Source organism: Osmerus eperlanus, chromosome 16 (genome assembly GCF_963692335.1).
Source record: "Osmerus eperlanus chromosome 16, fOsmEpe2.1, whole genome shotgun sequence".
NCBI classification, from domain to species: domain Eukaryota; kingdom Metazoa; phylum Chordata; class Actinopteri; order Osmeriformes; family Osmeridae; genus Osmerus; species Osmerus eperlanus.
Window position 1 is genome coordinate 10,625,205 of NC_085033.1, and position 123,824 is coordinate 10,749,028.

General features: G+C 44.8%; 5 protein-coding genes across 7 annotated transcripts; 3 read left to right on the plus strand and 2 right to left on the minus strand.

Moving 5' to 3' along the window:
- The first annotated feature begins 552 nt into the window (after positions 1-552).
- LOC134036389 (cadherin-18-like) lies at positions 553-16,603 on the plus strand. Its single transcript, XM_062481320.1, has 10 exons — positions 553-844; positions 1,026-1,145; positions 6,299-6,466; positions 6,837-7,024; positions 7,250-7,503; positions 7,661-7,797; positions 9,892-10,016; positions 11,671-11,785; positions 14,111-14,365; positions 14,513-16,603. Exons 1-10 carry the CDS (start codon positions 832-834, stop codon positions 15,052-15,054), a joined length of 1,917 nt encoding a protein of 638 aa, XP_062337304.1. The 5' UTR covers positions 553-831; the 3' UTR covers positions 15,055-16,603.
- A 14,802-nt stretch (positions 16,604-31,405) lies between these two features.
- cahz (carbonic anhydrase) lies at positions 31,406-36,227 on the minus strand. The gene is made up of 7 exons (XM_062481329.1): positions 35,747-36,227; positions 35,017-35,214; positions 34,726-34,844; positions 34,504-34,596; positions 34,319-34,381; positions 34,062-34,217; positions 31,406-32,321 (listed from the first exon to the last, which is right to left on the minus strand). Exons 1-7 carry the CDS (start codon positions 35,778-35,780, stop codon positions 32,202-32,204), a joined length of 783 nt encoding a protein of 260 aa, XP_062337313.1. The 5' UTR covers positions 35,781-36,227; the 3' UTR covers positions 31,406-32,201.
- Positions 36,228-38,083: 1,856 nt separating this feature from the next.
- On the plus strand, positions 38,084-90,985 carry dlgap1a (discs, large (Drosophila) homolog-associated protein 1a). Of its 3 annotated transcripts, none has more exons than XM_062481897.1 (15): positions 38,084-38,233; positions 53,884-53,968; positions 68,448-69,667; positions 71,951-72,168; positions 74,021-74,113; positions 75,850-76,045; positions 77,491-77,731; positions 83,691-83,962; positions 84,113-84,262; positions 84,559-84,641; positions 86,522-86,852; positions 87,215-87,332; positions 87,433-87,524; positions 87,812-87,967; positions 89,043-90,985. In XM_062481897.1, the coding sequence occupies exons 3-15, from the start codon at positions 68,567-68,569 to the stop codon at positions 89,256-89,258; spliced, it is 3,267 nt and encodes a 1,088-aa protein (XP_062337881.1). In that variant the 5' UTR covers positions 38,084-38,233; positions 53,884-53,968; positions 68,448-68,566; the 3' UTR covers positions 89,259-90,985. The 3 variants fall into 3 exon arrangements, with proteins under 3 accessions (XP_062337881.1, XP_062337882.1, XP_062337884.1); XM_062481898.1 differs by having other exon boundaries at positions 68,448-69,556; XM_062481900.1 differs by lacking the exon at positions 89,043-90,985 and adding an exon at positions 88,800-89,026.
- A 4,861-nt stretch (positions 90,986-95,846) lies between these two features.
- Positions 95,847-97,123, plus strand: ptf1a (pancreas associated transcription factor 1a). Its single transcript, XM_062481640.1, has 2 exons — positions 95,847-96,525; positions 96,644-97,123. Exons 1-2 carry the CDS (start codon positions 95,925-95,927, stop codon positions 96,844-96,846), a joined length of 804 nt encoding a protein of 267 aa, XP_062337624.1. The 5' UTR covers positions 95,847-95,924; the 3' UTR covers positions 96,847-97,123.
- Positions 97,124-104,914: 7,791 nt separating this feature from the next.
- On the minus strand, positions 104,915-120,707 carry c16h10orf67 (chromosome 16 C10orf67 homolog). The gene is made up of 17 exons (XM_062481571.1): positions 120,440-120,707; positions 119,977-120,097; positions 119,151-119,294; positions 118,864-118,938; positions 118,583-118,735; positions 116,200-116,350; positions 115,007-115,065; positions 114,821-114,886; positions 112,049-112,114; positions 109,768-109,887; positions 109,532-109,614; positions 109,377-109,442; positions 109,178-109,265; positions 108,197-108,280; positions 107,870-108,034; positions 105,731-105,800; positions 104,915-105,060 (listed from the first exon to the last, which is right to left on the minus strand). The coding sequence occupies exons 1-17, from the start codon at positions 120,538-120,540 to the stop codon at positions 104,915-104,917; spliced, it is 1,758 nt and encodes a 585-aa protein (XP_062337555.1). The 5' UTR covers positions 120,541-120,707.
- Positions 120,708-123,824: the final 3,117 nt, after the last annotated feature.

The following is a 123,824-nucleotide window of genomic DNA, read 5'->3' on the forward strand; positions in this document are numbered from 1 at the left end:
ACACATGAAAGAGACAAACAAAACAACAATCCTGGCTGGCAGGGTGCCAGATCACACAGATGTCATCCATTTCCGAAGGTTTACTCCTTTGCGATGATGTAAGTCAGTGTAGTGAAGCAGCTAAACTAGCCAGGGCTAGCTAAAACTGTGTGAATTAGTAACTGTACCGTGCCCTCAGTGTTTGATTCATATTTCACACGTAGCAGCGAGGCTTTGTTCTGGCAGGGCTACCAGGGGAAATGCATTAGCCTCAAAATGTCAACCCGTGCAGCTCCAAACACACAGTTCATCTGGTTTCTCTTCTCCACTTTTCCCACTTCTTATTTTTTTGTTAGGTTAGGGAATTGGATTTATTATTTTGCTTTGTTCAGTACCTATATAGCCCATACTTCAGAAAGTGTTATTTTGTTTTACGTTGCCGTGGTTTTCCCGGCGTCAATTCTCAGGGGCCTTTATAAAGGGCCTGTAGGTGTCAATGTGACAGATTAGATCAACCAAACGCACAAGTGCTGTATTTTAAAATGTGAAATTTCGTTTCAAATCTTTCAGCTGCACTCCAACTCTGACAAAGGCGACGGTTCCGTCAGGTACCTGCTCTCTGGCGAGGGGGCGGGGACAATCTTCATCATCAACGAAGTGACGGGTGACATCCATGCTGCCAAGAGTCTCGACCGTGAGAAGAAGAGCCAGTACGTGCTGCACGCCCAGGCCGTTGAGCGCTACACCAACAGGTCCTTGGAACCCGAGTCAGAGTTCATCATCAAAGTCCAGGACGTCAATGACAACGCCCCATGGTTCCCTGATGGACCGCTCGCCGCCACCGTCCCTGAGATGGCTGACGTGGGTATGTACTCACCGTGTGTGTGTGTGTGTGTGTGTGTGTGTGTGTGTATCTTTGATAATGTGATTGCAATGTTCCAATAACTCAAATGAGAGTGTGCAACACACAAGTTCGAAAATAAGGTCATTGTGGCCCTCGATTCAGACTCTTCAGTTGTGTGACAGTGTTGCTTCCTCCTCCTCAGGCACTTCGGTGGTTCAGGTGACAGCCACAGATGCAGATGACCCCACCTATGGGAACAGCGCTAAGATCGTCTACAGCATCCTGCAGGGACAGCCTTACTTCTCTGTGGACCCTAAGACCGGTGAGCTGCCCTCCCTCCGGTGCCCTTTGGTCTCTCTTTTGCTCTCTCTTTCTCTGTCGATCTCTCTCCATCTCTCTCTCCGTTTCCCTCTCTCTCCCTAATTCCCTAACAAAACAGTTGAAAAGCTTGAACATGCTTTAATGAACTTTGAAAATAAAAAGCCTTGAAAGAGCGTGAGGGGAAAATCGACCCTTTTAAAAATTCATATTTGTATTTTCAAAGCCTTTGTGTCAATAACAAGGTTTGCTCAAACCAATGTGTAACCCTAACTATGTGAGTGTTCCTGTGTGTTTGTGTGTGTGCTTGTGTGCATGTATGTCTCAATATGTGTGTGTGTATGTGTGTGGGGGGTAAACGCCAATAGGTAAGAGAGAACAGAAGCTGGTAGACATGGAGAGACATGGATTTTCTGTCTATGTTTTTTTATAGATAGAATCAATAGGGCACTGGCCATTTGATCCAAGATCTAAATATGAAAGCATTCCTGTCAACAAACCAAGCCTCCTGTACAATCCTTTTGAATGGATTAAATCAAGGTCCTAATTTACCCACTCTCCCTTTACAAGTCCTCTCATCTATTACAATGAGTGACTGTGTTAGTTTGGTCATGGTATGGAGCTGGAACAATGCCAGCTGCAAAGCATGCTGGGTCAAGACAGGGACATATGTTACCTCCTGCTCAGCGCTCTCCCCAAGGATTTGTTCTAATAGGCTAAGATGAACTCCCACAGTCCTCCATCCTTGCCTCATGCCATATCTTCTTCGATAGCTTGGAAATCTTGGCAATCTTGAGGAACATGGACGATCCATCCTGTTATTAGGGGCTGTTTATGATAACAGACCCTGATAACGGAGGAGGCATTCTACCTGTCCTACCATCCACCTGCCAAGAATCAAACCATAAATCAAAAGTGACAGCATATATATATAACATCAGATACCTTTTGACCAGAAAAATGCTTCGGGGTCTGGTGGCAATCTTTGGCCCTTCCCACTCAGCTGTTACACTGGATACTGGTAGAAACAATCCTTTGATGTCTCTGGCAGAACGTGAACTCCACCAGCTGCTACTCATCTGCATTCACAATCACACCTGCTTTGGAAGGAAATTGTTATCAGCATCTGATCTGTTTAATAATGCAGTTTCTGGCACATTAAATCAATTTGCTTCTGGATAAAAATGCAGTTTTGACTGTGCTAAATGTGCATTTGATGGGTCTTCCTTGGGAGTGACATGAGAAAATATGATTTATGAAAGGTTTCTTGTTTATATCAATTATTGACAGACATGAATGAATGGCCTGTGGGGATATTTTATAATCACACCAACATTAAGAGTATTGATTACCCATCACTGACAAGGTATCGTAATTGCAGTGAAGGTGCAGGTTAATGTTGAATGTCAATATCTCTTATCAAATTGTAAAGAGGATTTGATTTTAATATTTTATGAACCAAAGGTTATTCAGAATATTCTCAAGAGTTCAAATTCACTTCCTTTCATGAATTTATTTTAAAGAATTGGTGGTAGCATCTTCGCCCGGTTTCTGGGATAAAACGTTTGGTACAGAGCAGTAAACCAGGGTTAAGTACAAACATTAACTGTCCATTTTATAAAAGTTTATTTAAACAATGTAACAAAAAATTAATAATACAAATTGTGTAGGTTCCCATGAGCCGTTTTATAGTTTCACATACAAGAAAAAAGAATGCAACAAGGCAGGATATTTTCAGACAGCCATGGAGACCTGGTTCTTGATTGAAACCGCTAAAAGTTATATTATACATTACTCACAGAAAAGGAGCAAAGGCCTTTGAGTCTCAATTTGAAAATATGTATAAACTTCTTTTAGTTCACAGTGAAAATGTGTCTCACAGACCCAAACATCATACAAGGGATAAAACCAAAAGAGTATAATGTTAGAAAATAAGGCAGTGGGCTGTTTTTAAACTTTAGGATTTGTCAACATCCTGCTTTCTCATGAACCACTTATGTGAGAAACACAAACAAACAGGGCGTGAAAACGAAGGGAGGAAAGCTACATGGTTAAACCCTTTCATGTACACAACAAATTATTATTATTATACAAATTATTTGCTGTAAAATATTCCCAACCACATTGCAGTACATTATTCTTGTTTTCTGTTCCTCTGTACACTCCCGGCTGAAAGCTGAAGGGATGTTTAACAATGTTGTACTTTTATTGTGCTGACAGCTGAACTTACTGGTGCAGGTAGGTGGTTTCTGGCATGCGATCTGTTTGATGCAATTTCCAAGACATTCTCTGGGGCTGAGTCTGCAGCTCTGTTCATTTGTTCTGGTAGGGTCGAGACTATTTCTTAGCTTTTTATTCTTTCCTTTCTATTGTACATCCACCCATTCATGAAAGACGAGCATAAGAGAGAAATCTTGATGAATAGCAGCACAGGATTTCTGAAGCAAAGGCAGAACGATCTGAACAGTTGCCAGCATTTTAGGCATTCCTCCATGCATCTTCATATGCTAAGGCATATACTAGTGTCCTTGGGAATTTAGTATGCTTCTGCAATGGTTTTATGAACACTTGAAATATTATGAGAACTACTATCCTTGGGCTTTTGGAGAAGGAAAAGAACTGACAAAATGAGGCAAATAGAACAACAGCGCTGTGAGTATGATTATAGAAAGAGACTCAAAGCACTCTTTAGATTGGGGGTTGAAGTGAAATGAAGTCAGACTATATTGACACTTCTACTCTCACTGTCCTCATGAATGTTCCCCTTACTATCTTAAATCCTTCGAGCCTTTCAATGTTTTGTTCTTCTCCTCAGCCCTCCCTCTCTCCCTCCCCTTCCATCCCTGCATGTGGCAGCTCTCCAGCTCTTTTCAGTGTAATGCTGAGCTCTGATCTCTCGTCCAAGCTGTTCCACACCACTGGCAGTATTGATGATATTGATTTGACATAAAGTGTGTATCAAACCCCAGCTCCGTCAATACCCGCTGGCTTGTTTACCCACACACTCATTGATTACAAGTCCAGGTTCTCAATCACCTCTCTCACCACCCTCCTTCACCCTCAGGCCCTCATTTGAGATTCTGGTGCCCTGGGCCCATGTTTGCACTGTGGTTTTGTAAAATGAAGGTTCAAAAGTAAAAGCAGAGATGACAAACCAACTGAAAAAAATATTTTTCTATTCCCATTAGATATTACAATTTTGATTGTTATTTGATAAGCTATTTTTGAACTATTAGCGTTCTAAATTGGCTGTCACATGGCAACCCCTTTTCTTTCAAATTGCAAAGCTCTTTAGCACATCAACTCACAATCTAAATACCTCGACACTTACAAAAAAGGATACCTAATCTGAATAACCATGATAGTTGGGTAGTTTTGAATTTTCACAATATTTCACATTTCCGTTATCTTGTTCTACTGGATTCCAGCATTACATCTGTTACAGAACTGTAGCTATGTTGGTCTAATGTAATACTGTACATCAAGCACACAAACTAGCTGGTTGAGTCAGGGTGGTCATTTGCATTTCCTTTCTTTCAAGGCTTTCCACAAACCACAGCCACATAAAACGTTTTTTATTTTATTTTTAATGAGGAAATTAAGCTTAAAGGTTCTCTCAGGTCAACAAACATAGTCTTCCATGACATACTGTATCTCCTCTGTCAATGTCTGCAATACTTGGCCTTTATAATCTTTTTAACGGATGACTGACCCTGGTACAAGCGTTCAACTGACCCTTCTACTCCCATACGCCCATGCACACACCCATACACATGTACATACACATAGTCTCCACATATTGGTCAACAGTGCGTGTTTTAGAATACTGTGTTGGGCCAGTTATTTGACTGATCCAGCTGCTTTGCTGTTGTGAGGACAACCTTGTGGTCCGATCCTCCCGTCCTCTCACATCAAACACCCATGCCTCCTCCACCACGGCAGCACACATGCACGATGCACACACACCCTGTGGCCTTTGTTACAGGTGCAGGCTGCCTGGTCAATCTGTTTGCTCCCCTGTGAACACCCCTCGCAGTCTTTGGGGCTGGAGCTGGGCAGATGGCAGTCTCCTTCATAGAGCTCCGAAGCGAGTAATGCAGCGTAGCAGGGCCTGCGGGCTGAGCAGGGAATAGAGGTGTGGAGAGAGGGGGGTAGGTGAGGAGAGGAGAGAGGAGGAGAGAGGAAGAGAGAGGAGGTGAGAAAAGGAGAGAGGAGCAGAGAGGAAGAGAGAGGAGGTGAGAAGAGGAGAGAAGAGAGGGACTGGTAGGACTGGAGGGCAGAGGAGAGGAGAGAGGAGGAGAGAGGAGGAGAAGGGAGGAGAGAGGAGGAGAGAGGAGGAGAGAGGAGGGACTGGAAGGACTGGAGGGCAGAGGAGAGGAGAGAGGAGGAGAAGGGAAGAGGAGAGAGGAGGAGAGAGGAGAAGGGAGGAGAGAGGAGGAGAGAGGAGGAGAGAGGAGAAGGGAAGAGGAGAGAGGAGAGAGGAGGAGAAGGGAGGAGAGAGGAGGAGAGAGGAGGAGAGAGGAGGAGAGAGGAGGAGAGAGGAGGAGAGAGGAGGAGAGAGGAGGAGAAGGGAGGAGAGAGGAGGAGAGAGGAGGAGAGAGGAGGAGAGAGGAGGAGAAGGGAGGAGAGAGGAGGAGAGAGGAGGAGAAGGGAGGAGAGAGGAGGAGAGAGGAGGAGAAGGGAGGAGAGAGGAGGAGAGAGGAGGATAAGGGAGGAGAGAGGAGGAGAGAGGAGGAGAAGGGAGGAGAAGGGAAGAGAGAAGAGGGAACTGGAGAAGAACTGGAGGTCAGAGTGGAGGGGAGGATAGAGGTGAGGAGAGGAGAGGAAAAGAAGAGATAGTGCATTTGTCTATGTGGAGACGGGAGTGGGGGACTAAAACTATTTATTTAGCGTGAATTGTGCCAGGTCCACCCCTGATTTTATCTGTGTCTCTCTCAGTGAAATGTCAACAAATTACGTATATGTACATGTGATGGGTGCAGTGCAAATAATATATCTCTGTAGAGCAGCTGTTCCCTCATATTCCTTCACCACACGCACACACACACTATTGTGATTGTTTCTGGTGTGTCCCCTATAGAGGATTGTTCACCCCAGTGCTACCCTCCCCCTTCTTGTTTCTCCCCCCCCCTTCCTCCCTCTCTCCCTCCACTGCAGGTGTGATCAGGACGGCCCTGGCAGGTATGGACCGTGAGGCTAGGGAACGCTACTTCCTGGTTGTCCAGGCCAAGGATATGGCGGGCTCCGTGGGCGGCCTATCAGGGACCACAACTGTCAACGTCACTCTGACTGATGTCAACGACAACCCACCCAGATTCCCACAGAGTGCGTACAAACACCTTATCTCTGTCCCGGAGGGGCTTTAAACATCCCATCCCAGCTCAAGAAATGCAATTCATTTGTACTGCATTCTATTTGTGGACCATTTTACCAGACTTCTATGGTCAGACAGATACCGATTTACTTTCTGTCACAACGTACGTACATCATAGACCTTGTGAAAACAACAATTACATCCGTGCAATAATAAACAGAACATTTTCCAGTTTTTTATTGAAGATGATAATGGAAAACTGATTGTAGAGAAAATAAGGGGCGGGCTTGTAAGACAGAGGTAATGCCATCCGTGGTAATGCGAAGGTAATGTCAGCCGTGTTGTAATGGTGACCATTTCAAACTCATCTATTGATCTCAGAGAGCTATCAGCTCTACGTGTCCGAGTCGGCCGCCGTGGGCAAGGCTGTCGGCAGAATCAAGGCCAGCGACGAGGACCTCGGGGTGAATGCAGAGATGGATTACGTCATCACCAACCCCGAAGCTGCTGCCGTGTTCTCCATCAGCACTGACAGCGAGCACGGGGAGGGGATCATCTCACTCAAACAGGTAGCTGCCGATCCACACACACTGTACAGCTTTTCATTTCTTTGGAGGCTAGGTTGGGTTGTTTTGTTTTGTATAGCAATATACTGGATTGTGGGCCTCCGTGGTAAAAAGACATCTATCTTAGGATACCAAGGCACCTTTATGGGACGATGTTTTGGATAGCCCAAGTAGCGCACAAATGCTAATGAATCAGTGGAACTGACCATCAGTTTGTTTGGTCTGCAGCCTTTGAACTATGAGAAGAGGAAGACCCACACACTTCACATCGAGGGCGTCAACACACATCTGGACCCTCGCTTCTCCCACCTCGGCCCCTTCAGGGACTCCACCTCGCTGCGGGTCATCGTGGGCGATGTGGACGAGCCCCCACTCTTCTCCATGGACTACTACATCATGGATGTCTACGAGAACTCGCCCAGTGGAACGCAGGTTGGCATGGTGACCGCCCAGGACCCTGACAGCACCAAGAGCCTCGTAAGGTAACAAAAGCAGAGAGAAACCTCTTCAGAAGGGGCTTCCATTTGAATGGTTGTACGGTCATGTGAAGGTTTCCCATTTTTCTGTGGGATCGAAAAGGAATAATCCATGAATCTACTTCTTAATTTGTTCATCAACCCTTGGCTTTTCTGTGCGCAGGTATTTCATAGATAACAGTGAGGAGGGTCCGGTGTATTTCACAGTGGGTGTCAACAGCGGCTTCATCAGGACCACTCAGCCTCTGGACAGGGAGGGCGTGGCCTGGCACAACATCACTGTCATGGCCGCTGAGGTCGGTGAGTAGCACTCCAGAAACAAGAGAAGAAGAGCAGCTACTGAAACTCTGAGCTGTAGTACAGTTGGCCACACATAACCTGTTTGGAAGTCTTTTGTACAGTACATTTCCACAGCCAGTTCTACATTAAACAGACTGTGCAATAACCCATCGTTACTGTGTCTAGTGAAAGAAGAAGAAGAATGGGATTTATTCGCCATGAAAGTTTGCACAGACAAGGAATTTGCTTTGGCAGGAAGGTGCATACAATAAACATATAGGGACCTCAAATTTAAATATGTGGACTATCTATCCTAAGGGTACATAAACTAGCAGTACTAAGTGGAATTAGAATTAAATAAAATATACAATAAAATAAAATATAAGTTGCCGTAATTTACAATATAAAAATACAAAAATACAAATATTACAAAAAATACAAATGTACAAGATACAATTTTGTAATGCAGTGCAAAAAGCAGTGTGTTTTAAGCAGGAAGTCATTAGAGTCAGTGTGGTCCCTTGGCCTTGTTGAAGAGGCCAACAGCGGAAGGGAAGAAACTGTTTTTGTGGCGTGAGGTATTGGTCCTGATGGACCGCAGCCTTCTGCCGGAGGGGAGTGACTGAAACAGGGAGTGTCCAGGGTGGGAGGAGTCGGCCACAATCTTCCTTGCTAGCCTCAGGGTCCTCGAGGTGTGCAGGTCCTCGAGGGTAGGCAGATTGCAGCCAATCACCTTCTCAGAAGTGTGGATGATACGCTGCAGCCTGCTCTTGTCCTTGGCAGTGGCAGCAGCGTACCAGACGGTGATGGAGGAGGTGAGGATGGACTCAATGATGGCTGAGTAGAAGTGCACCATCATTGTCTTTGGCAGGTTGAACTTCTTCAGCTGCCAAAGGAAGTACATCCTCTGTTGTGCTTTCTTGATGAGGGAGCTGATGTTCAGTTCCCACTTGAGGTCCTGGGAGAGGATAGTGCCCAGGAAGCGGAAGGACTCCACAGTGTTGACTGGGGAGTCACACAGGGTGATGGGGGTGAGTGGGGCTGTGTTCTTCCTGAAAGAGCACTAGCATCACACTTGTGCTGAACCTTTGTGGTGAAACAGTGGTAGCCATGGTAGCCTCTTCATTATAACACGTGTATAAAAAGTATATTTCAAAATGCACTCTGATACCAATAACACAAAAAAACCTTGAATGCAGATGACACATAATAGGTCTGTCCTATTCTAAATGGTTTTGCCTTCTACACGTGGATAAAGCATTTCCCAGTCTGCATAGAATCCCACTGTTACTCAGTTCTATATCCAATGCAGGTAAAAAATACATCACCCTGGCTTTACACCATGAGACTGAAGAGGGTGCAGAAGGGCAATCAATTCTTACTTTCCCACTATTTTCTTGTTTCTCGTCAGTGCTTATTCGGACAATTATCCTTAGCTTTCCCCTCTCTTGCACAAAAGGCAGGAGCTAATGGACCGGACTAGCCATCAATATGTGTGACGCTACGAAGTTTGGATGGTGTTAAGTCAACTGAATGAATTGATAAATCAATCCTCACTTTTCTCTGGACTTGTTTATGTCGACCGAGAGAGATACAGCAGCATGCAGTGATAAGGCAAGGAGGGGCCGAGCATGAAAAGAAGATAGGAGGAGACGTAATGACAGAGAGATAGCATGGGGAGAGACTGAGAGAGAGGGAAAAATAGGAGGGGGGGGAGGAGAACGAGAGCTTTGCAGGGAGCAGCTGAGCGACCGGGTCACCTATCAAAGGGAGTTTACATTTGGCCTGAGTGCATGCGCTATGTCCAAACCCAGGAGACATGCTAACCCGTCACACACACACACACAGGCACACCAAATCAGACACACACGGGTGGAGCTGGGCTCAGCAGGGAGCTAACCTTAATAGAGCAGAGATGTGTGCACCATAAGTGTCTGCTTTCCATGAGGCCTGGACAGAACACTGGCACGTGAAGAAGTGGGAGGAGCCCCGGTGGGCTGGAGGAAGCCTGACATATCATGAGACCGGCTTCAGTTTGACCTGCATTTCATAGGAGTTTTCAATGCTTTATGTGTAATCCACTGCTTTATTATCACGTGTTTCTCTGTCGTCCAGACAACCCTCGTCTGGTCAGCCAGGTTCCCGTGACCATTCAGGTGCTGGACGTCAATGACAACGCTCCGGCCATCGCAGGGGAGGATGACGACATCATAGTGTGTGAAAGTTCCAGAGTTGGCCAGGTTAGACGTGCACACAGTATAAAATAAAATACAATATTTCTCTCTCTCGCTTGCTCTCTCTTTTGCTTTCTCACTCTCTCTATTACTCTCAACCTGTCTTACTTTGCTTCTCTTTCACTCACACAAACAGACTCCCACACATACTCCTTCACCCCTTTGTGTGTCTGACACCATCAGGAAAGGATTTATCTGCCGAGCTGCAGACTTTGCAGCCTCTTGAACCCATAAATTATTCAGCCTGCATCCGTGTCTTCACCAGCAGATAGCAGCTGCATTAAACCCAACACAGCTCCTCTTTCGTACAAAATGTTTATCATCTCTCATTCAGATTTGGCCCGCGCGCAGCAAACCACGACTGCTGCGATTCACATCGCTATGCTGTTCTTCCTCGCTTCGTATTTTCCTCCTCAAATGGAGATTACTAAGCAGACTGCAGCCAGTGTATAATCAGTTAGCTTGGCTGGGGGCATCAGTAGACACGCATGCTAAGACCCCCTGAACGTGGAGAGGATTTCTACCATCACTGCAACACATTAATTCCTGAAAAATTTTGTTGGTCATGTTTGGAAGAATGTATTTTGAAGAGATTATCCTACTCTGTTCAATGAAAAAAAAAAGAATGTAGAGGAGAAGTAAGGGATAGTTTCATGTTACTACAGCGGCATACTGTCAGATTTGAAATCTCCACAAATAATCTTTTGGACATTGACTGTGGAAGGGACCAGGTTTGTCGGTTTTGGGGGGACGTATCGTAAATGAAACATGAGGCAAGGTTCACGGTCTGTTGGTCAAATGTATTGTTTCATTACGTTGACAATCGTCAATTTCACCTAGCCTGCAGCCACTTTTTGCTTCTGCATGGTGTTCTCCAGTCTCCCCAGTCCATAGAAGTCTATGTATTTGGATCTGATAGTATAATTTTACCGTACTGTATAAGGGCCCATATAGGACTACAGTGAAGACCTCATGCATCCATGCATACTCTGTAAACCCTTTTTTAGCCAATCTTATGTGAACCCTCTCACGCATTCATATGTATCACTTCTGTGTGAAAAGCTGTTGCACAATTGAAGGTCCTAGCCTAGGTTAACAAGATGGATGTGTTGCTCCACAGCGAGTGTGCCAGCCAGGTCAGGAGTTTCTCTAATTGGTTTCTTGCCTGCTTGAGACTATCCTGCTGTACTGCATGTAACAAACATGACAGTCTGAGTCACTCACGAGCTGACAGAATTTTGGGACGGGTGTCTGGAAATAGGCCATGTGTAAAACACACACTTGATGCACATTGCGTAAAGCACACACAAACACACACTCACTCTCTCACACATACATCTCTCACCCCTGTTCTGGATTGAACCATGTTGTCCCTTGGAGCTCCAGTCAAACTTTCAACCTGACACTAGCTTGTTATTCTGTGGAACCACAGCCATCTTAAAAAGCTTCCAGTGGATCAGCTTGGCTCAGGTATCACCTAGCTACACAATCATGGAGAAACCAGGCTCTCCATTCTAGAACGAATACTGGATAAACATATTTGCTTGGCCCGCAGTGCTTCCTTGTTTTGTTTACGACTCTGCAGTCTGTGTGACTTCTCCTCACTGATCCCATCACCCGTTCTGCTGATCCCATCACCCGTTCTGCTGTTCTTCTCCAGGTGATCCAGACCATAAGGCCTGCAGACATGGACAACTTTGCCAACGGTCATTTCTCCTTCGCTCTGCCCAGAGAGCTCCCAGACAACCCCAACTTCACCTTGAAAGATAACGAAGGTGAGGACAGAGCAGCAAGAACAGATATGAAGGATTTCTACTGTGGAACAAAGTTAGAAATGAGAAATGAATCAGACCAAGACAGAAGGATACTTGGGATGTTTTTGTTTTAAGGTTGTTTCCAACAGTGGTGGTTCTGTCTAATCCAACATGTGCCTTTTGGCATTATCAGTGCAGTTTTCTGTGGTGTCCCTGTGGTGTTTAATTCTAACATTAAATCTAAATATTAGTGAGAAGATCCAATGTATTGGGCCCAGCGGTGTCCTTCCTCTGCCCAGCTTCAGGGGGTTTGTGGATGAAGTCTAACTGTTAAGGGAACAGTGGTGAGGACTGAGAGAGTCCAGAGGCCAGCCCCAGTCGCTGTGTTAGTTTACCAGGATAATCCACTGAGATAAGCGGCGTCTGGAGAGAGATTACTCAGGCAGATTGAGCATCATAACCAAACACAAACATATCTGGTGCTGTTTGTAGTGGAGCAGTTTGCCCTGTTTACACTCCCCCAGTCCTCTGAGAATCCTTCCATATCAGGAGGAACCTGCGGTGGTGTTTCCTTGGTAACCTATGTTGTTTCTTTCTTCTCCTTTCCTTTCTTTTCTCCGAAATGTAATGTTCCCAGTCTTCTGCTCTTTCCTGGCTGTTGCCTGAGAGTTTCTTGCTATCATGGCAATTGACTCGGAGTGGAGTGTAAGGCCAGAATAATGGATGACAGCAATCAATAGCAAGGATGAGAGAATCCGAGTGTTGGTTTGACTTTGGTAGCATTGTTCTGTGTTATGCTTCACTTTCACAACCACACTCGTGTCCTTGTCATCGCTCGCCTTCCCAGTGCTTTGACTAGTCCCACTATTCCTTCCTCTTTATCCCCTCAGTCTTTCGTTTTCACCTTTGTCTCTTCCCTTTTTTCTCCAGTCCATCCATTTTAATACGAGCCCGTCCTCTCTTTCGCTCCATTTCCTTTGGTGTACAGTAGCTATTTGCCGTGACTGACAGACAGAGAGAGACAGATAAAAAAAGAGAGAAAGAGACTAAGACCGAGATAGTACAAAATAGACAGAGAGATATACAAATGGAAGGGTTCTAGGTGAGAAAAACAATCTTCCATTGTTTACCTGTGTGTCACCCATTGTGGGTGAGGAACATTAATGAATTTAGACTAACAGCTCATGGGCCAGGCTTGGGGATGTCTTGAGGGATGGAGACAGCTGCAAGTCGATAGCATCCCAATGCAAATGAAGGCATCCAACCATGGTATCTCCCATGGGCTGCGCCAGAATACATTTGTTGATATCTACACAGTCGCAGGATGCTAGTGCTGACCCACAACCAAACGCACACGTGCACACAGGCACGAAAGTACACACACATATGACCCCTCCCCTCCCCCTCCCCCCCCTCCCCCCTCCCCCCTCCCTCCCGGACAGACAATCACGCATCACACACACGTAAACACTTCAACACACTCTTGTCTCTCGCCATCTTGTGTGACATGCTTTAGTAGCATAGCTGGGAGCCTTGTGGGGAAATGAGTGTGCATTGTGAAGATGCAGGCAGTGATTGTGCATACCAATGTGTGGCTGTGGGGCGCCGTGTGGGACTGGGAGTATCTGCTGGAAGCTTTCCAAAAGGAATGAACAATGCTGCTGCACAGGCAGGGAGAGAGAGAGAGATCAAATGATGATCAAAATGACTCCACACCACCCTCTCCATCCCCCCCCCACCCCCACCCCATGTGGTGGGTCTCCGGTCCTCACCCCTCCGGTGAGCAGCTCCAGCCCAGAGAAGGGATGGAGAGAGAGAGAGAGAGAGAGAGAGAGAGAGAGAGAGAGAGAGAGAGAGAGAGAGAGAGAGAGAGAGAGAGAGAGAGAGAGAGAGAGAGAGAGAGAGAGAGAGAGAGAGAGAGAGAGAGAGAGAGAGAGAGAGAGAGAGAGAGAGAGAGAGAGAGAGAGAGAGAGAGAGAGAGAGAGAGAGAGAGAGAGAGAGAGAGAGAGAGAGAGAGAGAGAGAGAGAGAGAGAGAGAGAGAGAGAGAGAGAGAGAGAGAGAGAGAGAGAGAGAAACCCTGAAATAAAGACAGAGACAAAGCTAATTGTTAGCTTCAGTGTTAATAAAGGCTGGAGAGGCAGGCGCTATCTGTTCACACTCTACTCTAAAAGATAACACAGCTAATGCGTGTAGAGAAGTTAGGGATGGGTGGACGCATTCGTGGGTTTGGTGTATGTGTTAAAAACCAGTGAGGACTCAATGACAGGAAACTGTCTGAATGTGTGGATGCTTTTTGTTATTGTGTCACTCACTTCCCCTCTCGCACCATCCATCTGTCCCGCCAGACAACACAGCCAGCATCATATCACGCCGGCGTGGGTTCCAGAAGGTGGAGCAGGAGTCGTATCATCTGTCGGTGGTGGTGTGGGATGGGGGGGAGCCCATGCTGAGCAGTACCACCACCCTGAACATGCGTGTGTGTGTGTGCCTCCGAGGCACCAGGGGGCACAACCTCTGCCAGGCCCAGGCCTTCCTCTCCACGGCAGGCCTCAGCACCGGAGCCTTCATCGCCATCCTCCTCTGCATCCTCATACTTCTGGGTTAGTTCTGGTGTGTGTCTGTGTACGTATGTGTTTGTGTGTCAGCGGGAATATGCTCATGAATACAATGTATTCACACAAATACAACACATGACTTGTGAGACCTCTCTCTTTCTCGCTTTCTCCCTCACTCGCTCTCCTCCCCAGCCATAGTGGTAATGTTCCTGACCCTGCGCAGCAAGAAAGCCAATAAGGAACCTCTCATTCTCTCTGAGGAGGACGTCCGTGAGAACGTGGTAACCTACGACGACGAGGGCGGCGGGGAGGAGGACACGGAGGCCTTCGACATCGCTGCGCTACGCAACCCCGCTTCCTCAGAGCCGAGGAGGCTACGCCACCGTCGAGAGGTGGAGCCAGAAGCCGCCTGGTTGGTGATTGGCTGCCATCCGCGAGTAGGCGGGAGCAGCCTGTCGGCTTCCTCCTGTTCGGTCCTGGACAGCAATGACATCATTCACCGTGTCATCAGGCAGAAAGTCGTGGAGGCAGACCAGGACAATAGAGGGCCACCCTATGACTCACTGCAGACCTACGCCTACGAGGGTCGGGGCTCCCTCTCGGGGTCCATCAGCTCCCTGGGGCTGGCCACAGCGCTGCCTGAGCTCAGCTACTCCGACCTGGAGGACTGGGAGCCCGAGGCACACACTCTGGCCCGTCTGTTTGGAGAGCACATTTTGGAACACAGCCCCTAGATTGGGTGCCTGGTCACAGAGACGACCCTCCAGCCATCTTTCCTCCCCCCTCCTGGGATCATGTCACCCTGTTTGGATTGAGAGGAGGTGCTGTTGTGGAGGTGAGGTTAACCATTGTGTCTCTGGATTGGATCTTCTTTGGAAAGAGCGTATTAACATATTTTGGAAAACTAAAATTCTGAAAAGACTTCAAATAAAACGTCACGGTTTGGAAAAAGGAGAAAAGGAAACTATTTTCCCTATTGTATATTTTTATTGATAAATAAAGCCCAATTGTTTGCGAGAGATGAAGTGATTTACAATTCATGTTGTAATGAATCCTATGTTCTACCCTTATACTTGATACCTGGGGGTATTCCTGTGGAACCATGTTGGTAAGTACTTACAGTTTTCTGTGTAGACCGTCCAAGGTCGTTCCAGTACTTCACTAATTCTGTGTACTGCAAAAACAAGTCAATGAAATTCTTCACAAGAGCAGAGAAAGTTTTAATTGGGTAACAACGGCACTGTAAGCGTTGTTATTGGCTTCAAATGCTTTGGTGTGCAGCTTTTATGGCCATCCTGGGGTTTCCACATGAGCTCTGAGAAGGCCTGGTGTGTTCCTGCAGTACTCTTGATCAGCACCCAGGGGATCCCAGCGAGAAAAAATACGAACAAACTGCGTTCATTATGTTGCCAATGTCAGGAATGATGTGGCAATAGAATTAACTGAAAAATATTTTTTAAGATTCAACTGCCATCATTTCTTACAAAGTAATTTCAAAGGGAACTAATGATTATGTGAAAGCACATCAATTTACTCTGTTTTTAAAACTAGATTGCTATATGAAGAGGTCTGGTTCTGTCTGCTGAGTAACCTATAAAGGGAAATGAGGTATGATGGCCCACGACAGAACCCCCACACAGTTTCAGTAGAACAGTCTGTTCCTACCGAGGGTAATCGCAGAGCATGTGTGTGCGTGGTCTCTTTGAAAACAACTTTAACGCCAACAACCGTTAGCATTCTGTTTCCATTCAACAGAAATCATGAATTATGCATTACATTACAATTTCTTTTGAGGATGGTATTTGAAGACAAAAGGGAAAATATATAAATAGCATCTTAATGGTCACTTTTTTGTTTTTGTTTTTTGCAAATCTAGCTGCCATTGCCAATCCTAATGATGAACATGATTACTATTTTCTTCTTTCACATTCCTGAATAACGCCAGTGAGGTGGACCACACTAAATCCAGACTTTATATTTTCATCCCAGCCCATCTTGGTGCAGCATTCAAAGTCATTAAAACAGGATAGCGGTTTATGGTATTCTGTTCTGTTGTGTGTTGTGTTGCTGATCAGTCACTGGCATAGTACTGAAGATCAAGAGAAAACATTTTGATCAACAAGAAACAAGACAGATGCTTGCCATTAAGATTTTTTCATCATATCAGGAGAAATGCAAGCAGCACAGGGTATAGACGTCACCACTAATGTTATCTTAATTGCTATTCAAAAGATCACACCAGAAGCCATAATGATTGTAGAAAATGTTGCCCCTTTGCTTTTTTCCTCGTGCATAAGACTTCAGAATTAATTATATTTTGATTTAATAAAATAACTCAGTACAACTGTGATAAAACCCAAATCCCGCTGATTTCCAAAGGACCAGATTGTAATTGTTCTGTTGGTAAGGTGCTCATGTGAGTGTGTGTGCTTGTGTGTGTGTGCGTATATGTGCATAAGTATGTGCGTGCATATGTGTACTGTATGCAAGTGCTTGTTTCCCTCCTGGTGAAAGTGCTTAGTTAATCAGTCTGAAGGCCGTAAACCACCTCTACACAATATACCCTTGTTATATGAAGTGTCCCACATAGTTTATATTTCCTTATTCTGTTTGCTTGGGGACTTCCTGTAATGTTCTTCTGTGGTTTTTCCTCTGCTTGGCTTTGGGGCTCTGCGTCTGCATCTCCCTGCTAGTGAAATATTACTTTTTGTTGCATAATGTCTCCCTCCAGATCACCTCTGTTGCTACTGTGACAAACTGCAAAAGGAAAATAGCTCCTGTCCTGTGGTTCTTCTCTCCGTCTCTCCCTCAGCGCATGTTGAGGGGAAAAGTTAGACTATCGTTGTTTGTTTTAACTTCAGATTGGTTTGTGTTGCGCTCCTTGTATGTTTAAGGGAGATCAGACTGGGCTTAGATGAAGGACCAAGAGCCAGCTGCTGCGACGGAGAGTAGAAATGTCCTCTTATCTCCGTGTGGCTGCTTCTGGTCCTCACAGATACACAGGAGCTGAGGTCAGAGGTCAATTCTCCATGCCTCCGTTGAACACAAAGACTTAGCAAGGATCATGGGCAATTAGCTTCTTAAACAGCCTTCTGCTATTGTGCATTTAAGACATTCCACAGCATGTCATGTGCCGCCTGCATCACACTCTGAGTTTTCGCAAGATTAATTAAACAGTCTAGTGTTTGTTGTGCCACCCGTCATCTTCAATCTGTTAGCCTCATTCATTAACGCCCACTCCTACCGTCACATGGCCCACCCTTGGGCATAGTGCTGTAACACCAAACAGACCTCATATTGTCATGATGACTTAAACACGTCTGTCCACCTTTGTGTGAATCCCAACAGCTTATCCTTTCAGAAGAAACCATCAATTGATGCCTTAAACACCATATGGAATGAACGTGGGGTGCCAGGAGAATAATCAAATGAACATTAGACTGTGTGACAGGTAACTGCAGAATATTCTGACTGCATTTTAAATGCAGAATGGTAATATTTAAGAGGCCAGTGCAAATTTTACCCTTCTGTTCCTCACTCAAAATTGTCCTTCTCAACTTTTTTTTTTTATGAAAGAAAATGTGCAGTGGTCTCAATCTTTTCCAGAGCTGTATATACTGTCACTTTTATACACAGTATACATCGTAGCATTTCACAAAAGGCAATGATATCTTCCTTCTTCAGGTAACTGTATCAGTGTAATTGAACAGTGAATAAATTGTTCACCAAAGCATTAAAGTACAAGAGACAGACAAAAACAGAATCTTGAAAGAATCAATCTTGAGTCTGTATCCCAACCTAGACATTCATCCTCCTTCCACTGGACACAAATGCCAGAAGGCACTAAGGTAGACATCGATGTACTCCCTTGACATGATGTCTAACTTTATGTCATGTTTTCAAGGACTGCTTAGTTTTTTTGATGTCAATACAAATAATAAAAACTTTGTAGCTCTTGTGCCTTTGACAAAAAGAAGAGACCCAGCTGAACAGGCTCTCCATGAGTTACTGGGGGATTACTGTCTGCATCATCTGTCTGCAAAGGAGAGGTGAGGACTGCACAAGATGATGCACAGAACATCCATGAACAGACAGGAAGAGATTGCAACAGTCATTAAGATGTGTAGCGACAGGAGATTAATGTTCTACAATCTGACAGATTGATTTATGACATCTGTTACATGTACTTTGTTAATTAGCCCCTCTTACGCAACATACTGTAGCTCAATTAGTGCCAGCTTATTTCAAAACGTTCACTAGGAAACATTATTCTTTCATTTCCCAGTTGCAGTGAAAATGATTGAGGGTTAGGGGTAAGGTTGTGAATGCAACTTTGGTTGGAGTTAGGGTTAGGGATATTCAGCGCTAATGCTTGGATCGAGACAATTCTGATCCTGTACCAACATTAAAATCCTACACCTCACACACTCCATAAAGGGTTTCTTTGGGTTCTGAGAGTCCAACCAAAGTTAAAATCCCACTTGGCCAATCATGGTGCAAAGTTAAGGTACACCAATGTTCTTATAAAATCTCCCAGCTTAGTATAGCTTTGTGTATCAACCATCATACAGATGCTCATTTATTGGTTGCATTTTTTAGACCTAAGCTAGACGCGAGATGCAAAACGTAAAGAAAGAAGTGCAAATAAACACACATCTCAAAAAATCCTTGGGATGAAACGCACAAAAGCTAGGAATTGATTTCATGATCATGGAAGCTAGTTTACGGTTTATTATGGCAAAGGTTTTATATTATTTTCCTCTATCTACCTCTATCTTTCTTGTGTTTCTGATCTATATCTCTCTCGTTCTCTCTGTCTTCACTCTCTATCTTTCTTTTTTTTATCAGACACTTTTAGACATACAGCATTTGCGATAGCTAGTCACCTTGATTAATCTCAGCTCTTCAAAGAACTTGGTTACCAAGAGTGGGAGGCTAAACTCATATGAAACTAGTATCAGTCAACTCAATATGCACCAAATAACCAACTTCTGAATCTGATAGGGATATAATCCTTTATGATTTGAAATGATTTAAGTCAAAAGTCAAAAAGAGAAACCCCCAAAAATGTTGGACACATAACTTTTTTAAATGGAAGGCAACAGAACTGCCTTGCCCTTTCAGTGAATGGACCACTTTTAGAGATAATGAGCTTTTCCTGAGCAGGTCAAGAGAAGAAAGAACATGGAACAATCCCCTCCATTAGAATGTGCTATTTCATCCATGACTGTATCAAATGCACACAGGGAGCCCTTTCATGTATACCATGCTGTTTTGTTCTAACTTACCCTGACCACCTACTGGGCCTCAGTTTGAAACCTGTTCCTAGTGAAATAACACCATGAGCTGCCTCTTTGGCATCCACTCTCATTACAGTGCTGCCTTTCATGTGTTCATCTCAATTAGACGCATTGACTAGACACAGTCAAGAACATGTTTTAGTACTTCTGAGGTACAATACGGCATGGTCTTCATTAATGAAAGAGTCACCAGAGGGAAGAATCTTCTATGTGCTCATGTGAATCCTATATGTAAAGGTAAGTAAGATAACAATTATGTATGTGATCTGTTGTACAGTATGGCACATCCATTAACTGTATACTGTCAAAGACAGAAGGTATAGGATTGGAAAGTACAGTGATCCATGTTTCGGGCAGAAGTCCAGGTCAAGTCAGCCTACAGTAATCATTCACCATTTATACTGTTAAAGTTGAACACCAATTTAAATTTAAATGTGACTAAAGAGTGAACATAATTGTATTCTCCAGTAAATATACAATAATGCTAAACTTCCCTTGTGGATTGTCTCCAAAATACAGACATTATACAGTGAAAACATATTTTGAAAGTCATTCTATCAGGCAACATACCATTCAGTACATTTTTTTTACATTTAGCAGACGCTCTTATCCAGAGCGACTTACAGTAAGTACAGGGACATTCCCCCGAGGCAAGTAGGGTGAAGTGCCTTGCCCAAGGACACAACGTCAGTTGGCAACCTTCCGATTACTAGCCCGATTCCCTCACCACTCAGCCACCTGACTCCCCACCTGACTCAGTAATGCTACTAATTTCTGTAAAATATGTCTCATTTTCTTTGGATTCGTGTTATTCCAGGGCCAACACCTTGCCTTCAACTCAGCTAGCATCTGCAGTAAAATAACCTTCATGAGACATATATTTGATACCAGTCACTTCAACAGAGATTTTTTACTGCCACTCCATCAGTATTCACTGTGTAACATAAAAGCATGTCTGCAGGCTTTAGAAGCCCTGTTATTTGAAAAAGCTTATTGTCCACATCCCAGAGCTCTGGTCTGACACGATGTGTGCTCTGGCACAAGGTTCTGAATTCTAAACCTCTTTGCTGATCAATGGAAATGATTACACAGTCGATTCATGGACTGCTTCTACACAGGGAGTGTTTGTGGATTGTGTGCATGCAAGTTTGTGAGTGAATGTGAGTTTGTGTGCTAATGTTTTGCATACCAAGAGACTTCACTCTGGTATCTAGCATATGATGTCAATAACGATGTTATCATTTTGAAATGGCGCCATACGGTTCAGCCACAGCAGGGAGTGTCATTTCCTCAAGCTCAATTAGGCGATTAAAAAAAATCCTGCCTTTTACAATAGAAATTGGAATTCTGTGTGGATAACCCCTCATGTCCTCCATCTGGGGAGGGAAGGGGGGATGAATGGGTAAGTCCACCAATGTCTGCACCTTTCACCTTCAAATCCTACATTCCTCTTCAGAGGTCCTCCCTCCTCCCCAGGTTTCTGTTCACCCTGACCTCCCATGACAGGTCTGGAGATATATCATACCATATTCAGACAGGCATGCACGCATCGAATCATAATCCTCCTGCATACCCTCAGATTGAAGCCCAATCAGAGCCCATGTAAGAATAGGAATAACCCCCCCGGCAGGAGCGTGATTGGCCATAACAAGACCATCATCCTTCAGTGGGGGGTCTGGCTATTTCCACAGTAATGGCTGATTACCACTATTGACTGAAGTGTTTCAGGTCATGGTGACCTGCTGGTCAGAAGCAGTTTCATGTGTTCGGACAGTGCTGATAATATGCGTATGGAACATTACCTTCCTTACTACCCAGATTCATTGTCTTTTTACGTTGATATAATTTGAGTAGTATTAGATGGTATCTCAATGTTCTCTTCCCCCCATATGTGTTAGCTCAGCGGGATGAGACATGCAGATATTGGTAGGTAACACCTCTTCTATTCTCAAGGTGGACTCGGCAAGGAGAGATAACAGACGGGCAGTGAAAGAGAAGAACAGAGTGTTAATCTGTTATCTCTATGCATGCCGTTTCCCCTGCAGTGTGCAAGTGTGATGGAAGAAGAGCCACGCATGGCTGTGCTACATGGAGGCACTGAAATGTTAGCACAGTCCAATATGGAGGAGATTCTGGATGTGTAAGAAGGGTGGAGAGGAGTGGAGAGGAGAGGATTTATACAATGGAGACCCTGCCATCTAGAGAAAAAAGATGGTACTACAGAATATAATCCTTGTGCATCCTACTGTATGTCATACAAAGATCAAGTTAATTAAGTAATACTTAAGTTAAGTATTTTTCTTTGATTATTTGCTTCTGGACAACTTCTTGATGTCACTCAACTAAAAGATAAGAAATCAAACCTAAAGGACCATACTTTCACTGTGGCTCACTCGACCACTTGGCCCTGCGCTCTCCTCCGAGTCCTGATCATGTTTCACTTTTGTCTCCTTCACGCTAATTAAAACCTATCAACCATGAAATTGACAGTGGTGGGATTCCTTATGCCGGCCAGTGCAGGGGGAGGAGGCAGACTGCCAGTTTTGGTCCCAAACCACACAGAGGCGCATAAGGGAGCACTGGAGATATAGAAATGGCTAATGAACTGTCCCACGTCAATTAAATTAGCTAAGAGGAGGGAATTAATTGTACTGGGTGATGAATGTGTGAGGGAATGAATAAAAGAATGGGTGGATGATTTATTTAATGAGTAGACAGATTAGTAAAATATTCATAAGAGACAGGCAATAGGGTAATTAGCTATTTTAGTATGGTATGCAATTTGAGTAAATTGTTCAATTCTATAGTTAAGCTTAATTTCATTCCTCAGTTTAATTAATATATTTCATAAAAACTCAAAACCTTCTTTTATGTGAAGAGTTATGTTTTGTGAAAAGTTTTAAATTTAAGGAAATTAAAATGGCCACAACCCTAACTTGACCAATGCAAAAACAGAACATTTGTGATATCTGATGTTGTACTGTAGACCAACATAGTTACAGTGATGTAACAACTCTATTAGCCATGTCCAGGAACACCCTTGTTCATCGGTAGAATAAGGGTTGTAGCCATTTGAAGGCTTTTTACAAACCATCATATAAAATTGTTGTTTTAGTTGTTAATTTCTGTATTTTCAGAGTAATACTGGCTCCCGAAGAACCACTTGTACTGTCACAAAGAGGCCATCAGGTTGCGCAAGAGGCTTTCAAATTATGACTGGGAATCCCAGGTTAAGTTGCAACAATCAGCTTGCATTCAGCTAGTTTATTTTGTATATATTACATATGTTATAATGTTAACAGTTTTGTCTGTCTTGTCCTTGTTTTTCTTTTTCTTATGTTTTAATGTTTAATGTTTTTGTATCTAATGCTTTTGTATTTTTGTTTTGTTTTTATTTGTATGCAGCAGGCTATTTAACAATGGAGCGTGTAATGGTGACCACATGAATTTCCTACTTGTGGATAATAAAGTTTACCTTGACCTTGACCTTGAGGTTAAGTAGCAACCCTTAAATGTGTCCAATCTGAGTCCAATCTAAGTGTCCACTAGATGGCAATATTTGCCTCTTGAGGCGAGGTGGCCAATTTAAAAGAATGTAAAAGATTTTGTTGTTGCATACAAGTGTTCTAATTTTATCTACATGCTGTAAAGATCTCCACCAACATCAATAGTATAAGGCTCCAATATTAGTACTGGTTATGCTGTAGTCATGGACTGTTGAATAATATGGTAATTAAGTCTATCAATTATATGTAACCTGATGAAACATTGTAATGGTTACAGGATATTGGTTTTCTTCAAGACTGTTCTTACCCTTATGGGGTGAGTTGGTCAGCTAATGTTTGTATTGTGGCCCATGGTTATCAGTCAATCAATATTTTGTCTGTAAACAGAGATTACTGCTTTAAGCTTTTTATGGCATTTCATTTATCATGGGCACTACATATGCCCCAAACTGTATATTCAGTGGTGTAAAATGTTTTTCACAAAGCTGAACACATAATGTCCACAACCTGCTGAGCTAAAGATTGATGACATATTTGGTCTCAACAGAAAGAGAAAGAGAGAGAGAGAAAGATCGCATAGAGAGAAAGAGAGAGAGAGAAAGATCGCATAGAGAGAAAGAGAGAGAGAACAAAAAGGCCTTCATACACAGGCCCCGAGCAAGTCTCTTGTCAACATTATTGGAGGGACCATAGGTGGCCACACTGAAGAGCTCCATAAGCTCTGTACTTTTTCATTCTAATCTCTAAACTTGAAATAGATACACTCATTCCATCTGTATGCATACTTTGCATAATGTTCTGGTAGGAAAGTGTCATTTGAATTTGAAAAACGATTTGAATTCTAAAGAGGAAATAATGACACAAAGGTCTGTCTCTCTGTCCGTCTGACTTTTATCATCTGACTCCATCTGATTCTCTGCCTGTCTGCTTGCCTGTCTGTTTGCCTGTCTGTCTCCCTGCTTGCCTGTCTTCCTGCCTGTCTGCTTGTCTGTCTGTCTGTCTGCTTGCCTGTCTGTCTGTCTGTCTGTCTGTCTTCTTGCTTTTCTGCCTGCCTACTTGCCTGCCTGCCGGTCTGCCTGTTTGTTTGTTTGTCTGTCTGTCTGCCTGTATGACTTCAAATTGTCACGTAGGCCCAGACCAGTAACCTTCCCTGCTTTGTCCTTTCTGGGGGATTTTTTTGCCAGCTGGGTATTTAACAGACATAGCTCAGGCCCCAACAAACAAACCAACACACACGTACACTCAACTTGTACAATCAAAACGAAACAGCTGCCATGCTGCATATCATATTTAAGATCTGATACCATCCACAGCAGGTATTTACTGAGTTCAGAGTTGAGTTGAGAAACGATAAGTGGGAATAAACAGGAAGCTTGTGGGTCTGGTGCACTGAATTTAGGCATCACTTTCTTAGAACTTGTTAGGTTGGCCGATCCTTTGTGAGTTCCTTTTTTTGTCTATGCAGAGAAAAGGCATTCAATCTAAGCTCTCATATTAAATCATGTTTTTCTTACTCTTACGGTCAATTGAAAGCAGCTATGGATTTTTTTTTATCCAACAAATACGTCATTATTACGTTTTAAAACGTTTTAAAAAGCTAAGCAGTCATACTGTACATATTTCTCTGAGACCTACCAGTCACCTCTATTACATGTCATGAATTAGTCTAGAGTATTTGTGCTCTGCTTATGTAACATGGCTATTGGGTGCCCTAAACCCTGCTAAGATTTACTTAGGTCCACTACAATCTGAGGAAAACATCTGTTCTCAATACCAAACTCTTACTATACGCTTCCATAGCGATCAGCCCCCCTATAGGTTTGAACACTAAAGCATGATTGATGGTGCATGTGCCGGGTTCATAGAACGTACAGTACTGTGGATTCCACTGGTCAGTTTAACTGGGCGCTCCAGGTGTTCAAGTTAGACATCCCACTACTAAAGAAGGACATGTTGTAAGTATAGCCAAGGTGGTTTGGTGATTGAGGATGTGACAGTGTCAGATCTAGCTTGAGACCTGAGCCCTGTGTCAGCTCACAGAGTTGATGTCTGCAGTATTTTGCCCCAGTCATACAGTGCAGCGACTGGAGGCCCAGAGAGGACCAGGATATGAGCGGCGAGGTCATGAAGAGGTTGGCTGTGCGCAACATGTTTGACCCAGAGCAGCTAATCGCTGAAGAGCCATGGGAAAGCGTTTTCCCCCAACACACGGCAATTACAAGAACTCATGGAGAACGCCCCAGCCTTTTTAAGAACCTCTCCTCACAGAGATGTTACGTAACAAGCCTCCAATCTAAGCTTGTGATAAAGCAGAGCTACTGGTTTGCCAGATATGGACCTACTTCATCTCTCTCTGCATGAAAGACCAACAGCAGAGAGATATCACTACGGAGTCTATCAGATCAACCCCAGTGTTCTTTCTCTTTTGAGGGTTTTTAGTGAGTTTCAAATGCCTTGTGCTTTTTTTCTGATTCTTATGGTTATGTAAGACCGTTTATTGGTGAAATAGTTGTACATCAAACCGGTGCTGATCAACAACAAAGATATAAGATGGTTGTGTAACAGCTTCTCTGTATTTTGGAGGTGTATCTTCCTAACAAGGCACAATTTCAGAAAAAAAACTGTTGATAATAAAGTTCAAACCAAAGATTGAAACCAATCTGAGTTTCTTTTACTTTTGCTGTTGTTTATTGATGATCATTAAAATAAGGCTTGATACAAGTTTTTCGTTTTTAGCACCTCTGTTTCATAGTCTAAAATGCCCACTCGTGTGACAAGTGCTGCAATAAATTACCACTGTGGTATTTTCTTTCTATATTTCCTAGTGTCATCGCTTAGGGAAGCACTCAGCAACAGGTGATGATTTCATTAGCCCAGAGCTGCTAGCAGGGAGTCTCAGCTAATTAACATCACCAATTCATCACCATGTTTACAGAGCAGCCTAATGTGCACACAGGACATGCTGGAACTTGTCCTGTTTACCACAATTGGTAAGATGGAGTTTGGAGCGTGTCTGATGTTATTTGTGCAGGTTTCGCATGAAGCGAGTCAGGTGGCTGAGCGATTAGGGAATCAGGCTAGTAATGCGAAGGTCGCTGGTTTGATACCCAGTTGTGCCAAAGGACAGCGCAGAGTGTCAGCTGTCAGAGATTTAAGATCAGATCGATTTTAATATAACATTACTGTCCATCAACAGTAACGTTATGTTTTGTATGTGTTTACCCAACATCGGATGTTGAAGGAAGAAGAGGAAGAAAAGTTTTGCTGACGGTAAGGCCATGTAGAATGGTGCATTGTGGGAGATGAGGGAACTCAAATCCAAGGCAGAGGGAGCCATCTGCTTCGGCTCAGTCTACTGTAACCAGAAACATATGTCCCCACGATGATGCTACTGCACACACACAAATGCATTGCACAAACATTGTGTGCATTCCCACACACACTCACACACAGTGAGTGACAGTTTTAGCTCAGCTGTCTAATTTCCTGTCGTATCAAAGGCAGATGTTGGTTGAATAATAAGACATTGTGGGTATTGAAGACAAGAGCGCTAGATTTACAGTTCTTGTGTCTTCTGTAATTTTCAACATCTGTCTGTATGATAGATATAATTTTAATCTATATATAAACTCTGCATCATCCTGTACTGCACCTTCCCATACCAAATGGATCAGTCACCATGCCACAGTCAAGACTGGGAAATCAAAATCATCTCCTTTATAGGTCATGCTGAAATTCTGTGACCCTGGATAGCCAAGACCAGTCCACTCCCATTTAAATAAGATATATGAAAATGTCTGTAGTCAAGAATAGACAAATAATTACAAACTAATTTATACTAAATGTGTTTGCAAGGTCTAATATAAAAAGAGATGATGCTGTCTGAGGCACTCATCTTGTAAGTGTGTCACCATGGCTTGTCTGTTCTCCACAGAGTACATTCTGTTGAGGTGTGAGAGTTAGACATTCCACACATGGTGATCACAACAGTTGATACACCTCCCAGAATTGGTGCTGTGTAAAATGGATGAGGCTATCACACTTTGATGAGCCTCAGATTAACACAGAGGATGAAAGAGAGCTGGATGTCAAATGAGATTCTAAGCAGACTCATTTCAGTACTGAAGGTGAACAGACTGGATGGTGTACACCCCAGGACCGTTTACCAGCTGAATTCATGCATCTTGTTTGTGTTTCTACCGTCCTCAACCTGTCATATGATTTTTTTACTCTCAGCCTGCCAGCTCACTGCCATCCTAATCTTTTGTTTCTGGTCAAACAATAATTCTGTCTTCATAGAGCCATGTGAAGCTATCTCTCTCTTTCTCATAGTCTCTCTCTCTCTCTCTCTCTATTTTTCCAAATCAAGATGAGATATGAACATGCAGTTGCCATGGTGACCATCTCCACTGAGCCATGGGGAGAGCGTGGAATTGTGGGATTGAGACTGAGAGAGTGACAGGGGGGAGGGGTGGTTTCAGGGTGGGGACAGGGTGTCCCAGTGGAGTGGGGTATCCCAGTGCCAACTAGCCAGTCAACCAGCCAGGCAGCAAACCAGTCAGTCAACCATTTTGTGGAGCACAGTAATAATGAAAGAGCTCATGAATGGTGTCATTATGGTCTGTGAATTGCTCCCATAGCTCCCTGTACCCCTAATGAGCACGGGAGGCCCCTGTCAGATGTACCAAGCCAAGAGGAAGCCTCTCCACAACCTTGCTCCTGCCCGTCTCTCTGCCAGCCGCCATGCCAGCCCACAACCGCTACTGTAGCCGTCTTGCCAACCGGCCTGGTTCAGCATTCATCAATGTCAATTTGATCCAATTAAACCTTTTCACACTGATGATGCAACAGGGTGTCCTGGAAGATTCTGGACACCCACCGGCACACCACCCTAACAGGCCCTCCTCCAACACAGGGAGATTCTATGGGCCAAGAATTCTAACAGTGCAGCGTGTGTGTGTGTCCTCAGAGATGCATGTTGTTATAGGTGTGGATTGGAGAAAATTATAATAAGGTGTACCCCTATAATCCTTCCTGGTCCCCGCATCTGCATTGTACTTCATCATTGTGACACTGTATTATGTACCGTACAGTACATGCCTTTGAGAAAGAGTTAAAGTCCAGGCCAAAGATGAATGAATTTGAGTCTACCTGGCTATAGGAAGATGATTCACCACACCAGATACAGTAAAGTACATCAAAATATCTGTATTAAAGTCATTTTGAAGGAGCTAAAAGCCTTGCATTCACAGAGAGAAGGTTTGTTCGGTAGTGGTTTGTTTCAGACTTTTCCTCTCATACAATAAGTCATCCATGTGTTGAGGACTGGCACGTTTTCAAATGTTAACAAAACACCGTTCTCAGTGACCCTCGGACAGGCTTTTGTGATTCATCCATTTTAAACGAATCACCTGGTCGTTTGTTGTGTCAATGCTCTATATGACTATTCAAATGTAGCCATGCTGCCATGTCACTACGTTAGACATGACAGACTGTGTGTGTGTGTGTGTGTTTGTGTGTGTGTGTGTGTGTGTGTGTGTGTAACTCTCCCAATGATCAGATAACTGTTCCAAGTAACTCCCTTTGTACAACATGCTTGTGGAGAGATTAGCATAGAGAAGACCCCACCCTGTTACCAGGCACACAGTGCCTGAACAAACACAGGCACACAGTACTGTACAGTGTACAGAATATACACACAGACATACAAATTCACACACACACACTCACTTTTTAGGCTACAGGACAGCATACACTAGTGCTGGTACTCCAGTCAGCATTTTTATCCAGACTTATTCAAATCCTAATGACATAACTAGTGCTCGAAGGGCACTTTCGAAGAGGAGCTGGCCTTCTACGGCATCGAGCCGGAGATCATCGGCGACTGCTGCATGGAGGAGTTAAGTACCCAGCTGGTGAAAACAGCTGTATCATTGGTTTCCATTCTCCGATCCACAGTCCCCAGACTGTGTTGAAGGCATTGTCCTTTCTAAACAGATTACTTTGCTCAGTTATGGGTCAAAACACAGTGGCCCTGCTTCTGCTTATTTTCAAAATATGGCATTTACATTGTACTCCAGACCCCAACACAACCCCACACATGCCCCCCCCCACCACCACCACACACACACACAAATACAAGCTAGACAATGCTGCTTTGTGCTGTCACTCCAAAGTTTGTAATCCAAAGAGACAAAAAAACGATTCAGTATAGTCCCTTCCAGGATTACTCAATCCTTGTGTATTGGAGAGTACTTAAGGAGACTATCTGGTCAGGACAGAAAAACCTGCAATATCCATATGTTCCTGATTACAAATGGTGCTGCTGAAGACAAACACAGCAGGCCTGACTGCAGGGGACATACCCGGGTAAGTTAACTCCCCAGCTGACACCCAGCTTTGTAGCAACATTTCCAGTAGGTTGCTGCAACATTGTGAATCAGCTGGGGGGTTAATTTACCTGGTTATGTTGCATAACATGCTTTCTGGAATACCCCCCTGGTATGTAACAGTGTTTACACTGTTTCCCCAAAGGTTGACATCTTGTGTTATGATTTGAAAATTGGGTATGAAATTGCCTAAATGTGTATAGAATATGTTCCTTTGGGCAACATGTGAGTGAGTGAAAGTGCAGTGTACTGAGTTTGGCGGCTTATGTTATATTCTATTTCACTTGAGTGCAGCCTTCCTAGAAGGAACTTGATCTCATTCTTAAACCTGAATAAAGCCCTCATATACTTCAATGGTGCGTTTGTTTTTGTGCAAGCTTCATTGCTGAGCTCATGCCATACCTCCGATCCCTGCACAGTTATTCAAGTCTAGAAAGTGATCAGTCCTTACTACTTACTAAATACTACTGTGTACTGTAGTGAATCTGTAGTGCATTTAAAAAATATATATATTTATAAAATCTTTGCGTTTTTCCTTTGAAACCTTTTACTGAAGTCCCACTGCTTGTTGACAATCAACACACCCTCAAAGTGCAATGCTGAGGATGGAAGAAGCACTAAAAAACACACTTGAAAGATGCATTGTAACAAATATTTGTGTTGTTTACATACAATTATAATCATTCACTTATTTTTGTATTGTAGTATGGCAGATGTATTAGGGATTATAGTGTTGGTACTCTCTGTGTCTAAGTTTACTTTATCCTGGTGAGATGGCCTGTGGCAAAAAACATTTTATTACACATTTCCCTTTTCCCTCAAGCAATTGCTAACTCTTTCCCTCTTCTTTATCTGATTTGATCCACATTATCCCCCCCCCGCCCCTCCATGACTCTATCTCTCTGTATTTTCTCTTTCATCCTGTTGTTTTCCCCTCTTCCCCTCATTCCCCACCTGTCTTCTCAAAACGTCTTCCTTTTCTTCTTGTTTCTTTCAGGAAAAAAGCAAGAGGCACATTGAGAGAGAGAGAGATTCGCATAATATGTTGTTTAAAATGTTAACTGCTGCATTAAAGTTGCAAAATAACAACCTTTACCTGTCCACGAAGCATGAATGAACAAAGCCAACCTTACCTCCAATCGGCCACATTAATTGTGGGGAGTCAGGTGGCTGAGCGGTGAGGGGAATCGGGCTAGTAATGTAAACCGAAGGTTGCCAGTTCGATTCCCGGTCATGCCAACTGACGTTGTGTCCTTGGGCAAGGCACTTCACCCTACTTGCCTCGGGGGAATGTCCCTGTACTTACTGTAAGTCGCTCTGGATAAGAGCGTCTGCTAAATGACTAAATGTAAATTCACTAACAAAGGCTCCTTTGCATAAGTGGCCGAAAGCATCTTATGTAAGCATGGGCACAGACATGGGCACAGACAAATAATCAGCCACGTCTGGATCATCATTACTGTAACGAGATGTGAACTGGCATCCACTACTCTGCCATCAGTGAGGCAGTGTCTAGTAAGACAAAGAATCTCTCTCTCACTCCATCTACATATCTGTCTCTACTTTTTTTTTCGACAACAATCTCTCTTTTCCAGATTTCTGTCGACTTTTACACCCTTTAAAGGGGTTGATATTGATCAATTCTCATGTATCGTGGAGGTGACAGGACTGTATTGGATTGCAACTAAGTTAAAGCCTGAGTTCACTTGTTTTTATCTTGAGCATTAATAATCAAAAGCAAACAGCATGTTTGTCATTAAAGTTGAGGTGACTGGGGTATAGGATTAATGAACCTTAGTGCTCTGTCAGAGACTGTGCTAGAAATATGTTCACTGGTTCAGTTTTCAAACGAACGGTGGAGACAAGAAGAAACAACAATAAATGCAGTCACATCATCAAATACTTTTTTATTGGTCAAATTCTTTTCAACTTTTCAACAGATTTGCACAGAAATCGACAATTTGACAACAATTCATAATTCTCTGTCTTAAAATCATCCATGGTCTTTTAAAAAGTTACAACATAATACAAGACATCAATGTTCTTAAAGGTTATATTTCTAAAAGCTAAAGATAACATTCCATTGGTCTCTTTCAATGCATTTCAGCAATTTTATTCTGATGAGTTGGGTAATGCACTGGTTGCAACACTTACTAATCTTCTTCAAATGTTTGACTCACGCAACAACATAATAATGCACTGGGTGATAGTTTGTGGTCACTCACATTATACAAACAAACAAAATACAATGAAGTTGCAATTCATAGCAACAAAATAAGTATGGAATGCACTGGAATGCATTTAGGATAGTCAAGGCATTGTATAAAATGTTTTGTCATCTGCTCTGACAGAGGCAGCTAAATGACGTTAATCTGGGGTGATCCAAACCCATCATCATCTGGGATTATTTGAGAGAGATGCTGGATACCGCCCAGCACCTTTAATCTGGGCTGGCTCTGACTTTTATCTTTTGCATTGCTGGTTTGTTGTGCTTTTTTTCTGCTGTATTGAGGCAATGGTTGGTTTGCTCAAATTGGAAGAAAGATCTTCAGTATGATGGCAGTTTGATACATAAAATGTATTATATGTTTAATCTGGAGGTTTTCTGAGTTATGGGGTCTATGGTCAGGGGACAGGAGGTCAGGGGTAAAGGTTATGGGGTAGGGGTGCGCTGATCACCTGCCGTTTACTTGAAGGAGGCACGAACTACGCGCCCCTTGAGCAGCTGCGGGGGGCGATAGTTGTCCACCATGCAGCAGGCTGCCTCCCCTTCGCCTGAGAACAGCAGGCTGCGGAACTTCCCCATCTGTCAGAGAGAGAGAGAGAGAGAGAGAGAGAGAGAGAGAGAGAGAGAGAGAGAGAGAGAGAGAGAGAGAGAGAGAGAGAGAGAGAGACAGAGACAGAGACAGAGAGAGAGAGAGAGAGAGAGCGAGAGAGAGAGAGAGAGAGAGAGAGCAGAGAGAGAGAGAGAGAGAGAGAGAGAGAGAGAGAGAGAGAGAGAGAGAGAGAGAGAGAGAGAGAGGAGAGAGAGAGGGAGGGAGAGGGAGGGAGAGAGAGAGACAGAGACAGAGACAGGGAGAGAGAGAGAGAGAGAGGAGAGAGAGAGAGAGAGAGAGAGAGAGAGAGAGAGAGAGAGAGAGAGAGAGAGAGAGAGAGAGAGAGAGAGAGAGAGAGAGACAGAGAGAGAGAGAGAGAGAGAGAGAGAGAGGGGAGAGAGACAGAGACAGAGACAGAGAGACAGAGAGACAGAGAGACAGAGAGACAGAGAGACAGAGAGTCAGAGAGTCAGCCGTTTAATTACAATGCTTATTGGGATGGTAGTAAAATAATTTGGACTTCAGAGTGCCTATATTCCCATCCATATGTAAGGATATGGGATAGAGCACGAGGCTGTTTTCTGAAAAAAACAACAGACTGAAATAATTCTCACCATCAGTCCTCATGAGAAGTGAAAACACCAGAGTTCTGAGGTCTGATTCATTTCCCCCCTGGTCTGGCCACAAACACCCAGACACCCAGCCAGGGGGAAGCTGAAGCTGTACGGTGACTATAGTAGATGAAAGGCCTATAGCATCAGCTACCAAGTTCCCAGTACCAAGTACACTTCTCTAAACACCTTCACTTATCTTAGATTGCACATGGTGTCATATAGCCCTCCCTGAAAAATTACATGTTTACTATGTTTACTTTATAGAAGCTTGCAGGAAGGCGTATGCATAAATAGCTTCTCAAAGACATATTTAGTTGGTGGAACTCAACCGAGGGATTTTTAATTCCAATGTGTCAGCTTTGTACTGTTTTCTTGTGTGTGTGATGAGTGTGTGTCTGTGTGTGTGTGGGTGTGTTTGTGTGTTTGTGTGTCTGGGTGTGGGTGTGAGTGTGCATGTGTGTGTGTGTGTGTGTGTTTGTGTGTGTGTGTGTGTGTGTGTGTGTGCACAGTAAGTGTATTTAAGATTTGCTACAGACAGTAGACTTCCAACTATATTTATAGACTTAAAAGAGGATATTTTGAGAAACAATCTGTAACCAAAGCCCGAGGGCAGACATGATACCAGTCAGCGCTGCATTGGGAGGGTGTACAGTATACCACTCAGTTTTCAGAGGAGATCTACACAAATATCACACAGTTAGCACCCACTACATAGCCCATAACGTGGCACTTAGATAAAGTAATCTGCTTTGCCAGCCTTGACCCTCCCTGTTAGCTCAGCTGCCCAATCTAAAGCTCTCTGTTATGAAACTTCCTCTGCGAATACTGCAGGATTGAACCTGAATGATTCATATTTGTACCATAATAACACATTCATCAACGTACTCTCTTAGAAACCTAATGTATATAAACTGCCAATAAAACTGTTGTTCAGCACAGGAAGTAGTCCCACATAAATACACATACAGACAGACACACAACACTTGGTGAAGATAAAAAGATGAAGAGGAAAAACAAGCCTGTCTGTAAATTGACCTCACACAGAACACTGTGGATGATGGGAAAGATAGACCTGCTGACTTATCATGAATTCTGTTGTTACATATGAGGAAGTACCTGGGCAGGGCTGACACTGATTGGCTCCTTGAGGACAATCCAGGTGACACTCTCCAGCAGAGGGGGTGTGGTCAGGGAGCCATCATACGTCCAGTAGTCCAGGGAGCCAGGCAGGATGGTTTTGGGGTCAAAGTTTGCAAAGGTGGTCTGCTTTCCCTGGGGGAGGAATTAGTGGAATTTAGAGAATCTTGAGCAAACTGGTTAGCTGCATACTTAAAAAATGCTCTTCAAAATGTAGATTTTGTTATTTTCCATACCTTTGATTTGATAGCCTCCAGACTATCTAGGACCTTCTGCAGTCTAGGGTTTGCAGCTCCAATCTAGCAGAGAGAAGATTTGACCCAAACTTAGCAACAAGCAGGTATTGTCATTTGATCTACACACTAGAATGCACAAACTAGATTGGTGCTAAACCATCAGTGAGGAGCTTCCAATAATGTACCTTTAGAAACACGCCCACCACAGCCAGTCCGTCCGGTTGGCTGGCAGCTTCGCCAAAGCTGGGGTACTTGGTGTTCCAGTGAACCAGGTGGAGCTGGTTGGTGGGGGAATTACAACATCAGCACACACAGATACTGTAGATAGGATACATAGATACTCAGGCAACATCCTATACTCATCCCTGTTGAGATTATATGTGAGACAGGAGCTCCATATCGGGTACCTCGCAGGGGAAATTGATCCCATTGACGGTGTGCTCAGAGCCCCGCTCATCACTGGCCCCCCAGTGGAAGTGGAACTGCCTCAGTCTGTAGGTGCCAGCGATGGGGCCCCCAGTCAGGGCTGAGGAGAAGAACAGTTTAGAACACACACACAAGACTCAGAACACACACTCAATCCAACTGAGCATGAACAGTCATAGTGGGTCAGAGTATTTCCTCATACTAACAATTATAAGAACAGTGCAACAGGTGTTGATGTTTAAAAGTATCAAAAAATGGCAGTGGTCCCTTACTAGAAGTGTCTCCATCATCCACAAAGTCCACCTGGAAGGAGTGCCCGTTGTTGAGGATGCCCTTTGAGTTTGAGGGATCATACTTCAGCTTGAGAGGCTTCAGAGAAGGGTCAAACTGGGCCTTTGTTGGGAGGATGTCAATTGGAGACTGCCTTGGGCCGTTGGCTACAGGAAAGCCCTCTGCCCATGTACCAGGACCTGCAGACAAGAGAGAAATGTGTGTGTGTGTGTGCGTGCGTGTGCTAATAGAACAGGTAGGCTGCGGTTTTCCAAAGTAAAGCAATATTTTTAAAGGGTTTGTACATATATGATGTTCAGTTTTGACTACTTACATTTAGTCATTTAGCAGACGCTCTTATCCAGAGCGACTTACAGTAAGTACAGAGACATTCCCCCGAGGCAAGTAGGGTGAAGTGCCTTGCCCAAGGACACAACGTCAGTTGGCATGACCGGGAATCGAACTGGCAACCTTCGGATTACTAGCCCGATTCCCTCACCGCTCAGCCACCTGACTCCCCACTACTTTACTTGACTACTTTATGAGAAGTGTGTTTATTAATAATAATTCCAACCATTCAATATGCGAACATTTGTTATTTAAAATGGTTTTCAATAGTAAGCACTGACAGGACATTCATTCATTGCAGACACATATTTGAATTGTTTGGTTTTGTCCAATGATTCAGTAGCCTTAAACAGTATGAATAGCCAAAGCAAAAATATCCCTTACCGTTACTTGGTCCATATCCCCAGGCGTGTGACATGTTAACTGATATGTGCTCTTGTGTAATTAATGGTATATTCCAAACTGGAAGGCTTGCACCTCAAAGCAAGGATCTACAATTTTGTGGTGAAACCTTGGACAGCAAGTGTCAGGGTTTATATAGACGACCCACCGGCAAGTCTCACACCTAAAGTCGGTGGGCTTGGCCTCGCTGTCGTAGAGCGGACCAGTCATCAGAGGAGGTGCTCCAGGGCCATCCGTAGATGATCAGCGTCATATAGTCTTGCACCTCCTCATCCCCGTCCTCGTGTTAGCAAAGCGCAGACGGAGATGGAATGAATGAAGTACACTGTGGACCCTGTAGACCGCGGGCAGTCGCGGAGCGCATTCCAAACATGTATCTTCGCCAGAGCTTTGATGTTAAATTACACACGTCTGTATGTGGTTGCTTTAGCACGGTCTCCTTGGCAGGCGTCTTATTGCAATATCCCGAGAATAGATTTTATTGTATTTTGAGAAGAAGGCATGCTGGTGTCACTGACCTTGGGATGTTCCCTGATGTATTTAGTTTTTGGCAGATACAGAGGATATAGGCTATATAAACGTGCATATCGTGCACGAAATAACGGAAAATCAGTCGGGTTGCCGCGTTGATTTCTTCGGTGAACTATAAATAATGTGCCGCTTCCAGACAGAGTATAACCCATATCTTAAAGCGCAATCGCCTTTCATCCGCCAGCGTATATTTTTTAAAGGGGCCATTACATGTTATATTCATATATTTTAAATTGAACATACTCCGGTCAACACGCCTACAGATAAAAAGACCTAAATACGTAAAAAGACTGAAATATGTCTATACTATTATATCATACTATTTTACTATACTAATGGTTACGGTTACCATTTAAAAAAATACATGAATTTATATTTGTGTTAATTTCCACCAGTCGGTTTGGGTCGGATGCAAGCACAGAACACTGAGGTACCCTACGCATGTTCTGCCATCTAGTGGTAAAACATGCTATATGCAGCACGGCTCCGATTGGTTGAGAAATCCTTAGAACCTGGAATGATGGAGAGCGCAACTGTAGTCTACACAAGGACATTTAATCACTGGATTCAGAATACCTTCTCTGAATGAATCTGATTGTGAATCTGATTAGAGCAGCAGTAGCATTCCCCAAAACATCTAAGAGCAGATTTCCTGAATTCACCTCCCCAGGAGACTATGTTCGCTTCTGCATGGACAAATCAGCCACAACATCTCAGGAGCCAAGTCAATCAGATACATTCAGACCTGTGAAAAGATGTAAATGACTCTTTCATGCCACAGATGTGATTTTGTCCCTGGCGTGGGGAAGGATGAGATGGGGGAGCTGACAGCTCAGAGTGAAGCATCATACACCATGCACTAGCACTGGGGAGGTTAGAGTGTGAAACTAGCTCATTTAACACTTCTGCTCATTCATCTCTCTGACAGGATGGGATATGACGTCAGGAGTCTTGGTAAACCAATGTTGAGGTTACCGGGGTTGTTGTTATTACAAGGTATAAGGCCAAGCACTGGCCGAGCATTGGGTACGTTTCATAAAAGCAGCTATAACAATCAGTCATATTCATTGGTGACCTAGGAGAATGAGAAACGCAGGGCAAATTATGTTCATTCCTTCAATTTAGTCATTTCTGTGATTGTGTGGCATTTAGATTGGTTTGGTGTATATTAAGCATGCAGCACTTATAAATTACTTTGATATTATGAAATGGGTTTAAAACCATTTGCAGGGTAGCTCCAAACTTCCCACCATACAGTAAGAGAGCTGACTTTGGAGAGTGTGCCACACAATGCGTGACCAACATACATAATAAGGTTCTGTCTCGTGCACAGTAGCCTACAATGAAACAGTAGTGGGTAGGCCTATTAGACCTTAGTGAGTGACGAATAGGCTGTCCATCAATTTTAACACTAACCAAGAAACACTCAGTATTTTCTGCTTCTATTGGGAAACTATATAGACAAGCTACATATTCTGATTCAGCGTGAATCTGTGGTACCTTAAATGACCACCTGAATACGCATTTGTTTTGTTGACCATCAACTCAGTCCAGTGAGTTGAGTGGTCCTCAATCTCGCGCTGGTCTAGATTGAGCGCCGCTCTTGTTGCAAGAACCAAAATATGACCTGGATCACATTTTAGAGTGGCACAGGTATTAACTACTAGCATAATTGTATCGCCGTCGAAAAACTCCACGTCGGGTCTTGTTGGTATCTTGATTTCCGCTACATGCTTCCTCTCCTCTCCGCGCTGTCGCGCTGCAGTAGCAGCAACAGAGCGAGCCGTCAGGTGCGTGGATGGAACGGAGGCTCGTGCAATTTGATATCCACATACCATCAGTCGTTCTCTTTCATCATTTCAGATTCGATACAGACGTCATTTAGGATTTACTCCATTTCTCCCCATTCATGAATTATGATTTGACAAGGAACTGACGGTAAGAAAACAAAATATTTCTGAATTTTGAACGTCTTTCGAACGCATTACTGTTTCAGGCTCTGAACTGTATTTTTATATAGTTATCCTTATATTGACTGACTGAATGGCCTTCACTCAGACAACTACGTATGCCTAAACAATTACATTTTTATAGCAGAATAGCAGTCTACCCCTAAACACCGCAGCCACAGCCATACTCTTGTGCTGAACTGTAGGCTACATCCTTTTGCGCTCCAGATAGCATTCACAGCGCTGGGTGAGTCGTTTGTGATGATTAACACAAATGCAGGAACACAGTTGGAACATTAGTGTTGTATCGGGATTTTGTGACAAGCTTATTCTCATGTTTTCAGTTTTTTTCTGCTGGGGTGGAATCTAAGTGGAGCAAACCCATCTACAACGGTACTGTTTAATGAGTGAGGCTTAAAGTTGTGAGCTTCATATTTTGCTATGGGCATGCAAGATAAAAGGCAGGCTCTAATGATCAATTTTCTGTCAATGGCAACTATTTTTCAACAAGGAATTCCCAAAAAACATTTAAGTGATGGTTACTGTTGGCTGATGGAGTTTGTAAAACGGATGTGGGCGTTCATCGCGTCTTATTCACTTCCCTGAAGCTAAACCCTTAAAAGTGTAAACGAGACACATTTATTACACACCCACATTCAGAAATGCCATGTGCTGCAACTATTTGTCAGAGCATAGGCCTGCTGTTTTTCTCCTGTGTGAGATTGGAAGAGAGATAAAGAGACATTGTGTGCGTGTAGGTGTGTGTAGGTGTGTGTGTGTAGGTGTGTGTGTGTGCGTGTATGTGTGTGTAGGTGTGTGTGTGTGTGTGTCTGGTGAGAGATTTAAAGAGAGAGAAGAGACTCAGAGAGAACTTGGGACCAGTGTAAGGTTATTGCCTCCTGACAGCCAGCTTGAATTGGAAAGGTATTTGATTTATGAGCTTAAAAATATTACATTGAAGTGAGACAAGGAAATTGACATAGGGGTTTGAAGTTAGATTTCATCTTGAGTGCTTTACCTAAGGAGTATTGTACGGTAGACATCAGGCCATCAGTTGTCAGTTGAGTCCTTGTACCTGATTCCTCTGGGTTTCAAACCAGCAACCCTGAACTTATTGGTCAAACTCTACCGCGGGACAGAGATCCACAAGTATTTGTAAATTCTTTAAGAAAGGCCGCATTTCTGAGTCAGTCTTGACAAAGCTGCATTAGTATCATGGAGAGAAGTCAGGCGTCATATTCATCCTCCGCACAGTCCCGCGCTCGCTCGCTATGTGTCAGAATTATTTAAGGATTACAGAGATGTCATTTGGAGATAAAGATAGACAGCATACGTACACAGACTGCCCCCACAGCCAATATGCTCTTTTTGTCGCTCGATCATCCAACACACACACACAGACACATACACAGACACATACACATACACACACACACACACACACACACACACACACACACACACACACACACACACACACACACACACACACACATACACACAGACACATACAGACACACACACACACACATACACATAAGACACACACATACACACATACATATACCCATACACTCTAAGCCTGTATCCACTCCTACCGACCAGTACCAGTACCGTAACATTACGTAAGCCAGTTGATAAAAGAGAAAGCTCTGAGTAGGTTACACACTTTCTTGGAGTTGCCTAATGTCGGTGAGCAGCACACTCAATTCGTTCTAAGGAATAAATGACAACCTGGTTCTGGAGGGGGGAAAGAAACGAGTCAAACTATTTTGGAGGAGAGCAGAAAGGGGGGAAAGAAATGGGGGTGAAAGAAAGAGAGAGCGAGCCGAGAGAGACAGCAAGTGGGAGGGAGAAAGGGAGACCGGGAGAAGAAAAGAGAGAGAGGAAGAAGAGGAGGATAAGACTGGATGCATAATCATATTCATTAGAACCAGTCAGTCCACTGTGTCAAGTCAACTGGCACAATGTCGTTTCGTCTCTGAACAGCATGTCTTCACTATGCTCAGCCCGAAAAGAAGCTACATAACAGTACAACAGGGAGTCAAGTGGCTGAGCGGTTAGGGAATCGGCCTAGTAATCACAAGGTTGCCGGGCCAAAATGACGTGTCCTTGGGCAAGGCACTTCACCCTACTTGCCTCGGGAGAATGTGATTGTACTTACTGTAAATCGCTCTGGATAAGAGCGTCTGCTAAATGACTAAATATAATATAGAACAATGCAGAAATAGCCTAGTGGCTGGACTTTGATTCAGACCTACAACCCCCCACCAGGATGGAATGTGATGTTCTAAGATAAGCTCTGAAGAGAGAGAGAGAGCAGCCCAGGCGGACACATGCAGCGTTTCACAATGTAGTCCTTTTTTTCTTAGTTGTATTATTTCATCTGAGGAAATATACTGGAGACAGCTACTACTATTCAATGCAACCAATGACACATAGAGAGAGCAAGATCCTGCTGTTGAATTGCTCCAAGGTTTTCTTCTGTAAGGATCGTTTTCATTGTCTTCCCTCACAGCTGGGTCTCTGGTGTTGGTCTCCGTTGGTTATTGTAAAGCCCTTTATGACATGGCTCAGTCTGATACTTTAACGGACCTCCTTGTCTGTCCTCCTCTGCTCTCTGGAGTGAGCAGCTATTGTCTGCTCCAACTCACTTCCCAAACAAAAGGTCACATGGAGGTGTCAGATCAAGTGTGGGCCACTTCCCTATCGTCCACCGGGAGGTGTGTTTACCTGTCCAGGGTTTTCTAAGCTCACATGTTTGACTGCTGCATTATGGGGGGTGAGGGGTTGCATCTGGGATGTCTAGGGGATGGAGGGACATAGAAAGACTACGGTTGGTTTGTACTGTAAAAGGAAAGCACTGTACAGGATGAATTTTACTGATGAACGGTAAAGAGAATAAAGTTCATTAATAGTGCATTCGAAGCATTCATGAGTGTCGTGAAGTTACATTTATACGTAAGTTATGACATACTATTTGATGTTCTTACGTAAGTATTTACAACTAGGAGGACATCTTTTAAAAATGATGAAAAATGCCTCCTTGCATTCAGTGTTGTTCAGTATGATGGCTCAAGGTCTGAGATGAGCAGAACATGTGGTTGATTCCGATTGATTTGCATAACCCACTGCCTTTTGCATGAGGTGTTACGGTATTCCTCTTCAGAGGCTTGTAAATGAGTGTACAACAACACACATAGTACCACCGTAGCTCTGCCTGTTGAAGCCGTACTGCTGCAGCTGCCGGGGTTTCCACGGTGACCAGTGGGAGGAGGGGCACGGCGTGAACATCAAGCCCGGCTGAGAAGCAGCTTTCCCTGCAGCCCATCCAAATGCTCCCCATGTATGTTGCATCAATCAACCAAATGCACATTATTTCCAGTGTACTGAGGAATGGTACAGCATTGAAGCTTCGCTTTTAGAATGTACAGTAACTCCAGAGCAGGATTCCGTCTGATATGTTCTTCACATGACAGGCAGGGTGATGACTCATGCTATAACCCGTAACAGGCAAGGGCAGAGGAAGTCGGGGCAATCAGAGTCTCCGCTTCTTTAAGGATGAAAGCAGTCAAGTGAAATGACCCCCAACTGAGACTGTTATGAACCTTCATGCATCATGTCTTGATGTTTGAGTGTGTGTTTGAGTGTGTGTTTGAGTGTGTGTGTCAGTGAATCGTCTTCTTATATTGAACTGTGTGAGTGGAAACATTCACCCCCATGCCCTGTCTTTAGCCTTTCTCTGTATTAGAGAGCCAAACACTTTGATCTGTATTCAAATAAAGGGATTTTCCCCAATTGCTATTAAGTTATTTAACTTGTATCTAACAATCATGAGCGACTTCCTTGTAGGCAGATAGATTGGGGGTCAAAGTAAAGAGAAACCAGTCTTTGACTATCGTGCACCAGATTGTTTAGTCCCAGTCCTAATCTAATACACATACCATTTGAGATTGTTAAAGTAATTGGTTAAACTCTATGAACCAGGCTCCATCAGAGTGCAGGAAGCCAACCGTGTATTTGTGTCTGTGGTCTGTGAGGAGGGTTAGTAGGTAACTGACCAGAGGGGCGTGTGGAGGGTTTCACTGCTACATCTGAATCACAGCCAGTCTGGCTGTCACAGAGTTCATGGTTTGGCACCTTTACTAGTCTTTTCAATCCGGTGTCTTGTTTTTCCTCAAACCTCTGCTATTCTTAGTCGAGGAGACAGAAACCCCAGTTCTCATTTGACAGGTTGTGTACTTGTGTGTGTGTGTATGTGTGTGTGTGTGAGAGAGAGAGAGAGAGAGAGAGAGAGAGAGAGAGAGAGAGAGAGAGAGAGAGAGAGAGAGAGAGAGATGGGGATGTGATTTTGTGTCAGTTCACCGAATGTTCATGTTTCCCACGACAATGAGTTGAGGAAGGATGGTAATTATGTGCAGTTATCCGTGACCTGTTGCAGGAGAAAAATAATATTTTAATTTGAGGCTCGTTGAATCATCTGAACACATCTAGAGTTTAGGGCAGTAAGTTTACCATAACATATCTAGTATCTTCTGCTTGCTCTGTCTGTATCTCTCCATCTCTATGAATGAACAAAATTAAGACCTGAAAGTGAAAAGCACTCACCCTAACCCTGCCTGCAAATTGAAAAACTGATGATGTTGTTTCAACTGATAGAATCAGACATTTGAATAAGTACTGTACCAGTCTTATCCTCAAACGCAAAAGCACAAAAAAAGTACATAGGGTAGGCTGCACAGTATGTACAGTTGGCAGTGTTGTTTACATGCTTGTTAAACATTAAAAGCAGTGGGCTGAGTGAAAGACCACGAGGGATACACAACTGAGCTTTGTAGAGAACCGTACGTGCAGGCGAAGGGGTAGGGGAAAAGAGAGAGAGCAGGAGAGATAGAGATGGGGAGAAACAGAGAGAAACTGAAGGGGGAGACATAAAGGAGAGAGAGAGTGATTGAGGGAGAGGAGAAAGAGAAAGAGAGAGTTGAGAATCTTATCAGGCTCCTGACAGCCTGAGCAATGGTATGTGGTATGTGACCTGTTTAGCAGCACTGGAGAGCTACACCTCTATCTCTCCCTCTCTCTCTCTCCTTCTCTCTCTCCCTCTCTCTCTCTGTTTCTCTCTCTCACACACACACAGACAGATACACAAACACACGCAGACATACCGGCCACATACAAACACACACACACACACACACACACACAGAAAGAGACACATGCAGCATGTAAAGAAAATAAAGCTCCCCTCTGGACAAACATGAGAAAGAGAAAGCACAACTGCACATTGTGTCCTTGAAGATGGTGCACACCTAATGAAAGTATCCTCAGAGCCAAGCTCGCTCATGCTCCTGTCCACTTCAAGTGTGCTATTCCTGGAAGGCTTTCCTGAAACCCCCACGTATGTTTTTTCAGGCATAATAATGTATTATTGAGTAGTAATATTATTATTATCCCTTACAAGGGGGGTCAGATGGCTGAGCAGTTAGGGAGTTGGGCTATTAATCAGAAGTTTGTTGGTTCGATTCCCTTCCGTGCCAAATGACGTTGTGTCCTTGGGCAAGGCACTTCACCCTACTTGCCTCAGGGAGAATGACCCTGTACTTACTGTAAGTCGCTCTGGATAAGAGCGTCTGCTAAATGACTAAATGTACAAAGGAAAGCTTTCATATAATAATAATATGGCGGTGTCAAGTATTTAACCTCTCTCTGTGGATAATATTATGTTCTATTCTATTTCATCAGTGAATAATAGTTTGTGATCTGAAACTGAGTTATGCTAGTTACAGTAATATTGTCAGATTATATGGTCTAGTCCGTTCTTCAAGACTAGGATCACAGTCTTCGTCATTGTCTGGTAAACTGCCAATCTATTAATCATGGTTTATCACTTACTGTAATCCATGCTACATATCTGTTTAACCAATGAGCTTTAAAAGATAAGATAAGACTTTATTTATATAGCACATTTCATACAAGAATTGCAGCTCAAAGTGCTTTACATAAAATCAATAAAAACAATATTATAAGTAATAAAAGTAATAAAGCCCTTCTGAACACAGTCCACAGTCTCTGCGGTAATCCAGAACACACAAGCCGCAGTCTTTTTTAGAGCAGTCCAGAACCTATGATTATAAAAAAGGGCAGAAGATTTTATTAGAAACATCCAACAATTGTTTTTTGCTATTAATGGTAATGTGTGTTGTCATGGCAGACGGGCGGAGGGCAGTTAAACGCAAGTCAGCATGGGCATCATGTGTATTTATGTGGTCTAGAACGCTACTACCCAATCCTACAATGCAACAATCCAATACTACAAGCCATGTTCTATGTATGTCTGTATTTCAGTCATTAGAAAATAACCTCTTGACTTAAGCCATTAGAAATATTCCACACTATGAAAGATGTGGTTCTATATTTTATTGGCAGTGCCGTTAAATTTCCAGACAGACATTCAAGCGCTAACATTGGCTTTGCCTCACAATCCTTACATTGAAGGTGAGAGGAGGGCCATGTCAGTAGCAGGGGGAAACGCCAGTGCAGCAGCAATGGGTAATGAATCCAGGACCATGGACAGCTCCTTCCTCAGAAGCAGCACCACAGAGCTTGTGCTAGCGATAGTACAGCACAGCTTTAGAGGAAAAGTCACAGCTGCATTATTGATGGGAAATGGCTGCCCACTGAGAGAATTTCGTTTTTTCATTCTCAACATCTTTAGCTTTGTGCCAATCATATTAAACGGTTCCTTTCTCATACAGTATCACACAAAAGTAGCTGTTTAGATGAATTTGTCGTTATCTCTTGGAAGAAGGGAAAAAATTACTTTTAGTTCATGTGGAACTGCACTGCCATATATAAATTATGAATACAATATACAGTACTTCCAAACTGTAGGTATTTTTGGTGTCATACTGACCTGATTCTCTGTAGGTTGTGCTTGTGTGTGCATGTGTGTCTTTGTGTAGTCAGGAGTGTTTGTAGGGAAAAAGAGCAAGCTGCATGGATGCTTGCACACACACACACACACACACACACAGTGAATAAGAGACATGGGGCATTGTGTGACGTCGGCAGAGTGACAGCCTGAAGGAGCTTCGGGCTGGAGGAGCAGGAGGAGGTGGAGGACCAGGAGGAGGTGTAAGAGATGGAGGAGTAATCATCTGAAGGCTGGAGGAGCTGGAGGACCAGGAGAGTACTTGAGAGGAAGAAGAAGGAGGAGAGGAGGGGACTAGTGTGTGTGTGTGTGTGTGTGTTTGTGTGTGTGTGTGGGGGGGGGGTGAGAAAGGACTACATGATTGCAGGAAGTGGTTGTTACTGCTAAATGAATCGAGATGAAGTAAAGAATGAGGAAGAATGAGGGAGGAAGCAAAGTGTGAGAAAGAAGAAGGGATGGGTGAGTAGGAGTAGGAATGGAGGAGAGGCACAACGTGCGAGTTTCCAGAACATTCCACTTAGTTCTGAAGAGTGGCATCACCATCAGCAATGTTGAGTCATTCCATCTGAAGTTGAGATTCTTCACGTCATGCAGAAAAGGATTAAACACCCCCACACACATCTGGATACCCTCAAAAGCACCCATAAACAAACGCACATACATTTGAGAGCTCAGACAAGTTGTGTAAACTGGGTCTCCTGTAATCAGATCAGTCACCCTATGATAATATCGCGACAGCAAATTATGCACCTGCGCTTCCTGCGAGCGAGCAGGCAGACATCCTCTCTGCACAGCAGGGAGTCGGCAAGGGACAGGTGAGGCGGATGCAGGGAATAAGAGAGTCAAAGAGAGGGAGAAGTGAGGCAGGTGGAGACAGAAAAAAGGGATGGAGAGAAGGAGTGAGCCGTTGATGGAGGGAGAGACTAAAAGGTATCTGTGAAGACAGAGTGTGTGGCACAGACAGGGAGACAAGGAAGAAGGGAAAGCAACAGAAAACAAAAAAGAGGGAGAGTTTATAGAGAAAGAGTGTTTGAGAGAGAGAAATTATAAAAGCTGCTAATCTCGTCAGCATGGGGCAGAATGAGGTAAATTGCGATAATTGTTTTGTCAGCAGCACCCATCATACTATCCACGGAGCAGCATTTAGCAGAGGCTGGGAGGCAAAGTGAATTCTGAAGAGAAACAATAAAGACAACAGTGCATCGATCAATAAGACATCATATTTGAGTTCACTATCAGCATGCAAGGGAGCAGTTTTCTGGCTAAAGATCCGATTGTGCATTTTTCAAGCACTTCTAATCTTTATCTAGGACACACTGGGATTAGAAGATGCCTGGGTAAAATCCTGCTCAGGTTGTGGAAACAATCAGTTTGGCTAAGACTGATTTGTCACAGTGAACTTCTGTAGTAGGATGGAGCAGTGACGAGAGACATCTCTAGATGTCTTTCTGTAGTAGGATGGAGCAGTGACGAGAGATATCTCTAGATGTCTGTAGCTGTCTGTGTTAGGTTCCCCGGATGAACTGAGATCATGGTTCAAACTACTTTAAGTGTTTTTATTTTTAGAAAGTACACCTTCTGCATGTTTAAAATGCGGTTTTGAACTTCAAAGAATATATTTGTGCACCTACAGTGTCATGACTATTAGTTGCCACTGACTACAGCAGCTTCCCAGCTTGGTGAGCCGGAAACCCTAACCAAGCCTTCAGAGATCCACCCTGCTTGAGACATAGGAAGAATATCCAAGCTACTGTGACATTTACCGCCTCTTTGGAGAAAGGTCACGCAAATCCCAGAGCTGTAGGAAGAATCTAGAGCCAGGTGGATGTTTCCTTCCTAACCAAAGACAGCAGAACAGCAGCTAGGTTCTCTCCGTGGTCACTAACACTGTCTGGGATGCCGATGACCCCGGGATGCTGTGCTGTAGTTCTGGTGTCCTGACTCAGATCGCTGTGGAGCTGCTGTCTGATCCGACTGGAGGGTGGGGAAGGAGTGGGATGGATTGAAGAGGATGCTTCTTTGATGGAAATGTCTGCCACACCTGTTGGATGGCTGTAGGATTACTCTTAAATCATCAATTATAAATTCACGTTTTCCAAGCTTGGTTATGCTCTCGTAGTTCATTTAACCGACTGGGTTCAAACTCGAGTTCTCCCCGGGCTACGAGACTAGAGTGCTATCATGTTAAACTAAAGCCTGAGGAAGCTGATACACCAGTCTTCAGTTCTCAAACAGGATAAGTCATCAGGTTTTGTAATGATGGTGTTGAACAAAATCTTTTTAGTCACACATAACACAAATACCAGCTAGCTTTTGCCCTACCCTGAAGCATTAGCTAGTCATCGCTGAAATATACTCACTGACAGGCTGACTGAGTCAAGACACAGTTTGGACATGCCCACGGAGGCTAGCTCCATGACCTGGTGATTTATCATTCTGACTGTGCTATTCTGGGTTTCATTAGGTTTTGCAAAGGAATAAAAAAGATTAATATCTACAAAGCTTTTTTTAAATCCCCAACATGAAAGATGAAATGTAGTGTATTTAATCTTCTTGTGACGTCAGCTACTACACAGGCATTCCTCCATTGTTCATTTGAGAAACAATCTGAAATCGGGAACTGTGTCAAAATACTCAGCAGAATCATTTCAATTTCAATTAGTCTGAGCAGACTTTCATTTGTCTGGTACAATGTAACCAATGGCCCATCAAAAACATCCCTCCCCCACTTGATACTCCATGCAGACGATGTGGGCCCAATTGTTCTCATCTTACTGTATAGCTCAGGGATTTGATCCTAAACAAACAATTATTTGTAACTAAGCTAAGTTTGGACCAGTCTATGGTCGCCAGGGTGAGGGGATACCATGTTGAGGAAGCTGATACACATTGGGATACCCCTCCTTCTGTGCAGCACAGCCCTGGTGATCTATACCGGAAAGCAAGCCATGCACCTTATTCATCTCTTGAAGACATTGTGTGACCAAAACAGGAGTTGATTCAAAGCTAAAGATACATTCAGTTACTGGAGAAGCAGAGTTGTTTTTTTATTTTATTTCAAAGACCTAACTCGAATCCCACGCTGGCCAACTCTGGGAGTTTTTAATGAGGATCCACATCCTGCATGTTTTCTCATTATTCCTCTGCTGGTTCATGATCCAAATTTAATCTTTTGACAAAGGCCAAAAGATCGTCTGAGGCCCACACACATACACATTGCCATGAGTCATGCCTTCACTGGCCTAGTCTCCCCCACTCTCCAAGAGAAGCAGAGGAGAGGAGGAGAGAGGATCAAAGATCATGAGAGATTATAGTCTCTGCTGCACCTGCTGGTTAGGTGATGAAGAGGGCTTCTTCCACGACCATTGAACAGATGGAGTTACAGGTAGAGGAGAACACATCTCTATACAGAATAAAGGTCATTTGAACTCATTTCGGATGCAATTCGTTGGAGTCAGTCTGTACTGGATCATGTTTGGGTTTGAACGGCTTCTTCTATTGGTGTGCAACATGCTGTATGAGTTCTAAAGGTTTGAGAACTGAATCGCTAGCTGTGCTTACAGAGATGGCCTGACTTATGTCTGTGTAGTATAGGTGGTTTGGAACCATGTTCTGTCATGGTGAGGTAGCCTTGAGAGCCCTTATCAGGTCATTTATTTAGCTCCAGATATTTCTTAATGGGGGACTATTGGGAGAATTACCTAGTCAGTTGTTATGAGGCTCCTAAAGTCCCTTCCTGTAATCAGGCAGACTAATGTGTTTAAGCTATTACGTTTTGTGTTGGTCAGGTGGTGTGTATGTGTCTGTCTGTACATGAGTGTGTGTGCCTGTGTGTGCGCACCTGTGTGCATGTGGGCGTATGCTTGTCTGTGTGTGACAGCGTGCGTGAGCGTGCGATTGCTTACTTGTGTTGAGAGTGTGTGCTCGCTTGTGTGTCGGTGTGTGCGTGTCTGTGTGAGTGGAAGTTGTGAGGCATTTGTAATGATGATTAAGCCTCACGAGCATCTTCAGGGACCAGGGGGTCTTTCTGAGTGCCACCTCTACAGACTGTGTGTGGGGGGCTCAGTGCTCATTGAGATTCCTCCTCAGGAAGGGAAACGAGGCTGTGAGGGAGTGATAGAGTCATCCTGGATCATGTTTGTGCCTGTCTTTTTGTCTGTCTGCTTGTCTGTGTGTCCGGAGGATTAGGCAACAGGGATTCAGTAGGAGAACGTTGTGCCAGAACACCCACAATCCTTCTCACTCGTCCATCTTGCTGTCTCTCTCTCTCTCTCTCTCTCTCTCTCTCTCTCTCTCTCTCTCTCTCTCTCTCTCTCTCTCTCTCTCTCTCTCTCTCTCTCTCTCTCTCTCTCTCTCTCCACCGACTACAGGTTAAATCGAATAACCACAGTGTAGTCATCAAATGCATCACCCTCTCATGAGCCTCCTTGTAACATTATTTTGGTATCCATCTCCCAGCTAGGGAATATGCAATCATGGCCAGGCTCAGAAACATTTTCTGGTGGATTTATTTTTTTGCCGTGGTCCTTCCTATATTTGGCAGAGAGCTGGTGTTTAGGATTACAGAAAGCATTAGTTACAGATGATTAGCACCTTGCTCCAGGTTGGAAGGAACTGCAGTGAAATCCTTCCACATCCACTCAGCTAGGATGTAATTCTCGTTACCAGGGTGGGAGGGACTAAGTGACATCACTAGACATTGTGCTTATTACTTTCGCATTTCCAGGGGAGTTGTTTTTAAAAAATGAAGAATGCATTAGACTAAGAAGAAATATGTTACATACAGACTCTGGTCAGATAAACTTAAACACACTGGAACCTTCACGCTTCAGTCACACTAACACGCTTAACTAGCTCCCACAGTGCACTATAACTTGTCTCCATGCCTCCTCAGCGCCGTGAACTAATGGACCTCCAGCGTTCGCTCTGTATGCTGAAAAATAATCTATAGAGACGATGGAGTATCGACTATAGAGAGTGATGTCATCCTCCTCACTGCTGTGTTTTTGTCATGGTTATGACAGTCCTCTAGAACAGCCTACGTACAGCGCTTCACTTAATCTTTTAGTACAGCCTTTTGTTTTATGAAACTTCAAGTGTTATAAACCCCATCTTGCTGCAAAGTGTTTTATTATTGTGTTTGAGTTGAGTGAGTCGATCTTGTCAGTTGAGCGGAAAGTGCTGGTTTGCTACTGCAAATTAGATTTTGATCAGTATGTAGTACAATCCCAACTGTCAGCCACGTTCAAAACCTTCCCACTGGCAGGGATGCTGAGGTTTGTTTACTATGTTTGCTGCATAATATATTAATACCAAAGATAGAAAACAACCAGTTACTGTACGACTGTTACGGTTTTCCATATAAAAAATTTTCATTGTGTATTTGCAAAGCAGTTTGAGTCGTGAATGCGTAATCAGTACATTTTCTCAGGTAAGCTCTTGACGAAATGTATCAAAGTCCTGAAGTAATTCCTGGTGTGTGTGTGCAGCTGCTAGGTGATGCAGTGATCAGGCTTGATTCAAATCAGCCAGTTTGTAATCGGAAGACAGCAGTATTGTCTTCCTAGGAGAAACAGGGGTACCATGTGTTCAGCAGCAGCAAAAATGACAAATCCTCTCTGACAAGCAAATTAGTTGAGAAAACAGCCTCACAAATCACTTGGCGATGAGTAAGCGATGCCTCCGCCATCCTGAACATAGGGGGGAACAACGAGGCGCGGTTCACCAGCATAATGACCGCCCTCCCCCCGCCCTCTCAACCAAACTCCTCTATCAACGTCTGACTCCCCTCAAAGTCTCAGTTTGACTTTCACCGTCTCGGTTTGTTTGTTTGTGTGGGGCCTAGTTTATCTGTAGGTCTTAACATTACAGCATGTCTGCAGGCAGTTCTCCTCTTCCTTTGATGTTCTCTGCCTTCTCTGCTCTTCATCTCTGCTCGCCTGGCCTTGTAGCTAATAGTCTAAAATTACTTTTTAATTAACTTTCAATATCATCACCCACCTTATGCTTTCTTTGGGCCTCGCTAAGGCTATCTTAAACCCTGTTGCCGAGGGAGACTCCATTTCAAACCCTCGTGACAGCCGGTGTGATGTCACCTGGTCATGTCACCTGGGCCCGTGTACTCAGTGGAGGAACACCGTGAGAGAGGATTAAGATGATACAGCAGTTCATATCCAGCTTAAGCCGAGGGCCAGAGGAAAAGCGTCTCTGTTTCCTCTTTGCCTCCTTCCTTACTCTTTTTGTTGTTGGTCATGTTACAAGAGGAGCTTACACCACCTGTAAGTGTTTAAAAAAAACGACCCCCAATTTTTTCTCCTTCCTTCGTTGTTCTCCATGGAAACGTGTCTTAACTGTGGCATACGGAGGGTTCAGATAGACTGCTTCCATAGCTGAGTGAAATTGAATCTTCGACGTTCCTCCAAATCTGAACATATTGCATTATCCACCCGTAGTCATTTGTTCTCTGTGCCTGAGGCTGTGCCCGACATCAACCAGCCTCCGTGCTTCTTCTCCTCCTCCCCAGCCCCAGCCCCATCCCCTCCTCCTCCTCCTCTCCATCCCCTCCTCCTCCCCATCCCCTCCTCCTCCACCTCTCCATCCCCTCCTCCTCTCCATCCCCTCCTCCTCCTCTCCATCCCCTCCTCCTCTCCATCCCCTCCTCCTCTCCATCCCCTCCTCCTCCTCCTCTCCATCCCCTCCTCCTGTCCATCCCCTCCTCCTCCTCTCCATCCCCTCCTCCTCCCCATCCCCTCCTCCTCCTCCTCTCCATCCCCTCCTCCTCCCCATCCCCTCCTCCTCCTCCTCTCCATCCCCTCCTCCTCTCCATCCCCTCCTCCTCTCCATCCCCTCCTCCTCCTCCTCTCCATCCCCTCCTCCTCCCCATCCCCTCCTCCTCCTCCTCTCCATCCCCTCCTCCTCTCCATCCCCTCCTCCTCCTCTCCATCCCCTCCTCCTCTCCATCCCCTCCTCCTCTCCATCCCCTCCTCCTCCTCCTCTCCATCCCCTCCTCCTCCTCCTCTCCATCCCCTCCTCCTCTCCATCCCCTCCTCCTCTCCATCCCCTCCTCCTCCTCCTCTCCATCCCCTCCTCCTCCCCATCCCCTCCTCCTCCTCCTCTCCATCCCCTCCTCCTCTCCATCCCCTCCTCCTCCTCTCCATCCCCTCCTCCTCTCCATCCCCTCATCCTCTCCATCCCCTCCTCCTCCTCCTCTCCATCCCCTCCTCCTGTCCATCCCCTCCTCCTCCTCTCCATCCCCTCCTCCTCCCCATCCCCTCCTCCTCCTCCTCTCCCACCCATACGTGCCACTCCTCTACAATCCTCCATGGATTTTCTTCTGTTCTTGCTGTGACTAGTTTAATATTCTCTTACTTACTCCAAAGTCATGTCGTCTGGGGCCGTGTGTGAGTGTGTGCGCATGTGTGTGCGTGTATGAATGTGTGTGCTTGTATGTGTGTCCGTTTGTGTGCACGCACATTAATGTTTGTGACTGTGCGCAAGCGTGTATCTGCATGTGAAGAGTGTGTGTGCGACACATAAATAATCTCCATCAATCATAGTTGTTGAGGCTATTGTTATTGTCCCTGGCTATGGAAGAGGCATAACAATAAGCACTGTGAATGGCTTCTCCCAATACGCCTGCTGTCTGTGTACAGTCTATCATGAGTGTGGCAGGCCCGGCGATGAGACACAGTCCACCTCCTCCGACCTGATTAGATCAGTCCCAGTCCTATTGTGGATGGTGCTCACGGTGTTGCAGACTAGCCATACCGAGTTAAGAACTATGAGAGATGAAATGGTGGTTTCTTTTTACTTCACTTTATCAATCCCTAAAGAAATTCAAGAATATCTTGATATTGTAGGTTGAAGTCTTAGCCTGCTACAGGATGTGAATCCTGTGTTTCAGTTATCTCATTCCTACACATGGGCATCAGGTATACCTGATACAAGTGACCGGTGTCAGCAGTTTGGTGTCATTTTACAGAAATCAATTCAGAATTGAAATGAAAAGGAAAAAAATGGTAGGTGAACCGTCTTGGTCCTGACTGTGTTAACACAAATTCTCTATTTTCTTTTGTATCGCCCTGTCACTCGGTCCATCTCTCTCGAAGTGAATGCCTCTGTTTCTGATTGTAGCATGTTTTTGTTGGCGGGTGGTGGTTTGGGAGCAGACAGAATCACAGCACACACCATAAGTTTGCCTCATCTGGGAAATCAGCCCTGCGTTAAGCGAGTCATTACGGCGCCTCTCGCCCCGCGGTTTACGACTCTGTGTTGTGGTGCCTCATCAAAGATAACATCTAATGATCAAAGCCAATGATGCTTGTCTGGGTGAGGAACAACACTAGCATTGCAGCCTGTGTTACCTCCCCAGGCTAGATAATGGGGGGAGGTGGGGGGGATTTGAGAAAGAGAGATAGGAGGTAGGGAGGGAGAGACAGAGAGGGCATTAGAAAGAGAGAGAGATCTTGGTTTAATCAGGGATATTGTCCAAGATGGATTGTAGGTCAAACAAACCTTTTCTTTATAAACTTTATAGTTTGCGTTGTTGTGTCTTCTCTGTCCACTTGAACTCAAAGAAAAACGTCCAGTATTTCCCATATCTGGTCTCTTGCAGCGTTTCACAAGCACCACAGTATCTGACAAAGGCATTGGGTGAGCAAACAGATTATGAATAGTTTAATTAACTCCATTCATCTCTTATGTTTCAGCGTTCTTCCTCTTAGTGCAAAGGATAGCTTCCAGGGATCTCCATGCCTTCCAGCCCTCTGCAGCAGTCAAACATGGGAAAGTGAGGTGGGTGAGTTTGGCCAAGGACTGTTTGACATCCGTTAGGTAAGGTATACCTACAGTACAGTACTATATTCTTCTGATTCATCTTCACACAGACTGGATTCAAACCGGTCCTGGTGATTCCCTTGGGAACTGCATGTCCCAGCGTGACTCCAATACTTCTAATGTATACCTGCATTCAACCACCCCACCAGTACTTGCTTCTATAGTTAGAAAAAGGTGTTGTTTTAGTATCATAAAAGACCATGACAGATACGGGGCTCAGAGACCATAGCACACACATGCTCACACGCACACCCCAGAGTCATCTTAGCGTAACACTCCCAAAACCTTCACGTCACAAACAGACAGAGAAGCAGAGCAGACAGGCAGATGGCTGACCTGGCGGTCAGAGCTGTCGCTTTGAGCCACTGTTCCCAGGGAGCAGGAGACAACAGGAGCAACTCACTTGCTGGGGAAGGCCTGGCCCGCCTGGCTCTTCACTGGCAGGCAGGCAGGCAGGAAGGCAGGCAGGCAGGAAGGCAGGCAGGCAGGCAGGCAGGCAGGCAGGCAGGCAGGCAGGCAGGCATAGAAGTTAGTGGAGGCAGTCAGTTCAACCACGCAAGCAGGGCAGGGAGACAGACAGGGCAGGGAGACAGGCAGAGCAGAGAGAGGAGAGCAGGGAGACAGGCATGCAGGGAGACTGGCAAGGCAGGGAGAGGAAAGCAGGGAGACAGGCAGGGCAGGGAGACAGGCAGGGCAGGGAGAAAGCCAGGCCAGCAGGGGAGATAAGAGTGATTATTTTCCATTGAGTTTGAAGACCACCAAGGAGCAATCAGACTACACCACAGCTCTCGCTCCTCTCCCTCCATCTCTCGTTTTTCCCTGCTCTGGGCCCCTGCTCTGGGCCCCCTGCTCTGGGCCCCCTGCTGTGGGCCCCCTGCTCTGGGCCCCCTGCTCTGGGCCTCCTGCTCTGGGCCCCCTGCTCTGGGCCCCCTGTTCTGGGCCCCCTGCTCTGGGCCCCCTGCTCTGGGCCCCCTGCTCTGGGCCCCCTGCTCTGGGCCCCCTGCTCTGGGCCCCCTGCTCTGGGTCCACTACTCTGGGCCCCCTGCTCTGGGCCCCCTGCTCTGGGTCTCCTGCTTTGGGTCCCCTGCTCTGGGTCTCCTGCTCTGGGTCCCCTGCTCTGGGCCCCCTGCTCTCGGTCCCCTGCTCTGGGCCTCCTGCTCTGGGTCTCCTGCTCTGGGCGCCGTGCTCTGGGTCCCCTTCTCTGGCCCCCCTGCTCTGGGCCTCCTGCTCTGGGCCTCCTGCTCTGGGTCTCCTGTTGACCTTGTTGTAATCTCCCTCGTTCTGCTAAATGAACAACATTAAACTGGTTCTGCTTCATATCTGCCTCAGCACTTCCATAAGCCTATCCAGTTTAGTTTGGAAGAGATAGGAGGAGGAGGAAGACAAATTCTCGCTTCCAGCGTTTGTAGTGGGGAGTTTAAGCATGTGTGTGTACAGTATGTGTGTGTGTGCGCGTATTGTGTGTGTGTGTGTGTGTTATAAGTGTACCAGAAGGTGAGAAACATATTGCTGAAAAGCACTCACTTGCCTGAGGCAGAAACTATTCTCATTAAAAATGGATGATAAATTGTGTGGATATTATCTCCCCCCTCTATTTTGGGTGTTTTTGTAACAAAGGGCTTTGCTGTGGGGAGGAGTGGAGATCAGCTGGTACAGATAGTACAGATAGGTGCCATCTAAGCGCTCACCTGACTGTTTCATGGGATGATAAACACAGTTCTAGTCCCTGGACCACATTTGTATGTTTGGTTTGGGTTGGTGTTAACGCTACTTGTTTGTTTCTAAACATCCACACATTTCACAGCAGAAGTATACACCATCACATGCCTAACTGTACACAACATCCTTGGTCATAAAGTACATTGGTTTAGAGCAGGGTTCTCCAATCCTGGCCCTCGAGGGCCGCTGTTGTGCATGTTTTCGATGTTTCCCTGCTCCAACACACCTGATTCAAATGAATGGGTCGTTATCAAGCTCTGTGGAAGCCGGGTAACGACCATTCATTTGAATCAGGTGTGCTGGAGCAGGGAAACATCTAAAACATGCAGGACAGTGGCCCTCGAGGACCAAGATTGGAGAACCCTGGGTATGAGAGGATAAACACAAGCCTTAACAGACCCTGTGTCATAGCCAAGAACGGAAGTTCAGAGAACAGATGAAGTCATGATGCCTTGTTGTGCATTATAATCAGCAGCATAAATATTGCGATGTGATCGCTGCTCATTGGACTCCTAATAACGGATGTCCCCCTCGTGATCTAGTGCTCACTTAGCGAGACGTATCAGCAGGAGGAAGTCTAAATCGGACCCACAGAGAGAGACGTAACACCAAGTGATGGGCCTGCTGCTGCAGTCAGACCACGGAGGGATGTGGGATGGAGGGATGGCTAAAAGGAGGGAGAGTGGCGGAGACACAGGTTGCGTCGCTCCTGTGTCGTGGGAGATGACGGGAGATGGACGGGGGTGGGGGTCACCGTCCGTGGAGAGCTCACAGCTGCAGAAAGGACAACACGAATTACCTGCGTGGATGAGGCCTGGCGTCATACTCCATCAGGGATAAACGGAGGAGACATCAGCTGTGGGAGACCAGCCAGTCAGAGAGAACACACGCACACACACACCCTAACACACACACACCCTAACACACACACCCTAACACACACACCCTAACACACACGCCCTAACACACAAGCACACAAAAAGGGATTTCAATACAGGCAGATGATTATTAGAATCATTGTATGAACCTATTTCCATCCGCAGGTGATTAGTGATTCCTCGGAAAAGGATCAGAACAATGTCTCAGTGAACGACTACATCATAAGTGGTCGATAGGCCTGTGCGCAATAGTGTGACCATGACTGTCTGAACATCAATGCCTCCAGGGAGGTTAGTCCACGGCTACAGCCTCCCTCCACAGCTTCTTACACGGCAGGCAGAGGCAGCACTGCAGTACAGTCTACATGTGAGGGAGTCAGGTGGCTGAGCGGTTAGGGAAGCGGGCTAGTAATCAGAAGGTTGCCAGTTCGAATCCCGGCCGTGACAATTGACGTTGTGTCCTTGGGCAAGGCACTTCACCCTACTTGTCTCGGGGAGAATGTCCCTGTACTTACTGTAAGTCGCTCTGGATAAGAGCGTCTGCTAAATGACTAAATGTAAATGTGAAGAGTCACGAGCCCGCCATGCTGTGGCTCCTGCCTATTGTGGTCCCCAGGACACGGTGTCTCTGCCGTGGAGAGATAGTGGTGAACCAGCCCGGTGAAGTTGAAGAAGCCCCTGCAGTCAACAGAGATGAGAGGAGAAAAGGAGGAGCGAGGGGGGAGGAGGGCTGCGTACGGGAAGCTCAGCGAGGGAAGGGAGGGTGAGAGGCGCCAAAGGGAGGAGGATGGAGGCGAGGAGGACGGTTGTGTATCTAGAGGGATTTGGTATATAAACATGTCCCTGTGGGGGTGTGATTGTAACTGGGTGTCCCCGCCCCTCTTCCTCCTCTCTTCCTCCCTGAGGGAGTCAGGCGGCTGAGCGGTTAGGGATTCGGGCTAGTAATCAGAAGGTTACCGGTTCGATTCCTGGCTGTGCAAAATGACGTTGTGTCCTTGGGCAAGGCACTTCACCCTGCTCGCCTCGGGGGAATGTTCCTGTACTTACTGTAAGTCGCTCTGGATAAGAGCGTCTGCTAAATGACTAAATGTCTAAATCCTCCTGGGTTTGTCATTCAGCTGTAATTAAGACACTAAAGGACTCCCGGGCCACATTAACTAAAGGTAACCACACACACACATACTTGCAATGTCACACACATGTGTACTTTCACATGCACACAACGTAGCTCACACAAGCATGCATGTCAGAATTTACAAACAGACACATATATCTCCCCCCTGCATCCTTCTAAATCTTATGCATGCTTATGCCTGGGGACAACTCTTTATTTAGTCCTTCAAAGAACATGAAGCGTTTACACAACAGGGCAGAGAGAGTACACAGTCGCTAGGTTTGCAACATCTAGCCAGAGGAGATGTTAATTATTATGCTGACCAGCGCAAGATTATACATGGAAGGTTGCTCTCGTCTAGCTTTATTTATGAACCACGTTCTGTTCTTAGGATTATTCAGCATACAACTAATGGCCTCCTTGTTTGTTTTCCTCAAGTGCAGCATCGTACAGTACGGATCTTATAATGATTGATTTGTACTCAGTCTGACTTAGATAAATCACTTCCTCTGTAATTGATAGGGTGGTACAGTTTGTATTGAGTACCAATAAGCCAAGTACCAGTAAACCAAACAGTATTGTGGCATCAGCCGAATGTGCTTGAGGACAACAGGCTTTTGATATTTTCTGCTCTTTGTTTTAGTGCGGGAAACAAAACTACAGAAGTTCAGCGAAGCTTGAGTTTGCCCTTAGAGGATATATTAGAAGTTCTCTCTCTCACACACACACATACTCACAAAAAAACACACACTGACAAGGTGGAAAGCTCTCAAATCGAGCAATGTAGAAAGAGGAAGTTTGTACATCCACCGTAAAAACCCTGTCACTCCAGGGGGGGGGGGTGATCCACGAGGGGACATATCTGACGTGGCTGTGAAGATAATTACGCAATCTATGAACCCGGTGTAAATCTGTATGTGTGATATCTGCGTCTCACTCAGATGCTCATTCTGAGCATCCACCTTACACCTCCCACTAGCCATCCCTCTGACGCCAGCTGCTGCAGGAAATACATGCATATACTTGGCAACGATCTTAATAGGTGTACTGTGATTGAAACTGAGATCCATTACATAACAAGGGAAGGTGTGAGAGGGAAGGGGGAGGAGGGATCTTGGGGGAAGGTTGGGGGCTTGGGCTGGGACCAGCAATGAGGGCTAGGGCTGGAACCGAAGCAGAGGCTGAGGCTGGGGCTCATGTGGAAGTGATGCTGGCTCGAGAGGCTGGAAGGAGCGGGGTCTGAAAGTGCTGTTGTCTGCGTGAGGAAGGAGCCCTAACCCACGCTCTGCTCTACAGGCTGAGCTGAATCATAGGAGTGAGGGGGCGAGAATATGAATGCTCTCTCTCGCTTTCTAAGTCTTCCTCTCTCTCTCTCTCTCTCTCTCTCTCTCTCTCTCTCTCTCTCTCTCTCTCTATTTCTCTATCTCTGTCACGCTCTCTCTCTCTCCTCAAAAAGAGTCTGAGTTTCTGACGTATCCATCTGTGATGCCTGTAGCAGATTGTGCTTCTTTTTTTTCACACCGTCTAATTTTAAAGTGGTGGTCCATGTGTTATGGGATACCAATGTGACGTTTACTGTCGGAAGTGACGTCATTGTTGACCTCTGACCCTCAGACAGGACTTCCAAAACAGTGTAGACGCACAGCCCTGAACGCCTTTCCTCTCTGAAACTAAACATAAAGAGACTGGAACAAGCTGCCAGTCAGTGACTCATAGATTAGAGTAATCAGGGTAGATAAAGTTCATACTTTATCTTGCAGTGTGTTAGTCAGACAGTACATGGTGATGAAAACACCAGAAGGGCTGGACAGTAGGTGTGTAGTTCATTTGCAGGTGACATTGTTGGCTGGCCTAATGAAGTCATCTGGAATGAATGTTGCTGGTCAGGTCAGGGCTGTAATTGCCACAGAGTGGAACACAGTCTGGCTTTCTTATGTAATGTTAGACCTATACTGAAATAGAGAAAAGCGAAAGAGAGAGGGAGTGTGTGTGTGTGTGTGTCTGTGAGAGATGACTTTAGTGGCGTCCTCGTGTCGATGTTGTCCTTGTGGGATTTCTCGAGCCCACAGACAGATGGAGGAGACTTAGCTGTCTCTAGCTGGGTATCTATTCTCCTCATCACCTCTCCTCCCCTCCACCCCACTCCTTCACTGCCCCCGTATCCCCTCATCTCACTCTCTACTCCTCTCTCTGGTCATCACCTCTCCTCCCCTCCCCCCCACTCCTTCACTCCCCCTGGCCTCTGCTTATTTTCGAGTCAGTCCGTAAGTCGTTCCTCTAGTCTCTCCTCTCCTGTTCTCTGTCTGTGCATGCCATCTCTGGAGGGACCAGCCCTGAGATGTCCTAGTGTTGGCTGGTTGTACAAGTGATACAGTGGCCTACACTCTGGTGGACAGTTCATAGGAAAACCTCACAAGAGCTCTCTTTGGAAAACAGCTAGCAGTAGAGTCACTAAGGACAATGATATATGTTTGTTTTGTTTTGGTGTTTTGGTATTATTGGAAATGGTTTTGAGAAAATGCTGCCCATAAACAACACAAATGACTAGAGTTGGCCATTACAGAGTATAAGTCATGGACTTGGAAGGAAAACACAATTGTACAGTACCCTTCCAACTGTCGTGTCTCGTCAGTGTTCTCCAAGTTCATTGTGCAAGAGGGGTCAGCAATAAAAAGGGAAGATGAATTGGAAGGCAAAGATTATATTATTCGATTATATCCACTTACATCATGTCTATCATAGTAGGGGGTAGGCTACTCCCTGGAAGAATGCGTTTTATGAAACAAAAAATAAAATCAATATCAAATTGTACACGGTTTCATCTCTACTGTAGATGCCACATTCTATTGCAGAAATACCGAACCACCTCAGCATATGTTACTAGCTCCACAATAAAAAAAAAGTGATTGATTTCACAATTTTTTCACATGAAAAAAGGGTTGACTTTGGCGGATTGGATGTACGTGGGGAAGCGCTGCCTTCCTTCGCTACAGCATGCATGACAATGAGGCAGGGAGCAACGAGTGAAATCCCATGACGGGAAGACCAAACAGACAACATGGGGGAGAAGGTAATGGTGGAGGATGGAAGCAGCGCAGAACAGTAAGATAATCGAGGGCGCGAGTGTGTGCATGTGTACTACTTTGTAGTGCAGCCTATCGCAGCTAAACCTATGGGCTGAGTACACACAGCGATGGGTGATATGACGCGCGCTGCCCGAGTGCCATGCCTGAACTAGACTTCGGTCAAAAACGTTTACATTACATGAATAGACGTACTGACCTTGTGACTTCATAAGGGATGGATTACATATTTAATATCAAATAACACATTGATTACGTTTTTCATTTATGTGGCTCAAAATTCAACTTTAGTCCAACCTCTTCATCTATCTGTCTCATCTAGTTGTAAAATACTCTATCTCTCTCTGGTACAGTAGGCTATCTGTGCTACTCTAACGCTACAGGCTACTAGTGTGTGCTAAGATTAGCATGGTGCCTGGCTCCTCCAGCCCAGGCCTCATCCCTGCCCTACCCTGTCTGTGCTGACAGTGATGCTCACAGACAAGGCGGTCATGGGAACTCAGCTCCGTGGAAACGCTTGATCGCTTGCATTCCCATGAACTGGCTCTCAGACGCCCATCTAAGACGGCTTCAGCTGCGTCGGGGCGTCCATGTTCTTGACTATGATATGATACCCACAGTGAAAGTGGATGAATCATTCATGGCCAACACGTTTCTGGAGACCATCGTCCGCTGTAGCAGTGGGCTTGGAAGTAGAACCCTGTAAACTCAGGAGCATCACTGATGTCTCCAAGAGTGCACAGAGCTTGATCCAAACACGCCACTGCTGAGGTGAAGCTGAGAGAGAGCGGAAGAGAGGGTTTTAGCCCTTCCACTGCCCAACCAACTACTCTAGCTCCACTCGACCATAGACTCCAGATCACTCAGGAACTTCCTCACAGGGAACAAGAGAGGAACAGAAAGTCTCTGAATGAATGAATCTACCCAGTATGTAAGTGGTTTCCTGAGTGGGCTCTTCAGCACTGATTGTGCACAGAAGCCATGTTCTTCCAGTGTGTCACTGCACATCCATCCATTAACAAGCTGTTGGTTGAGGTTGAGGGAATGTTTACAGCAATTCTGTAACTCTTGTCTTGTTCAATTTCTGATTTATAACATCCATTTGTTACCATGGAGACACATCCTTCTTTTCTTTAGTGATATTCCTAAAGCAGCAGACATTCTAGCCTGTTCCACAGTGCACACACATGTGCATGCAGCACACATACACACACACACAAACACAGTAAGCACACACAGATTTGTCTCTTGACAACAGCGGCATATGCTTTCAGCCCAGCTGTTCACCTCCAGCTGCACACTTCAGAATAAGCACAGTCACATAGTGTCAGAATGAACGCTTCTGTTACACCCTCCATTCTTGAAACGAGCTTGTAACAAAAACAAACGGTTTTCCAGCGCATGAAGCGTGAACAATCCTGACTGCAGCACTGCTGTCAATCAATACAGATGCAGATCTATTACACAAACAAAACCTTAGTTTTGTTTGTGTATCTATGGAATGATTTCAAGATTCCCTCTTTATTATGCTTTATTCAACGCTTGGCCACACCACATTATGGATATATGTTATATTCAATGTTTTTTTTTTTATCTGTTGAAACTTAAGTTTCCTACAGGTCTAATGATAATCTAGGGCTCAGGTGAGCAAGAAAATCAGAATAAATTTGATTCACACCCTTTACACACACCGAATCTACAGACAGTAATTCACATTACAGTTTTTCTCAATTGTTTACACACAAATACTGGTACTGACACAATGACACAATGACCACAACATGTAACTCATGCACCAACCCCATGAACCAATTCTGCTAAACTACAAGCACAATTCCTGCTTTACACTCAAATTGCAGTTCTAAAACACACTTTTTTCAAAACACTACACACAATTCTCTGCATTTGGCACAATTTTCATGAAGAAAATCTTTTGTTTTCACAAGGAACACACTGCCATTCAAATACGCACACTGACTCATCGCATGGACAAATACCTGTCACACAGTTTTACAATTAGCAATCAGAGGTTTAGAATAAAAGGGCAACAGGTGACCTTTTCTGTTTTTGAGCAATGGATGCCAACATTGGAAACAGAGGCAGAGGAGTGAGAGTAAGAGGAGGAGGACGGGGAGGACGAGGATGAGGAAGGCCAAGGACCATAATCTCTGATGAGATCCGAGCCGCTTTGGTTGACCATGTAGTCAACCATGGTTTAACAATGAGGGAGGCTGGGCAAAGAGTACAGCCAAATTTGAGCAGGTAGCATCTGTAACACTGTAGCATCCATCATCGGGACTTTCCGAAATGAGAATAGGTAAGAAATCTACTCTCACTACAAAATTGCAGTAGGCCTACTGCATATCAATACAGTACTCAATAAGTACAGTAGTAAAGTATTGCCTGTGGACTGTTCTGTAGGACTGTAAAAATAAAGTATGTTTCAAGTATTTGGAAAATGTATTCCTACTTTGTATTCCTACACAGTATTTACAGTATTTTACTATATGTTTGGCAGAACTGAAAGATTACCAACACAAGGTGGTCGGGAACGTCTTCTGTCTCCTGAACAGGAAACTGAAATCATGAACATGGTCCTAGAAAATAACGCCATAACATTACGGCAAATACAAAGAAAAATAATAATAATGTAACTGTATACACTATACAGTAAATTATTCTGTTGTTTTGTATGTAAACCGCTGTATGTGCAACTTTGTGTTGGTTGGGATGTACACTGTGTACATATATGTAAAATATATTTGTTACCGTGTATTTCTGTGTTCTGAGTATAAAAACAATATTCTCAAATATTTTACAACACACTTATGTATGTACTGTCTGTAGTAAATGTAACACTGAACAAAAAAAGGCCTAACTCACTATGATAAATGAAGAAGAAGTGTTTTCCATTCATCATAGTGTTTTACATTGAGCACATCAGTGTTCAAATGGTTCTTATAAATGTCTATTCATATGATGGTTTGTGTTTGTCATTTGAAAACAAAATACCATTTTGAGATTAAATAACATTGTTTTGAATGTTAAGTTTAATTTAGCAGGAGAAGTGAGGGGTTTTGCCCATTGTGTGTGTGTTTTTTTTATTTGTGTGTAGAGTTCTGAGAGTATGAGGTATGCATTCAGAAAATGTGTGTAACCAATCGAGAAAAACTGTAACACATGCTGGGATTGGGGCAGCAAAGATCATACATAGAGCAAACTTGTGGAATATGAATACAGAAGCCAGTAAAGAGAGTGTGTCATCTCTCCTCCTGCGCTGGCAAGAATCTCTGTGACTCAAAAAACCCTTTTGTTTGCAGGTTTCCTGACTGCCCAAAATAACCTGATCTGAGCTGATTTTCTATCCTCCTACACACACATCATCAAACTGCCTGGCACATGAGCCTCTGAACAGAGAGAGGAGAGAGATAGAGAGAGAGAGAGAGAGAGAGAGAGAGAGAGAGAGAGAGAGAGAGAGAGAGAGAGAGAGAGAGAGAGAGAGGAGGGGAGAGAAGAGAGAGAGGAGGGGAGAGAAGAGAGGGAGGGGGGAGAGAGGAGGAGTAGAGGGGGATGGTGGATAGAGGAGAGAGAGAGAAAAAAAGGGAAAGAGAGGGAGGAAAGAACAGAACAGGAGGGTTTGGTTGTCAATCCGATCCGTTTCTGACGTCCTTTAGGGAGATGATTGTCCAACACTAACATGCACTATGTTGTGGTGAATAGCTCTTTTTGAACAGTTATGTAGTGTATGGGATTGTCAGTTTCAGAGTCAGTTGGTTTTCTGACCCCAGACGTACTGTAATAACAACTCAGACCTCTAACAGGGCTTACAGTTCTATCTGTCTCTCCATCATGCCAGAGACAGCAGCTTACTTTGGCTTTTTGGAATCCACAAAACAGAAAATCATGGATTTTTCTTTCCTTTGCCCGGAACCTTCAGAGCAACACACTGTGTGTGTGTGTGCGCGCGTGTGTACGTGTCTACACGCATGTGTGCGCGAGTGTGTGTGTGTGTCTGACTGTCAATAATTGTGTGAGTCTTCATCAACACATTGAAGGAGCAGGAGTGTTGGGGGAGCTGGTACCAGACCAGTCAGGGCAGCAGTCTTGGTACTGTGTGTGGAGCCTGTAGACGATAGATCTCTGTCACTTCAGAGCACACATGGAGAGAGATCCAATTTCCTTGTCCAGTGACTTCCTGTGACAGCCTAGATATAATGGTTGTCATGATTCGCTCACTGGTGTTTTTTATTTTTTTACTTGTGTCACTTCTATAGGTCATGCTTTCCAGAATGGGGTAGATTGTGTCCACGGTGCTATTTGTAGAATCGGAATACCTACAAATGGCAAACAGACCATTTATTTCTGTAGGTTTGCCCCTGGCAGACGGCAACATGTACTGTCGAGTATTCCTTGATGTTTCGATGCGCGGATAAGCTGCTCTGTATGAATGATCGGTCCTTGCTCCTGACTGAGGTCAATGGTGGGGAAGGCGGTAGAAGAAAAGAATGGTTTCCGCCCTTCATTTCCAGTTGTGCATCAGCTAAATGCAAGTGAGGCCAGCTGTCAGTGTAGGCTTCTTTGTCTCCCTGTCAGGCTGTCATGTGTGAGCAGGCGGTGAGAAGAGGTGAGCTAAGCAATACGAGACAAGAGCTCAAAGCAGCCGGCGAGCATGACCTCCACTTGAAACATAGTCTGCGTGCCTCTGTCTGTTTGTCTGTCTGTCTGACAAGGCTGTAATACCGCCTGCCTAGCAAGCAGACCTCCCCCCTCCCTCACATAATACTGGTCCAGAATTAGAATTCCTCCATTGTGCTTCTTTCGAGGGCTGTTTTGAATACTTGAGTGTGTGTGTGTGTGTGTGTGTGTGTGTGTGCGCGCGTGAGAAGTTTTGTGTGGCACTAAAGCCACTTTTTCTCTGCCCTCTCTCTCTCTTTCTCTCTGTCGTTCTATCTTTCTTTGTCTTTCTATCTCTCACACACATGCGCCCTCCTTTTTCTTCCTTTGGCTTAACACTAATGTGTTGGTGTGCATCTAGATGTGTGTGTACATCTGTGTGTGTGGGTGTGTGTGTGTACTTGTGTGTGTAGTGACCCTCTTCCCTCAGAGACTAATTACCCACCAACCGTGACCACCCTCATTATAGGTTATGAAACAGACAGATGGGTGACTCTCTCACCACCCCTGTAGTGATTAAACAGAATGTTAGCTAGCTACACCTTGCTCTCAACAGTAAGGCCTACTTGGATTACTAAAAACTGAGTTTTCAGGTTTAGTTGACAAGGTGCTGATGTGATAATATTTTAGAATATGTAAAATTATAAATGTAAATTAACTGCAATTCAATTCAGGTCACTTTAATAACCCCAAAATAAATTCAAGTTCAGGTAACTCCATGTGCAGTTATAGAATAAGTAATCAAATAAGTAGGGCCTAACAAAAACAAAGGTAACACAATATTACTGTGTATAAATAATATATACACAATTGCAAAACTGACTATCAAAAAATGAGGCCACTGACCCTGCTTTGGAATAAAACGTTGTAATGTTTCTATAAATATACGTTGAATTAAAAAACTGATTGTATGCACTGTTGTTTGAGATATACTGTATATAGTTACAGAATATCAGCCAATGCCTGCTAGTTTGGTTACAGTATGTGCGATATTGAGTTTCTTGGGTTCTGGACTAGTAAACACACAGTCACAGAGAGGACTGTGATTACCCTGTGCTGAGAGTGTAGAATGTGGTGCCATGATGAAACAATTGAATTGATTCTGGTGAGCAGTGTTTTTCAGTAGCTGTGCTTGGCAGGCATGGAAACACACACCATTTAGAAACAATCACTAGAAAACCTCCCAGCAAAATTCTGGACTAGATTAATGACTAACTCACTTTGCTAAATGACTTTGCCTTATACAAAATCGCTCTATTTTAGTATCTGTCATAACATCATTTTTTTCACGAGTGGTTGCAAAACAAAGAATAATTTCAACATTACTGTAGACAGTTCTCTGCAACACTACGGATCTAAGACATTGAGATGAAAAGAAACATATACATTCAACTTTCCTCCTTTTTAGTCTAAGATGAGCGTTCGACTTCCTGCACAGTTCTGAAGCTGAGGAGCCTAGCGGTAGGGCTGAGGATGCTAGCTCTGTTGGTTAGAGTCCCCTGTACCAGTGGAGCTGTCATGTGATGTTAAGCAGCTGAGAGAAGGCCAAGTAGGGCAGGGAAGCCTGCGCTAGAATACTCCCCTGGTGCTCCTTATCAGTGAGACATGAAGACCTGAGATTCTCTAACCTAGATTGTTCTTCTGCTGCCTAGTGGATCACGGGAATGCTCTCGTGGTAACTATATGATTTGAGTTCTATTGAATATAGCCAACTACCCAACTGAAGTCTGTTGATGGAGGGTGTCTTGAGAGTTACGCTTAAAGCCCTAATTTGACGTTGATAAATGAGTAACATGCCACTCCAGCTAAGTCTAGGTTCAATCTTTAACCTTGGTATGTCTGTTGGATACTGTAGACTTGTAGTTGAGTGTTTTATGACTTTGTGTTCTGTTGAGCCACCCCCTGACAGCACTTAAAATCCTGACGTTTTAGGGTCTGTGTTGGTACCGCCCCCTGTGCCATTAGAGTATCACATCAACCAATGATAGACCAGTAATTACACCATGGCCAATAATAGAACTTTAATGACATGGCTGGATGCTCAATCTCTCCACCACCCGTCGAGCCCTGCCTCTTCCTGCTGCGAGGGCCCCGCTTCCTGTCGCATGTCACACAAGAAACACACACAGACTTTTACTCAAATATACACACTCACGCAAACACACAAACAGCTGAATGAGGGGACGTTCACCATCAGCAATTAGCCTGCTACCCGCCTGGCCTTTCAGTGAATCAAGCAGCTCTGAGCTGTGAAGCTGGTATTCATCCGGACATGCCACTATCCCATTGAAGAGAGCATGGCTAAGTGCACAGCACAAACAAAACACTACTAGAAAACAAAACAACCTTACAGTTAAATGTGAGGAGAATAACATGGCCTGTTCTATGTTGGAAGAAAAGTTGTTTTGTTAGTTTTCAGAAGTGCAGTTTTCCTTTTTCGAATGCTTTTGTCCAGTCTCTCCCATACAGAAACTTTTCTCTTTTACCCAGATTGGTGCTGGTTTAGAGTAATAACATCACAGCAGGAACATATTTGAACCCACAACACAAAGAAAATCAATCTTCAGTTCATTCCCTGCTTATTTCAGGATTGTGTGTGTTTGTTTGTGTATGTGTGTGTGTGTGTGTGTGTTCTCTATATGGGTTAAAAATAGCTCACCCAATATTCCTGAGGAAGTGTGAAATGAAGGCTGATAAAAAAAGACTGCCTTTTCTCAGTCTGACCATGGATGAGTCCTAAATAACCAACCCTGACAGGTTAACGGGAAATCTGCATACACATACATACACACACACACACACACACCTAATATGGATCTCTGCATTTATAGTACTGTGTATGAGAATAGACAAATGACAAACCCAGAAGAGAAATGCTGTTTTCAGTTTGTGAAATGAGCTTAGAGTTGAACATGTAGATCGTAATAGTGGATCGGAATAATGTTTTCTTCTTTGTCTTTGTTACACAGAGTCTGCACCTCTCGTCTCAGGACAGTCACCTGCAGCAGTCCGCCTGCCAGCCGTTCGTCCGTCTGTCCATTTGTCTGTCCCTTTACCTGTCAGTCCGTCCATTTCTCCGTCTGTCGCCATGAAGGGCCTATCCAGCAGTCGGAGTCACCACCACATGATGAACTATGACCCCTCTTATGACGCCCTAGCCCACCATCCTGACAGGAAGCCATACCTGATTGGCCAGATGGACATGCCCATCCCCATGCCCCTCCCCCACCCATCAGACAACCCCTACTACACCCAGCGCTCAGGCTACCAATCAGAGAGCAGCGTGGTGCCCTACGGAACCTTCCCCCGCCGCTATCACAGCTCCTCCCACCAAGAGCTGAAGGACGAATGCAACGCCGTCGTGCCCTACGGAGGGGGGATGGCCCCCAACAAGGTCCCCACCCGCCTGCCCATCAGCATCATGGAGCAGTTTGAGCGCCAGCCATCGTTGGCGAGGGACGGCTACCACACGCTGCAGTACAAGAGGACAGCCCTGGAGCAGCGAGGTGGCGTCGGAGGCGTCGGAGGCATCGGGGGGTACGGGGGGATGACTTTTGCCGTGGCGGGCGGGAACAACGACAGCCCAGGTCGAATACGTCACCTGGTCCACTCAGTGCAGAAACTGTTCACCAAGTCTCACTCCCTGGAGGGGACGCACTTACAGTCGACCAAGGGCAGTGTGAACGGCAGCCGGGCCAGCACGGACGGCGACACGCCCACCCTGCGCCAGCGCAAGCGCAGCAAGAGCCGCGAGCGCTGCCGCTCGGCCGAGCCCAAGCACCGGGGCCACGCCTCGGGCTACTGGAGCTCCGACGACAACCTAGAACGGGATGCCTACATGTACCGAAGCCCCGCCCCTTCGCCGAGCGCCATGACGATGGGCCGCCTGCACGGGCCGGACAAGTCGCAGTCGCAGTATTTCATGGACGCCTACAGCTCGCTGAGTGAGCAGGCGCTCAAACCCTCGCGCAGCAACAACGACGTCAAATGTTCTTCTTATGTACCATCCAATAGCCTGGTCCCCCTGGGACTGGATGGGCCAATGGTGAAGAAGAGCTCGTGGTCGTCCAGTCTCACGGTGAGCAGGGCTCGTGAAGTCTACCAGAAGGCCTCGGTTAACGTAGGCCTAGATAGAGCGCTAGTGAAATCTAAGGCTTGTCAACAGGAGCGCTCATGCCAGTTCTTGCAGGTATGCATTCTTTAAATTAACCCCCAACCCCCCCCTCTAAACTACCCCCCCCTGTCTCACCTCCCTCTCTCCTCCACTCCACTCCACTTACTCGCACGCCCCCCCCCCTCCTCCCCCACCTCCCGTCACCCCTCCTTCTGGAAAAGACCTTCAGTTTAATTTGAGTTGAGAGGAGAAGTAAGTGCAAACGCAGTAGTGGCCTTACTTTCTTAACACATTTGATTTGATTTGACCCATTTCCTACTGGCATTATTTCCTGTTTATAAACCTTTTTGATTTAATACATTTCCCAGTTTTCGGTTTCCTAATTATTTCTCAGTGATTTGATTTGACTTGGTGTGTGTGTGTGTGTATGTGTTCGACTTGTGTGTTCTCTTAACAGGCTCTCGCCGTTGTTCAGTGAGGTCAATGTTTTTTGCCAAATCCATTACATCTGAAATTCTACTCTATAAACACAGTTAGCATAACACAATTTTGAGCACTACAGAACTGCAATCACTCAAAGTGTCTGTTATCATTTGACAATATTTGCATAATAAACTGTAGATTATTTTATTGTTCATAATAAGTACATCAATATTGATCTAGTTTAAAAAGGTCTCTGTCTGTCTGTCTCTCTCTCACACTACTCACTAAACTGTATAATCATAGCTCAAGAGAATTCCAAAATATATATATCAGATTAGTAGTAGTAGTAGTTCACAGTAGTAAAACCATATTTGTTATGTTCTAGAACACAAATATGTGACGACTCTGTTAATGAGACACATCCTCAACATGACGTCTTCTCTGTTGTCTCTCTTCAACATGGAAAACAACAGGGTGACGTATGTAGACGTATTGTATTCAGTGTTCACGTTACCATAGTAACTGCTGGTGGCAGTCCTGGATTGTGGGTTGGAGGTAGCTATGTCATTACACCGAATAGATACCAATTAGAGGTCTTTATTCAAGTGCCATGAAGGAAAATGTTAAAACATCCCTTTAAAAATATCCTTTCATATTTCATATGAGTGGGCGCTTTGAAGGTTGAAACAGAACCGGCCTTGGCTCATAGAGAGGAAACTAGCGTGCAGACATGGGTCTATTTAGTGGCAAGAACTTCACACACACGTAACACAGCAACACAGCAACACAGCAATACATGTTGACTGTGTTGGTACTGTGGAATTGACAATTACAAACTACTGTTTGTAGTCTATAGGTCTACTGTATAGGTGTGTTATGTGGTATAGAAACGTGTTGAGTCTATGGGGTGTATAATATATATATATATATATATATACATAGGTAAATGCACACCCTCTTTATATATGCATACATGAGAATATAGAGACAGAGTGTTGTTAAACCTTTGTGTGTGACGACATAGAGAAAGTGTCGTCTGCGTGGGCATGTGCTGGGCGCAGCAGCCACTTTCTAATGAGAGTCAGACATCCTCCACACTCTTCCTATACTGTCAAGATGCTCCTTCCTAGCTCTCTGACGTCAGACAGCTGCCAGGGCCTGGGCCAGGGCCTGGGTCTGGGCCCCCATGCAGAGCCAAGCAGCTCCCGGCCCCCTACTCTGACTCATGTAATTACGCTTACATGAGTGGGGTTCACTCTTTAGAGGGTTGTTATACCAGGAGTACAGCTAGAACTCTCATAGTTTATACATGGTGAATGTACCCTGGGATGCATCCTGGCTGTGCGGTGGACAAACCACCCTCTGATCTAAGGATGGGAAAGCTCCCACTGAACTGAATCCAGTTTGAATTGGACTGCTTCATTCTGGCATAGGATCTTTTGATTTGATGAAGCCATCAACCCTGCTTGTCTAGATAGAGCACATCAGATCTAGATAGAGCACCGTAGATCTGGATAGAGAACAGTGTTTCAACATAGAGCACAGTAGATCTGGATAGAGCACAGTCAGCAATCCTCTGTGGGGATCTGTTTGATAAAGCTTTGCTCCTGGCAAACAGATGCCCAAGTTGCCGGGGAAATTTGTGTGGTGTAACCAAGCGAACAAATTCATTCCAACCTCTCTGTTAATTAATATACAGTATTTCCATGAGAAACAGAGGGTGAGAAGGAGAGACACACAAAGAGAAAGAGATTCAGAGACAGGAAGACGTTTTCGTCTAATCCTCCCGTGTGTGTTTGTCGGATACTCGGGGTGCACTGGATGTGGTTCGACGGTGCGGCCCCCCCGGGCGGGAGGACGGAGCCTGGGAGGTTTGACACGCAGTCCTCTATGGAGGACACGTCTGACTCCCCACTGTCCCCCCTGCCACTGCAGGTCCCTCAGGATGAATGGAGCAGCTTCACGCCCCTGGGGAAGGAGGACGACATACCGTGCCGGCGTATGCGCAGCGGCAGCTACGTCAAAGCTATGGCCGAGGAGGAGGACAGCGGGGACTCCGAGGGCAGTCCCAAACCCTCGCCCAAGGTCCAGGCTCGCCGCGCCAGCTACCTGAAAGCCACTCAGCCCTCGCTGACCGAGATGACCACACTACAGTACGTATGCTCTCCTACCCTCTGAGAGAACGGTGCCATAAAGGAACCGTGGAACCGTGAAGCGTTATTTTATTTAGGAGACCTTTAAGAAACCCTGCAAGAACAATTCAAACGAAGGATTCTAGCTACACGATATAATTCTCATAGTTCTCTACAAGTAAACAAAACCTTCTCGGCTTTTGAATTAACTGGGCAGGTGGAGCCATGGGGTGGGGTGAAATTGGTCTGGATCTGACTGTTAGGGTGATTATCCTGACAGACCTCAGTCGCGCTATTAGTTTCAGTTCTGTTGGATTGCATTACCACTGCAATCTTTACATGCACTGCTCATGGTCAGACTATCTAGGCTTTACGCTTTACTTAATTTAGAGATGAATCACAGCACCACTTAAGAGCCAGCCCAATGTCTGACTATATGATTTAACCCCCTCTCAGTTTGAGTCAAGATCATGAATCTTTTAATGTTCATTTGATCTGGCATTTAAGCATAGTTTCATTTGTTTCCTTCATGTACAGGGGAAACTGCACAGTATATAACACAACTCCACTCTTAAGTTAACGTGTGATAGTATGGCATCTAAAAATGACAGGCTGTTTGGAGTTATTAGCAAATAAGACATAAGGATACCGTATATCAGGTTTTAATAAAAATGAGGACGGCTCACAAATCTCCTTCCACAGTCTCTCTCTCTCCGGTCTCTCTAAGGGTCTCTCCGGTCTCTCTAAGGGTCTCTCTCTCTCCGGTCTCTCTAAGGGTCTCTCTCTCCTGTCTCTCTAAGGGTCTCTCTCTCCTGTCTCTCTAAGGGTCTGTCTCTCCTGTCTCTCTAAGGGTCTCTCTCTCCTGTCTCTCTAAGGGTCTCTCTCTCTCCTGTCTCTCTAAGGGTCTCTCTCTCCCGTCTCTTTAAGGGTCTGTCTCTCCTGTCTCTCTTCATCTCTGTCTATCTCTGTCTCTCAACCTCTCACTCTCTCCTTCTCTCTCTATAGACAGACTGACAGTGCACTCACTAGCTAGCTGCCTAGATTCTCCCCAGAAATACACCACGCCGCTTACTAATTAAAGACCTGCACTGCCATAGAAGGTATGAATAATTACATCCATTAGCCTGGGGACTGCTTTAAAAGTGCCTTGCTGCTATAATGAAACTCCATTTCCCTACTGTTTCACGGTAACGCTGCTGGCAGCTTGGGCCTTGTCATCGCCCAGCATTCTCCTACATCATTAATCCATATCATCCTGGTGTTACGATGGTTTTTGAAAGAAGTAAGATTGTCATTGATGGGTGTTAAGTTTGTTTTGGATGTATATTAAATGTGCTACTGTATTACTGTCCAGAATCCCTGTATTACAGCATCTACTGCAAGTAATTTCATGCCTGTAATGCATGTTAATGTCATGCCATACAATAATCTAAATATAAAAAGGTTAACAGCATGCATGTCCAGAGAGACCACCCTAGAGCCAACTTTAAGGAATGCCATGTTGGTTTATTCCACACCAGTGACATCACACATAAACAAATCCCTTAAGCTTCCAACTATACACTCTCTCTCTCCTCCTCACACTGTCTTACTGTCTCGCCTCGCTGTCAAGTGCTTAGTCCCAACTTCTCTTTGTTGTGTGGTTGGAGCTTCCAGCGGGCTTCCAGAGAGTGGCGGGGGGGTTCAGTTGGAGGTTTGGTCCTAAGCTCCTCGACGAGCCTGCAGGCTTTCCTGCCCAAGATCCAGAAGAAGACAGCCAGTTCCCAGATGTTGCGAAATCGAACTCTTTCTGCTTGGCTGTACCGTTTTACCCCACCGAGGCTCCAATCGGCCTTAGCTGAGGTGTCTGTCTGTCTGCTCCGCGTCTACGCAGCCTCGCCCAGCTGAGCCAAGACGATCCCAACCCTAACCTCCCCCAACATTTCCTCAGCCCAGCTCCATCCTATCTCTCCCCTGCCCAGCCCAGGTGAGATGTCTGTCTGTCTGTCTTCCCTCCTACCTTTCTCCAATACAACCCCAGTCCAGTCCCATCCTGCCCCCCACCCCCCCACCCCCCCCAGCACACACCTCGGCCAGCCTAGCCGAGGTGTGTGTCTGTCAGCAGGCTGGGACAAAGTGCGTGGGCGGTCTTAAGTGTGTTTAGCTGTTCCTCCTTAGCCCTCTGGCCGCCCGATCTGCTCCATGGGAGAGTAGGCATAATCAAGTTGGTGTTGGCAGCTGTGGCCAGGGGCTATTTTAGGAGTGGACTATGCATTATGCACAGTCCTGGTGTGGAGTAACTTGAAGTAAGTCAATCACAAAAATGTGCTGCTCAGCAACCAGGCTACTTCATCTGTGTTAGGCTACTGAACACACTGGTCTGCTGTGAGATATGTTTACATGTTGGTGGGTTAGAGATTTGTCTGTTCCGACTAAACAGGAATTTAAATTGATGAATAATATTAAAAGGGGTTAACAGCAAGATTTAAAGGTTACACCTTAAATGATATTCCGAAGTACATTTTTTATTTGAGATATTCTTGGATTCTACTTTTTTCCTCCGTCAGGGAACAGAGAATGTGGCCTATATCCACTGAACCCAACGATGCAATGGCCATCAATTCCATTACCAACTGCCTGTTGGCAATAAACAAATGGATGAACGCTAACTTTCTTAAATTAAAAGAAGACAAAACCGAAGTCCTACTATGTGGCCCCAAATCAAAAAGAGAGATGCTTATTAAGAATCTTGGAAGTTTAACCCCCTGTCTTAAACCAGAGGTGACGAGTCTCGGTGTAATCCTGGACTCAGATTTGAATTTCAACTCTCACATTAATAAAGTGACCAAAACAGCTTTCTTTCACCTGAGGAATATAGCAAAGGTACGACCATTCATAAACCAAAATGATGCAGAGAAGTTAATTCATGCTTTTATATCCAGCCGGCTGGACTACTGTAACGCACTTTTCACTGGTATTCCCAAGAAAACCACTGAAAGACTACAGCTCATTCAAAATTCTGCAGCTAGATTATTAACCAAAACTAAAAGGAGAGAACACATTAGTCCTGTCCTAGCTACTTTACACTGGCTCCCTGTTACCTTCAGAATTGACTTTAAGGTCCTTTTCCTCACATACAAAGCTCTACACGGACAAGGACCTAGCTACATTGCTAACTCCTTTATAAACTACACACCAGCTAGAACACTGCGATCATCAAATGCAGGCCAATTAGAGGTCACCAGACGCAGTCATAAGAAGATTGGTGATTCGGCCTTTGTCAATTATGCCCCAAAACTATGGAACAAATTACCCATAAATATTAGGGAAGCAAACACTCTAGACATTTTTAAAAGACAGCTTAAAACCTACCTTTTTACCGAAGCATTTAAGTAATTTTATCTCAAAAGGGTTTTCCTACTTTTATTAATTATATTATTGTTACTTTTAAGATGCATGTTTAAAGTTGGTTTCTCTCTTGAACAGAGATCTTATTGGGATTTTTATTTTTGTTTGAATTGTTTATCACTTGTATTATTGTTTTTATTGATTGTATGTAAAGCACCTTGAGCTGCAATTCTTGTATGAAATGTGCTATATAAATAAAGTCTTACTTACTTACTTACTTACTTATATTCTGCCTGCTTCTTCTACCAGTCCCAGAACCTTCCAGACTGTTCCTCTAACACGTCTCCTCTCCCCCTCCCATGGCTCCTGTGTCAGGATCTCCAGTGAACACTCTCCCAAGCTGCAGATCCGGAGTCACAGCTACCTACGGGCGGTGAGTGAAGTTTCCATCAATAGGAGCCTGGACACCCTGGACCCCAAAACGCTCCTGGACCCCAAAAGCCTGCTGTCCTCCCCCCAATACCGCTCACGAAACGAGAGCTACATGAGGGCTATGAGCACCATCAGTCAGGTTGGTGCTTCCTCCGTCTCCACCCCATCTCTGGTCAGACCTGGGTCAAACACACTGCTGACACATCCTCCCACGGCTCTCTGTTTAAATGTTGCAGGGTTTGTGGGGGCCTGGTTTTCATCTCAAACCGAGTGAAGAAAATCCAGTGCGCCCAAAGAATTTGACTGTAGATGGTGTTTGCCCCAGGCCTGTCTGTGATGTCTGGTACCTGTACGTGCGCCCCCTATGGGCCGTGCAGGGGAGGAGAGTCATGTCAGAGTCACAGTCTCCAAATCAGTCATGATATTTGCTACAGAAAATTCATCCGCCCACTGGTGAGATGAATTTCGGTTCAGACGTTTGTCAATGTTCTGCCACAAGCCATCCAGAAGCGACTTGTAACAAAGTCAACAGACACTACCACTGCATCTGCATTGTACATGATACTGTACATCCGTTAAATGATAGGACACATCATACTAGTAATAGTACCGGTTCTAACCAGGTTTTATCCATTGTCTTTGTACAGAACAATATAGCTATATTACGTAATAGCAAAGCATTATAATAACAAAAATCATCCATTTCCCATTACATCAAATAAACATGCAGCTGATTAAATTCCAGGCTGATAGATTTAAGAGCAGCATAAACAGCAAGCTGCAGGCTGAGGCAACAAATCGTTATCTTAAATGTTATTTCCAATGACAAGCTGTCCACATTTTGTGCTGTGATATCCATGCATACAGTACTATTTAGACCACTGTGAAAAAGTCAATTTAAATTGAAACTTGAGTTAGCTGAGTCTCTCTAGCTCTCGTTTACTCGTGTTTGAACCACCTTCACCCTAAGCCCTCAGTAAAGCAACCTTCCTGAACCTGGTAGGCCCATGTCTCTGCACCCTCATCCTGCCTGTCTCCTCCCTGGCCTCCGCCTTGTCTACATCCTCTTCACCCTCCTCCTCTCCCACCCTATCTGACTCTTCCTCCTCTTACTAATACTTTCTCCAGGGCCTTGTCTGCATGCTCTAAAAATGCCTCCTCTTTTTCCTCCCCACCTTGAGAGGGTTACGTATGTTACATGATTGAGGGGAAGGTTTGATTTGAAGAGTTTCCAAACAAGTCCCTGGTTTGAGATCTCTCTCTTGGGGCTGATTTGGGATCAGCTTAGCCTTCCCAGCTCCCCCTCACAACCACCGAGGAGGATGTGTAACGCTGACCCTAGATAACCAAGGGGAAATCTCAATCCACTTCCTGGTTCCTACTACTTCCTGTTGCCTCGTGCTGCTTCCTGTTATTCTTTACACTTCCCGATGATGTCAATGTTTACCCCTCCCCGTCATGCAGGACAGAGGTAAGTCATGTGTAGACGCACATACCAGGAAGTGGGACTAATGTCTGTGTTCGGCTGTGCTGCTCCCCTGTGCCCTCTCTCCCCGCGCGGCCCCACACCGCCGCCCTCCCCAGGTGAGCGAGGTGGAGGTGAACGGGCAGATCGAGGAGGTGTGCGCGCAGGTCTTCAGCGAGATGGAGTCCCAGGCCATGGATGCCCTGGACCTGCCCGTGCCCGGATGCTTCCGCATGCGCAGCCACAGCTACGTGCGCGCCATCGACCAGGGCTGCTCCCAGGACGAGGAGGACGGCCTGCTGCTGCCCTCCTCCCCCCCGCGCACCACCACCACGGTCAGGACCATCCAGAGCAGCACAGGTGAGTCAGCGCGGACAAACGATAACACGTGACGCGGAACGCTACACAACACGAGCGCCGTAGCCCTGATTCGTCTCCACACGGCGCAGGCCAGTGTTGTTGTCAGGCGTGCCTCAGCTCTTCCGCCGTTACTCACTCCCAGAGAAGTTTGCTCCACTCCCAGTTATGACCCACTCGTCCACCGTCTGAGGTGCCTGTTATGACTCAGGTCAGGTCTTTATAGTGCACTGTCAGTGATCAGGGGCTAAGCTGGGTCTATCTTTAGAAAAACACCTTCGCTGTGACTTTGATGTTTACAACACACTCCAACGTGCTGTTTGTGAGACGTTCGTTCTGATGCAGCTGGGAGTGCGTGGGTCTATGGGTGCTGTACATGTTGCAGTCACTTTGAATGCATTGGACTAGCAGTTAGCTCACGTAGGTGAAGGATCCGAATGGACACCAGGAGGTTTTTGCGCGTGCGAGCGTGTGCCTGAGAGCGCGTGTGTGAGGGAGAGCAAGCGGCCATGGCAGTTTAACTGGGAGAGTGAGGGACTTCAGATGGGGGAGCTCCCCACCCACCACACCATCCCCCCGTGCTGTTCTCTGCCAGGGGCTAGCCAGGGCTAGTCAGAACATATGGGCTGAACCCACGGGAGGAGAGATGCCAAGCTAGAGAGAGAGAGGGAGGGAGGGAGGGAGGGAGGGAGGGAGGGAGGGAGGGAGGGAGGGAGGGAGGGAGGGAGGGAGAGAGAGAGAGAGAGAGAGAGAGAGAGAGAGAGAGAGAGAGAGAGAGAGAGAGAGAGAGAGAAAGAGAGAGAGAACAACAAAGGAAGACGAGGAGGAAGGGTAGGGATGGAGGGAGGTTCCTTGGCTAGTTAATGTTTCAGGATGTCCCGTGGGTGTGAGTGAAGACATCAAGCTGGCGTGCGAGGCACATGCTCGGCCCTCAGCAGTCCCCGTCATCAGACACATCAGCAGAGGAGAAACCAGAGATTCATCACTGCACCGTCTCTGCGAGGCTCGCTACGGGATGGATGAAACACAGGATGTGTGGAACGTGTTGCGGCAGTGTGCCACTTTGTGTGTTTCCGTGTTCACAGACGTGTTTAGTAGGGCCAAGCCGTGGCGTGGCTGCCGGTGCATTGTGCATTTCAATCGGGTCCTTTTCTCCTTTGACATTGTGTCCTTGGTTTTTTTTTTAAAGGATAAAAGGGTTCTAATGAGGCCTGAGATGAATTAGGCATAGCGAGTTAGAGGAAGAGAGAGAGAGAGAAGGGGAGCGGGTGGATCAAGAGATAGGAGGGAAGAGAGAAAGAGAGACTGATATAGCGATGGAGAGACCGGGGCCTCGAAAGAGGTCAGTCTTCGTTAAGAGCTCAGCTCAGACATCTAAAGCCATGCTAATACTCCCTCTCTCTTATATTCTGACTTATCAACTTCTTACTTATCCCTGTTTCCCACCACTAAACCCTTTCCCACCACTCTCCGAAAGACATTCGTGACTATCGTTTTTTTGATAATTCATTCTGCGTATTAAAAGGAACAAAGAACATCGTTTGATACGCCTGAGTGAGAAATCAGCAGTAAGAACTGGGGCTGTTCTTCACTCAGGCTAGACAGGATGAGCCGAGCCTAGACGGAGGGGTGCCAGATATTGAGATGGTACCCAGTGAGAAGTAGCCAGACAGGACTAGACGATGGCAGATCGCCATGATGCTGCTGGGAGAGAAACTGGCGTACGTGTGTGTGAGAGAGAGGGATCGCTTGTGTATGTGTGTACTTGTGTGTGAGAGAGAGGGAGAGAGTATAGCAGACCCAGGTCCATCCAGATGCCCTCTCCACAGAGAGACAGGGGCAGGAGTGGTGACATAGGGGAGTATTGATGGGGGGAGGGTCATCAGGGGGCGACTGGTAGAGGGCACCTCTACCCACTCGGACATGGCACAGAGCGTGTTCCCCGAGATGTACCATCTGCCCCTGCAAACAAGAGGCATGGTGATGATCACAGTCAGACACAGGCACACGTCACTGCCCTCAGACAGGCTCAGCTTGCTCAGGTGAATATCAAGCACTGGCTGAATATGCAGGATCTAGCCCACCTGCACTCCATTTTAAAGAGAGAAATGAGAGAAATCTTTTTTTTCCCCTTTCCAGTCCTCCTGAAATTAGAAAATCAGCAGCCAAGAACATTCCCGTGGAAAATGGTTTCGTTTCATTTGAATGTGTTTTCCTCCTGCTTCACCTCTGTTGTCCTTTGCCGACATTGTCGAACAGCACTCTCACACGTCTTTTCCACCTGTAAGTTCTGACCCTGATCAACAACACTAGGATATTCTGCTGAACTGAAAGCTGCTGACAGCGGCAGATGAGGACAGAGGAGAATAATTATGTTGGACCTCATTTTCGTAAACACAGTAGCTATCCTGTCCTGATTCTTTCCCCTTTTCCTTTGTTAGAGGAAGGACAAAGCTTTGGAGTATTGGACCACCTAAGGAAACCTCCTGAAAGCAGATGTTTAGCCTGTTTCGGCCTTGTTCATGTCTCTGTGAGCTCGGTGTCACCCCTTAGACACCCTGAATGATTTGGGTCTACCGAAGGCGGCAGTACCTCGCAGGAAAGGACGCCCAAGCTTGCACAGCTCAGAGCAACGTACAATAACAAAGCATCAGAGCACAGAAACGCCTCCCATGTCACAAAACAATCGAAAGAATCCCCAGCCTAGACCAGACAGTGTGGGGACACTGCACGCATTTTAAAGGAGGAAATGCTGTTGATCTCACATTCATCTGTGTTCCAATGGTGTCTGTGGTCCACTGAGACTGTGCCTGACTGGTGTCTTTACACGACCTGCCTTTGTGGATGGATCTTGAGCTCGTTACTGCTCCCATCACCGCTAATCCCAACCACTCTGGTCCTCATCCCTACAGGATACATGGGCAAAGTGCTATTTCTCGGGGGAGTTGTGGCTTGTAGTCTTGATGTCGCAACAACAATGGCGCCAACCTTGCTCTGTGCAGATTATAGAGCGGGGTTAAGGTAGAGATTAGTGTCAATAGTTTCATCAACATTTAATTTGAACGGGCTGTTGTTGTTGTTGTGGTTGCTGTGGTTGTTGACACTAATTAGATACAGAGGAACATAACACCGTAGGCGGGCTGCTCATAGTTAATTAATGAGCTCACTCCCCGCTAAAGGTACTGTAAATGCTACTGTATATGAAGATTTTCCAACTTCATCCTACTTATTTTTATCTGCAAAAATGACTACAGGGCTGGGGTGGAGCCACAACGTGTGGTATTTGGAAATTAAAGAGAAGGAATGGACTGAACACTAGACTAAATGTATTCCATGGACCTGCATTGTAGACTTGATGTAGACTGCAACATAGCCCTTAAGTAGAGTGATCAGACAGATATGTGTCGTTCTCTGGTAGTGGTTGTTTCATTCCGCTGCCAGACACACCTCTCCTCCTGGGAAGACTCGAGTCTAGTCTGCACCACAGGGGAGAGGAGCTGCTATAGAAATGAACGGAAGGAAAAAAAAACTTTGATTTGATAATTGGTGTCCTAAAACATGTCGGTGATGTTTCAGCCTACAACAGCCTTCACCAGAAAAGCTTAGACTGTGTAGTAGCAGGAAGACTCACACCTCTCTCTCTTATTCTCTAGTGTGAGACACTGCCAGTCACACAAAGACTGACAGTCACACAAAGACTACCAGTCACACAAAGACTGACAGTCACACAAAGACTACCAGTCACACAAAGACTGCCAGTCACACAAATAATGTCAGTGGCACATAGACTGACTGTCTGGGCTGAATTGATTGGATGGTGTCACTTCATCCTATCTTGGCTGTGCTGCTCAGCAGAGGAAGGAGAAGCTGTCAGGGGGTTTGGACGGGGTAAGTTGACCTTTTTCTGGCAGAGGATGAGTTGGGGGGAGGGAGGACAGGAGAGAGGAGGGGAGGTCAGCAGAAGGGAGGAGAGGATGGATGAGAAATGGGAGATGAGCAAAGGGGGGGAGGCTATAGAGAGGGTGGAGGAGGAAAGAAGAGGATAAGGAGTTATGTGTCTAGGAGAGGGGGAGTACATGATTAAGGTGACTGGTGGGTGAGAGCGGCGAGAGGTACTGTAGATGTTGAAGGGTGGGTTGATGGACATGTCCATGAGAAGAGGGAGAGGAGTGCTCTTTCGGTGGGCTCTGACTAGGGCCACATCTTGATATGTACATTTGGTATGAAAATGGAAAAAAAACTAAGGACAAAGAGAGAGATGGACCGACATAAAGAGAGAGGGAGAGAGAGAGTGTCTGGCATAGAGAGAGAGATAAAGACAGAGCAAAGACATAGAGAGTTATAGAACGACTGGTATAAAGAGAGATAGTGACTGACATGAAGAGAGGGAGAGAGCAACTGGCACCGAAAGAGATAGAGATAGAGAGAGAGAGAGAGAGAGAGAGAGAGAGAGAGAGAGAGAGAGAGAGAGAGAGAGAGAGAGAGAGAGAGAGAGAGGGAGGGAGGGAGGGAGGGAGGGAGGGAGGGAGGGAGGGAGGGAGGGAGGGAGGGAGGGAGGGAGAGGAACAGACATAAAAAGAGAGAGGACAGACATAAAGGGAGAGAGAACGACTGGCATAAAGAGAGACAGACAGAGAGTGTGGGTGTGGACTCTGTACCCTTGTCTGTAATACCGTCACTGAGAAATTTGACATCCTTCCATGTAATTGGTGGATTCACATAAAGAATTTGTAATGTGTGTGTTTTGGTTTCTGTTGTCTGGTACTGTGTGGGTTAGCGGAAATTCAGTCCTGTCAGTTTGGCTGTTTAGAAGCACTTGTCAAGGCAGACTTAGGTCTGGGCCAAAAGAGTAAAATCTCTCTCTCTGTCCTTTCTGTCTCTCCTCTCTCTCTCTAACCCCCTCTCTTTCTCTCCCGCTCCAATCTTTCTCCCACCACTTCCTGTTCTCTCTCCTTCCCTCTCTCTGGTTATATCAAACATATCCTATAGCCAATCACAGTTAGGACCTACCCAGTGGGTTGGAACCTTCTCACTTAAAATATAATTTACTGATTATGTATGAAAAAAATCTACTGAGTGAACATTTTCTCTATGGAACTCAGAACAGAGGTTTTAGTTCCTCTCTGCTTTAAGTAGTAGATATCCATGGAGGGGATTGTTGCCAGATATTTGCCAGACTAAGCTGGTTGAAATGTGAAGTAATGAATAGGAGAAGATTGGTGTAGATGACATGAAATAAAAATAGAAACCATCACTGTGTTTTTCTTATGATGGTCTTGACTTCTGAAACGTTCTATCGCATTATACAGATTTAGCATGAAAAAAAAGCTCCTTTGGATTCCATATTGTCAGCTGTGTCAGGGCCTCCCTTTGATTCCCCACAAACGCTGCTGCACAGCAACACACAGAGACACAGAGGAAGGGAGGGTATTCAAATTGGTGTTGCATGAATTACCATCCCCTCTCTGTGATGTAATCATGTGGCCTACTTCCTGGTGTGGGAGAGAGATGAAGAAAGAGAGAAGAGAATGAACGAGAGAGCATCTTATCCTGCCGCACTCTTGTTCCTCCTTCCTCCTCTCCCCCCCGTCATTAGAAGTAAGAGACATAACCAGCTTGACTAACTAGCCGTGATACCTCGGTTACTTTGCTTCCTAAAGCCATTCATTTGAAACCATCAGGTGCTATGATGAGCTGCCCCCTCTGATTGATTGTGTGTGTGTGTGTGTGTGCGTGTGTGTGTGTGTGTGTGTGTGCGTGTGTGTGTGTGCGTGTGTGCGTGTGTGTGTGTGCGTGTGTGTCTGTGTGTGTGTGTGTGTGTGTGTGTGTGTGTGTGTGCGTGCGTGCGTGTGTGTGCACGTGCCCGCATCACCACGCACACAGCCCCCGCAGTCCAAGACCCAGACAACTTTGAACAACTATCAGAGACGACGCCTGTTCCCTTCCCTCCTCTCTCCAACAGTGTCCTCCTGCATCACCACCTACAAGAAGACCCCTCCCCCCGTACCGCCCCGCACCTCCACCTGTTCCTCCTCCTCCCCACTGGCGGCCCTGTCCTCCAAGCCCTTCATCTCCATCACAGCCCAGAGCAGCACAGAGTCTGCTCAGGACGCCTACATGGAGGGCTCCGGCCACCGCGGAGACATGACCATCCAATCAGCCCTCAGCAACTCCACGGAGAGCATCGACAGCATGAAGGCACTCACGGCCGCCATAGAGGCCGCCAACGCACAGGTGCGGAGGGTCGGGAGCTTCGAAGCTTCGGCTGTTATCGAGTTCTTTCTTCGAGCTCTTTCGCGAGACACGTTCTGGAACAAACCGTTGAGGGAAAAGGTCACTGACATCTGGAACTTCTGTTGTCGTGTGGTTTCGTGTGCCGTGCAGGTCCACGGTCCGGCCAGCCAGCACGTCAGTAACAGCACCATCACCATCTCCACCACGGCTGCTCCTGCCCTGGCCAGAAGCCCGCAGCTCTCTGACGACCCCAGGAAGGAGGCCCTCCACAAGGGCAGGTGCCTCTCCATCGGAATCCAGGTCTGTGCCTCAGCCTTGACAGTAGAGTACAGTAGAAAACAAGACAATGCCGTACAATATCTTCTAATGTTGTGTGTGTTATGAGACTTCCCCCTCAGCCTTTCCATCTACGGGAATTATATTCAGCACCATCCTACCCCCTAGTGGTATTTGTTGATATTTACGATAAAGAAGACATGCTACAGCTCTGTGGGGGAATGTGTCTATTTGCGTCCAGGCCTTATATAGAGTAAACCTTATCTTAGAAATAAACATTTGCTGTCCATAAACATTCTACTTTCGGGTTGGGTTCCCAGGTGGACGGGCCAGAGGAAGTTCTAGACTTGGATGACCAGTCCAAGTTCCAGTCTGTTGGGGTGCAGGTGGAGGACGAGAGGGGGTAAGTATGGGGTTTGGACCCCATATCCATAGGTACCTCTGTGGCTATGGGTTCAGGATTCATGCAATAGGAAGACATAGCCAACCAGACCTCACACCTGTCACACCACTACACAGCTCTCATGGAAGCAGCAGGGGAGAAGATATAGACCATGTCTATGATTAACCGCAGTGGGTAGCACCAGGTCTGTATAGTGTACTACTGAAGGTCAGAAAGAAATCTGCCCTCCGTAGCCTTTTTCAGGGCCTAGCTCAACGGACCAGTTGAGTTGCGTCAGGTGGGGACAGATCTGGAGCAAGGGGGTTGTTTCCAGACAGGGTTAGTCCAACTGTAACTGTGCTGTTTTATATTATTCCGGTTCCGAAGAGCAGTTTAGGCAGATAAGCTGTCAGCAGTGTTGGGTGGTGAGTCATCCTCCGTTCACCTGTGGTAGCAGACTGACTCTGCAAACGCCCACACACACATTCACTCTCGCCCAAGGGTATCTTTTCTCCCTTCCAAACGGAGGACTGAGTTTGAGGTGTGAGAGGTTGAAGGAAGATTGGTCGAAGAGGCTGGCCGACTCTGACTGACTGCAGCTTAATGTCACTTCCTGTTCTTTTATGTATTGAATAATGTTGTCCAAACTCAGTCCCTTTTCATAACATCGCTATGGGGATGCCCAAGCATTTTGAACTTAGTGACTTTCACTATTATAAGAACAATATGCCATTTAATTTTGTTTAATTTTTCAACAATTTGACTTGACTGTATTTTTTTCAAGCCCTAATAAATAATAGTACGATATAACGAAGCAGTAGACAGTTTTTAATTGAGACCATACTGTCAGTGTCTAATGATGAGATGGCTGACTCGATTATGTGGATAGTATGGCACGAGTCGGATCTCTGTCCATAGGAATCACCTCCCAGCATTGCTCAGCGGCTTTCTCTGATTCCAGGCAAGGGCTTTTCTGTACACAGGCTCTGGAAACAAATATAGCCTCCTATTCAGAGGCGTTTGCAGGCAGTACAGTGCCAGGGTCTGGTGTTCGCATAGCCCAGCTGTGTGTCAGGAGACAGAAGGGCATTTCCTCCAGGAAGGCTGGATAGGAGTGGGCGGTGTGAGCGTTCCAGGGAAACACTCAGCTCAGCCGCCTGCTGCTCTGCTAATGCTGGCCCTTGTACTCTTCCTCTCTCCCTCCCTCTCTCTTCCTGCCTCTCTCTCTCTCCCTCCCTCTCTCTTCCTGCCTCTCTCTCCCTCCCTCTCTCTTCCTGCCTCTCTCTCCCTCCCTCTCTCTTCCTGCCTCTCTCTCTCTCCCTCCCTCTCTCTTCCTGCCTCTCTCTCTCTCTCTCTTCCTGCCTCTGCTTCTTCCTACTCCCTTTCTTCTGTCTGTATTCTTTTCTGTCTCTTTGTGCCCCCATCCTTCTCCCTTGCTCTCTCTCTCCTTCTCTCTCTCTCTCTCTCCCCTCTCTCTCTTCCTCCCACGCGACAGCTCCTTGCGTAGGCTGTTCATTCACTGTGCTGCGCTCTGGAGAGATGTGGTAGACTGCCTATCAGAATGTTTTATTCAGTTTCCCCGGCATCCTTAATCTAAACAATGCTACCGATGACACACATAGACAATGATAACCTGATTCTATCGGGTGTAAATCAAGAAGATTTTCTTTTGATCCCGTCAGGGAGGAAAAAAAGCTATTGTGAACTGTATCGACATCGTTTTCTGTTCTAATGTGTTAACAGAATGTATTATGATGTTTAATCTCTTGTAGGTTTCCAAATGTCTAACATCACTTTCACCACGTTCCTGTGTTTTGTGTGTCCACCCCTCTCCCTTTCTGCCTGTCCATGTCCGTGTGTCTCCATGTCTGTCTATCCATCTGTCTCCCCCTGGTGGCCAGATACCGCCGGTTCATGCGCTCCAACAGCGTGACAGCAGCGGTGCAGGCAGACCTGGACTTCCCGGAGCTGCTTGACAGCCCCCCTCTGCTGGACTCCCCTGACACGGACCTCCCCTCCCTGCCCTCCTCCGGCTGCGTGTCACATCAGTACTCCCGGGATGCCGCCACCTCCACCGTCAGCATCCAGGGCTCGGGGAACCACTACCACGCCTGCACCTCGGACGACTACGAGGACGTGGTGGGCTTCGACCCCTCCATCCTGCCCCCGCCGGACCCCTGGATCGACAGCGTGACCGAGGACCCCCTGGAGGTGGTGCAGAGGGTGGCACAGGTCAGAGCCTGAGATCTGAAGAGTCAAGACAAGCAAGCGGACCAGTATAGGATAGGCCATTTCACAGTAGCTGTTGGAGACTACTCTAAACTACTTCTTTAGTTCAACTGTGGATCTTACTTCATCAGTAAAGGGTCAGATCACAATTCACTTGTGAGATAGAATGTGAATTTGTGATATAATTTCCTTTTACATACAGTACCATTCCTTGACAACATCTGTTTGCTTATTACCTGGGAGATTACCAGCTATTATATTAGGATAAATTAAGGCTTTGAATACTTTTGGAATATGAATAGATAAGCCAATGAGTGAGTGAGCGAGTGAGTGAGAAGGTCATAAATAATATCTCTGCCGTGCAGGTGTGTCAGAGGGACGGCCGCTGGTTCTTGAAGCTCCTGCAGGCAGAGACAGAGAGGATGGAGGGCTGGTGCAGGCAGATGGAGGTGGATGAACAGGAGAACGACCTGCCTGACGACAGTAAGTGTGTGTTATTGTGTGTGTCTGTTAGTGTGTGTGTGTGTGTGTGTGTGCTCTGATGCATGTATTTAGAATGTGAACATGTGCCTGTCCTCTCCAGTCCTGGGGAAGATGAGGAGTGCAGTTGGGAGCGCCCAGCTCCTGATGTCTCAGAAGTTCCAACAGTTCAGAGAGCTGTGTGAAGAGAACCTGGTGAGTTATCCAGCAGTTCATCTTTCCAACTCGACATATCTGAATCCCATTCAGGCATTATACACAGAGGATTGGTCTTCTTCCTCCTTCAGTCATATGAGAGCTGGAGTAAACCTCCAACTTTAGGCTTGGGTCTCATCATGACACCCCATGTTACATTGTAGACAACACTGTTTGAGTGATATCTGTACATGTGACAAGGAAAATCTCCCAAATGTCCAGTTGTTTGTACCACATTTATCACATTGTCTCCTTCCTGTCTCGCCTCACTGATGCGGGCGGGTCAGAACCCCAAGGCCCACCCGAGGCCCATCTCCCAGGACCTGGCCGGATTCTGGGACATGCTCCAGCTCTCCATCGAGAACATCAGCCTCAAGTTTGACGAGCTGCACCAGCTCCGAGCCAACAACTGGAGACCCCTGGAGCCCCCCCCGGAGAGGAAGGTAAAGCAGGCGCCCATCGCCAAAGCTCACCCTGTGGTGGTGACTGTGGGCCGGACATGGTCTCACTGTGTATCCGTCTGTCTGCCTACCTGTCTGTCTACCTGTCTGTCTGTCTACCTGCAGACTCAGACATGCGTTGGGGACGGTCTGTCCTTCCAACTTCCTGTGTGTTTATCTAGCAGTTGCAGGGGTCTCCCAACTCCGAATATGATCATCCTCAGTCTACGGTGAACCGTAGATGAAGCATGATCTTTGGGCTCGGAGCAGAGTTGAGACCCCTGGTACAGAGAGTACTCTGCTACAGTTGCATCCTCAGACATACTTCATCCTGCTGAAACAGAACAGGAGCATCCTAATTTCGTCTGCATGCCTTGCAGTACCGCTGTTGTAACCCCATGGTTATGATTTACACACATAAAGTATTAGTGGTCTTATTTCATGGTCGCAAGTGACTTTTGTCTTGAGGATAGTCCATTTAATACAGTCCTCGGTTGATTTATAGCCACTAAAATAGTAACTTTCCAATTTTTTTGATTTGTAATTAGTTATTTTGCCCTCTTTTAGACCCCTTAGAAGGGTGTGGAGGAGTGGAAGTACAGTAGCTACTACAGAGGGTTAAAGTATACACTTTCAAGAGAAGGTTACAGAGAATCAGTTTACAAGAGCGCCACCTCTCTTCTAGAAGGGAGAGTCAAGTTCTTCCCCAGGTCCTAGCCCCTTCCTACCAAAAGTCTATCATGTGATCACGGCTTAGCATTCTTTTCTGGCTTTTCGTTCTCCCCTGATGGCTTCTACATGTGAGTTCTGTTTCTGTTGTTTTCTGTGTCGACAGTGAGCTGCTTTTCAGACGTCATTCCATCTGGCACGCACCACACCACAGGGCCTGACCCTTCTGGGCCACCGTACCTCCATGCTGTCCGTCCGTCTCTCTGCCCGCCACCGCCGCCGCCGTGTGTGTGGTTGTCTGTCACGCTGTTCCGTGTTCAGGTGTGCGCATGCTGTCCGCGCTCCCACCCTGTCCTCCCTCCCCCTGCTGGGAGGGAGGGGCTAACAACTATTTGTCATCCCTGTTCAGGAGAGACGGGTCCCTCCCCCTGTGCCAAAGAAACCCACTAAAGGCCACCCGCCCCTGGCCCGTGATAGGTCGCTGGAGAGCTCGGAGAAGCAGCGCCAGGACGCTCGTAAGCGTCTGATGGCGGCTAAGCGGGCGGCGTCAGTGAGACAGAACTCTGCTACTGAGAGCGCAGACAGCATTGAGATCTATATCCCTGAGGCCCAGACCAGGCTATGAGCCCCGACACACACACACAAACACAGCATGCACACACACGCACACAATCATACACGCACACTGAGGGAATTAAGTCATATCACAAATAGGGTATCTACATACTTTGTGTATAAAATACACACATACTCGCAGATGCACACCGTGAAATCACAAAAATATATTCACACAAAAACGAAGGCACTTATATCACACGCACACACACACACACACACGTATACACACACTTGTGGTGGTGTCACCTATACACCAGTGGGTACGTGCAGGGTATTTGTATTATAACCACGTAAGAAGATAGAGACATGTCATTGCCCATTCTACTTTTCTCTTTCATTCTCGCTCACTGGTTCTATCCTGATCCTGACTCCATCCACCTGTCTTCCCCAGACCCTCACCCGAGGACCCGCTCATATGTCATTCGTTCTTATAGAGAAGTACACCACTAGTAGAGATCCCACCTGTGTCAAATAGGCCTTTTTGCGAAATGTACAGCCTTCTTAATCACTTCAAACAAAGACAAGTGATAATGTCTTGAAAGGAAAGCAAATAAGTATGTTTGGCTATTGGTTCTGTGGGTGTTTGTGATTTTATCTACTTACGGACCCGACTGATTCCCTTCACTTGGTCTCATGGTCATCCTTCTCATTTATTGGTTCGGTTGTAACATAATTGGTACATAGAAACAGGGTAAATGATGCTGAAGCAATATTCCTCTGCATTATGAACAAGTGACCATGTCAACAGCTGTTCTTTGAAACATACGTTTTTTTTCCTCATTTACGAAGATCAGTGATTGGTGATGCAAAAGGATGCCTTGTTCTTCTCCGTAGCCATATCTGTGTGTTTAATATGATGATTCAGTCCACCTGTACTTGTGAAGACTTATCTAAACACTCATTCTACAGAAATGTTTTGGATTTCGGAATATTATATTGATTAATGGGTCAACCAGAGACTAATATATCGTTTGATACATGTTGATGAATTCCATTCAAAATGTTCTTCTGTTTAGTTGAGTGGGCGTCTGGAGTGGGTTTGTATAAGTGATGATTCTTGTGTCTGTTTATGAAGTACCAAAAGAGACACAATAGACACCTCCTAAAGGCAAGTTTTCTTTATTGTTTTCTTACATTAACAATTGATTTCCAGTAGCAAGTTCAGTGGCTTAATTTTCTTAGAGAACTCTGTTGACGTTTGCTAGTCCAATCCTTATTGGGTGTGATGCTGCTGGAAGACCATGTGACCTGCTTCGTCCTATCACGTGGTTGAGCTGGCTCTGTGTTATTTCTCAGGAAGAGATGGGAATTAAGTTTGTTAAATCAGGGTCTCCCAGTGCTGGTGGTCTGTGTGTGTGTGTGGGTGGGTGTGTGTCTGTGTGTGTGTGTCTGTGTGGATGAGTGCAGGTCTCTTAAAGTGCTTCCTATTATCCTCGGTTGTTATGTTGGCCTTTCCTCAATACGGTCAAGTAGCCTCATGGACACACTGTACAGAGTCAAATAGCCACTTGTACTTGAAAATTGTCATTTGTGTTTGTACAGAAATCATTAATGAAAATATTCCTGTACGCATGCAGGCACAATATTAGTATTACAAATCTATATATAATTTCCACTCATGTATTGGTTTGTATTTATTTTATTGATTTATTGATTTTTTACTGTTTGGATTTAAGTGGTCTGTCATGCTATTTTGACTTTATGTTGTATTGTATAAAAATGATTGTGTGCATATGAACACAGAATAAAATTATATTAAACTCACTTTTGGCCACTCAGAGATAACTGTGTCTTAAATGGCATTCAAAATTATTGCTGATAAAACAAGCTGAGCTGATATGAAAATTAAGTTGGATCACCATCTGCAGTGAAACCCTTGCAGCTATTAATGGCAACCACCAGAGGTCGTCTCTGAGTTCAAACACGTTGTGCTTCAGAGATGCAGACCACGAAGTGCAGTATTACAAGCGCAGCAGACGCAGGGAGAGCGGGAAAGGAGTGTGAAATTGTATGTGTTGGTGCGCCTTGATCTGCCAATCTAGCATGATATGCTGCTGTTTCAAATGCGAATCCATGATCAGTTCTCCCTGTACGAGTTAATAAATAGCCTAAGGCTACAGATTTTTTAAACTAATTTTACATTTAACAAAGTATGAACGGGAAATTTAAGAAATGTTTACATGCTTTATCCCACTTGCCTGCGCTGACTTCGACCATGACAACCCCTTCTTGGTTTTAATAATCTACATAGTCATCTTCAGGTTACCGGAGTAGGCTTTACTCAATATTAAACTCGATATTAATGAACCGAATGCACCCATATGTCGATGGATAGACTGAGTTATTCACTTTTCATTTATTATATGGATAAATTAAATTGACTATTGGCCTAAACATACTAACCTGCTTAGGGAAACAGCTCGACAGATAAAGAGGCTAGTCCAGCCTTTCCAGGTCTCCCGCATTGTTTTAAGATTTGCAGGACGCTAATATCTCTCTAATCTCCCGGCAGGCCACAACAGCCCCAGGGCTTCGTCCGAAGAGATTCAGATTAGCGCTGAAATCAATTAGGCCAAGGAATAGTGAATCAATAGGTAATCTCCTTAATCTCACCACTATATGTGTATATTTTACTAAGGCAATATTTATGGTAATTGGGTTGTTCAGACTGATACTTGAGTCTTGGAGTGACATGTCTTTTTGCTGCATTGTGTCAATATGAGAAAACATATGCATCATCATAATTTAAATTATTAATGTCAATCAATCCGAGATCCCTACACGCTTTACATTGTGTTAACATCCCATAGTGACAAACTGTGCCGGTGACAATATATTAAACAAGAGATTATTTAAAGAACTAGTGTGTGCATTCATAGCTATCAATGAGCCAAGTCTCTGTAGACCGCGAATCGTTCTAATTTGTCTGGCAATCTGGAGAGCGAGCGCCCCGCGCGTTATAGCCGTGGCCAGGGCGCATGTGGCAGGATTCCCAGGGATCCCCTGTGTCTGGTAGCTCACGCTCCCAGCCAGCCCTGACACTCTGACCCCTTCAATAAGGCCATGAAAACGCATGGTTGTGGTCGTCAATGCCACTTTACCAGCAAAGGCTTTTCAGGTACCAGGTCACTAAAAATGTGAGATGAAAAGAAAAGCGTGCGGATACAATAAAAGCAACTGCGTGGCACAATGCTGAAAGTGCGTCTGTTTGGTGGTGGGGTCTCTTCTTTTGGGTCTCGTGCTGGTAATGGCAACATTTAAGGTCTTGAACGGAAAATTAGTAAGGCGAATTTTTCTAATACATATAGGCTATCGTTTCATAAGATTTTTAAGGAAAATAATGAATTAAATTATATTATTTAACTGACATGATTTGTTCATGTTGATAGCGTCCACATTTTTCCGACATTTTTGCTACATTTTGCCAACCTGTGATTTAATTTATTTACTACTTCACACAGTCACATTATTGCAGAACTTCGCAGTATAGTTTAAGGGCTTCACATTTGAGGTTAAATGATCAAAGTGTTAATCCAAATGGATTAAGCCGTCACTGTCCCTTAATCCGTTTATTTGTCTTTTTTATAATCTATTTGTCTAATCCCTTTAGCGCCGAAGATTACACGGATTTATGATGGAGTTCCACTGGGAGGGATTAATTTACATTACATTACATTATTGGCTACTTTTCGCTTTCTGAGAACTTTCCAAGTATTCAACATATAGCCTTAACAACGTAATAGGGTGCTATCTGGACTATATTTAAGATATATCCACAACACGAATAACAACAGTGGACTATATGAATCTAAGGAAATCATGCGAAACACTATGGTCCTCGTATGAATTGTAACACACCATGACCTTCGCGGTAAGACGTCTCATTTATTATGTCCACCATTCTACCGTCTGCTCCGAAGAACCAAGTGTTGCTATTCCCATGCCAGCGCTCGCTCTGCAGAGTCCCCTGGCATAGAGATATGTCACACATCTGAATTGATCGTGTGACGCTGTTGGTCACGGTCTTGTCTATTGGAATCGGTGAAAGGGTTCGCCTGCTTAACAACCGGCCATTCGCAGACGACAGGTACCAGCCCAATACTCGGTCCGGTATACGAAACGATCAAGTCATAAGTTTATTTTTATTTTTTGGTGTAATCAATCAGTCAATCAATGCATCAGGCAATAAATCAAACATAGTTCATTATAATTTTAAATAAACGGCAGGCCAAATTTATTGCACAAAATGTTAATGTAAAAGTTAGGCAATTCCCCAAAGCACGCACACACAGTGGAGGGGGAGACGCAAGCTGCATGCTCATTTATTACTGGACAAGTCACATTGACTGGAGAGAAGCGCAAGTGGTGTTCTTCCCACGACTGTGCCCCATGTTGCAGCTTGCGGAGAGGTGCAATAGTCCCTGTATTACAAGTCTTTGTTTTCTCCTTCAGCTAACAAAGTGACCCCCTCCATCTCGATTTGAATAGGAGAGAATACGGGCTTGCCTAAAGAGACCGACCAGTCGGTAGTTCAGGTACCGGCGTAATTTGTTGTGAGGTGTTTGACAAACGGCCTCTCAGGCCACCACTGTGATGCCGGGGAGCCTTTCTCCAGATACCAGTCTGCCCATAATAAACCCGTTCTTGCAGTCAAGAGTGGCCTGCCGCCTCATTGTTGGTTTATTTATTTACGTTGGTTACGTGCCCACAATTGATTTAAGGGCTAGAAGTTAGATACGTTTTGTTGCAGGACACTTTATTTCAGACGGACTTCTGTTTGTATTTCTTTAAGCAAATTGTCTTTCATTAACTCCACATGAAAGATACTGTAAGGGTGTCGCTCCCATATTATTCTTTAATTTATTTTTGACCATTGAGGTAAACAGGCTTCCTTTAACGGAGAACAATGCTTCATGGACATTGGTGCATGAAACAAGCCACCAATGTTGTCCAAAATAACCTATAGGTCTATGCGCCACAATGCCTGTTGAAGCAACAATGCCTTTAACAGTTAAAAAACTTATTATTTCACTGAAATCAAAGCATTTATTTTCCCTTTACAAATAAAAAGCCAAATGTCCCTCGTCCCTAGTTTTGTCATACACATTGAAAATGTTATGGTTTACGGAGCTGATTATGAGGATGGTCTGTTGTCAGTTGTTGTTTCAATTACAATTGTATGTACCTAAGAGCGTCGACTATATGTTGTTATTGATGAGCGAGAAACACCCGCGCTTTGTCAGTAAAGTGGTCTCTTACTCTCTTTTTTATTTTTCGTTGAGTGAATATAACAGAGAGTGTCCACTGTGTTGCTCGGCGGTCGGGCGACGTAAGGCCGATGATTGATGAACACATCATTATTTCCCTCTTGTCTATCTCCAAGATGACGTGTCATTTCTATGACATTGTTCACAACCCACTGCTTGCTCTGTGGTGTATGGGCATATACGAATTAGTGGACAGACTAGTAGTGCATGGTGGCCTCATAATTAAGTTCTCAATGGAGAGGTCCACGCAGGGGGCTGCAGGCACGAGTGGTCGGTATTGAAAGGATCAGGTACCTGTTTTAAGATGTGTCTTTAGAAGGTGACAGGTTTCTAAAATATTGTGTATATGCCTCTTAAACTATCGTGTTTTGTTCACTTAAAAACGTATCGTCATGGGCTACACGGACGACTCAGAGGGCATGAACACAAAAAAGAAAAAAGCCCTTGAAAACCCTCTCCAAAGCCACATAATGCATCGAAGATATTGATGAATCTTGGAATAGACTTGAATATTAGGCCTACAATACAAATAGCCTATAGTAGCCTACATTCATTAGGGAGAATGTCAACTCATAAATTGTTGAAATATTTTAGTCAGTCAACAAAACAAGCAACAACTATTGTCACACGATAAAAGTAACCTATAATATAAATTAGGTTACGATAAATTAACACAAAGGCCTGCATTGGATCTGGATCCTGTTGTATCTTTCCATTCAATCAAACTGCACGCTGCTCGTTAATACGGGTGCTTGCTATGCAAGCACAAATGGAAGACAAGATGCTTCAATGTGATGTCATCCCTCATATGTTGATGCAGGGGCAGCCTTATGCGTTGACTCTTGTGTTGAATATTCAGGTTAAGGTTTAGGGCGACCTAAAACACAGTAGCCTTGGCTATGACGTCTTAGGACAGAGAGCAGGCTTCACGAGAGAGTTCATATGATTAAAGTGCACAATAACACTAAAACAATGTTGAATATTTAGGCTCCAACACATTTATTTAAAAAAAAAACGACAAAGTAGGCCAATTGCGTACAGAAATAATGGTGTAAATGATGTGTGCAGTTATATTTTGCCTAAAGGATCCCAATTTCACACTTGTAAATATTGTGTTGGCAGTTTAGTCCCATGCTGTTTTCCTATAGCACAGGAGCAGTGGGTAGAGGCCGACAAGGGGGCGTGGTGGTACGGGATTATCTTTGGAGGTGCACCCTCTTTGAGAGCCCGCAGTGTACACTTGTCGCTGATTGGTTGGCGTTCCTGGTTAATGGCACGCGACTATGGATGTAGTTATAAAGAGTCCTCGCGTGCCATACTTCAGTTGAACTAACACTTGACCATCCAAAAGACAGCCAACAAGCAAACTCGCTGTTACTGGGCAACACGAAAAGACAACTACAAAAATGGACACTGTCTTGGATCCGTTTACCGGGCTGGACTCCTTTTCCTCCCCTTACTTTGACGACGACGAGTTCTTTACAGATCAGTCCTCCAGAGACCACTTGGACACAGACGAGTTTTTAGATGACGATGTCGACTTTCTCACCAGTCATTTCCAAGATTACTACAAGGACAGCAGGACAACGCATGACGGGGACTACTGTGACATTGGCAACTTTTCCTTCTCGTCCTCATCTTCTACATTCTCGTATGGTTGCGCAGACAGCACTTCGGAACTCTCGCCCCAAATGGACGGAGAGGCCCCGCTACTGAAGAGGCGCAGGCGCATGAGATCTGATATGGAAATGCAACAGTTGCGGCATGCTGCCAACGTGAGGGAGCGACGGAGGATGCAGTCCATCAACGATGCCTTCGAAGGGCTCCGGTCACACATACCGACCCTGCCATATGAGAAGAGGCTCTCCAAAGTTGACACTCTGCGTCTTGCCATTGGCTACATTAACTTCCTCGCGGAGCTCGTGCAGTCTGACATGCCCATCCGTAACTCCAACAATGACGCACTGAGCCAACCCAAAAAAGTAATCATATGCCACAGAGGAACAAGTAAGTACAATTTACCTGACGATGATAATGATGATCACGGCGACGACGTAGTGGGTTCAGTAACACTATATTTGTGTACTTTAATTAATTGTTGTTTTATCGTTTGTCTCCCTCCCAGGACCTCCATCTCCAAGTGACCCTGACTATGGTCTGCCTCCCCTCGCGGGACACTCGCTGTCATGGACAGACGAGAAGCAGCTGAAAGATCAGAATATCATCAGAACAGCTAAAGTGTGGACCCCAGAAGACCCACGAAAACTCCACAGCAAATCGTCTTTGAAAAATATTGAAAACGAACCCCCATTCAGTTTAATAGCCTAAATGTTATACTTTCATACACACACATTGTAAATGTGAATTTAAGTTATCCATATAAATGGATCCATGCAATGCTACGTATGTTGGTGCTATGTATCTCGTTTAAATTGCTGTACATATTTATACGTTTTTTTAATTCAGGCAACTGGCAATCATGTAGCAATAATGTATTTAAATGTTTTATGATTACATAATATATTTGTATTTAATGTTGATTAATAGGCTGTTGCAAGAACCAAAACATTTTTATATTGAGTTGTAAGATAATTTATATTTATATGCAATCTGCAAATAAATGCTCTTAATTATGAATACACGTTGATTGATGGACCCCACCCCGCCCCCTCTTTCTCTCTCCTCCTCTTCCACGTACACGTAGGCTATACACAGACACAAACAATCACTGAAAGGACAAAAATTATTTGTAATTATGTAAGCAATCATAAATACATTACTAATACCTTACACATATTAAAAAATTTCAGGATCTATACAACTTCCTATACGAAACACTGTTGTTTATGACAGTTATGTCATGATTTAACTCAAAGGCTTAATTAGCCTATAGTACTTCATTTCTAAGTAGGCCTATGAGTATAGGGCTTGTTGGCTAATACAGGGAATACGGCAGGCTTTAGGCTGTCTATAATATTGCTTATCAAATCTTAAACTATGTACGTAATGCTTAATTTAATTAATTTAATCAAACATAAAAACGTATCAGACGAGGAAATATGTGTTAAAACCATAGATCATGTCGCCACGTAGCCTACTTAGTACAATTGGGGAACACTGTTTAAGGGGGCATGGCTAGAAACTGCTTGTCCTGCCAGGTGCTAATGGCCAGAATTTTCCCGTGGTAGCGGCATCCTTCCAACACAATCCCATGCCACGTTTACGTCAGGCTGATCCCAGTTTATGTGGAGGTAGCCCACATATATGCGATTGCCCAAACTCGCACACAGTCATAGAACTCGGAGCATTTTGCATTGCAACTTTTGGATTGCTGAGCAACATTTCAACGTGCTACAGTAAGGTATATAGGCTATTTTTTACCCTAGCAGGTTGGACTATATTTCTAATTAGATTATGGTTTCTACTGTTGATCATTTGTCATTAGCAATGATATTAGCCTAACAAAAACATAAATTATAATAATAGTAACACCAATTCATCTTGGCTATTAATAATGCTGCTGATAGTCATTATCTTACTTGGCTAAATTACAACTTATTTTGTCATTATGGCACATTACATGTGTTTTTAACCTTCTTTTCATCATTTGTAAGGAGTTGATTTCTAATTTGATCTGCAGCTCAAGGGTTGAAGTGTTTCGTTGGTGTAGGCTATTTTTGCACCTCTAATTTCATCTCGCTGGTATCATCGCCTCATTACCGTTGCAGTTATCCGCCTTCTAGACACGACTCTGGAGAGCATGTAATCCGATTACATTCATTATGAAGTCAAATGTTAGCAAGTCAACCGAAATATAATAAAGAACCTAAGTCTTGTACGGGTTTCGTTCATATAGGGCAACATTTCAATTGATTTTAGTGAAGTTGCAAAGGACAATAAAACAACAGTAGCATCATTGTTTACTTTGCACCTCTTGCTATTGAGAGATAGCGCTTTTTGTGTGCAAGCACAGCACAAAACCCCTCAAAACTTCCTTTGGTGCAACACCAATCAAGCGGAAGGGACATGCTTAAACAGTGAAACGCTCGGGTCTCTTGTCACTCTATTCGGTCTTGGCAAGGCATTAAAGAACACCATTTACAGTCTGACAGGTTTTATTCCTTTTCTAAGTCCGCCTAAACCATTGGAGAACCATGCCAAGCTCCGGTTTGGTTCAGCATAATTTGGCGCAGCTGAAAGCGGCGTAAATTCACCACGTTTGGAGATCTCTGGCTACCTGTTGCAGACTGGCGAAGGTGCTTTGGTATGCGCGCAAGGAGAATTATGGTCAGATAATGTGTCAGGAGGATTAGTTAACAAAAGCCAGGCATACTTTATAAACTACAGTATACTACACATCCCTAGGTGGATATCATCGAATAAGAAAATGTCTGTCCACATGAATATATTTGGTAATCATTGACTTGAGTCTTGTTAATTTCATAAAACGTTATTGTTGTATTTGATTTCACATTTGAAAAGAAACATGAAAAATATTTTTTTAACACAATTATAGGGCAAAACGGTTCAAATGTGCTTAAAAATCAACAGTAAAATACGTTGCATCAGTCCGCAATAGCCTATACTTCTTTTGAAGCAGTAATAGAATAATTAATAATAGGCCTATAAAAGCAACATACTTTTTCCACAAACATTGACTTCAAGTTGTATGCCCAATGACGAGTGTATAAGACATATGCAAATATTATTCAATTATCCTAAATAACCGAAAGTATAATAATAGTCTCCAATCGTTTTAATGCTATAAGATCCGTATTGAGCTTATGGTAAAAACACTGGGAAGGACGCCTAACAAGATTCTCATAAGCTGCAAATCTGCTAATACTTGGATTATCGCGCTTTAAAATATGGACCCCAGAGTCTGTAAATCCCCTGAACTCCCGCGTTATTTTCATTAAGCTATCCCCACGGTGGCATCGGGGTACCAGCTGCGAGGTTGAACAAACACCAGTTGAATCTGCCCGACTATGTCAACTTCCTTGGGCAAATCACCCGCACACCAAGCGCCGAGACGTCCACTTGGGCATGAGGAGTTATATCTCGAAGTTTGCGCAAATAACAGGGGTTATACCACAACGATTGTCTTTTTTGAATGTTAGTTAAGCGTGGCTAGCCAACAGGTGTTAGGATTTGGCCCACAGAGAAGGGTAGCAGAGACCATGGAAGAAGGGAGTGCAAGGCTGCCAGAAACGCTTACTCGCTGTCCAGGCGCCTCGCCTTTACACGGCGTGGAGGCGCCTCACAATCCAAATGATATCTTTATTGCTACTCCCGTGTCCTGGGCTGTAACATATCCATCCCCGTCGAGGTTCTCTGGGATGCACCTGGTCTAAACTTGTTCTTTTTGTGCCTGGAGTCCTGGACAGCAGCTGCTTAAAACAAGCAAAGAGAGAGGCCCTTACAGTGTCTCCAAGACGTTTTGGCACGGCTTTCTCGTCTTTAATGTTCCATTAACCATTGTCTTTATACAATATGGGAACTGTAAAGCAAGACTTTTTGTTATAATAAAACACATTTTCAATGATACACCCGGATTGAATGCTCTGATACGAGCCAGCCAAACATTCAATCTCGTTTTGTTTCTCCGCAGGCAATTAGACCAGTCTTTTGCTGCGTCTTGATAAGCCAATTAAATTTATGTCTGCAAATTTTTCAAGTAGAGAAAGAACATGGTGCTGGGTCCTTGGGACATTTATTTTCTTTCCATCACCTGGCGTTCTCGGCTTTATTTACTGGGGGAAATGTCAACTGTTTGACATGTAGTACCATACGAGCTCTCACCATCCGGCCCCCGTTGTTTTATCTCGCTAATAACTCATTACCGGGAATTGACAAACCCACCATTTCATTTGCCTTGTGTCTCCCATATTTTGATCCGTAAGATTAAGCAGATGTTACGATTGAAACCTGAAAGCTCTAGGGCTACTCCTGTGTGAAAGAGAAAAGCGAAGTCCATGCTCAGTGAACAAAGAACCCGGGAGATGTTCAGAAAAACATTTACGACCAATAAACAGACTTCAACCTGCTCTATTTCAACCATTGTGTTGTTTGTGAATAATTAATGTTAATAGGAACAGGTTTGTGTACTCTCAATGCCAAGGCCACAGGTGCGTGGTGACAGCATGAATGACGTGCCAGATTTTTGCCAAACTCGAGGGCCCTTCTCGAGGGCCTTCAAGCTGATAGAAAATATTGTCATTTATTTAATTCACAGCATTACTTTCACTGAGGACAAAGAAGGATGATGAAAAGCTTATGCTGCAATCAAACACGACATGGTGGTCGCTTTGCTTCCTGAGAGAATGGGAGAGTCAATGCCCAGGCGCGCTATGGTTTGTGCGCAAGTACTCCATCTAAATCAAATAAAGGACCCTTTCCAACTTTTAAAAGACCGCGTTTTACCTTTATTAAAGCCTCGACGGCTGTATCCATTAAGCATATGGTGCCAAGGCACTAGTCTTTTGTACTCTAAACCCCTTGAGATGGTAACTTGTGTGCTTCTCAACTTGTGTGCCTCTCAATAGCCGAACTTGATCTGAGGCAACAAGTGTACCGAGGCGCGCGCGCAAAATGTTATACAGTATGTTTTTTGCTTTGTTTTTTACCCCAAAAAAGCATTGTGGCTCACTTTAAACAATAGCTTTTAATACAGAAAATACAATAGTAAGTGTGGTTCACAATGTTTTTGTATAAAATATTAAATTCGTGTGCTAAACTTGTTAAGACAGTTAATCCAAAATGAGTGTCCTTTTTGCGCATGATCTAACCTCGGTTATCTATGTGGATGGATATATGGACAGGACCCGTGTGCGCATGGGTCTCATCTCTATTCTTTCCTCGCCAAAATGCATCAAGAAATTCTTTAAATAAAAAAAAGATTAGGAAACGTATTCTAAAAGTTTTAGTTTGTTCAATTTTGGTCATGACGAAAACTGAATCGGCTACTATTATGTTCCTATCGGAGAAAGTTGATAATAGTTTGTTGTCGAAATTTAGAGTGTGTCAACGGGAGAGGGAAATAAAACAATAGTTCCGAGTTTGTAAAACTGAAATCAAGAACAAGCTTCTTATGGATGCTTTGAGTAGCCATAAAGAGTGGGAGCATTGCGGGGTAAACGGGGTTCATTGTCTCGAGTGCGCCTTCATCATTAAGATGTTTGAGACAATAAATAGTCTTATAAATGATTTGTATAATAATTGGTCTTGATAATTACATTTTTAGATATAAAACATTTAAAAATCCTTAAATTGTATATAATTTAGTAATCAACATTTGCAAACGCCGGATGTATCATTCTTTATTCAGCAGTTTATTGTGCATTTCATGAAATAGACCTAATAATAACACTAAAAGACTGCACGAGAGTTTATGAACAAGCCCCAAAAGGCTACAAAGATCTCAGCGTTTATAGCCTATAATTCAGCGGTTAAATTACAGATCTATGATAGCAATATATTACAAGCATGGGAGTGCTTTTTCCTCCAATAGTTGGACTATGACAGGGACATCTGGCTGGGACTTGGCCCTGAAAACCCCCCCTTGGCGGGCCCAGCCCAGATACACTGACCTTTCCACGGGGGAACGGGAGATTAGCTTTTGACTGAATTAGCCATAAAGACGTCTTGCTATGATCATTGTTGGGCTGATATCGTGCTTAATATGAGAGGCATTGTGCACAGCTTTTGCATGCCCCAAATGAAATATTACAGTCCTTTTATTGGCTGTCGTTGAATGCGGACGGTGCGTTACGTTTGAGTAAACTACCAAAATGCAATGCTTTGATTACAAAACTTTGATTGTCATGAACTTACGAGAATTATCGACAGATTGCCAAGCAGCCTACAACTGACTCTTGTACAGCGAAGTGAAATAAATGAATACTATAAAGCCTGAAAAGCGTCCCATTATAATAACCTAAGTGATCTGACATTTTAATATCAAATCCACACTTTTTCATCACTGTATTTTGCGCCTCCTTGGTGGCCTGCGGGCTTCTCCTTCCTCTCATTGATGATTGATGTACTTTTATTTAGTCTACTTTTCTACCTTGCATCACCAAAGAAAAAAGTTAAACGAAAATGTGATAAATTACAAATATGCAAATTTCTTTCATCGCCGTTGTAAGTGTGTCTAGCTGAAAGTGAATAACGCCTTGCAGTCAGTCTGCGCGCGCTAGGGGAGCAAGGGACCCCAGGGCGTCGATCAAAGCGACCTATTCTCTTTCATCCCCGGTATTCTCTTCCAAACTATTTCGATACAATATGTTTCCCTGATGCACGTCATGTGCCGGGGACACAAAACTCGTTGCAATCCAGCTAAATGTGTCCAGCTTCTTTTGTTCTCCAAGATGGACTTCTGGAAAGTTTTTTTCCTCTTTTCTCCCTCAGTTGCCAGGATTCAGAAGTGTAAAAGCATGCATCATTTTTCACCACGTCCCGTTTTCATATTCACAAAAGGAAATCTATGAAACAGGCCCTTCACTTGTTCACTGGCTTGAACTTCACTGATGTCCGACTGATCTCTTTTCCTTTTCTAAGCACCACACAGCAGGGATGAATTTGCAAGACAAATGCAGCTGGGAGTCAAGTGGCACAAAACATTTCAGTTAGAAAGAATAAATTCAGCTTTATTTAAATACAAAATCGTTACATTCAAAAACAAAAGCTGTGGCATGATGTTTGTAATAATATATTTGTTAATATTTGGAAACTTAAATTGTGATTATGCCATTGAAGTTTGCTGCATATATCATCCACAATAATTACTTTACATAAAATGTATCTTAAGTATTAAGATAATATAATTAAATCTTTATCTCAACTAAATTACAATTAGTCCCTTGAAGCCATAATTGGAAACATAAAGGACTAAACTCTGATGCTGTTAAAAATAAGATATAGCCTGTGCAGACCGACCATCTCATGGAAAGGGAAGGATTGAAGGTAGAGCGAGAGAGGAGGGAGAGAGAGAGAAACAGAAAAAGAGAGAGAGAGAGACAGAGCTGGTTGAAATGGCTGAGAGCCAGTAGGGCTGGGAATCTTTCCAGCCAAAAGTGACTGTGATTAACCTAGTACTGAGACTCACTGCAGGACACCAACACACCAGCTAACACTGTTTATCCAGCTTTTAATGAAACCAATTACTTTGTGAGTCACTCCCACAAAATGTCCCCTCTTCAGTTGTTTTACAACCCAAAGTAGGATGTGTGAAAGAGAAGACGGACATGCAGCACGAGAAAGCCCTCTGAGACCCTTTGCTGGGCTGTAACATATATCTAGCCCGTTTCTATGACAACATTGCATTACAGCCTAATTCAGTTTTACTCAATGCCTGACAAGGATGTTTAAGTGTCTTATTACGCTGAACTGTTGAAAATAACAAGACGTTAATGCAATAAACAGCTCATGTCTTTGGAGAGGGCGCTGTGGCACAGTCAAATGAATCGGTCATATCCAACAATCATCCCCTCTAGATGACAAGGAGCAGAAGAAGGATTGGGTAATTGATTATAAGCCTGTCGTCTGAAGCTATGAGGGCTGATGTGAACAGGGACAGATTGGGGCGGGGGCGGGGAGGGGGGGGGGGCGTCAGTGTATGGGTTGGTTTCTCTGGGAGAAGCCCAAACACACCCTGGGAAAGTCAGAAAGAACGGTCTCCAATTCTTCTAGCCGCCTAACTGGTGCACCAGTAATCAGGCCATGACGAACATGCAAACGAGGTGACTGTACAGTAGATTAAGCCTTTTGGGAGAGTGAAATAAATAGACTGGAGCCAAATGTGTACATTTGTAAAGAGAGAGAATAAACCCAGAATAAATGGTTGTTTTTGACCCTCTCATTTTCCCCAAGTAGAAACGTAACAGCCCAGACCGAATCACACGTCCTCAATCCTCATTGTGATGTGGCAACGTTGCTATTGATGGTTTCTCCAAAGGCCTGGCATTCCTCTGGTTTTGTGCGGTACGAGGCAATGCATGCATGAAGCTATAGAGGTTCCACAGAACTCTCCACTCGGCTGGCTAACAGTCAGTGAGCTTTTCTCTATTCAGGCATTATGCTACCTGTTCAAGCTAAACTCATTCAGTTTATTCATGATGGTAAATGAATGGCAGTTTGTTTGATGCCAATTCATCAAGATAAATGCGGTTTTCGTAACAAACATGACTGTTGTGGGACTTGTTGTTTCCCTGGCTAAACTAAACTAAAGCATGCACAGAAAATCAAGAATAAAACTAAGAGAGGAAGGACAGTAAATATCTTTCTCTCTCATCTGTATATATTGGTATAGCACTTCAATTGTATGACACAAAGCACTTGAGGAGTGAGACAGATATGTGTGTGTGTGTGTTTAATTGAGTCTACTGAGGGGATGGTTTTACTTGAAGGGGACGTTGACAGCGGAGGTAAGGGAGGACGTCTGTCTGGCCAGGGATGAAGGATGAGGAAGAGGAAGGATCCCTGCCAGCTCTTCCTCCCCACCATCATCATCATCATCATCATCACCTGACTCCAGCTGGGACTCTGCAGGGACAGCAACACAGCAGATGAATGGTCGTGTCGTGTTCGCTGTTTAATATAACCAAGTGGATTTGAATAGTACGTTCGTGGACGACAATGTGATCACCGCATCAACAGTTATAGTGTCTGTTCCCCGGACTTCTGACTCTGGAAACTGTGTGGGTCTACCTGTGGTTAAAACCATGTTTTACAAATGCCTTTCAGTGGTTTAAATGGAGAAAATAGTTTCTGCACAAACTCAATACTGGCTGGAAATGGGAAATCAAGTACATGCCTAATGTGTTTCTGAATGTGAATGTTTGTTAATAATTATGATTTGATTAAAGAGTAAACTTAACAAACAATACATGGACTCGTTTCCTTCATACATTCTAATGAAATCAGAAAGGACATGATTACTATAAGTGCATTCATAGACATGTTATCTTTTCTTACAAAGATCAAAGTCTTAACAAGGCCCTTCTGTATCCCCGCCCCTCCACAACGTGTAAGCTAGTTGATGATTTGTGGATTAGAAAAGCAGTGGTTTCACCATCTCAAGTCATCTTTTTGTTTCCAATCAAGTGAATGTGGGGACTGCCCATGGGAGGGGCGACATGACATTTCCCCGGCTGATTCTAAACAGGTCACGGACGCTGCATAGACCCCAAGGCGGAGGGAGGGGGAACCTCACCAAAGCGTGTAACTGAATCAAACCAGTGGTTACCCCCTTTCAGCAGTGTAGGAATGGCCTCAACAATACCCTTCACATCCCATCCCACCAAAGAGGACATGGGCCTTATAGGGACACTGGCTAGCTGACTGGATGCAAGGCTTTTTATCACTGAGGAGGCCTGGCCAGGGATTCCAAATAAAGCACTTTGGGGATCTCTCTCAGTATTTTGTTTGTTTTGCTTGATTTGTATTTTATTTTTTTTGGAGGGGGGGGGCGGGGGGGGGGGGGGATTGTCAGTAGACATTTAGATATGAAAAATGTGGCTTGTGTTGGGACTTGAGAAATGTGCTGGAGAGAAAAGGGCTGGAGAATGGAGGCCTGAGTGGCGAGCTGCCCTCACACTGACCTGGGGCTTTCAGCGGGCTTGAACACATCACATATCCCATTGTTGGAGGTGATTAATTGAGAGTGATAACTTACCATGAACAGAGATTGTTATAGTGCTTTAATGCGGTAGGCCTGGGTTTGGAAACGCCCTATTCACGTAGCTTTGTACTCAAGCATATGGGCCCAGACGTATTCACACACAAAGACGAGCAAGATTTATCACGCTTGTATGTCCTGCTAACAACGTTTTCTTCCTACTAAGATATTTCGATAGCAGTAAAGAGTTTGAAACCTGCGGATTCACACATTGAAAGGTAAGAGTACTGAAAAACGAATCCGATTATAATATAGTGATGTCTTGACTTTCAGCGTTGCATGGTGTCAATAGAGAATGTTAAATCTCTTGCAAAAACATTGTTCTCTGAAGGGACAGTCCACCACCCTCCACATCTCTCCCCTTGGCCTTCCCCGAGGGTCCGGGCCATTCCGGGAAAGCGACACAGAGGAGCAAAAGTGCGTAGCCCCTCAGCCCAGCGCCAGCATCATTCACACCACCTCAGATTACTGACCCGCAGAAGCAACCCTAATCTGCCGTGTGACTAAACCAGTTTACACAGGCTTTTTTTTTTTTTTAAGTGTCAAGACCCACGCCGGCCACACTGCCTTATCACCAAAGTGGGGGCGGGCCAAGGCAGGGGTCACTGCCCAGGGCCCACTCGGACCCCAGTAAAGACCAGTGGCTTTCAACTCTGTCACCTTCCACCACACAGCCTGTCAGCCTTGACTTTGACTTGATTGCACCCGAGGCCCTTTGGACCCCTTCACACAACACACAAAGCTGCGTCCTTGTCAGCCAACGGACAGAGGCCAGTTACCAAACCTCCCACACCATAGAGAGATATGAAACGAATAACTCTGCATGGCCAATTATCAAAAACGACAAGATGAACTCATAGCGTCCACCATTAAGATCAGAGGCCTCGTGACATATTACGATGCCTTGGTGAATCTACTCCCAAGGATAAGAGACAGGGGCTGTCTATACTCTCTCTCTCTCTCTCTCTCTCTCTCTCTCTCTCTCTCTCTCTCTCTCTCTCTCTCTCTCTCTCTCTCTCTCTCTCTCTCTCTCTCTCTCTCTCTCTCTCTCTCTCTCTCTCTCTCTCTCTCTCTCTCTCTCTCTCTCTCTCTCTCTCTCTCTCTCTCTCTCTCTCCTCTCTCTCTCTCTCTCTCTCTCTCTCTCTCTCTCTCTCTCTCTCTCTCTCTCTCGACACATTTGAGGAGGACAGTAACGTAGCCAGGCAGACTAATTGGTCAGCTACTGTGCACCGGATAGTTCTGTCTGACTCTGTGAGCATCTATATTGACAGAGAGAATTAAGTCTCCTACTTATCTGGCCGCGCCTCATCATGTCTGCTAAGCTCATTAGCACAGATCCCAATTATCAGAAAGTCAATAGATGTCAAATACACAGAGATTAAAGGGAGCTTTAGCATCTTTAGCCAGGTTGATCTCTGCTTCATCAGTGATTACACCTGATGTTTACAAATGTTTCAAACAAAGGAGTCTGTTAGCAGGACCATCCCAAAGGCTCCAATGAGTCTGCATAATTCTTATAATTATGACAACAATGGATCTTTAATCTCCAGTGCCTGGCAACAGAAAAGACAACTACATACCGCTTTAGTAGTATCCAGACTTTTTAAACAATACAGTGTATGTTCAGAAATGATATACAGTATGATGTATAGTATAGATTTTCAGTAAGATAACCAGTAGGTTGCATGATGTAGTCTCTGGTCTGGATTCAGGGAGGGTTAGGGAACAGCTTGCCTGAACAGGAGAGTGCATTAGTTCTCTCCTCCCATCTGGCACGACCATGTCCCTCCTCTGACTGGTACAGTTCCTCTTATGGTGACCTCCAGCTCCGATGTTTGGCTAACACATACAGTACAAACAGACACATATACTTACAGACACACAGCACAACCCCCCCCCCCCCAACACACAGAGGGGGGGAGGGGGGATTTGGTTGAGGAATCTTTCTATAAGATGAAAGCATAGCTACAGTGGTCTATCATATTCTCCTGTGGTACTGACCAGGGGCGTGCCTGTGGTATAACCAGGAATTTTGAACCCATTGCTGTATCCACCGGTACTCTGGTGATAAACAGGAGTGTCCATCTGTAACAGAAAACGTACACCGTGAGACCAGCTTGGACTTCATGCATTAATTCAAGAGTGAAGCAAGATAACCAAGACTTAACTGTTCCCTTAGTTAACAAAGCACGCCATGCTGCTAGTATATGACATTGAACGTTTCAATCCCAAACATGAGGGGCGCTTGTGTGATGTGTGTAGCACAGCACTGCTACTATTCAGCATCCTGGCCAGCAGCAGACGGGTTCTTAAAGGAGATGTTTAGCTTTCTTTCATCCTCATTGTTTCATTGATGGTTGACATATCCTGAACAACCATGAGTGGAAGAAACCACAAAAACACCGGGGCCAAAGGCTATGAATATTCATGAGCAGCGACACCAATGGAGGGCCTTGATGAGAGGCTTAATGATGCTGCACCTGTTGAACTCTGATCTGTTGGCTATAGTCTCTGGAGAACAACACGTTGAGGGCTAGTTTTACGAAGACCGGCGAGGAGTGTGTTTGAGTGCGTGTGTGTATCTGTGTGTGCACGATATGTTAAAGGTTTCAGTTTAGGTTGGTGGCTGAGCCAAACAAACTTCTGTCCTAAATTGATTTCCAATAGGTCCCTTAGCACCAGTTAGAAGCCTCTTCTTTCCACTCTGCTTTTCATACCATCACAGTAGCAGTACACACATCCGTTTAAAGAGTTTTGGATGTATTTAAATGCTTTAGAAGTGCTCCATTAAGTCCTCCTAGCACAACGGATGGGTTGGGTTTGAAAGGTTTGGGGCCAAGATGAATTAAGGTTCAAACTGAAACCTTCATATAACTCTGCCAGAGCCTCCATATTCTGCCTACACACCTACCTTCCTCCCTCCATTTACGCTCTCCTTCCCATCCGCTCCCTCCCCCATGAGCGCTCTCCCTCCCCCCTCACCGTGTACGTGACAGAGGCGTGCTGGAGCTGGGCTGCCTGGCGCTGCAGTGTCTGCCTGAGGAACATCTCATCCTTGATGGCGTGGAAACTAGTAGACAGGAGGCCAGAGCATGCCACTGTGAGAGTCCAATCAGAACGTAAATTGTCTTCGATTGATGGAGAGAAAAAAAAAAAAGAAGAGAAGTAGGTAATACTATACCTCCGATTCAGAACCTCAAACTTCACCTCCCATAACTCATTGGAGCGAAACAGGTCTTTCTGGAGCCTTTGAAAACAACAAAGAAGGAGTACTACAGTTAGCACAGAGAATGAATATGTTAGCCTAGTAGTGTAATTTAAATAGCTAGTTCGTACTTAGCAGTTTGACTTCTCAGGGCAGTTTCTGTATTTTTCAGCGCCTCAAGTTGCTGGATCAAGTCTCCCTCTTCCTTCTGAACCTGAAAACCGGCCGACAAATTGAGTTATCAGAGCAGAAACATTACTATGTGTGTGTGTGTGTGTGTGTGCGAATTTGAAGTGTGTGCGTGCATGGGAAGTGTGTGTGTGTTTATGTGTGTGTGCGTGTGTTAGTTGTGTGTGCATATCTTCACCACAGGATGTTTCTCTGCTGCCTGGGCTTTCATCAAACCCTCCCGGGCTTGTATTTCAGCCTTGTGCCTCTCCTTCTCTGCCTGCTGCTCGTTCTCTAACTTCATCTCCATAGCCAGTTTCTGAAACAAACACAACAGACAGTGAACAGGACACAGACACATCCAACATATACCCTGCTCACACAAAGGGGGATATTTCTGTGATATTTCTGGATGAGAACGGGAACAAGAGCTCAATCCAAGATGGCCTGAATTCCAGGTGTATTCGTGTCTCACATATCTGCTTCTTGAACATTAATAGACATCAAAGAGCCAACATTACTTATGGACCCATTCATGCTGTGTTCTCTGTTATATCCACATTCAGATAAAGAAATGGACCTTGTGTTTATTGCCAAGCTATTAACTCGGGCTCCAACAATGGGCTGCTTTAAACAAACCAAGTGTCCATTCTCAATGCCTGGGCCTGGCATTGTGAGGCGCCATGTTAGCTGATTTAGAGCGTATGGTCAGGGGAGTGTGTGAAGGTCGGGTCAGCCCAGGTCACCACGGGACATCCGATTTCTTTTAAAGAGCAGGAACCTCAATGAAGATGGAAGTTAGTTGAAAGACTGGCTACTCATGTCTAAGGACTGCCCGTTGGATGAATATTGTTCGACAGGCCATCTGAAACCATCTGTACCATCATCTGGTGAAGGAGGGGTGGTGACCCAGGCCACTGGGTTAGTGAATGTGTGACCCAAGTGAGTGTGTGGATGTGAGTATCTGAGTGCATGTGAGGGGGTCTGTGCGTGTGTGAATGAAAATAGGCAGCCTTCCAGATTTTTCATGGTGGAAGCAGTGGGTGTACCCTCACTGTGTACTTAGGCTAGTTAAGACAAGGGTGTCAGGGCGATGGTTTTGTTTCTGCTCAGTGTGAGAGAGAGAGAGGAGGAGGACTGGGAGACGGCCCTGGCTGTCCCTGATCTGATGCTCTTTGTCTGGGGAGGATCAGTAAATGTGTAGGTGTCTCCTCCTGACAATAGGCTGGTCCGAATGATCTGCCTGGAGTCATTGACCACGCTTTGACGAGACGTGGAACCCGATGCTGCTTCCTCCAACAGTTTGACTACACTCCATACTTTTTACGAGGTTCTTACATTTTTACGGGTCAAGATATACATTTATAGAAAAACCTTTGACACGTGTTGTGAATTTGCCCAAGCTGAAGCCAGCTTCGCTGACCTCCATCTCTGGCAGTGAGGCAGTATGCAGGGCGGGCAGCGTGTATTGTTGAGTCACTCGTCATGAAGTGGACTTTCAACTCGGTCTCATTGTGGCAAGGTGCCATTAATCAGAGGGCCCAAGCCCCTGTTAGCCACTCTAACCACCAGAGCTTTGTTGTGTCAGCTGCACGCTGCTGCATTCCTCGCTCTATCCATCCCTACTCTCTCTCTCACGCGGTCTCTTTCACTCTCTACCTACTCTCGCTCTCCTTTTCTTTCTCTCTTTCTCCCTCCTCATTCTCTTCGTAGGATTTTTTCCTCTCTCTCTCTCTCTCTCTTGCTCTCCTCTCTCTCTCTCTCTCTCTCTTGCTCTCCTCTCTCTCTCTCTCTCTCTCTCTCTCTCTCTCTCTCTCTTGCTCTCCTCTCTCTCTCTTGCTCTCCTCTCTCTCTCTTTCTCTCTCTCTCTCTCTCTCTCTCTCTCTCTCTCTCTCTTGCTCTCTCTCTCTCTCTCTCTCTCTCTCTCTCTCTCTCTCTCTCTCTCTCTCTCTATGTCTCTCTTTCTCAGGTTTGTCTGTCCCTTCCTGCCTACCAGTGCTCACTCTGGAATTCTCAAAGTGGTCAACAAGACAACACACACACACACTATTACCCCAAATAATAAAGTGCTAACAAGCACATTCCCCACGTGCCAAATGAGCACCAGGTCAGACACGTTGATGGATGCACCTCAGTGTTGACACACAAGGTAGCAGGGTGTATCATTAACCAAACTCCTGGGGCTGATAATCAATACGGCTGAGAATGAGCGTGTGCACGGTTATCCTCTGTCTTTACTCTGAGAGGCTAATGTCTTCAGTGGCGGAAACGGACTGATACTCTGACATACCCAACACAGACAGATAGCTTTTGGCTGTGGCACAATCTTGGAAAAGCACGGTTACAAAAGACGTTTGTGGTCCTTAACATTGGGGTCAAAAAAAAAAAATAGTGGAAAATAGGTGGAAAAGAAACGTTGAAATGAGGACAGGTCCTCTACAACCCTTACAGGTTCCCTGGGTCCTTCATAGGTCTCCTACCTCATTTTTGTGAGACTCCTCCACACCTTTCAACTCTTTCTCCAGGTCTTGTTTAATTGCCTTAATCTGTAAGAAAAATATTGAGGGTAAAATTATTTCTGAGACAGTTTATGGACCGGTCTGCCACCATGTGGCACCATGTTCGTGGACCGGTCTGACCCCTGCTGCACACTAATTTCCTTTGAAGGATAAATAAAGTTGAAAGTTGAAAGTTGAAGTTGAAGTGAACAGCCGTTTATTAGTCATAAGTGTGCATTATACAATATGGGTTTCTAATTATAATGGGGCTACAAACCGCTAGTTGAAAAGACCATTAAGAAAACCACCCTATTTCTTCTCTTAAAGAGGCAGAGGTCACATCAACATTGGGGCACACATGTCCTTTTGCACTTTTGGAGCTTTTATAAAGTGGGCCTATTGAGGCAAATAAGAGAGAAGGTGTCTCTCAAGACCTTCAAGCCCAGACTAAAGCAGTAATTTCCCAGTGAGGTGCTCTCTATTGTAAGGGTGTCATTGTGTTAAGAAGACAACAGTCAAGGGACGAGTCTTGGGGGGGGGGGGGCTGAAGAGCCCATTAACAAGACTCCAGCTGGACACAAAGATCCAACCATCTTCATGTAGGCTGCAGAGAGGAGGGTTACCGAGGGCAGGTTATGCTGTCCTATTCCTGCACCCATAATGGAGGCTGCTACACTGCCTCAGTGTCAGCCTGTCCACACAGGCTCAGAGTTAAAGAAGGTGTCACTTGTGTCAGCGTTACTCAGTGTTAAACAAGGTTCTCTCGCACCCTTGGTTACACATCTACATTTCACAGTTCAAATAGGATTGTCAAATGAAAACGTCTTGAAGTTCTTAAATACGTTTTGTGCGGATGAAATGCATGGCAGTTGTTTTCAAGCGAGATCCAGATTCTTCTGTGCCACCCTGCTGCTGTGGTGTGCGTTCTTCATCAGAATGGAGCACACTTCCCACCCAGCTAGTCAGCCGGGCTGGGTCTAGAGACCTCTATGACTGGAGCTTTGGCCTCACACCAGGACATAACCTCCAATGGGGCATCCAACCATGGAAGTTCATTTTCTGCTCCATTGATCAAAGTCTCTGAAATAATGCGTTTTGATTCATGAAGCAATGGCTTTAGAATAGAGACCTTAACTTTGAGTCTGTCTGTCAGTCACTAACATAAACACGGGGAAAGATACAACACAAAGAGATGATGAATGGAGAAGGAGAAGGAATGGGGGGGTTTTATGTGCTGCTATAGATATGGATGAGCCCATTCATTGATGATTGAGATGACATTGAGGATGTGTCAATTGGAGGTTTTTACTAGAGGCTTGACCAGCCAACACCACCTGCTCCAGCATCACTTATACCAATATAAAACACACTGGGTTTGAACAAGGCAGGGAAGCAAAGACAGTACTGTGTGCCTTACGAGGAAAACAGCAACACACAGGGTAATATATCAATGTTGTACAAAATGTTGACTCTTTTGTATCTCTAAGATGTAGTTTCATATTTTTTCCCACTACAAATGACATATGTTGGGTTTTTTTTATAATGAAGAGCAATGCATTTGAAATACCCCAAGTAAGACATGTCCAGATCCCAAATTCTCTGTCTATCATAAGTCTACATTTGAAGACATTGTTCTTATTGTTGCACATATGTTTATATTAGCTCCATGTTTCTTGATCCACAAGGGCATTAATCCATTCATCACTTTCCAATACAATTCAACACAATTCAATCCCTGACCACAGTAATGTGCAGTAAAAGAACGCAACATCAATGTTTGAGCTCGAGACCACTGACACAGTTGTAACCTCTGTAGGTTGATTGAGAGCACACTACCTGAGCATGATGTTTCCAAGCAACCAGCAGCGGTCACAGCAGGACATTCAGTAGCCTTGTGTGACAAGTGGCACACAACGCTTTGAATCGTTGAGTAACAGAGGGGTTGTCAGCTTTTCAATCCCACATTCATTTGAATTTAGAATAAAGTGAAAATAGGTCAAGGGATGAGGGTTCAAACTACTCAGACAGCTATTGGTTCCCTGGTACCCAAGTACCCACATGCCAAGGTGCCTGTTTCTGTAGGCAGTGATTGGTGATAACAGCACTGGACATTCAAATAAATATGATGGCAACAACACTGATAAGACTGATTCGTCTTTTGAGTCTGTCCTACAGTATTTGTATACAGTATCATTATACAAAGAAGTGTGTACACATATGCCATCCATATAGAGAATCAAATGAATAACCTGACTTGAAGATTTAATGGCACTGTACAGAACATAACCAGTAATCAGCACACTTCAATAAAATCATCTGGCAGAATGTCATTTTCACACCGAATCGTGTTATTTAACAGATAATCCAATGTTGACATTTGGATATAACAATTAAATCAATAAAACGCCATAAACCATTCCAACCAGCACAACATTAAAGCAGTGACTGGCCTATTTGCCAAATGTTTGAGATACTCTACCATGTCAAACATTAACTTTTATTCCTCCCCACAGTAGATGATACAGGACTATAAAATAATTTAGATTGTACTCCTCCACCTACCAGTTGTTTTACAGTAAGACCCAGTAATCTTCTGTCATCCTTCATGCTTTAGACAACACTACTAAGGGAGTTAGAGAGAGCTCTTAGGGGGTAGGGTATTCACTATTTAAAATGGGACAGCGTACACAACACCCCTTCCACCCCTTCACCTCCTCCTACCACACCCCTGGTAGGAGGGGAAAGAAAGCTTACCTTTCTTTTGGTGTTCTCTTTCTCCAGGTTGATTTGAGCTTTTAGTTGTTCACAGTCATTGCTCATCTAAAATGTAAGAAAAGGGTAAACACATCAAATATATTTCTTTGAAACATTTCAACGTTCACTTTCACACAACTTAACATAATATTTGTCCAACAGATGAGTTGTTGTCCATCCAAATACCTTCTGCATATTTAATTTATCCTCCGCTGCATTGGCCTTCAGTTTTCGGATCATGTAAGCTGTAACAAAAAAGGAAATAAGTGTTTCCATGTTTGGTTCTCAGATGGACGGGGTCGGGGGGGTGGTGGGGTGTTTGAGATCCAGAGAGGATGGATGATGCGTGTGAGAGAGGGACAGTGTGTGTGAGGTGGGGGTCTACGTGAGGAGTGAGGGTGCAGAGGGTGACGTGACATGTATTGTCCTTGTTGCTGGCCTCAGAAGGTCTAGTTGAACCTTGACTGGCCCGGACCACTCAGAGGGCTCGAAGACGCCATTATTAGCTGGCCTGACTGGTCAAAGCCTGCTCTCCTGTCATTTCTATGGCCTGACCTAAAACCAGTGAGTTCAAGGGCCAAGTGTGTGTTTGCACTCCGCTGTTCAATATCAATAAACGAAAAAGTTAGTCACAGACTATTGAAATCCTCTTGAGCAGGTGACTCTTTCTATCCCTCTGAATGAGCTACGTGTCAAAGAAGAGACGCTCAATAGAGATGACAGCACGCGGCATTCAGAAATACAGGCTAATGTCGATTTAATAAAGTATGCCATTCTCCTTAAAAGACCCTTCAACAAGAGCACTGTGACACCAAGTCAAATAAGGCGCAGGGACTCCAACACGCTCGTCTCGGCTCTATCAGGTTAGATACAGTATATGTTTGTGCTAATGTGTGTCTGTCCACTCGTTCTGTGGAACCTTTTCAGATGGTTACCTAAGTTACATAAGCAATGAATGAACATTGTCAAACATTAGGGTGAGATAAAGCCCTTGAGCCTTGAGAAGGCACCTGTGTTGTGTTTGCTCTCCCCTGGAGGGCTCCCACACGGTGTCTGATGATGATGGCCAATCTAACGAGCGTCGTCAAACATTACGACCAGACCAGGCTACTGACTGACTGATTGGCCAAGAGGAATTACAAGTCCGACAACATAAGAAGCACGGCCTTATAAGATATGATGTACAATGTCCTTGATCATATAAGGAAATACAAAATGCGATACTTTTACACATTACAAAAAATGCTTACTCATTTCAATACTTTGAATTACCGAGGACCTTTTTAAATGTAGTTGGTTCTAATAATGATGACCAATGGGATGGTTTAAAATATGACATGTAAGGAGACAGGATTTGATCTGACCAGCGACATTCGTACCTTGATCCTCCAACTGTTGTTCTTTGGTGCCCACAGAGGCCAGGACCTCCTCCATGTGTATGTGCACAGAATCCAGATCATCCTTCAGCCTTTCATTCTCACTCCTCAGCCAGTCTTTCTCTGCATCCTCAAGTCCCTGATCTGAGTTGATCTGAAAACGACACACACACACACATACACACACACACAAACGTGCACACAAAACACACACACAAGCATGCACACAAAAACACAAACACGTGCACACAAAAGAGACACACACACACACAAGTGCCAACAAAACACACACCCGTGCACACAAAACACACATCCACACACATCCACAAATCCCTTTTTTAACTTTCTCCCTTGAATCCATAAAACAAAGGGCATGCAGCTCAAGCTGCGTGGCAAATATGAGTGCTATTCAGAGACAAAGCCATCGTATCACTGAATAATAAAAAGCAAGACGCACACACACAAAAAGAGCAGAGTTTTTCCCCCCCCCCTTCTCCATGCCCTGAAGAAAGAAGAGAGTACATTACATTCACGGGGGCCATTTTTATTGACAGGGATAATGCCCATCATACTGTTTGTGTGCACCCTGTCAGTCAGGTCAATTTATTCTGGAAGTCCAAAGGAGGCAGCTGGGGCCTTCCACCCACGGTCAAGCCCTGGGCTCTCTGACTACCTCTCTCTGTAACCAGGCAGGACAGGCCAGGGGCTGGTTTCTGTGTGTGTGTGTGTGTGTGTGTGTGTGTGTGTGTGTGTATTTAGATGGTTGTGTGTGAGGGTGTCGGTGGGGGGGGGGGGTTCCAGAGTGCAGGGTCTCCAGGGGAGAGGGTTCATGTTGGCTTTGTGACTTTAGATGGGAGTCCGTGCCTGGCTGACGGTGGCTGCTGGTGTCACAGGGATCACATCAGCCGTCAGGGCGCAGAAGCCAGCAGACTGGGGGCCACATGGAGCCCATCAGGTCCCTGTGATGTCCACACAGCAGTTGTCCCCTCGGCTGTTGTCCCCGCAGCCACCATTCACACTGCTCCCGAGCATTTACGGGGCCTTTTGCATGCCTGTCACACTTAGGCACTGGGGCCGCTGGCTGGCTACTGTGTGTGCAGGCGTTCAAAGGCTTTCAAAGATTCAAGGTCCCGGACTTCCCTCCTCCTCTCCTCTCTGATTTCTCCCTCCTCCCTCCTTCACTCCCTCTCACTGGTTTTGTTTCCTTTTTTTCTCTTCCACTTTGAAAAGAGACAGTACTTTCTGAAGCAGGGGTCATATTTGAGGGAAGAAATAAATAAATAAAAAAACTGTATTTTATAAATGAACTTTTTTTCTTTTTTTTCCTTCCTTTATTCAGTTTTTTGTTTGGTCAAAAAGAGAGAGAGCCTGAGGAAGGGAAGGAGATAAAACTCATGGATTCAGAGTAAAAAGTCATGGGCCATTAGCTTTCCCAGTAAGCAAGTGTAATCTACAAACCAGCCGGGATCACAAACGTCTACCCAGATGACGCAAACAAAATCCAGGGATTACGAGGGGGAAAGAAAAGACAACTAACACAGCAGTTTTAGGGGGTAGCATACGATGTCATGCCAGAGAGAGCTGTACAGTTGGCAGAGGCTGTAATCCGTGTGGGCACTGTTCCATCTACCTTGGCACAGACGCAGCATCAACAGATGATCACCTCTCCGTCTGCGTGCACCATTACACACAACACCCCCCCATCCCCATTCTCTGCCACCCCACCTCTCCCTGCATCCCTTCCCTCCTGTTCCCCACTCACTCCGTGGCCATCCAAGAGGAACCATACCCATTCGGAACGAGTGGCAGCAACAGCCTGTGCTGGGGTCTGACGACGAGCAAGGTGGGAGCTAGCTGACATCCTTAACTCTGGCTCCACCATCTGCCGCAGCGCAGAACTACGTCTGCTCCCGGCCCCGGCCGTGACTGCTCTCATTAGCCCAGGGAACAAAGGGCTGATTCTCCTCAGCAGCAGTCATCTGTTTCCATCGGAGAGGCCCCGGGTTTTGTGTGCCTCTCTGCTCCCTGGCTGCTCGTCTCCTTCCTCTTCCCCCGCTCTCCTCCTCTGCACTGTTCAGCGACACACGCTCAGTCCTACCTGGGCCAGAGTCCTCTGCACTGTTCAGTGACACACGCTCAGTCCTACCTGGGCCAGAGTCCTCTGCACTGTTCAGTGACACACGCTCAGTCCTACCTGGGCCAGAGTCCTCTGCACTGTTCAGTGACACACGCTCAGTCCTACCTGGGCCAGAGTCCTCTGCACTGTTCAGTGACACACGCTCAGTCCTACCTGGGCCAGAGTCCTCTGCACTGTTCAGTGACACACGCTCAGTCCTACCTGGGCCAGAGTCCTCTGCACTGTTCAGTGACACACGCTCAGTCCTACCTGGGCCAGAGTCCTCTGCTCGTAGTCCCTCAGCTGTTCACCGATGCACTCCATCTGAAGGGATTTCTTCTGGAGCTCTGCCACAAGCGCCTTCATCTGGTCTGTGTCGCCGACCAGCGTTTCCACCCTGTCGCCACATTTCATGTAGTATCTCTAGGACACAGAGACAGTTGTGGGAACACATGTGTTTTTTCCGCACAAGAGAAAACACGATGCTGCAATGAAACAGGAAAAAGTTGAATGCAACTCAACCAGCATGATTTCTCCAACACATAGGTTACCTTGAAGCTGGCATTGATCACAGGTATCGCGTCAGCAAATTGTTGTTGGTAACTTTTGCGAATAATTCGGACTTTCTGGAACACAAGAAGGTACATGATAACAGAATGTAATTATGTTGCCTATTTGACAGGTATGTGTGTGTGTGTGTGTGTGTGTGTGTGTGTGTGTGTGTGTGTGTGTGTGTGTGTGTGTGTGTGTGTGAGAGAGAGAGAGAGAGAGAGAGAGAGAGAGAGAGAGAGAGAGAGAGAGAGAGAGAGAGAGAGAGAGAGAGAGAGAGTCTGTTTACCTCCTTGTGGTGATTCTCCAGACTCTTGACCTTGTCATTGATTCTGGCATACAGACACTCTGCTTCTTCTTGCAGTCTGGACTCATACTGGGCCTTCATAAACTTCACTTTCATCTCCACCTCTTTCTTCAGTGTTTCCATTTCCTGACAAGAAAACATATTATGTCTTGAAATGTAAAACTAGGGTCAGTCTCGTTGAATATGTGTCTTAAAAGATTGCAACTACAGTGCTTAGACAGGCTGTAGTTTGAATACAAAAACACACCAATGTCTCTACCGACTGTACCAGGCAAGGCACTTGGGGGGGTTTGGCTCTTTGTTGAGTGAGTATCACTTTCAACTACAGAGGATGAATAGGCCCACTGCAGAGAGCCACTAGCCTGCCAATCAATTTGTTTAACTCTGCTGGAAAGGGCAGTCATTGCTGCTCCCTGCACACACTCTCTTCCTTTCCACAAAGACGCCATATGCCCTCACAGCAGGAGGGTCCGGGCTGATATAGGGGCCATGCATTTAAGGGTGAAGTTATAGGAATTTCTAAACTAATGAGATGAAAGGGAATACAGAGTGAATTGAATCACTGAGCAAATCAAGTGGAATGCTCAGTGTCACTCAATCTCACTGCACTTTCTCTGGAGCGATTGGTGAGATTTTGGATCACAATGTTGCCAATGGGGGCCTAGCTAGGGCAGTGTGGTTTATTGTTGACAGAAAGTACTCTTTAGTTTGTTTTGATCTCCTGGGTATGTGAATTCATAAACGTAAAACGAAGAAACGTACAGTACTTTTGTGAGCTGAAACTAGGCCTATCTGTTTGACAACTTACCTTCAGGAGAGCAGTTGTGGTGCTGGAGAGCAAATTGATAGTAGGCAACTCTGAGACGTCAGTCTGGGCACAAGCATCTCTTCCAAAGAACCCAACTCGCAGCTGGTTCCCAATTGAAGACCTGCAGGATTGTCAAAATGGCAAAGACAGACAGCAGGAATGGCTATGATGGCCTAATATCTAGTTTTTTTGTTGTTGTGTTAATTAACACGTAATGAAGAAAAAAAACTGTAGCTACAATTTGCAACAGCTCAAACCCAGCAGTGTAAGTTCCGATCCAGCCACAGTTGCCAAGTTGGAATTGCTAGACTACCTACCTTGAGCTAGTAGTAGCTAGCTAGCAAACTCCAAGGCTGAGAACAGCCAGTCAATGAACTGTCACTAATGTACTAACTAGCTAACGCGTTAGCTTGGCTAAAATGAGTCAGAGCATTTAGTGCTAGCTTCAGTAGTCCCACAGTACCTTTGAATTTCATCAACTTCTTTGGAAAATTGCTTCTCTTCTTCTTCTTTTTCTTCATCTTCATGCATAAAATATGTTTGTTGTTTCTTAACCACGTCCATGATTTTAGGTGTCAAAAAAACGTTGATAAAGGAAATAATTTTCGCAGTGTGTGCTGTGCTACATTGTGGCACAGTTGCTATGACAACTTGGACACAATTACTAACCACGCAGCATTGGACTAGACTAGAGAGTTGATCTGACTGTATACGCTGATCAGGCTGATCTGAACGAACAGATTAAAACTGCTTTAGAATCGAACAAGTGTGCGCCGGATGCCTATTAATGAGAGAGTGGAGCGCCATATGGATTAATCATATTCAACTGTAGAAATACATTCAGTCGACTTTTTTAGCATTTAACAATACTTGCTAAACTGGGGCATTTTTGCTATCCACAAGATTTTAGAATCCTTAACTAGTTTATCATCATCATTTAATTCTTTCATTTTCTGTACTCACATGAACGCTCGCACAATATACAGCTGAAGGGCCATTTGGAAGTTTTTGTTCAATGTGAAGTATTATAACTAGCCTAATATTATTATTTTTGTATGTCTCACTGAAGAATTATTTATCTCATCAACTGGGTTATTTTGAATGGGTAACCATGCAACCATAGCCCATCACTGATCTCCTTATTGGGATTTGAGTTGTACAAATTCTATTTGGATTAGTGAAATAGGGCCAATTACATTTTAACCTTTACACACATTGAACTCAATGGTTTGGGGATTAGTGAAAATGGTTTATCTCCTAAAAACCATCGCTTTTACATCTGTGGTTCACTTTGATGCCTCTGCTAATCACAAAGCTGTTCTCACATAACACAGCTACTGACAAAAAACAACAACTATTAGGCTAACATTGTTTTTAATCTCCCAAAGACTCTGTCTAAATAACATAATCTCTGTGAGTCTGACTGAGCAACATAATCCTTCAATCTGAAATGTATTCCTCCCCTAGATGGTAAAGTCCCATCCATAGCCAGCCAGTTAAAGAAACAGGCTCTCGGTATGTCCCCCCCCTCCTCTCCCCTAGCGTAGCTTCTACTGTATGAGTCTGCCCTGGGGCCCACACAATATGGCACTTTTAATTAATCAAACAGTTTAGTCTCTCCAGCCAAATAATTTAGGATAATGGCTGTTGTTGTGTCATTTTTACTTGGTTTGTAGATATCTTTTATTTGGGTGGCCCAGAACTTGTGGTTGCTTGCAAAAGGTTTTTAGACTACTGAGATTGACAGCTGTGTGGTTTAAAAATAGAGAGACAGTGGAGATCAATACATCACATGTCAACAGGCATCTTGGAGACAACCGCCAAGAAGGGTTGGGGTGAGGTGGGGGTGGGGGTTGGGGTGATCATACATAACATACAGAGTTATTATCTTGTTTTTGTCTGCTCTTTGTATATTTGTATTTTAAGTGTAGAATGCTTGTTTATTTTGTGTTGACATGTATTGTTTTAAAGGGCCTGTTTCTATTGAGGATAAACTTGTCGGAGTTCATATTCGTCTTGGCCACACTGGCAAAGAACAATAGGCCATCTGCGGCCATGAACAATGATGTCACCGTGTTAAGAAACAGTGGAGGAGAGGCAAGGGTCTCCATTCAGAGGAATTGGTTAACGATGGTCAGGCCTACAATAACTAACCTTACTGGGCTCTCAGAACTCAACTTTAATTTCACACTTAAGCCAGTGAGTGCATGTAATGACACAATGTATAAAAGCAAACACTTTAGAAAATATTTTCTAAATAATAATAATCTGTGGAGCAAAAATTTGCACAACACTTGTATTTTAAGTGTAATCTGTGTCTGCTTGACATTTTATGATGACATTCCATTATGTTCCAGCATTTATTGAAATGCAATGTGATTATTTATTAATGCACCTCACAGAGTACCTCCAGTAGAGAAGGTTGGTGAGCTGTCTGTCAGTCTGATGGGATGTGTTTATTGTGACATCTGTGCTCAACCATAATGCAACAGTGCAAGGATATAGTCTAAACCGTGAGTGTCCTGATTGAGTCATTAGACTGGCTGTTGAAAGGGAAAACCAAAGACATTGTGATGCTGTTGACATTAATTGATCAGATTTTTCAGTGTCATTCAGAGGAACGTCTGAGGGGGCCATGTTTGCGTCACTTTCCAGCATTAATTCAAAATGACAGGTTAAAGTTTGTCCCTGATGTCCCTTCAAGTTGTGGATTGGTCCCCATCCTTTAACAAGCTATAAATTAAATTGATCAAAAATGCATTTCAACGTATGTTATTGTTATTGCATTATCTCACAGTGATTGTCCATTGTGTTTTGGTATGCATTAATGCAACACTGCATTAATGCATACCAAAACCATGAATAGGTGTGCTCATAACTAAATTCCTTTCATTTGCCATTTAAAAATGGTCATGTCATGGATGATTCATATTTTCTCAAGTTCTTGCTGCACAGAACAATCGGACAAGTGTATCCATGTCAAATAGATTATATTGCCACCTAGTGTTCCAAGACAGTAATACTCAATCAAGGAAATAAAAAAGAAGGGAGTGATCATATGGAACCTTTGTGAGGCTTAAATGCAATATGAGGAAACAATCAGGGTATTGATGATGGCATAAGTAGACTAGGCCAATTGTACTGAGTCTTATTTTATATCTAATTTCTATCTTACTAGACTTATATGAATAAAATTCAAATTGTACTTGTTTTTTTACTGATTGTTTAATCCCAGCCTTTTTATCGGCATAGCAATACAGAACACCAGGGTTTGATTATGTTAGCTCCTGTGGAAAATCAAATCAGCAATGCTTTCTTTTAATCAGGCTAGACCCATATGGGCATTGAACCAATTATTCATGAAAGCTATGAAAACATCTAGTTATATTTACAAATGGACAAAGTCAAATGAAAAAACGAAATGTTTTAGTTATTTATTCAAAAGCAATTTAGCTCATCCATTTCAATTTCAATGTTTAGTTAGAGTCAAAGTTTACACCATAATTTGTGTGTGTGTGTGTTCAAACAGGAAGAGGGGGGGTCTTGATGAAATCACTAAATACCCCTCAAAGTAGATTAGGTCCCTCGCATCACATGACTCAGTCATTGAGTGGCGGCTAAAGCCCCCAGCAGGCGACTTGTCAACAGGGACGAGACAAGGGAGTCAGCATATTAACCCCATGGCCCCATGGGAGCTCCACACACACACGCACACATATTACACACAGAGAAGAGAGAGAGAGAAGGCCAGATTGGGTGGAAACACATCAAAACAAAGCTCTTCCACAGGCTCCACCCACTGCCAGCCAGCCCACACTGTGACAATAACATAAACAGAGGACACAGAG

Bases quoted from the DNA above. Each gene is read 5' to 3' on its own strand.
- LOC134036389 (XM_062481320.1), top strand. The intron at 6,467-6,836 runs GTGCGTACAAAC...TATTGATCTCAG, and splicing joins CCCACCCAGATTCCCACAGA to AGAGCTATCAGCTCTACGTG. The intron at 10,017-11,670 runs GTTAGACGTGCA...GTTCTTCTCCAG, and splicing joins AAAGTTCCAGAGTTGGCCAG to GTGATCCAGACCATAAGGCC.
- cahz (XM_062481329.1), bottom strand. From the start codon at position 35,780: ATGTCACACGCCTGGGGATATGGACCAAGTAACG. The intron at 34,382-34,503 runs GTACATTATTGG...TCTCTCTGCTAG, and splicing joins TGGTGGGCGTGTTTCTAAAG to ATTGGAGCTGCAAACCCTAG. The intron at 34,218-34,318 runs GTATGGAAAATA...TTCCTCCCCCAG, and splicing joins TGGAGGCTATCAAATCAAAG to GGAAAGCAGACCACCTTTGC.
- dlgap1a (XM_062481897.1), top strand. From the start codon at position 68,567: ATGAAGGGCCTATCCAGCAGTCGGAGTCACCACCACATGATGAACTAT. The intron at 77,732-83,690 runs GTGAGTCAGCGC...TCTCTCCAACAG, and splicing joins GACCATCCAGAGCAGCACAG to TGTCCTCCTGCATCACCACC. The intron at 87,525-87,811 runs GTGAGTTATCCA...CGGGCGGGTCAG, and splicing joins AGCTGTGTGAAGAGAACCTG to AACCCCAAGGCCCACCCGAG.
- ptf1a (XM_062481640.1), top strand. From the start codon at position 95,925: ATGGACACTGTCTTGGATCCGTTTACCGGGCTGGACTCCTTTTCCTCC. The intron at 96,526-96,643 runs GTAAGTACAATT...TCTCCCTCCCAG, and splicing joins CATATGCCACAGAGGAACAA to GACCTCCATCTCCAAGTGAC.
- c16h10orf67 (XM_062481571.1), bottom strand. From the start codon at position 120,540: ATGGACGTGGTTAAGAAACAACAAACATATTTTATGCATGAAGATGAA. The intron at 118,736-118,863 runs GTAACCTATGTG...TCTGTGTCCTAG, and splicing joins TGATCAATGCCAGCTTCAAG to AGATACTACATGAAATGTGG. The intron at 114,887-115,006 runs GTATTTGGATGG...CTTACATTTTAG, and splicing joins ATAAATTAAATATGCAGAAG to ATGAGCAATGACTGTGAACA.